The sequence below is a fragment of the Carassius gibelio genome, chromosome A11, assembly GCF_023724105.1.
Source record: "Carassius gibelio isolate Cgi1373 ecotype wild population from Czech Republic chromosome A11, carGib1.2-hapl.c, whole genome shotgun sequence".
Classification (NCBI taxonomy): Eukaryota; Metazoa; Chordata; class Actinopteri; order Cypriniformes; family Cyprinidae; genus Carassius; species Carassius gibelio.
The window spans coordinates 15927067-16068835 of record NC_068381.1 but is presented as its reverse complement, the minus strand read 5'-3'; the positions used below and the strand labels follow the sequence as shown (position 1 = coordinate 16068835).

General features: G+C 39.1%; 10 protein-coding genes and 2 long non-coding RNA genes across 19 annotated transcripts; 8 read left to right on the top strand and 4 right to left on the bottom strand.

Moving 5' to 3' along the window:
* The first annotated feature begins 12274 nt into the window (after positions 1-12274).
* krt94 (keratin 94) lies at positions 12275-14965 on the top strand. Its single transcript, XM_052610103.1, has 8 exons — positions 12275-12847; positions 13100-13182; positions 13264-13420; positions 13512-13673; positions 13794-13919; positions 14276-14496; positions 14606-14619; positions 14725-14965. The coding sequence occupies exons 1-8, from the start codon at positions 12368-12370 to the stop codon at positions 14787-14789; spliced, it is 1308 nt and encodes a 435-aa protein (XP_052466063.1). The 5' UTR covers positions 12275-12367; the 3' UTR covers positions 14790-14965.
* Positions 14966-29515: 14550 nt separating this feature from the next.
* On the top strand, positions 29516-32254 carry LOC128022478 (keratin, type I cytoskeletal 19-like). The gene is made up of 8 exons (XM_052610108.1): positions 29516-30153; positions 30342-30424; positions 30750-30906; positions 31004-31165; positions 31315-31440; positions 31563-31783; positions 31904-31917; positions 32100-32254. The coding sequence occupies exons 1-8, from the start codon at positions 29668-29670 to the stop codon at positions 32252-32254; spliced, it is 1404 nt and encodes a 467-aa protein (XP_052466068.1). The 5' UTR covers positions 29516-29667.
* A 4506-nt stretch (positions 32255-36760) lies between these two features.
* Positions 36761-46534, bottom strand: LOC128022483 (uncharacterized). 2 transcript variants are annotated; one of them, XR_008185931.1, is made up of 2 exons: positions 46433-46534; positions 36761-36953 (listed from the first exon to the last, which is right to left on the bottom strand). It is a non-coding gene; the product is annotated as an uncharacterized LOC128022483 (long non-coding RNA). The 2 variants fall into 2 exon arrangements; XR_008185930.1 differs by lacking the exon at positions 46433-46534 and adding an exon at positions 38742-38843.
* LOC128022473 (keratin, type I cytoskeletal 13-like) lies at positions 39681-47713 on the top strand. Its single transcript, XM_052610101.1, has 9 exons — positions 39681-40270; positions 40459-40541; positions 40875-41031; positions 41131-41292; positions 41442-41567; positions 41690-41910; positions 42032-42045; positions 42147-42203; positions 47517-47713. The coding sequence occupies exons 1-9, from the start codon at positions 39761-39763 to the stop codon at positions 47696-47698; spliced, it is 1512 nt and encodes a 503-aa protein (XP_052466061.1). The 5' UTR covers positions 39681-39760; the 3' UTR covers positions 47699-47713.
* Positions 47714-52424: 4711 nt separating this feature from the next.
* ca11h6orf120 (chromosome A11 C6orf120 homolog) lies at positions 52425-55583 on the top strand. Of its 2 annotated transcripts, XM_052610080.1 has the most exons (3): positions 52438-52581; positions 53392-53486; positions 54474-55583. In XM_052610080.1, exon 3 carries the CDS (start codon positions 54507-54509, stop codon positions 55071-55073), a length of 567 nt encoding a protein of 188 aa, XP_052466040.1. In that variant the 5' UTR covers positions 52438-52581; positions 53392-53486; positions 54474-54506; the 3' UTR covers positions 55074-55583. The 2 variants fall into 2 exon arrangements, with proteins under 2 accessions (XP_052466041.1, XP_052466040.1); XM_052610081.1 differs by lacking the exon at positions 53392-53486 and having other exon boundaries at positions 52425-52581.
* Positions 55584-56342: 759 nt separating this feature from the next.
* On the top strand, positions 56343-59700 carry mrpl4 (mitochondrial ribosomal protein L4). Its single transcript, XM_052610079.1, has 9 exons — positions 56343-56533; positions 56660-56741; positions 56985-57153; positions 57244-57295; positions 58351-58468; positions 58561-58667; positions 59079-59188; positions 59302-59375; positions 59507-59700. Exons 1-9 carry the CDS (start codon positions 56486-56488, stop codon positions 59650-59652), a joined length of 906 nt encoding a protein of 301 aa, XP_052466039.1. The 5' UTR covers positions 56343-56485; the 3' UTR covers positions 59653-59700.
* Positions 59701-60439: 739 nt separating this feature from the next.
* On the top strand, positions 60440-80274 carry LOC128022832 (collagen alpha-1(IX) chain-like). Its single transcript, XM_052610610.1, is given in 34 exon segments — positions 60440-60502; positions 63176-63238; positions 63620-63694; positions 63827-63865; positions 63953-64015; positions 65228-65281; positions 65476-65511; positions 67344-67367; positions 67443-67496; positions 67602-67655; positions 67746-67778; positions 67992-68048; positions 71054-71107; positions 71514-71567; positions 71662-71715; positions 71798-71851; positions 72074-72127; positions 72255-72308; positions 72419-72472; positions 72564-72617; positions 72726-72770; positions 73975-74028; positions 74109-74162; positions 74243-74296; positions 75352-75423; positions 76055-76090; positions 76182-76226; positions 76332-76352; positions 76354-76365; positions 76592-76738; positions 77674-77728; positions 77831-78019; positions 79195-79272; positions 79402-80274. Coding segments are annotated over 34 exon segments (2115 nt in total). The 3' UTR covers positions 79608-80274.
* LOC128022461 (uncharacterized) lies at positions 68356-70039 on the top strand. Its single transcript, XR_008185922.1, has 4 exons — positions 68356-68662; positions 68751-68816; positions 69440-69576; positions 69673-70039. It is a non-coding gene; the product is annotated as an uncharacterized LOC128022461 (long non-coding RNA).
* Positions 80275-80368: 94 nt separating the features above from the next.
* On the bottom strand, positions 80369-84672 carry LOC128022460 (protein tyrosine phosphatase type IVA 1). 2 transcript variants are annotated; one of them, XM_052610077.1, is made up of 7 exons: positions 84505-84672; positions 82579-82866; positions 82309-82484; positions 82102-82194; positions 81873-82003; positions 81709-81783; positions 80369-81602 (listed from the first exon to the last, which is right to left on the bottom strand). In XM_052610077.1, exons 3-7 carry the CDS (start codon positions 82411-82413, stop codon positions 81485-81487), a joined length of 522 nt encoding a protein of 173 aa, XP_052466037.1. In that variant the 5' UTR covers positions 82414-82484; positions 82579-82866; positions 84505-84672; the 3' UTR covers positions 80369-81484. The 2 variants fall into 2 exon arrangements, with proteins under 2 accessions (XP_052466037.1, XP_052466038.1); XM_052610078.1 differs by having other exon boundaries at positions 82309-82866.
* Positions 84673-85473: 801 nt separating this feature from the next.
* On the top strand, positions 85474-88852 carry LOC128022459 (lengsin-like). Of its 2 annotated transcripts, none has more exons than XM_052610075.1 (4): positions 85474-85646; positions 85840-86467; positions 86563-86729; positions 87533-88852. In XM_052610075.1, exons 1-4 carry the CDS (start codon positions 85617-85619, stop codon positions 88715-88717), a joined length of 2010 nt encoding a protein of 669 aa, XP_052466035.1. In that variant the 5' UTR covers positions 85474-85616; the 3' UTR covers positions 88718-88852. The 2 variants fall into 2 exon arrangements, with proteins under 2 accessions (XP_052466035.1, XP_052466036.1); XM_052610076.1 differs by having other exon boundaries at positions 85767-86467.
* An 895-nt stretch (positions 88853-89747) lies between these two features.
* Positions 89748-110017, bottom strand: LOC128022458 (myomesin-2-like). Of its 3 annotated transcripts, XM_052610071.1 has the most exons (39): positions 109906-110017; positions 108936-109038; positions 107208-107300; positions 106895-107030; positions 106581-106735; positions 106192-106284; positions 104572-104660; positions 104453-104494; positions 102846-103010; positions 102609-102770; positions 101795-101936; positions 101373-101566; positions 100814-100870; positions 99728-99855; positions 99260-99443; positions 99084-99101; positions 98636-98810; positions 98399-98520; positions 97748-97765; positions 97269-97456; positions 97019-97145; positions 96721-96899; positions 96494-96608; positions 96091-96250; positions 95626-95732; positions 95505-95549; positions 95256-95392; positions 94940-95084; positions 94798-94857; positions 94607-94674; positions 94408-94521; positions 94169-94256; positions 93631-93669; positions 93422-93527; positions 91460-91623; positions 91240-91276; positions 91106-91128; positions 90884-90939; positions 89748-90719 (listed from the first exon to the last, which is right to left on the bottom strand). In XM_052610071.1, the coding sequence occupies exons 2-39, from the start codon at positions 109013-109015 to the stop codon at positions 90204-90206; spliced, it is 4527 nt and encodes a 1508-aa protein (XP_052466031.1). In that variant the 5' UTR covers positions 109016-109038; positions 109906-110017; the 3' UTR covers positions 89748-90203. The 3 variants fall into 3 exon arrangements, with proteins under 3 accessions (XP_052466031.1, XP_052466032.1, XP_052466033.1); XM_052610072.1 differs by lacking the exons at positions 97748-97765; positions 99084-99101; positions 99260-99443; positions 99728-99855; positions 100814-100870 and having other exon boundaries at positions 109906-110016; XM_052610073.1 differs by lacking the exons at positions 97748-97765; positions 99084-99101; positions 99260-99443; ... (1 more) ...; positions 100814-100870; positions 108936-109038 and having other exon boundaries at positions 109906-110006.
* A 984-nt stretch (positions 110018-111001) lies between these two features.
* LOC128022456 (lymphocyte antigen 75) lies at positions 111002-138734 on the bottom strand. Of its 2 annotated transcripts, none has more exons than XM_052610070.1 (35): positions 138373-138734; positions 136259-136627; positions 132877-133050; positions 131136-131297; positions 130102-130218; positions 128723-128857; positions 128442-128639; positions 127467-127624; positions 127251-127358; positions 127001-127089; positions 126656-126825; positions 126226-126434; positions 125984-126126; positions 125820-125901; positions 125602-125673; positions 124481-124598; positions 124139-124174; positions 123878-124047; positions 122298-122359; positions 122090-122166; positions 121540-121676; positions 121345-121453; positions 121044-121207; positions 120483-120612; positions 120173-120393; positions 119603-119765; positions 119349-119507; positions 119008-119130; positions 117148-117336; positions 116439-116662; positions 116173-116356; positions 115920-116078; positions 114957-115079; positions 114603-114779; positions 111002-112056 (listed from the first exon to the last, which is right to left on the bottom strand). In XM_052610070.1, the coding sequence occupies exons 1-35, from the start codon at positions 138455-138457 to the stop codon at positions 111884-111886; spliced, it is 5169 nt and encodes a 1722-aa protein (XP_052466030.1). In that variant the 5' UTR covers positions 138458-138734; the 3' UTR covers positions 111002-111883. The 2 variants fall into 2 exon arrangements, with proteins under 2 accessions (XP_052466030.1, XP_052466029.1); XM_052610069.1 differs by having other exon boundaries at positions 128442-128642; positions 138373-138650.
* Positions 138735-141769: the final 3035 nt, after the last annotated feature.

Here is a 141769-nt window from a genome sequence, read left to right as displayed (position 1 = left end):
TTGCACATTTTCCCTGTTGTGATGGTTGTCATGATTATTCATGTGCCATTAATTATCCTCACATTACATGTTGCGTAGTGCATGCTAATTTCGCCCTTTTTCTTTTTTTTTGGCTTTTTCACCATGGACAATCCTTCTTTTTTGTTAATCGGCCTTAAACAAGGGAATCGCTCTCTCAAGGATCACTTTGAGGATTTTCTCTTTCAGGCCAACCGATTTAGCTTGCTGGAGGACTGCCTCTGCTCATTTCTAAATGCCAGCCTGAACATCACCACCAAGGAGCAGTTTTCCGGGGAAGGCCCTCAAGGGAGCTTTAGTGAATTTGTGGAGTGGGTGCTGGCATCCTGAGGATTGTCACTCACCGTTGGACCTGTCGATGACGACACCAGTCCCACTATTAACCCAGTGCCCAGTCCAGTACCACCCCACTGCGAGGAGTGACAGCATGAGCCCACCGCAAATGGAAAGAGCACCTAAGCCGTGATGTTAGAGCCCACTCTTGGAAGAGCGATTGAGCCTGGCATCACATCAGAGCCTAAGGGGAATCTGTTTTACCAGGTGTGTAAGCCGGCTGTACCATCCATCGTGGTGGGAGTCCTGGTGGACTATGAGGGGTTGGAGGCGAGCCTCACCCACCCTACAGCCACTGAGAGAGAGTACCAGCTGGATATAATGAACAGTTTAAGTGTGTGTGGATAGATGAATACCCTGTGTCCCTTCATTATGCCCAGATGTGATTCTTTATCTCCAGTCATGCTATCTGTGCACTAGATAACATCTGTCCTTCCTTGCTCAAGGTCAGCAATTGGATCACTCCACCTTCACCTTGTGTGGCCCTCTCCCATTTCTTCTTCCTCCATCCATCTGTCAGCGTGAGGTCGTGCTTTCCGGAAGGGAGCTGTTTCAGTTTGCACATTTTCCCTTTTGTGTTGGTTGTCATGGTTATTGATTTGATTTTGTTCTTTAGTTAAGGTGTGTGTCGTTAATAATCCTACCTAATACTTAAGTTACTTCATCTCTCTTCTAGGGGTTTTGAAGCTGTATGAGGATTACCTGCCTGTGGATTTGTTAAAGATTGCCTTTCACCTTCATCATATCATGTTCGTGTTGCAACACAGCTAATGTGATAGTACCAGAGAGGATTTTCTTTTTCCCCAAAAATTGTAGTTAATGATGTTATCGCTTTGGACTAAAACCTTGATAAATATTGTTATGCTATATTATTACCAAATATAGTATTACATTTTGATTGATTATATTATATGATTGATTAAAGGCCTTATTAATCTTAGTTAACGGACCTCAGCTTTTGGGTGAAAAAAGCATTATTTGTGTATTATTTGGCCAATGTTCAAACAAAAAACGGAGGTCCTTAAGCTCAGATCAATAAGACCTATAATCAGTCATTTCCAATGCAAAATCTATACTTATTAAAAAGAATGCAGCTGACAAAAAAATTTTATCAAAAGATTTGTGAGAATAGAGCATAATGTGAGATTTACAAGCAATTCTTATATCAAGTATTGCAAAGAATTTTCAGCACAGCACAAAGGCTAAAAAGATGAGGTAGCAGAAATGAGGGAGTAACGAATCATATTTCCTGACATTCATTGCTGCCTTGTGTTGTTGATTGTTCAGGCCAGTTGTAGATCTTTTGTATCTTTGTTCTTTAATAAATATCAATAGATGTACTTGACTGTGTTTGATTTTTATTCACCTTCCACCACTTACACTGATATAGAAAATACACAAAATTAGAATAGATACAGCTAAAAGCACTAATTTAGGGGAAATGCATTACGAACTCATAAACTGCATGATTCTAAGTTATATAGACAACAGATTTACACTTTTCACAAAATGCACATGTTGAATTTGTAATCTTATGGCTTTGAACAATCTGACCAAAAATGTAAAGCCGCAAGCATAACACAGAGATAAATCAAACTTTGATGTGAATGTTCTCATGGGCTACCAGAAATAAATACCTGATGTAAAACTGTTATTAAAAGGGATTTAAGGCTTGTCCGTCTAAAACCTACCTGCCTATTAAACAGGGGAAGGCAAACAATAAGGAGACGGAGTGCCTTCTGACATACTAATGGTGATGAGTAGAATCAGGCATGTACAGTTATGGAGACATTATTCCTTGTAAAGCTGCATGTCTAGACTGCAACATCATCAAGCATTGTCAAAGGCCGATTCAGTTTGAAGGATCCCCGGAAAGCAGCCTTCGTTTGTGCCCTTCATTTGCCTTATTTTGAAGAATGCATCAAGTGTATCCTTCATGTCCTCCAATCACTCAATAATCCTTTGCATACTACTGTACATGAAAAGAATTGGCAGACAATTAGCACTTTCAATATGAAATGCAAGATTAAAATAATAATAATAATAATATTGTAAATTATTCACATAATGCTAAATTGTCCATAATGTAAACCACTGGGAGACCACAGATAGTTCATGTTCACTGTATAAAATTTATAGAAAGGAAGTTAATATTTTTCCAGTATTCTTGTGCTGTGACCATGGGGCTAGAAGCATGATTGATGTGGTCTGGACCATCTCATTCTATTGTTTAATGCTGGATTGGATTGGACTAGGAAGGACACAGCCTCTCTAGAATGTGGCCTTCCAATCGAGAATCACCCAAGGTAACAGTCATGTACCGAATACCTTTAACTTGGAATGAATGTAAACAAAAATAACATGGATTTTTGTGTGTGTGTGTGTGTCATTGCATCTGCATAACATAATTAAAAAGATATAGTTGGAAATATTATAATGCATTTCTGGATTTAGCCAACACCATAATAATAATAATAATAATAAATACATAAATCCAAATCCAGATAAGCGACTTATCTGAAATCACTGTTGCCTTAAGTGCCTCTGAAAAGCTGTCATTAAAATAAAAAAATTAACACATAAGATTTTTAACAGTTTTATTGTTTTTTATATTTTGTATCTTACATTAATTTGTATATAAGTCTGAGAGTCTGCGAGAGTAAGGGTGGAAGAAGGCTCATTGGCTGACATTACAATGGAGATTCACCCTTCAACTTGGAAAGAGGTGGAAAGTGTAGTCTACAATGCAAGATCAGCATCAGCCCCAAGGCCAAATGGAGTCCCATAAGGTGTACAAGAATGACCAGATGTCCTGAGCTTTCTCTAGAGGCTCATGAGGATAGAGTGCCAGGAGAAGATTATACCCAAAGTGTGTTGTATGGAAGGGGGTAGTTCTCAAAGTATAAGGACTTATCAGACAGTTTCAACCAATATCCCTGCTAAATGTAGAGGGTAAAGTCTTTTTTTTAGAATCATGGCCAAGAGTTTGTCTGGAAACCTGAAAAGAAATAACTGCATTCATACAGTGGTACAGAAGACAGTGATATCAGGGTGTTCTGGGTGTTTACAACATTCCAGTAAGATATGGCACAAGATCCAGATGGCAAATGTGGGGAAAAAGGACCTCCATGTTGTCTTCCTAGACCTTGATAATAATTCCCATGGGTAGGTGCCCTGTAATATCCTGTTGGGCTGCTTTCAACTTCTTTTACATTCTGGACATCATTACAACTTGTGAAATCATATTTCCAAGATCTGCAGTTTTGCTTTACCACTTCTGAGGTTACCAACTAGTGGAAAGTCTTGGAAATTGACATTATAGCAGGATCACCCTTGGGTTTAATATGGCTATGGAGGTCATCATTCAAGACTCAAGGTGGGTGGTAGATGAACAGCAGCTGAATTGGGACTTGTGACTTTCTCCCTTCAGAGCCTATACTGATGACATTACTACTCCGATCACGACGGTGCCCTGCACCAGAAGACAACTCAGGAAACTAGAGGAGAGTGTTAGATGGGCAGAATTAAAATAAGATTTCCAAATATCATTTGTCAAGATAAAGAAAAAGTCTAGCATTTTAAAAGGGAGTACTCAGTGACGTCAAGTTCTTCATTGGAAATGATTGTTCTAAAAGTATCTGAGCAGCCTGTGAAAAGCCTGGGTATGATGCAATCCTGAAAGACAAAGAACAGGTACAACAACTGCGGAAGGAGATCAGTAGTGGACTACAGGCCATAAACAATACTCAATTACCTGGAAGACTGAGGGCCTGGTGTTTGCAGTTTTGCCTTTTACAGTGTGTACTGGTGTCCCTTACAGTTTGTAAAGTTCCAATCTCAACAGTAGAGAAACTGGAAAGAGCAATCACAGTTTACATTTTACATTGTACACAGTTTGGGGTGGCAGTGGCTCAGTGGTTCATGTAAGTTGTCTACAAACCGAAAGGTTGGTGGTTCGATCCCCAGCTCCACCTGACCAAGTGTCGAGGTGTCCTTGAGCAAGACACCTAACCCCAGCTGCTCCCGACGAGCTGGATGGTGCCTTGCATGGCTGACACCGCAGTCGGTGTATGAATGAGTGTGTGAATGGGTGAATGTGAGGCAACTTGTAAAGCGCTTTGGATGGCCATGTGGTCTGTTGAAAGCGCTATATAAATGCAGTCCATTTACCATTTACATCAAGAAAGGGCTCAGAGTTACATGTGTCTTGCCAACATAGGCCTTTGTGTAAGTTCTGTCCTAAAACTGCCCTTCACTAGTCTCGCAGAAGAGTTCAAGTGCACTAAAGTGAGACTTTAGATTACTCTGAGTGTGGTGCAATGCACCAACCTCAGTAGCAGGCCACAAATGGGGACCAGCTAGTGCAATGGAGGAGGTGATAACAGTAATTAAACATGCAGGGGCATGTTCATCACGAAAGAGGAAGCCTTGGGTTAACAACGAGACGTCCAGAGTGGAACAAAGCCACAGCACAAGGGAGGAGGAAGATGGTGGTATGCAAAAAGGAGGAAGCAGCAAGGTGGGCTAAGGCAGTCTCCCCCGGTAAACAAGTACAGTGGACACAAGTGGTGTAGAGTGGAGAAGAGGAGGATCAGCTGGAAGGACCTGTGGAGCATGGAAGTGAATCAGCTCGGCTTTATCATCAGAACTACTTATGACATCCTTTAAACAAAAATTAATCTCAATCAGAGGTTGGGTGAAGATCCTGGATGTGCTTTCTGCTCCAGCCCAACTTCCCTCAAGCACATACTGACAGGGCGTGAAGTCAGCCTCACCCAGGGTATGTTTGTGTTGCATCACATCCAAGTCTCTAAGAGCCTTGCCTCCACCCTTGAGGAAAAACGTATCACCACCAATTCTTTACCACCAGTGAGCAACCTCCTTGCAAGCCATCTTTGTCCATTATGGGGCAAAAGTAACCAGGAACAGGCATACATCACTGAAGCATAAACAGCTTCGGATAACCTGTGAATGGAAGAAGCAGTTGGATATTGGTTGGCAGCTTGCTTTTCATCCAGGGATCACAACCACTACCCTCAAGCCTGATATAGTTCTCTGGTTCCCCTTTGTGGTTGGGGGACGTACCTGGTATCACTGTTGAGCCCTCTTAGGATGTTGTGGGATCATCAATGAAACATCAGTAAAAGAGGGAGACCACCTGATGACCCCGATGACATACCCTCCAACATTTGATGACATACCTCCCATAACTTAAATCGCATCCAGCATCATCAAAGTACCTGCAAATGTCAATGCTCGCACACATATCATTTTTAATAATTTTATATTTTTAATAAAGCGATCAGGTTGTGGCTTTCAATTCGACAGAGTTGAAATTTGCACAACACCTGGTTTTCCAGGGTATTAGAGTGTTTAACACATTTACATAAGCAAGACAAGCCACACTTGTAGCAGTAATAACAGCATATTGGCAAAACAGATTTGGTGAATGTTCCAGTGCATCATTATGATTACACTCTGGAGAGTGTGAAAGGTTTCTGTTTAAGAAGTCTTTTTGCAGCTTTGAACAATTTAGCCAATCAGAAATATCTGTTGAATTCTTGAAATCAACAGCTAATCAGAGGCATTTAAGTAATGCATTATTGTATACAGACTTAAGTTTCTTGTTTCCAAGGACACTGGCAGTCAGATTTTTGTTTACACATTTTCCCTTGGTTGAATCATGGTTTCTACATGCACACACATCTGCATGACAAGAATGAGGTAATACTTTACCTGACATGTCTGTGCCTCATTGCCAGTGTTGAGGGTAACACCTTACAATGCAAGTTACATGATCAGATTACTTTTTCCAGTAACTAGTAAATTAACCCATTAATTTTTTTATTTACAAGACAATATCTAAGTTACTTTTTCAAAAAAGTAACATTGAAGTAAAATTCAAACGATCAAAGAGGAAGGAGACCGGGGTCGGCGTTCTGAGGCTCATGGGTATTTATTGATAATAACAATTAAACAGAGAAATAAATTTGCGCCACCTGCGCACGTTCAAACGTTTTCAATACACTGCACTGCTCTTCGGTTTACGATCTCTCCATGCCCGTCGGCGGCTCTTTCTCCCCATGAGTCCTCAGCTCTCTCGTCCTTCTCAGGATGTCGTGCAGCTTAAATACCGGTTCCCCACGCCAGTCACTGCAACGAGATCCAGCTGTTACTTGTCTCTCACCTGAACCACTTACCACCGCTCGTCTCTTCATTCACTCTCCAGTTGCAGACTTCGCTAAACCACGCCTCCCCGCCACATACCCCCACCGCCCGACTCAGGCAGGGGAGCCATCCAGCCTGCAGCCCCCCCCATTCCTGGAGAGGAAGTCGGCCACAGCCATCTGCGCCCCCGGCCTGTGAATCACCTTGAACTTAAATGGAATGAGCTTTCAACAAATGTACAGCACCGGGCGGTCATCCCCCTCCACCTACTGGGACAAGACCGCGCCCAGCCACGCCACACAGGGCAGCCTTAACTCGGGTAAAGGCCTGTTGGCACTGCTCCGTCCACTGGACCGTATCCGGTACCTCCTTTTTAGTGTGGTCAGTCAACGGGCTGGTGAGGTCCGAATAACGAGGAATAAACCTCCTGTAATATCCCGCCAGCCCCAAGAACTGCCTCACCTCCTTTTTGGTCTTGCGCCCTGAGGACCACCCTCGCTTGGTCCATATGCCGCGGCCAGTCCCCACTATAGATGATAATATCATCCAGGTAGGCCGCGGAGAATGCAGCATGGGGCCGCAGCACTCCATCCATGAGGTGCTGAAATGTTGCTGGGGCCCTGAACAAGCCGAAAGGAAGCGTAACAAATTGGTGTAAACCGAACGGCGTGGTGATAGCTGTCTTTTCTTTGGACATGGGAGATAAGGGGATATGCCAATATCCCTTTGTTAAGTCCAATGTCGAGTAAAAGCAAGCCGTGCCTAACCAATAAAGCAAATTGTCAATTCGCGGCATTGGATAAGCATCAAATTTAGGTACTGCATTCACCCTGCGAGCCGTCCCCAGCATGGCCTCTAATTCAGTCTGAACTACTTTTTTCTTGTGTTCAGGCAACCTATATGGCCGGCTGCGAACAATGACACCCGGCTCTGTCTCAATGTGGTGCTGAATCAGGCCAGACCGACCAGGTAGGGGCGAAAACAAGTCCACAAATTCCACCTGCAAACGCGCAATGTCAATGAGCTGCGAGGGCGAGAGGTGATCTCCCCCTAGGGCCAGTGCGTGAGATTTCTCTTTAGTAACCGCCTCTGGCCCGAGATCCTCCTCCTCACTCACTGCCGTCGCTAGCAGCACTGACTCCTCCCTGCTCCATTTTTTAAGGAGGTTGAGGTGGTAGATTTGCCGTGAGTCGCCTCTATCTGTTCGTACTACTTCATAATTGAGATCTCCTATCCGCCGTGTGACCTCAAAGGGTCCTTGCCACTTGGCTAGTAATTTGGAGCTAGAGGTTGGCAGTAACACAAGCACTTTATCTCATATTTCAAATTCTCGTAGCTTAGTCCCCCGGTTATATAGCTGGCTTTGTCTGTCCTGGGCCTGAAGCAAATTCTCCATAGAGAGCCCCAGTGTATGGAGTTTTGCTCGCAGGTCCAGGACATATTGAATTTCATTTTTGCTATCCAAGCGTCCGTACTCCCAAGTTTCTTTCAGGATGTCTAACACCCGCCATGCTGTCGTTCATAAAGAAGCTCGAAGGGGGAAAACCCCATGGAGGCTTGGGGGACCTCAAGCACAACAAATAAAAGGGGTTCTAGCTACCGGTCCCAATTTTTCGCGTCTTCCTGTATGAACTTCCGGATCATGGTTTTCAATGTGCGATTAAACCAGGTCGGTTCGACCAGGCCCCTAAATTTAATGGCTATGGCCTTTACGGGGTATTCCACTATATCCCCGTGCACACACCTCACCTTAACCATGCCGCCCGTATCCAATGCCCTGGATTGTATCAGGCTTTGATGGATGGAGGTCTGGTTACAACCTGAATCCACCATAGCGTGATAGGTATTCCCCTTAATACTCACAGGTATTTGGTACAACCCGGCTTGATCGGGGCAGATTGCGGGTCGTCTGGGATCCGGACCAGTGTCCCCACCTCCATGACCGGGCACCTATCCACAAAGTGGCCCGGATCCCCGCAACGCCAGCAGGGTGGCCCAGGCCCAAGTGGGTCAGGGGATTGGCGTGGGGAAGCAGCAGAGGGCTCCTCAGTCCCACCTCGTTGGGGTGCGGCCATTCCCCATGCCGGGCCTCATGCCCCAGCTGCGGGCTCCATCCCCATCCAACGGGACCTAGGGAGAGGGACAGATTTTGGGTGTGGGGGAGGGGTAGACAGGGGAAGAGAGAGAGAGAGAGACTGAAGGAAGCGGCTCGCCGACCCCGGAGCACGCCGCCAGTTGGATGGCCAGATCCAACGACGCCGGGCGGTGGCACTGGACCCACTGGGCGGTCTTCTTTGGGAGGCGGGAGATGAACCAACGCGTTGATGATGGTCTCGGCGTTGCTGCCTTCGGCCAACAGCCATTTGCGACATGAGTCCCGGAGCTGCTGTGCCAATACAAAGGGCCGGCCCGCTTCGCTCAGCTCCAGCGACCGGAAACGCTGCCTGTGTTGTTCGTGGCTGAGGCCGAGCCTCTGGAGGATAGCTCTTCTCGGCTCAGCATAGACCAGGAGGTTTGGGACGGGCAGTTGTTGTGCCGCCTTCTGGGCCTCCCCCAACAGCAGTGGGATCACCCGGACGGGCCAGCTGTTCCTCAGCCACCCACATGCCTAGCCGACCCTCCCGGTCCAGCAAGCTCCGTAACAGCTTGCGGTCCTCCTGTTGGACCTGCATCATAGCCTGGAACCGATGCTCATGGTCGGCTCGCAGATCCAGCAGGGCCTTGTGATGTTCCTGGTGCAAGCCCGCGAGCGATGTTATAATGTCTGCAAATGGCATAGGCGATGGTCCTGACAGAGACTGCATGGCAGAAGTGTTCTCCTTTCTCCCTGGTTTAGGCACCAGTGTAGTAAAGTTCAAATGATCAAAGAGGAAGGAGACCGGTTTGGCGTTCTGAGGCTCGTGGGTATTTATTGATAATAAAAATAAAACAGAGAAATAAATTCTAACCACTTACCACCGCTCGTCTCTTCATTCGCTCTCCCGTTGCAGACTTCGTTAAACCATGCCTCCCCCGCCACAAACGTGTTACTATATTTTCCCATTTATTGACCGACAGCTCTCTGGATCCCATGTTGAGAGAAATTGGGAATAAGTGCAGCGGTGTTGTGTGTGCTGTGTAAACTTGATTCGTACTGTAGTTCTAGGCTAAATGTGAACATGAATTTACTGATGTCACTTGCACAAAAACAGATTCAGAATTTCTCAAAAAGAAGAAAAACAGTAAACTGCAAACTCACAACATGTCGCAAACCTGCAATAATAAAATGTTAAATATCCTTTGTATTCCCATAAATATCCATGTTTTATTAACCAGCGTCTTTGTTGCTGACCTTCGATGATCCAATTCAACCATAAGCAAAAATGACTTTAGATAAGCATAAGATTTGTGTTTTTTTTATTGCTGAAGAGTGATGAACTCTTTTCTCCGGCATTCTATTCTTCATGCAATCCAGAATGGAAGCACAGCTGAAAGGTTTGTTTGAGCATGAATTTACATTTCCTTCAGTCTGAGAAAATGAAAGGGGTTTAACATTTTTGACAAATGGAACTTTTTTATATTAAAAACAAATAAGCAAGAACAAGCCAAGCAAAAGTTACACAAAAGTAACCTATTACTTTCCTTAAAGAAGGAAGGCTAATACAATTAGCTAGAATAAAGGATTCTTTATCTACATCTATCTCTAACTTTTATATATCTTTAGCTTTATTATTTTATCTATAGCAGGCCATTTCATTGCCTGAATTAACAGTGTTGATCCACTATGTGGAGCAGCTATTTTTATTATTTTTATAGCTAGTGTTCATTATAACAACTGTACAGTTAGTAAACGCGTTTGCAGTGGCTTTTGTGTGCAGTTTATTTATTTATTTATTTTAAGCAAACTATAACTCAACACAGACAGTATATAACACTAAAAATCCCATATAACTCTTTGGTCTGAAGTCAGTGGCATCACAGTACATTTGAAATTTTACTATAATAGCCCTCTAATTTACTCTAATTAGCACTTATCTAAACTTTCACTTATTACAGGTAAATAAAACAAAAGCTTAACCAAAATTTTAAATAAAATTAGAATAGATAAAATAGGTGATGATAATCATCTCTATATATCCGGGGGCAGCAGAGCATTACCATACCCGTGTTAAAGCTGGTGCTCGTCTGGACAGAACACCCAATTGTTATTCATTTTCATGAGTAATATCAGTTATCTACTCTCCCATGAGCTCTTTGAGGACACCTCATACAACAGAGAGAGAGAGAGGTGGGGTGGAGCTCTGTTTATACAGTGAGTCATGATGAATGAGAGTTATCCAGACTAATGCCTTCACAGCAGAGACAGACTTAAGAAAAAAAAAAAAGAGAGAAAAAAGAACAGATTTATCACTTCTGGAGTCATGAAGGTGCATTGTAGTTGTAAAATCCATCTAAATAAAATCTTAATATCAGTAATATTGTTTTTAAAAGGCTACAAAATTACAGAATTACAAAAATGTACAGGCTGCACAACAGCCTGGCAACCGCAACATAATAGTATCGTGACAGAAAGTTGTGAGCACATGGCAAATAAGCTTGACCTGATATTTACTCAAAGGACATGTATTTTACTATTAAAAGAAACAATATTGAATGTTAAGCTAAGAATTGTTAGAAATTCATGTAAATATTACAGTATGAGAATCAGTGACATGATGGTCACTGTTTATCTGGATGTATTAATATTCAAAAATACGTTACATATAAATTCATGTATGCAACAACTTGAATAATGATCTTTTATGATAAGCATAAAATAATTTATTAATCAAAATTAATTTAAATAATTTTTAGGGAAGCATCAAGTAAAAACTTACACGTGTCCTGATATTATCATGAAGAAAAAAATACTAATCAAAAAGAATAAAATTCTTTAAACAAAAAGCTTATGCATATTTTTTCTTTATAATTTCTTAGGGGAAAATATTAATATTTTTATATTTGCATATTATATTCATATTTAAATGGGTTTACAGTTTAAATGGCTTTTGTCCACAAAATGAAAGTCAGAGTAATGTGTGACAAATATTCCAGTTGAAAAAAAATAAAAGAAAAAAAGAAAAAAAATATATATGTTATATATATATAACGGTATGCAACAAACATGAATGGATTTAACTTGGCACGTGCATTTTAAAATTGATTTCTTAAAGATTTTTTTTCTTCATAGACACTGTTATTTGTCACTAAAACATGTGTCTTTATGTGTCATCATCATACAGCACAAGTGTTTTTATGGTTTTAGATGATGACTTTCCCTCTCACATCTGCAGACTGAGAACAAACATTTGAAGTCTGAAACTCTGACTTTTAGTTGCTGCCAGGTTTATATTCTCTTAATGCTTGATCAAAAATGGTGAATTTAAAATGATTTGGCATTCTCTCATTACTGGTGGAGTGGAACTTTGTTCTGTTTCAAACTGACAAAGAGAGGAAATAGGGCACATGTGTGTGTGTGTGTGTGTGTGTGTGTGTGTGTGTGCCCATAACTCTGTTGCACTCCCTTCATTGAAATCTCAAGGGTGAGGACATTGCAGTAGTTCAAACAGACACAGATACATTCCTTTGCAGTATCCTCACTAGGGTGGGAACTGAATACTGGTCCTTGAGTCTCAACTGGAGGTTGCAGAAGGGTCTGGCACACACCCTCCTTCCCCCCTCCCGGCCAGAAAATGCAGTTCCCGCCCTCAGGCTTCATCTTATAAGAAGAAAAAGCTGGGCTTGAAGACACCAATCCTCTTCAGGACAACTCCTGGCAGTTACCTGCAGTGTCCTCTCTGCGTTCTTCTCATCTCAGCATCCATCCACCATGTCGCTCTCTGTTCGTACGACAACCTCCACAGTTCCCAGGACTGTGACCTCCAAGTCCATTATCACCAAGACTCGGAGCAGTTCGGCGGCCTTTCCGCAAAAAGCCCACAGCGTGTATGGGGGTAGTCTAGGAGGCAGCACCCGCATCTCTACTTACAGAGTTGGAGGTGGTGGAGGATATGGTGGAGGATACGGTTTTGGTGGAGGATACGGAGGAGGATACGGCGGAGGACATGGTGGAGGATTCAGCTCTGGAATCATGGTTGGAGGAGACAGTGACTTGATCCAGCTGAATGAGAAGGCCACCATGCAGAACCTGAACGACCGCCTGGCGTCCTACCTGGAGAAGGTGCGGTCGCTGGAGGCTGCCAATGCCACTTTGGAGAGGCAGATCCGCGAGTACTATGAGAAGAAAGGACCAATTGCACAGAGGGACTACAGCAACTACTGGAACACCATCAAGGACCTGAAGGACAAGGTACAGTGATGCCTAAAAGAATTTGCAACGTTATAAAGACTAGCAAATTCTAGTGCACTAATCTAGTTGCTAAATAATAAATTGCAGATTATAGAGAATCCTTGCAACACACTACTGCATACTGTTCTCATACAAACGACTGCATAGTTGCAAAGTCTGACATATTTGGCATGCAACCAGGTGACATTTTGCCCCAAATTTATGTTCTAAACTGATGTATTAAAAACTGCATATCAATGTTTTTAATTTCAGATTAAAAATGCTACCATCAACAACGCCAACATCCTCCTGCAGATTGACAACTCTAAACTGGCTGCTGATGACTTCAGGATAAAGTAAATCCTCTTAAAAAAACATTCCTCTGTAACCGTGATAGCTTTAGAGTTTATTCCTCATCCTGCTTCTCCACCAATCAGATATGAGCATGAGGTGGTGATGCGGCAGTCTGTGGAGGCTGACATCGCTAACCTGCGCCGCTTGCTGGACCAGACGACCCTGACAAAGGCTGACCTGGAGATGCAGATCGAGGGTCTGCAGGATGAGCTGGCATTTATGAAGAAGAACCACCAGGAGGTATGTAGTAACTTCCCCTTTTTACATTTTTAAACTTTTGAAATTGTGCAGCTAATTAGAGACCTGATGCCTAATCCTTGTGGGTTTACAGGACTTGGCTGCACTGAGGGCACAGCTGACAGGCACAGTGAACGTAGAGGTCGATGCTGCTCCTCAGCAAGATCTGAACAAGGTTCTGGAGGAGATTCGTTCTCATTACGAGACCATCATTCAGAAACACCGCAGGGAACAGGAAGACTGGTTTAAAAACAAGGTAAGACATCTTCTGTACTCATGAATCAGTGAAGACCCCTGATTTCACTCAATCAACCACATATCAGTTTATGATGTACAGTACTTGAATTTATATTGTGTGTGTTCCTGTCTCTCTTAGACGGCAGGTTTGAACAAAGAAGTGGCCATCAGCACAGAAACCATACAAACCACTAAGACACAGGTCACAGATCTACGACGCACCTTGCAGGGTCTGGAGATCGAACTACAGTCTCAACTCAGCATGGTGAGAAACAAGGGGCATTCAGGAAATATAGGGGGAGAGCAAGAGATTACATTATCTGAGCTCAAGTTCAGCCAAATATTACTTAGCTTAGGGAAGCAAGCCAAGAAAAGATCCTGAAACAGATGGAAAAGAGGGCAGTGTGAGACATGTCAAAAATGTTTTTTTTTTTATGAAGTCCTCCAAATCCCAGGAAGTAGGTGAGGTACAATGAAAGGAATGAGAGAAGATATATATAACTCTTGAGATCTGAAGGGTTCATTTGTGGACTTTCTTCTTGGTGGTGTTTTTCTGTGACATTTTTCATATAGCAGCACTTTATTGTGACCTATTTTTGCATGTTCCCATTACTTGCACAGAAATCGGCACTGGAAAACTCACTGGCAGACACAGAAGCTAGGTACAGCGCTATGCTAGCAGGCTACCAGAACCAAATCAACATGCTGGAAGCCGAGCTAAGTCAAGTGCGGGCTAGCATTGAGCAACAGGGACGAGAATACGCCTTGTTGTTGGACATCAAGACTCGTCTGGAGCAGGAGATCGCCACCTACAGGAGCCTCCTGGAAAACCAAGACATTAAGTAAGTTCATTTATTTTATTTGTCAATTGTGTGTCAAAAGTGGTGCATGGATTATGTTAAGTCATTCAGTCCTGAAATTGCTTCACTAATGCATCTTTTTTTTTTTCAGGACTCAAGTACCAGGTAATTCCTTCTTTGCGTAATGAAGTGGGATGGTCGGTTTCAGACAGCTACTACAGTGAATGTATAAAATTTTGCAATATTGACTCTCTCTCTCTCTGCCTTTAGGTTCAACTGTCACCGTCACCACAAGTGGAACAACAACAATCCAGAAGACACAGCATAACTTCTAAATGCAGAATGCACACTGCTTTATGAGACAACATCTGGACACACACATATATTTGGTTTTGAAAGTTTACTGAAGTAATATTGAGAAAAAGTGCAAAAAAAAAAAAAATGATGATACTCATATTTGTGTGTGATAAAACCTAAAGTCTCTGAAAATAAAACTGCTGTCATGAAATTACATTTTGCATTGTTTTTCTTTATCTGAACACAATAGTCTTTCTTTTTCATAAAATAGTAAAAATGCAAAATAAAATGGAAATTCACATTCCTGACATAATATTTAGACTGTAGAGTTGTGACACAGTGTACCATTACATGAAAACACCCATTTACAGTAATCATTAGAAACAAGAATGAGGGAAATAAACAGACTCTCTGTCTTCCCAATGTTTTTCATGGGTTCCTTCCATAACAGCCTCACAACAATAGTGTATATGTTGCCTGGCAACAGATCCACCACAAAAGTGGTGATGGGAAGGTCATAAAAGCTGGTTGGCCATTGACGTCCCTTTATCAGTAAAAACCTTTGGCCCTCATAAACAATTGCAATTGTGTAACTGGATAAAGGAACATTTATATATAGAGGAAAATATGTTCAGAAGAGAAAGAGACTCAAAGAAAGAGATGAACGAATAAAAATGCTATGTGGCTAGTACTTTCATGTATCTTGGCTTTATTTGTTAAGATTAAGGTCAAATATGTTCTACACTTACAGTTATGCGATTTGCAGGAGGCAACAAGTCATGTAATGACCAGTAATCTTCAAATAGAGACAGAAGAGTTAGTGAAATGTGGAGGGAAAATAGTATAAAATAATTTTCAACTTTGTCTCTACATGAAAGCGGGCTCATAAATGTGGTATTATTTTTGCACAAATGCTGAATGAGATTTTACTGTTTGATTAGTTCCAGTTCTGACTTTGAGGAATGCAATGAATCAGAATTAAAATTGTTACTGTAAAAACAAGTTGCTGCAATCAGACTAAGAGGTTATTGACTGGGTGTGGTATGGCACTTTCACCAAAACAGTGTTTTACTACTCAATGTGCTCTGGGATATTATGCAATCATTAAGTGATTTCCTACAGAAAACTTAACTGTATACACCAAAATTCAAAAGATACATCTAACAATGGTTTTCACTAACTTTGTTTCTGTTCCCTTTTAGTTTTGACATACAGTTCTTTTGCTTGTTTGCAAGAAGGGTTATAATACCTGGAAAGAGCTATCTGTTTCATTTATCTCAATGGGACTGTATTTTTACACTGGCTCAGTGGCATAATGCATGTACACTGGAATCAAAATCACTAGAAACAATGTATCACACTAGATTGTTGAATTTCATGTTGAAATGGCAGGGAATCTCCAATCGACAATGGATTTTATAGACTGCAGGTTTTAAACTTTTAAAAGACAGTAATAAAGTGTCTCAGTAGAGTGCTAAAATGCAGTCTAAAGCTAAATATGTCATGAACCCGGTTCCCTCCTCTGTCTCTCTTTCTCCCTCTTCTGGTTACTCACCTTCACAAACTCTTCCAATCATCTCACTCACAGCTGTTTCTCATTCCCCCTGCTCTTCTCTGTCTTCTCTCTACAACTGTACCTGCTTTCTCTGATTAGACTGTCTATTTCTCTAGCGTTCTTTCCCCTTTGTTCTCCGCCAGATTATTATCTCATGTTCCCATACCTACCTGAGACTGGCTCCCTCCTCTATAATTTGTAAAATAATTTGTAACAGGTTACACAAAAACATTTAAGTGATGTTTTTAAATGTTTTAAGTTTACATAAAATAAAAATGACATTTCCAGTTGCCTTAAATTATCTCACTGTTATCTTATAAATATTGATATTACTCAACTTGATCCCATCCCATCCCACTCATCCCAATGATAATCCTACAACTTACTTCCTTTAACAGCATATTCATTAAGATCTTTATAGTTCAGTGTCAGTTAGCAACAGCACACTGGTATGTACTAGCATCACTGTAAAACCAAACAGTGAAAATTATAAAAAAAAATTCAAGTTAATTTCACTCAAATAATAATGAAGTTCGTTGGACTTAATTGAAAGTTCTGTAAAGTCAAAATGCTATTGTAGTAAGGTAAACTTAAAATAATTGCGTTTTCTAGTTTACAGCCTGCTTTGCATCAGCCAACAAGGAAAATAACTTATCAAAAAGACTCACAATACTTGCTTATAAATATTCAAACATCATGCAGTATAATATAACCTTTTAAGTTTTGCTTTCCATCCTCAACCTAACCACAGGCTCTACTCTTCACCACAACGGTAACACTACAAAACCAGCATAACAGAAACATATGTAAATCCTAATATTACACAACATTTAAGTACTAATTTATGTCTCTTGTTAATGTTAATGTTATGTTAATCTTGTCTAAAAACACAAAATGACACTAATTTTCTACATTTATTTTCCTTGTTGGCTGATGCAAAGCATTTTAGGAACTAGAAATCGCAATAATTTTAAGTTCACCTTAATTCAACAGCATTTTGAGTTTACAGAACTTATTTCAATTAAGTCTAATGAACTTCATTATTATTTGATTGAAATTTACTTAATTAATTTAATTAATTTTCACTATTCAGTTTTACAGTGTAGCCAAGCTTCTATAAATACCTCTTTTTGATTCTTCATCACATTATTCACATTTTAATACAACTGGGAGACCCTATGACCATAAACGCTTCCTTGGGAATCAAACCCATGACTAAGGATAGGTATCGTGAAGGTTTTATCAGTATTATACTCTTACCTATACTGCTTATCGATTTGGTACTTTAATGGTATTCTTATCTAGATTTTTAGTTTTATAAATAAATATATATATATATATATATATATATATATATATATATATATATGTGTGTGTGTGTGTGTGTGTGTGTGTGTGTGAGAGAGAGAGAGAGAGAGAGAGAGAGATTAAGATCTGAATTAACATGGCTTTATATTCTGAAATGTAAAATAAATATTTAATAAAATAAATAAAACATCAGATGGTAAATGCACCAGTGTGCAGACATTTTTTGTGTGTTTTATACATAAGAAAAGTTACAGTAAGAACACGAACAAAGAAACAAAGTAAAACAAACTGAAAAAAACAATAAATCAAATATACAAGTGAAATTAAATAAACTGTGCTTTTATATATTTTTTCCGTGAAGATCTACTAACTGTTCAGGTAATAGCCTGCAAACTAAATCTAAAGGTAATAAAATGTAAATGAACACTGCATTTTCACTGTATATATTGATAGAGTAATGCTTATTAAAGCTATACATTTATTCAGAGTGATTTTGTCTTTGTATTTTGTTGTTTGATTAACATTGAGCGCCAGTCTGTCACTTTAAGACAAAATATTCACTATACAGGGATGGGTATCATTAAGGTTTTAATGGTATTTTTTAAATGGTTATTACCGTGGTGTTTTTAGCCCCATGTACTTATGTTTGAGCTACTGAGTTTATTAAAAACAACACAGTTTTTTTATTTAACACGCAAAAGTCTGGGTCTCGCTCAGGCTGCACTGCAGTGTCTATTCACAGGAGCGATCCCACTACTGATCGACACGGGGGCTTTGACCTGCTCAATCTCTGACCTGGGCCGGTTCACCCCTCCTTAGACGACCTGGTGGTCTCGAGCTCCCCCAGGAGCACCATATCGATACCGACCTTAGTGCGGACACCTGATCAACATAGTCCACTGCAGCCCAGAACCCCTGAACTCAAGCGATCCGCCAGCCTCAGCCTCCCAGCAGCTTGGATTACAGGCGCGCGCCACTGCACCCGACGAGAGCTGCAGCATCAGCGCTGATACTCAATCTAGAGATCACTGACACCTCGAGTACAGCACAGCAGAACAAGCATCTCTGTCTCTCTCAAATATAAATGTAGACTCGAGAACCTTTATTATTAAGGAAGCTTAAAAATAATAGTTGATTTACTCCTCAAAGTACAATACAAATAAGCCCAAGCAAGTTTCGACATTTAATGCACGTTTTATAACAAAATTGCACACATATATAGTTTTAAAACAAAGAAGGTTTAATTTTTAGTTTTAATGAAAATAATGTTTAATTCATCCAATTAAAAAAAATAGGGTAATGATTCACATATATATATATTTTTTTTTTACTTTAACCCCTTAGGGCAAGTTGTTTATTTTTCACTGACTCAAGTAAAAAAAAATATACATACAGACGGTTGGTCTGGGAACGTCCCCTGGAACGCCCGTCACGTGATGTGGGGGAAAACATTATCTTGGCGCCAATTAAATTACACGGGACAACAATGCTGAAGAGTTGCTCTGTCGTTCCCTTCTCGAGGCGGTAACTCAACATTACGTCAGATAAGATGTATATGGGAACAGCTGGCCAATTGACTCGAAGCATGCAAATACTGACAGGTCAGTGGGCAGTATAAAATGCATGGGTGCGAAAATTATGTCAGAATCTCTTTCTTCACAGGAGAAGTCTTATCTAAGTCATAGTGGAAGTTGCAATAGAGGACTACTCACCCTGTTTTTCCTCTCCACATCCGGTGGCTGCTACTGCTAGACTCGAACCTTCACCAGTTCTGTGTGACCTGCCTGCACCTCACACGGACCACACGTGCGCCCACTGCGCCGAGCTGCAAGTGCACACCCTCAGAGCCTGAGTTGCTTTTACAACAGCGGGAATGAGGCCCACTGCCGCCAGCGAGCCGCTGGTGGGCCCTCCCCCACCTGAAGACGAGTTCAACGTCAGCTTGGTGGATGATAGCTTCCACCCCGCGTACTTTGTCCTCTTCGGAGCTGACGAGGAAGACGACTCCATGACGCTTTCAGCGTCAGTAAAGGGTTTGGCCGTCTCAGTCGGCATGCAAGAGCTCGTGGTGAAGTCTGTCACGGGGTGAAGAACCACTCGACAAGAGGTACGTGAAATCAAAAGCCCCGGAGGGTGGGTTTATTGAAAAGTGAAGGGTGCCTGGTGAAGTGTCCTGATCTGCTTTCCGCTGGTTGGTGCTCCCCGTGTGCTCTCCGTGCTCCTCTGTGCCAATCAAGGGGAAAGTGGGTGTCCAGACGTGCTCCAAAGGGTGTGGGCTGTCGGTCACTCGCTGCTTTCTGTGGGGATAGGAGAGAGGGGTTAGTCCAGTTTTGCGTTCTGTTTGAGAACCTCTTCTCAGTGCAACATGTGCTGCTTTTCAATGTGCTGGCTGATGGGGAGCAGCTGTGACCGATCAGCCGGTGACGAGGGCGTGCAGGTGTTTTGGTTTGGTTTCCAGGGCGACGCTGATTCCTCTGGGAGTGCTCGTCACAAGTCGCGCACCCACTCTGCAATGCAGGCCATGTTCACGCACTTGGACAGGGTGGAAACCTACCCCCCCCCACACACACCCCGTTGAGGAGACTGCTTGGCGCACCTGTGCCCGTCTCCCTCTGCATTGGGTTTGGATTATAACCCTTAATTATAATGGCCTCTCGAGGGCGCAAGAGTGCTACACCATACAATGGCCACTGTGAACCGCCCTCCTGCCAGTGCTTCTAACCTCAAAACAAGCCATCGGGGGCCGAAGAGCCCACCTCTCTCTAGAACAATTTCATCGATTCTGTGCTGTTTTAGACTGGGCAGGTTGTTTTCACTGAGGTAATTTCAGATGCTTCTGGAACTGATTCATTTGGAATTGGAAGCGGTGACCTTAGCCCTGCAAGCCTTTCAGTCGAAATTGGAGTGGCAACATGTACTGATTCAAACCAACAACACGTCTGTGGTCTCATACATACATCACCAGGGCGGAGTACACTCCAGAGCTCTATTCAAACAGGTAGCGAGTCTCCTGTTGTGGCCAGACTGACACTTTCTCTCCATAAGAGCGGCGCACATCCCCGGTATTCTGAACTGTGGAGTGAACATGCTTTAGAGGAACAGGATTCCTCAAGGAGATGGAGCCTTCACCCAGGATCAGATCAAATTATTTGGGATCGATTCGGGAGGGCGGAAGTGGATTTGTTTGCCACAAGCGAGAACACGCACTGTAAGAGGTTCTCCTCGCTATCTCACTCCCCGCTGCCGGGAGTGGCTCTGACAGCGCATTGGCCAGAAGCCAATGTTGTGCAAATGTTGTTTGGTGTTGTGCAAAATCAGGGAGGAGAGAGCATCAGTTATACTTGTGGCCCCAAACTGGCCGAATCAGACCTGGTTCGCTGACCTGAGAGAGTTAGCAATGGCTCCCCCATGGCAAATCCCCCTCACGAAAGACCTGCTTTCTCAGGCGAACAGCACGATATGACACCCCAGCCCTGAGCTGTGGAACCTTCATGTGTGGCTGCTGTGGGCACCCTGATGAGCGGGACGCTCGGCACTCATGAGTGCTGAACACACTTACGGAGACACAAGCACCTTCTACCAAGTGCTATTACGCTCTGAAGTGGGAAGTTTTCACAAAATGGTGCGAGGACATTTATACTGACCCGAGGACCTGTTCCGTGTCAGATGTTTTGCGCTTTCTACAGCACAGTATGGATAGCTGGAGTTTGCCATCCACGCTGAAGGTGTATGTGACAGCTATTTGCCTGGTTGTCCCCTCAACATCAGAGCCTATTCTGCGAGGACAATATAAATGCTTCCTCATGGGCCTGGTCTAGAGGTATGTCTATCCAGTTTTGCTGCTGGCTGGTCTTCCAAGAACACATTCGCCAGGTTTTACAAGCTTGATGTACCCTCTGTAGCGTCACATGTACTTTCGGTGAGTTAAGTTTTATTCATGTGTTGTAAACTGTTAACCAGCTATACAGTAGTTACCATGGCTGCTAACTCTGTGTTATGGTTTATATGGTTTATGGAGTTGTCACCGCAAACACCGTTGACTCTGTGTTTAACTCTCATGCTTGAGAGCATATTGCGTTGTGTCTGCCCTGTTTAATGCAGCCTTTGAGTTATTGCTTGAATATATCTCATTGGTCTAGTTCCGCCTATCAGATGTGAACACTCATTGACACAGCCATTGGCTAGAACTGTCTTGCTTACCTGTGGGGGTGATTGATTCCCTTCAGGGCTTATCTTCACTGCTCTCACAGTGAGATTTTATACAGTTCCCATATACGTCTTAGCTGACGTAATGTTGAGTTACCACCTCGAGAAGGGAACGTCTCCGGTAACTATCGTAACCTCGGTTCCCTTAGAGGCGGGAAAGAGACATTACGTTAGCCGCCGTGGTCACTGTTTGATCAGCTGTGCTAGTGTTCAGTCGTGATTCTGACATAATTTTTCACTCCCCTGCATTTTATACTGCCCACTGACCTGTCAGTATTTGCATGGTTCATGTCAATTGGCCAGCTGTCGCCAATAAACGAACAAATTATGAATTTAAGTTCTACATCCTTCCTAATAAACATACAGAACCTGAAAGGAGGACAAAATGGCTACAAGCAATAAGGCTTGATGATGATCAAGGGAAGTTGTGGAATCCCAAGACTAAGCATGTATATATGTGCAGTCGGCATTTCATCACTGGCAGGCTACGTTAACATTGTTTTCATTATTAACATTATCAAAACTGTGTAAGGTTGTTTCAGAAAGTGTCATGCAAGGACTTCGCTGTCCTTGAGTGCAGAGAAAAGCGCCTTTAAATAAAATGTATTATTATTATTATAATTATTATGCATATATAATTAGCCTTATCATTCTACCTTAAGTAAAACCATGTAGCCTAGTGTCGAACCTAAACACGTCTGCTAAGAGGTTTAGTCTACGTGGTACGCCGATATACGCCGTATACCCACTAGAAAAGGCCAAGGATTTCTGTTTACCTACTTAAAAAAACGTTTGGATACGTAACAACTTCGTTTTGTGTCAGCCCACACACACACACACGCACACTGAATATGTCTGGAGATGACACCTCTGGCCATTTGGTTGGGTCATTGACCCAGTTTTTAATTAAATAAGGGCAAAAGCATAAGCTATTGCAGATAATTTTGCCATGTACTGTTGCCGGTCGGCAAGCGTCAATGACTGGCAATACGACATTTTTGTCATTCAAATACACACTGTGTTTTCCCCCAATCCAACTTCCACCCTCGCCAAGCCAGACCATGCCCCCAACTATGACTAGATGCCGACTGTATGTATAGGTGTTAATCATTACCCTGTGGAAATTGCTGAAATTTGGAATAGAAAACTTCTCACTTTGAGCACACAAATGTGTGTCATTTATTTTTCAAGAAAAAAAACTAACACCCAGAACAATGGCGCTGACCAGCTGAACAGTTATGCAGAAACACAGTGTACAGAACTACAAAGGTGAATTATGTCTGTCAAATTCCCTACACACGTCCCCCCAGAATTCACCATATCAGAAAAACCCAACAGTCAACGGGGAGGTGGGCGTATCAACCGGCCACAGTGGCTGTGACGTACTGGAGGTCGAGGAGATCCCACTGCAGTCCGTGTACCGTCATTACACGGTGGAGGAGCATGGGTGTGGGAGGCTTGGGTGGGATGGGAGCACGGGGTGTGGGCAGAGCAGGAGGCCGTCCAGATTGTGGGGGATGGGCCACGTCCAAATTAGCCGGTTTAAGGCGGTCAATGGAGAGTCGCTCCAGTTTACCACCTCTGTCCACCACAAAGTATTTGTCCCCTTGTCTTCAGAACCCAGAATGGGCCCTCGTAGGTCGGGTGTAGTGGTCCCCTGTGGGCATCATGGTGAATGAAACATAGTTGGCTGTTTGGAACCCAGTGGGGATGTGCAATTGAGGCAGGCCTGTGACAGGAAGTAGGGACAGGTGCATAAAGCCTTGCATTATCAAGTAGAATAGACCGCTGAAGAGTAGCAGACCAGGGAACTGTGGTGCTAGGGACAAAATCCCCTTGCACTCGCAGCGGCTGTCCACAAACAAGTTCCGCGGATGAAGGTCCTTCTTTGGTGCAGTCCTGATTCCCAGCATAACCCACAGAAGCTTGTCGATCCAGTTGCTGTCTTTGAGGCTGGCATGCAGGGCAGCCTTCATCGATCTATGAAAACGTTCACAGAGTCCGTTTGCCTGTGGGTAAATGCAGTCGTGCGGTGGAGTCTCACTCCGAGGCTCTGTGCAACAGCATCCCAAAGCTCGGACGTGAACTGCGTGCCTTGTTCAGAGGAAATGTCTGAAGGGGTGACAAAACGAGCATTCCAGGTGACAATAAATGCCCATGTCATCTTATCAGATCAGAAAAGGCCAAGGATTTCTGTTTACCCACTTAAAAAAACATTAGGATACGTAACAACTTCGTTTTGTGTCAGCCCGTCTGTGTTTGAGAAGCGACACAGATCGAATTGCAGAATCCAGTCTAAGATGGAACTTGCTATATAAAGCACAACGTCATGGAATTTGGCTATTTTTGAATCAATAAATCTAAAGTAGGGCTGTACAATACAATGTTCTCCACTACACACACACACATACACACACACACTGAATATGTCTGGAAATGACACCTCTGGCCATTTGGTTGGGTAATTGATACAGTTTTTAATTAAATAAGGGCAATCATAAGCTATTGCAGTTAATTTTGCAATGTACTGTTGCCGGTCTGCAAGCGTCAATGACTGGCAATACGACATTTTTGTCATTCAAATACACACGATGTTTACTGTGTTTTCCCCCAAGCCACTTTCCACCCTCGCCAAGCCAGACCACGCCCCCAACTATGACTAGATGCCGACTGTATGTATAGGTGTTAATCATTACCCTGTGGAAATTGCTGAAATTTGGAATAGAAAACTTCTCACTGTGAGCACACAAATGTGTGTCATTTATTTTTCAAGAAAAAAATAACTAACACCCAGAACAATGGCCCTGACCAGCGTTCCAAGTCATCATCACACAATCCGAACATTTAAAGGGACCGCGATCACTGAACAGTTATGCAGAAACACAGTGTACAGAACTACACTTAATAACAAAGGTGAATTATGTCTGTCACATTCACTACACGCGTCCCCCCAGAATTCACCATATCAGAAAAACCCAACAGTCAACGGGAGGTGGGCGTGTCAACCGGCCACAGTGGCTGTGCTGTACTGGAGATCGAGGAGATCCCACTGCAGTCCGTGTACCGTCATTACACGGTTGAGGAGCATGGGTGTGGGAGGCTTGGGTGGGATGGGAGCATGGGGTCTGGGCAGAGCAGGAGGCCGTCCACATTGTGGGGGATGGGCCACGTCCAAATTAGCTGGTTTAAGGCGGTCAATGGAGAGTCACTCCAGTTTGCCACCTCTGTCCACCACAAATTACTTTTCCCCTGTCTCCAGAACCCAGAATGGGCCCTCGTAGGTCGGGCATAGTGGTCCCCTGTGTGCATCATGGTGAATGAAACATAGTTGGCTGTTTGAAGCCAAGTGGGGATGTGCAATTGAGGGAGGCCCGTGACAGGAAGTAGGGACAGGTGCATAAAGCCTCGCATTATCCAGTAGAATAGGCCGCAGAAGAGTAGCAGACCAGGGAACTGTGGTGCTAGGGACAAAATCCCCCTGCACTCGCAGCGCTGTCCATAAACAAGTTCCACGGATGAAGGTCCTCCTTTGGTGCAGTCCTGATTCCCAGCATTACCCACAGAAGCTTGTCAACCCAGTTGCTGTCTTTGAGGCTGGCATGCAGGGCAGCCTTCATCGATCTATGAAAACGTTCACAGAGTCTGTTTGCCTGTGGGTAAATGCAGTGGTGGAGCCTCACTCCGAGGCTCTGTGCGACAGCATCCCAAAGCAAAACGAGCAATCCAGGTGACAATAAATGCCCATGTCATCTTATCAGATGCCACCGATGTCAGTGGCACAGCCACAGGCATGGTTAACAGATATGTGAAACCTTTAGAGGAGGGCAGAGGACCAACCAGGTCTATGTTTACGTAGTCAAAACGCCTCTTAGGAACCGGGAATGATTCTAACGGGGCTTTAGTGTGACGGTGTACTTTGGCCCGTTGGCACTCAATAGAGGTGTTAGTCCAGTCCCTAATGTCCAGATTACATCCGAATGGCTCAATCTCAAACTGTTTTTAAATCTTCTCTTAAAACCTACTTTTTTCTTTAGCTTTTTATTCATTGTGATATCATGTCATGAAAGTGTTTTTTTTATTATTATTATCTTGTGTATTGTTCAGCACTTTGGTCAGCCCTGCTTGCTGTTTTTAAATGTGCTATATGAATAAATGCAAACTTGAAACTTCTTGAGGCTGTGCCACACAAACTTTGCTGAAACAAGCCTCTGTGAAGCTGTCGCACCTGGGTTGGAGAGACCATGGAAGTGAAGTGTCGGCCTTCCAACAGGGAACAAAGGGTCTAATGGCGAGGTAGAGACCCAGCAGCTCCCGGTCGAATGTGCTGTGCTTCCACTCACAAGGCAGCAGCTGACGGCTAAAGAAAGCCAGTGGCTGCCAGGCCCCGCCTACCCACTGCTCGTAAACAGCACCGACAGTGTAATCTGAGGCGTCCGAGGTGATGGCAATGGGGGCTGTAGAAGAATGATGCCCTAACATGGTGGCATTCACTAAAGCCCCTTTCACACTGCCATTCCGGCAAATACAGGGGTAAAGTGTTCCTGCAATTGTTCCCTGGTCGCTAGATTTGGCACTTTCACACTGCCAGTGATGACCCGGTATATGTGCGTGCTTTCACACACAACCCTTGAAGATCCCGTAACGGCACGTGACATCAGCGCATGACGTGTAATGTACGAGTCGACAACGCTAGGCACGTTATACTTTCACTGAAGCAAGCAAACGATCTCGGCGTCAGCGCGGAAAGTGAGGAACTAACTGATCTCTGCTTCATTACAGTTTGCACATATGTTTTAGTTGCGAATGTTGATCTTCCTTCAAAACAGCTGGTAAAAGAGTCGCGCGATAACGAACGTCATCACTTCGATACGGAATTAGATCTGGCTTTTGTTCACACAGCGCTTGTCCCGCGTCGAACCCTGCAATGTTACTAGGTCCCCGACCCGGTTTCAATTCGGTAATCAATTCCGGGACGTGGTTGCTTTCACACAGAAGGCGACCCGGCAATGTTCCGGAAATATTGCAGGTCCGACATGCAGTGTGAAAGGGGCTTAGTGGTGCTTTAATGGCATCAAAAGCCTTAACTCTGCTCTCAGTCCAGTCCACAGCGTGTTTGGGTCTCCCTTTCAAGGCCTCGTGCAATGGCCCCATGAGCTGAGTGGCTCGTGGGATGAAGCGGTGATAAAAAATTCACTATGTCAAGGAACTCCTGCTAGGATTTGACAGTGAGTGGGGGACGTGGGAACTGTATGACTGCCTCCACCTTTGATAGGAGAGGAACTGCCCCGTACTTAGTGATCTAGGAAGTCGATGGTGGAGAGACCAAGCTGGCACTTGGCAGGGTTGACAATTAGTCCATGGTGGCTAAGTCACTCAAAAAGGGTTCAGAGGTGCAACAGGTGCTGAGACTTGGACGTGCTCACTACCAGGATGTCATCCAAGTACACAAAAAGGAAAGGCAGGTCCCGCAATCCATGAGGCACTGGAAAAATTGGGCTGCGTTTTTAAGACCAAATGGTATGCTGGAATGTTTGGGGACATGGAGGGGTGATGCCCATGGGCTATTGGATTGTCGTACTGTGCCCAGTCATTCCATGTTTGCAGACTCAGCCTTTGCAACAGCAAGCTTTGTCAGGTCGAGGTGCTGAGCACGGGCATAGACAGGTGGACCAGTAGTGGCGAGATGGTGCTCCACACCATGCTTCACAGTAGATGCAGAGAAAGTTGCCTGAATGAGGGCTGGGAAACTGGCCAGTAGACGTTGGAAATCATCAGAAGCTGAGAGTCGTATGGAGGCTGCCTTTCTGAGCATGCACATATAAGAACAAAATGTGACAGCATCAATCAGATGGTGGTTCTTTACATCCACCAACAGTCCATGTGCACACAAAAAATCAGCACCGAGGTGGGGAACGGCAAACTTTGCAGTAACAAAGTACCAACCGAAATACTGTCCTCCAAAAACAAAATTCGAAATACCTCATTCCATATGTGTAGATGGGGCTACCATTGGCAGCTTCCATAGTGGGGCCGTGGCTGTAGGTTACCATGCCCAAATGGGATGCATGGAGGGCACTCCTTTGTGCTCCAGTGTCGCTCAGAAAATGGCATCCGGAGATGCTATCGCGGATGAAAAGCAGCCTGCCTAAGCGGCCGACACACATGGCCACTACTGAGTGCTGGCCCTGGCATTCCCTGGAACACTGAAACTGCATAGTGGACAGCATTTGTTAGCCTTGGTTCCAAACTTTGCATGATAGAAACACAAGACAGATGCCGATGAGAAGTGGTCACAGCAATGAATGTGGAGTCATCCTGCATCACAAACATATGTGCGCGGAAAAAAAGTATGGATGCACAATGTCCCTGGCTCACCAGGAAATATTTATCAGTCTCTTCAGCTAGGTGTTGGCTAATGCAGCTCTCACTTGGGAAGGCAGCTGATGCAGGAAAAGCTGGATGAAAAGAAAATCAAGTTTGTGTTCACCCAAAAGATCCAGCATGCGGTCCATGAGCTCGGATGGTTTGTTGTCACCCAGTCCTTGAAGTGAGAAAACCCTGCTGGCCCCTCTCAGCATCCAACAGTTCAAACGTTTTCAACAGGTGAGCTTTAAGTGGTGTATACTTCATATTTTCGGGAGGATTTGTAAGAAGGCTCCCCACTCTGGATGCTGTTGAATTTCCGAGAGCAGACACAACGTAATAATATTTTGTTACTTTGGAGGAACAAAAGGTGTTTGAGTGTGACCGCATTCATGGTCACGATCGTGTCATGTCTCTGGATACGTCCAGCTGACTAATGTTGGGGACACCAGTGTGGAAACTGCAGTAATTTGCAATAGACAACTTCTCACTTTGAGCACACGAATGCGGGTCATTTATTTTTCAAGGAGAAAAAAACGTGCACACAGAACAATGACGCTGACCAGCATTCCACGTCATCATGCATTCCAAACATTTAAAGGTACTGCGATCCCTGATTGGTGATGCAGAAACACAGTGTACAGAACTACACTTAATAACAGAGGTAAATTATGTCTGTAACATTCACTACAACCCGACATATTTTTTAATTGGATTAATTTATTTTTTGTCAGTGAAGAAAGCTTTACTTTTTCTTTATGTTTTGACTACATGCTAAATAAATATTAAAATATTGAACATATGAAACACACACAATAAAATTTGATAAAAATAAAAAGGAACTGGGCACACAAGTAATCAAGTTGGTCTGTGTGACCTGTAAAAGGGTGGTGAAACTGCCACGGATGATCTCACATCACCTCAGGGAGCTACCTGTCTGCCAAATCCTTCTTAATTGTGTTTAAAATGATGAGTTTATAAATTTATAAAGCCCGCATGACCAGCTCAGCCTCCTTTTTCTGTATCTAACTGTCAATGAGATTTCCTCAAGTGGTACAAAACACTTGCAAATGTTAATAAACACACACACACACACACACAAACACACAGCTTCTATACACACAGTGTGTTGAAATCTTAATTGTCTTAATGCACTCCCTCCATTGTAGTCTTGAGGATGAGTACATCTCATGTACATACAGTTAACACATACATTCCTTTGCAGCTTCCTCATTAGGGTGGACCCTAAAAACCAGTCTTTAAGTTTCAACTCTGCTGGTGGTGAAAGCTGGGACTGGCACACATACACTCTCCCACACACACCCTTCCTCCTTCACTCCCCCACAAAGTCCAGGAGCCGCCCTGGAGATGCATCTCTATAAGAGATCACAGCTGGCCTCAAAGGTGCCATCCTCGTCTGGACAACTCTAAGAGTTTCCTACAGTGTCCTCTCTGGGTTCATCTCATCTCTGTATCCATCCGTCATGTCGCTCTCTGTTCGCACGGCATCCTCCAAAGTTCCCAGGACTGTGACCTCAAAGTCCATTATCACCAAGAGTCAGGGTGGTGTCTTTCCACAGAAAGCCCATAGCGTGTATGGAGGTAGTCTAGGAGGTGGCACCCGCATCTCCTCCACCTCACTGCAGTCCAGAATTGGAGGATTTGGTGGAGGATACAGTGCAGGATATGGTGGAGGATACGGTGGAGGATATGGTGGAGGTTATGGTGGAGGATTTGTAGCAGGTATAATGCCTGGAGGCTGTGTTGTAAACGACTTTCAGCTGAATGAGAAGGCCACCATGCAGAACCTGAACGACCGTCTGGCGTCCTACCTGGAGAAGGTGCGCTCACTGGAGGCTGCCAATGCCATCCTGGAGAGGCAGATCCGCGAGTACTATGAGAAGAAAGGGCCGATCGCACAGAGGGACTACAGCAACTACTGGAACACCATCAAGGACCTGAAAGACAAGGTACAGTGATGCCTGAAATAATATGAAACATTACTAGCAAGCTCTATTACAATTATACCTTTGCATATAGCAGCAGAAAAAGAGATCACAAATCATCACTTGCTTTCTCAGAGTTTGATGATATGCCCATAGAAAGCAAGTATCCATATTAATATATTTTCCTATGTATTATATATTCTACATTTCAGATTAAAAATGCTACCATCAACAACGCCAACATCCTCCTGCAGATCGACAACTCTAAACTGGCTGCTGATGACTTCAGGCTGAAGTAAGTCACACAACTGTTCCAGCACAACAGCAAATCAGCAGATTAGAATGATTTCTGAAGGATCATGTGACACTGAAAACAAATCAGTTTGACATCATGTAAATAAAATTACATTTTAAAACATATTACAATAGAAAAGAGTTTTAAAAATGTCAGTATAACAGGTTTGCTGTATTTTTGTTCAAATACATTCAAGCTTGGTGAGCATAAGAGGCTTCTTTTAAAAATGCTTAAAAAAAACTAGCAAGTGTGTATTTTAAGACATTGGTTGTGTTTAAACAATGAATGGTGTTTATATTTCCTATGTCACCTTTCCACTAATCAGATATGAGCATGAGGTGGTGATGCGGCAGTCTGTGGAGGCTGACATCGCTAACCTGCGCCGCTTGCTGGACCACACAGCCCTGACAAAGACTGACCTGGAGATGCAGATCAAGGGTCTGGAAGAAGAGCTGCTATTTATGAAGAAGAACCACCAGGAGGTTTCGGCAGTTTTCTGATAGATCATCTATGTGTAACTGATCATAAATGTTTGGACTATTGTTTTATATTATAATATATGATTCTGTGGTATTACAGGAGCTGGCTGCACTGAGGGCACAGCTGACAGGCACAGTGAACGTAGAGGTCGATGCTGCTCCTCAGCAAGATCTGAACAAGGTTCTGGAGGAGATTCGTGCTCATTACGAGAACATCATTCAGAAACACCGCAGGGAACAGGAAGACTGGTTTAAAAACAAGGTAAGACATCCTCTGTTGGTTGTGAGTTCTACTTTGCCATCAAACATACTGCAAGACTCCTGACTTCACTGAATAATAAACCACATATTCCAGAACGTCACGTGAAGTAGTGTCTGAATTGTGATCTGTTGTTTTTATCTTTTGTTTAGACGGCAGGATTGAACAAAGAGGTGATCCACAGCACAGAGATCATACAGACGTCCAAGTCACAGGTCACTGAGCTGCGAAACACCTTACAGAGTCTGGAGATCGAGCTACAGTCTCAGCTCAGCATGGTGAGACACAAGGGGAATGAAGAGTGAGAGAGATTAGATACATTATCTGAAACAAAGGAAGGAAAACATTACATAAGAGAAACTATGCTTTATTCTCATGCTATTCTCATGTCCTCAAACAGAAAGCAGCACTGGAAAACTCACTGGCAGACACAGAAGCTAGGTACAGTGCTTTGCTAGCAGGCTACCAGAACCAAATTAACATGCTGGAAGCCGAGTTGGCTCAGTTGAAAGCTAGCATTGAGCAACAGGGACGAGAATACGCCTTGTTGCTGGACATCAAGACTCGTCTGGAGCAGGAGATCGCCACCTACAGGAGCCTCCTGGAAAATCAAGACATTAAGTAAGTTTATACCTTTATAAAGTTAATGTAAGTTAAAATCAGTGGAGCATGGATTATGCTTTATTATCTTGCCCAGGAACATCTTAACTAATTCATTTTTTCTTTCTCCTACTCTTCCAGAACTCAAATTCCAGGTAACTGAAATCTCTCTTTGTATATTTTGGTAGAATTGTCAATTTTAGGCAGTGTATGTTGTATATTACATATTAATGACTCTTTCTCTCTTGTCCTTTAGGTGGATTCATCTCAGGTGGATCTCAATCCTCTGGTGGGTCCCACATTATCACATCTGGTGTATCTCAGTCCTCTGGTGGGTCCCACATTATCACATCTGGTGGATCTCAGTCCTCTGGTGGGTCCCACATTATCACATCTGGTGGATCTCAGTCCTCTGGTGGTACCAAGATTATCAAAACTGGAGGACCAATCCAAATAAAGCAAACCACCTCCACTTCACACCGTACTTACTAAAGGCACAGCATGTCGTTTAGTGAGACAGTATTCAAACACATACAGACATTTCATATTAAATGAGTGTTAATACACAGATTGTTACAAATAACATCGAAAGACACTCACTGTTGTGTTTTTGTATGTGAGAAAAACCTGTCTTTGAAAATAAAAGTGCTGTCAAGAAAAAAAAAAAAAAAAAAAAATTCACCTACAGTTTTTTACAATCATTTTTCACTCATTTCTAGAACCTTGGAGTCATTTCTCAAAACTCTAAACAAAAAAAACATTATTTGTAACAGACTGTCCTGTGTTCATGTTTCATGTTGAGTTCATATCTTTAAAGAAGCCTTGCATTTGCAGAAGCATTGGTTCAAATAATTCATTTATCATGAAATACCATTACTTTAGATCACCCAAACACAACATACCCATATTAACTGTTTAGTTGTTACATTCATTAAATATATTTGTACAAAATGTGTGATGCAGCTTTCATTGTGGTTCTACACATTCATACATCATTGTAAAAGACGAGAAAGAAAAGTACAGACACTGGAATCATTGAACAAAATCTTAAAAATATTGATGAAATCAACTCACAACATGGATTTTAAAACGTTTAGTCCAGAAAAATTTAGATAAGAAAAAATATATAGTACATTAAAAAGTCTTCTAGAGTTTTTCTCGCTGCACTTCTATGTTTTCATCAACCTTGTCTTGTGGATTTGGCCACAGGTTCTCATCTTCATTACAATAAATGTTTTCATTAGCTAAACTCTTGGGAAAAATATTCTGGCCTGACAAATCCAGGCCTGGCACTGGTCTCCTGTGATGTCCCTGTGCATCATCCATGGCCTGGCGAACAGTGACTTGTTTGTGAGGGAGACTATTGAGAACCTTCCACCTCCATGTGGAGAACAATTCTTCAGTCGGGTTACAGTAAGGAAAGAAGACTATGGGAGTAAATACAAGGTGGTGAACTGTGGATGGGCCTGAAACCATAATTGCTCTCAGTGCAGTTGCTAAGAGATTTGGGTACTGCACTGATTTTGCTATGGGCCTCCTCAAAATCACATTCAGTGGGGGGTGGTCGGGCCCCCAGTGAACATCTTTCTGGGCCCTTCTCAACTGCTGGGCTCTCAACCTCTCCTCCATGTCTTGGTCAGGTTAAAGAAAGCCTGCTTCACTAAAAATATGATTAAAATAAATAAATATGATGACATCAGCTTCCAGCTCTATCACCCTCTAAAAAGACATTTACAGGTTGAGGATAGTGATCTAGCTCATTCTCTCTTGGACAAAAGTGCAAGACTTCTGGAATAAAATTCATGAACATATTTGCTTTGTTTTACAGTTTCATATTTCACTTTGTCCTAGACTGTATATATCAGTTGGTCAGACAACAACATAAGATACACAAACACAAAATCCTGGGTCCAAACCAGTTTGCTGATTGCCAGCAGGGGCGGACTGACCATCTGTGTGATCTGGAGAATCACAGAACGGCCGGTACTCCAGGACGGCCGGCGGGCCGGCCCACCACCCGCCACTCATGCAGTCATTACCTGTTTTTTTCCCCCCACTAAGGAATTTAAACACAGTGGAACCCGCTCGTGTCAACTAGCGTTTCGGCGGTGTAACTGCAGAGCAAAACAGACATACGCAAAAGTATAAATGCTCACGACGGTGTCGCCTACGTGCGTAGCCCACAACGTACACCACGGCGTATATTTGACGCAGAAGTATAAATCGTCCTTAATCTGTTTCACACTCCAGTACTGTAGGTGGCAGCAATGCACCTTTAAGTTGGATGCCAGCTGCACTGGCCATGGCCACCAAGTAAAGAGAAGAAGAATTGGAAGAGTAGGAAGAAACGAACAGCAAAGACGTTAATCCAAGTATGGAACATGAGAGGAGAAAGAGTTACTTGCTAGGGATGATGTTAGGAAGTGATATTCAGGTTGCTACATTTTTTATAATTACAGTAGTTAAAACAGCTAAACTTCAACATTTTAGCTGTGAAATGTAACATGCAGTAGCTAACATTAAGAAATATGTTGTACTTTTACTTTTAAAAATGTTGGTAACATTGCAGTTAATACTTACAAACTTTGATGATTTTGGATACAGAAGTTACATTTGTAATGGTGTATTTTCATTTAGATGTGCTATTATTATCTGTGCAGTAAGATGAATTATTGCATAAATTAAGATTATTAAGTAATAAATTCATTTTAAGGCAGCATGGAATAGATTGTATAATAAGCTGTTATAAAAGCATATTATATAATCTATTCCATGCTATCTTGGAATAAAACTGGATTTTTTTTTTATTCAATCATTTGTTTATTCAGGTTGAGCTTAGACCTCAAGACACCCACTCCAGCTCAACATCTAGTCAACATCAGTGCTATTGCTATAATTTGGATGGTATAGTATCTTGAGCCACAATTAAAGTCTTTTGACACTCATGTCTGGCGTTACTGTTGTTGTTGTCGATTTTACGTGCGCCGATTGCTTTGGGCCGGGCCTAGTCAAAGTCCAGGGCCGTTTTTTTTTTTTTTGTCCTAGTCCATCCCTGATTGCCAGACAAATAATTCTCAGGAGTTGGAAATCAGAGGATGCCCCTTCCTATCAGAAATGGACAGTAGAACTCACTAGAGTGTCTGCATTTAATGACAATGACAATAATGATATAGAATTGCTATTATATATCTTTGACAGACTTCTCGACATGTCACATCTTTTCCAGGTGGATACATTATTAGAAGTGTTACATGTGCCATGTTTTTGCCAAGTTAAAATGAGTTTGACTGTAAAATGTTTTAATCTCTGAGTTTGTCTATTATAAACAGCATCCTAAAAAAAGTCTGTGTCTCGCTTTATCGCTCAGGCTGCACTGCAGTGTCTATTCACAGGCGCGATCCCACTACTGATCGACACGGGGGCTTTGACCTGCTCCGTCTCCGACCTGGGCCGGTTCACCCCTCCTTAGACGACCTGGTGGTCCCGAGCTCCCCCAGGAGCACCATATCGATACCGAACTTAGTGTGGACACCTGATCAACATAGTCCACTGCAGCCCAGAACCCCTGAACTCAAGCGATCCACCAGCCTCAGTCTCCCAGCAGCTTGGATTACAGGCGCGCACCACTGCACCCGACGAGAGCTGCAGCATCAGCGCTGATACTCAATCTAGAGATCACTGACACCTCGAGTACAGCACAGCAGAACAATAGACTGACATTAGCTGTGGAGCAGAGTTTTGAATAAATATCTTTGGTATTTTTGTGTAGTAGTACATTTCCAAAGCTTTAATCTCCAAACAGATCATCACAAATAGTTTTCCAAACATCTGAACATAAGTTTAATTCTAAATATTATGTTGCTGATATTTTTATTAATTTTAATACTTCGGACTATTATTTAATCTAAATTAACATACAGGTTAATACATGAATCATTTACTAAAATTTTGGATTTAGTTTAGCTGGTTTATTACCTGTTTTATTTATAATTTGCATGTATATTTATCACATGTACACACAGCTCGTTCAAAAATCGATGAATTAAACACCACTTTTTTCTTGTTCAGTAAGCTGGAAATCACAACAGTTTGTACATTGTCCAGTTTGCTCCATGATGTATGTGATCAACAAACATGCAAGTAATATTACCAAATACATATTCTGCTGCCTAAAGCCAAAGCGGCAGATGCTACCAGGGTTTGGGAGCTTCGCAGGATGTTTCTCTGAGGCACGGAGCGACAGTGACAGGAACCTCTGGACCATGAGAGGATCTTCTGGGACCACGATGGCCATCACATGGAGCTCTTCCACAAAGCTGAGTGTGACAGGGCATTTTTGGGACTGTAGCTAAACAAGTAACACTGCCTGATGCTTGGCTTGTATAAAAACTAAATCCAATTGTAATAGTCCAATCTTTCTTTCATATTTCTGTAACGAGTATCCTATATAATTTTTAAAAAGTCAGTAAATCAAAATCCTACACATGACTGAATAATAATAAATGATAATTCAGCGTGCTGACAGTGGGCCTGTCCAGTCAAGAGATATTTAAAATGTTACGGTTTTTCTTTTAGTCAGTCATTTAGTCACTTGTGCACATAAAATCAATATTTTGAGCAAGTTACAGGCATGTGCTCCATTGTGTGGTGCTGTTTGTACGAATTGTTTTGATAAATGCACATACTGGTTTACAGATGTTGAGAATGATTCAAGAAATGCACAACTGTAAAGCAACTGAGAAAAAGTCAGTAAAACATCTATGATTTAACGTGTAAAACAGCGCCTCCGGCTGGTGATGGAATGCAGATGTTGAATATGAACAGAAATGTCACATATCTTCCAGAGAGAGGCGATATAGGACCAGTCCTTTGTCACGATATACAGAAGCAAATGCAGCTGCTGAAAATATCTAGTTTAAAAAAGGTTACACATTTGAAAGTGAGACTATGTCAAATCTTTAAATAATCTTAACTGATCCACCTGCAGGTACAAACACAAAAGTCTGGGTCTCGCTGTATCGCTCAGGCTGCACTGCAGTGTCTATTCACAGGTGCGATCCCACTACTGATCGACACGGGGGCTTTGACCTGCTCCGTCTCCGACCTGGGCCGGTTCACCCCTCCTTAGACGACCTGGTGGTCCCGAGCTCCCCCAGGAGCACCATATCGATACCGAACTTAGTGTGGACACCTGATCAACATAGTCCACTGCAGCCCAGAACCCCTGAACTCAAGCGATCCACCAGCCTCAGTCTCCCAGCAGCTTGGATTACAGGCGCGCGCCACTGCACCCGACGAGAGCTGCAGCATCAGCGCTGATACTCAATCTAGAGATCACTGACACCTCGAGTACAGCACAGCAGAGCAAGCATCTCTGTCTCTCTCAAATATAAATGTAGATTCGAGAACCATATTATTAAGGAAGCATAAAAAAATAGCTGTTTTACTCCTCAAAATACAATACAAATACATAATTTAGTTTCGACATTTAATGCATGCTCTATTACAAAATTGCACACATATATAGGTTTAAAGAAAAAAAAGGTTTCATTTTTAGTTTTAATGAAAAGATTGTTTAATTCATCCAATTAAAAAAAATATATGTTAATGACTTTAACCCCTCAGGGTAAGTTATGTAAGTTAAAAAATATAGATGTGAATTACTACCCTATACATTTTTTTTTAATTGGATGAATGATTTATAAAAAAAAATTCAGTGTAGAAAGCTTTACTTTTTCTTCATGTTTTTGACTATACTAAATAAATATTAAAATATTGCACACATGTAAATAAAATAAAATAAAGTGGTAGAATTGTCAGTGTATGTTGTATATTACACATTAATGACTCTTTTTCTCTTGTCCTTCAGGTGGATTTATCACTGTCTCAGGTGGCTCTCAGTCCTCTGGTGGGTCCCACATTATCACATCTGGTGGATCTCAGTCCTCTGGTGGGTCCCACATTATCACATCTGGTGTATCTCAATCCTCTGGTGATACCAAGATTATCAAAACTGGTGGACCAACAATCCAAATAAAGCAAACCACCTCCACTTCACACCGTACTTACTAAAGGCACAGCATGTCGTTTAGTGAGACAGTATTCAAACACATACAGACATTTCATATTAAAAGAGTGTTAATACACAGATTGGGACAAGGACCAACAAAAGAATCTCACCTTTGTGTTTTTATATGGGAGAAAAACCTGTCTCTGTAAATAAATGTGAATTTCCTGTTTGATTTTTATTTTTTATTTTTTTGGTTCACGCAGTTTTTTACAATCATTTTGTATTGTAAAAGGGACAGTAATAACTGTGTGAGAAATATACTGTTTGTGACAGTGCAAATCTAATGTGTTATTTATTGAATTTATTTATTCATTTTATTTAATGTATTTTATTTATTGAATTTTATTTTGATTATATAATGATGGATGCTTTAACTGTATTTAATGATAGCCAAGTGGTGACCTTAAAGCCGAAGCCTACTTGGTGATTAGTTTGGGTTGGGTTTGTTACCGGAATAAAATGTTGTATTCTTTATTCTATTCTGAAATTTGCCCGAGAATCAATAATTGTTAATCACTAAAATACATTTACTTCAGGAAAAACAAAAACGGATAACAATGATATATCTTGGACAGACTTCTCGACGTTACACATAATTTCCAGATGGATGCATTATTAGAAGTGCTACATTTGCCATGTTTTGCCATGTTAAAATGAGTTTGACTGTAAAATGTTTTCATCTCTGAGTTTGTCTATTATAAACGGTGTCCTAAAAAAAAGTCTGGGTCTCGCTGTATCACTCAGGCTGCACTGCAGTGTCTATTCACAGGCGCGATCCCACTACTGATCGACACGGGGGCTTTGACCTGCTCCGTCTCCGACCTGGGCCGGTTCACCCCTCCTTAGACGACCTGGTGGTCCCGAGCTCCCCCAGGAACACCATATCGATACCGAACTTAGTGTGGACACCTGATCAACATAGTCCACTGCAGCCCAGAACCCCTGAACTCAAGTGATCCGCCAGCCTCAGTCTCCCAGCAGCTTGGATTACAGGCGCGCGCCACTGCACCCGACGAGAGCTGCAGCATCAGCGCTGATACTCAATCTAGAGATCACTGACACCTCGAGTACAGCACAGCAGGACACGCATCTCTGTCTCTCTCAAATATAAATGTAGAATCGAAAACCTTTATTATTAAAGAAGCTTAAAAAAATAGCTGTTTTACTCCTCAAAAAACAAATACATAATTTAGTTTCGACATTTAATGCACGCTCTATAACAAAATTGCACACATATATAGCTTTTAAAGCAAAGGTTTAATTTTTTAGTTTTAATGAAAAGAACGTTTAATTTATCTAATTAAAAACAGTACTGGGCACCTAAATAATCAAGTTGGTCCGTGTGACCTGTAAAAGGGTGGTGAAACTGCCACGGATGATCTCACATCACCTCAGGGAGCTACCTGTCTGCCAAATCCTTCTTAATTGGGTTTAAAATGATGAGTTTATAAATTTATAAACCCTGCATGACCAGCTCAGCCTCCTTTTCCTGTAACTGTCAATGAGATTTCCTCAAGTGGTACCAAATGCTCATAAACACACACACACACACAACTTGTATACACACAGTGTGTTGAAATCTTAATTGTCTTAATGCACTCCCTCCATTGTAGTCTTGAGGATGAGTACATCTCATGTACATACAGTTAACACATACATTCCTCTGCAGTTTCCTCATTAGGGTGGACCCTAAAAACCAGTCTTTAAGTTTCAACTCTGCTGGTGGTGAAAGCTGGGACTGGCACATATACACTCTCCCACACACACCCTTCCTCCTTCACTCCCCCACAAAGTCCAGGAGCCGCCCTGGAGATGCATCTCTATAAGAGATCACAGCTGGCCTCAAAGGTGCCATCCTCGTCTGGACAACTCTAAGAGTTTCCTACAGTGTCCTCTCTGGGTTCATCTCATCTCTGTATCCATCCGTCATGTCGCTCTCTGTTCGCACGACATCCTCCAAAGTTCCCAGGACTGTGACCTCAAAGTCCATTATCACCAAGAGTCAGGGTGGTGTCTTTCCACAGAAAGCCCATAGCGTGTATGGAGGTAGTCTAGGAGGTGGCACCCGCATCTCCTCCACCTCACTGCAGTCCAGAATTGGAGGATATGGTGGAGGATACGGTGCAGGATATGGTGGAGGATACGGTGGAGGATATGGTGGAGGATACGGTGCAGGATATGGTGGAGGTTATGGAGGAGGATTTGTAGCAGGTATAATGCCTGGAGGCTGTGTTGTAAACGACTTTCAGCTGAATGAGAAGGCCACCATGCAGAACCTGAACGACCGTCTGGCGTCCTACCTGGAGAAGGTGCGCTCACTGGAGGCTGCCAATGCCATCCTGGAGAGGCAGATCCGCGAGTACTATGAGAAGAAAGGGCCGATCGCACAGAGGGACTACAGCAACTACTGGAACACCATCAAGGACCTGAAGGACAAGGTACAGTGATGCCTGAAATAATATGAAACATTACTAGCAAGCTCTATTTCAATTATACCTTTGCATATAGCAGCAGAAAAAGAGATCACAAATCATCACTTGCTTTCTCAGAGTTTGATGATATGCCCATAGAAAGCAAGTATCCATATTAATATATTTTCCTATGTTTTATATATTCTACATTTCAGATTAAAAATGCTACCATCAACAACGCCAACATCCTCCTGCAGATCGACAACTCTAAACTGGCTGCTGATGACTTCAGGCTGAAGTAAGTCACACAACTGTTCCAGCACAACAGCAAATCAGCAGATTAGAATGATTTCTGAAGGATCATGTGACACTGAAAACAAATCAGCTTTGATACTGCAGAATAAAATGACATTTTAAAACATATTACACTAGAAAACTGTTTTTAAAATGTCAGTATAACAGGTTTGCTTTATTTTGTTCAAATACATTCAAGCTTGGTGAGCATAAGAAACTTCTTTTAAAAATGCAAAAAAAAAAAAAAAAAAACTAGCAAGTGTGTATTTTAAGACATTGGTTGTGTTTAAACAATGAATGGTGTTTATATTTCCTATGTCACCTTTCCACTAATCAGATATGAGCATGAGGTGGTGATGCGGCAGTCTGTGGAGGCTGACATCGCTAACCTGCGCCGCTTGCTGGACCACACAGCCCTGACAAAGACTGACCTGAAGATGCAGATCGAGGGTCTGCAGGATGAGCTGGCATTTATGAAGAAGAACCACCAGGAGGTTTACAGCAGTTTTCTGATAGATCATCTATGTGTAACTGATCCTAAATGTTTGGACTATTATTTTAATATTATAATACATGATTCTGTGGTATTACAGGAGCTGGCTGCACTGAGGGCACAGCTGACAGGCACAGTGAACGTAGAGGTTGATGCTGCTCCTCAGCAAGATCTGAACAAGGTTCTGGAGGAGATTCGTGCTCATTACGAGAACATCATTCAGAAACACCGCAGGGAACAGGAAGACTGGTTTAAAAACAAGGTAAGACATCCTCTGTTGGTTGTGAATTCTACTTTGCTATCAAACATACTGCAAGACTCCTGACTTCACTGAATAATAAACCACATATTCCAGAATGTCACCTGAAGTAGTGTCTGGATTGTGATCTATTGTTTTTATCTTTTGTTTAGACGGCAGGATTGAACAAAGAGGTGATCCACAGCACAGAGATCATACAGACGTCCAAGTCACAGGTCACAGAGCTGCGAAACACCTTACAGAGTCTGGAGATCGAGCTACAGTCTCAGCTCAGCATGGTGAGACACAAGGGGAATGAAGAGTGAGAGAGATTAGATACATTATCTGAAACAAAGGAAGGAAAACATTACATAAGAGAAACTATGCTTTATTCTCATGTTATTCTCATGTTCTCAAACAGAAAGCAGCACTGGAAAACTCACTGGCAGACACAGAGGCTAGGTACAGTGCTATGCTAGCAGGCTACCAGAACCAAATCAACATGCTGGAAGCCGAGTTGGCTCAGTTGAAAGCTAGCATTGAGCAACAGGGACGAGAATACGCCTTGTTGCTGGACATCAAGACTCGTCTGGAGCAGGAGATCGCCACCTACAGGAGCCTCCTGGAAAATCAAGATATTAAGTAAGTTGATACCTTTATAAAAGTTAATGTAAGTTAAAATCAGTGGAGCATGGATTATGCTTTATTATCTTGCCCAGGAACATCTTAACTAATTCATTTTTTCTTTCTCCTACTCTTCCAGAACTCAAATTCCAGGTAACTGAAATCTCCCTTTGTATATTGTGGTAGAATTGTCAATTTTAGGCAGTGTATGTTGTATATTACATATTAATGACTCTTTCTCTCTTGTCCTTTAGGTGGATTCATCTCAGGTGGATCTCAATCCTCTGGTGGGTCCCACATTATCACATCTGGTGTATCTCAGTCCTCTGGTGGGTCCCACATTATCACATCTGGTGGATCTCAGTCCTCTGGTGGGTCCCACATTATCACATCTGGTGGATCTCAGTCCTCTGGTGGTACCAAGATTATCAAAACTGGAGGACCAACAATCCAAATAAAGCAAACCACCTCCACTTCACATCGTACTTACTAAAGGCACAGCATGTCGTTTAGTGAGACAGTATTCAAACACATACAGACATTTCATATTAAATGAGTGTTAATACACAGATTGTTAAACAGAACATCGAAAGATACTCAATGCTGTGTTTTTGTATGTGAGAAAAACCTGTCTTTGAAAATAAAAGTGCTGTCAAGAAAAAAAATTCCTACGTTTTTTTTTTCACCTACAGTTTTTTAGAATCATTTTGTCACCAATTCTTAGAACCTTGGAGTCATTTCTCAAAACTCTAAACACAAAACATTATTTGTAACAGACTGTCCTATGTTCATGTTGCATGTTGAGTTCATATCTTTAAAGAAGCCTTGCATTTGCAGAAGCATTGGTTCAAATAATTCATTTATCATGAAATACCATAGGAACATTACTTTAGATCACCCACACACAACATACCGATATTTAACTGTTTACGTTTTACATTCATTAAATATAGTTGTACAAAATGTGTGATGCAGCTTTCATTGTGGTTCTACACATTCATACATCATTGTAAAAGACGAGAAAGAAAAGTACAGACACTGGAATCATTGAACAAAATCTGAAAATTAGTGATGAAATAATCAACTGACAACATGGATTTTTACAATATTTAGATAAGAAAAAAAAAATAGTACATTAAAAAGTCTTCTAGAGTTTTTCTCGCTGCACTTCTATGTTTTCATCAACCTTGTCTTGTGGATTTGGCCACAGGTTCTCATCTTCATTACAATAAATATTTTCATTAGCTAAACTCTTGGAAAAAATCTTCTGGCCTGACAAATCCAGGGCTGGCACTGGTCTCCTGTGATGTCCCTGTGCATCATCCATGGCCTGGAGAACAGTGACTTGTTTGTGAGGGAGACTATTGAGAACCTTCCACCTCCATGTGGAGAACAATTCTTCAGTCGGGTTACAGTAAGGAAAGAAGACTATGGAGTAAATACAAGGTGGTGAACTGTGGATGGGCCTGAAACCATAATTGCTCTCAGTGCCGTTGCTAAGAGATTTGGGTCCACTGCGCTGATTTTGCTATGGGCCTCCTCAAAATCACATTCAGTGGGGGGTGGTCGGGCCCCTAGTGAACATCTTTCTGGGCCCTTCTCAACTGCTGGGCTCTCAACCTCTCCTCCATGTCTTGGTCAGGTTAAAGAAAGCCTGCTTCGCCAAAAATATGAATGGTTTTCATCAGCTTCCAGCTCTATCACCCTCTAAAAAGACATTTACAGGTTGAGGATAGTGATCTAGCTCATTCTCTCTTGGACAAAAGTGCAAGAGTTCTGGAATAAAATTCATGAACATATTTGCTTTGTTTTACAGTTTCATATTTCACTTTGTCCTAGACTGTATATATCAGTTGGTCAGACAACAACATAAGATACACAAACACAAAATCCTGGGTCCAAATCAGTTTGCTGATTGCCAGCAGAGGCGGACTGACCATCTGTGTGATCTGGAGAATCACAGAACGGCCGGTACTCCAGGACGGCCGGCGGGCCGGCCCACCACCCGCCACTCATGCAGTCATTGGCTGTGTCCAAATTCAGGGTCTACATCCTTCGGAGTACTCATTTGAAGGATGTTACGTCACAGCGCCGCGGCGAAGGATGTCCAAATTGAGGATCCTTCAAATGCAGCCCACAAATACGTCCTCCTTTTCCCCGAATTCGAAGGATGGGTGTGATGGATCCTTTCACGTCCTACCTATACCATAATTATTTTCGGCAGAGCGTATGGCGGACGAAGCGAGCGGTAGCGGAGTGGGAGAGGAGTATGCTTTTCGATGTAAGTTTTTTAAAAACTGGCTTTTCAAAAATATATATATTTTTCAGTGGTTGTCTAGTTAGGCATTTAAAAAAAAAAAAAACCTTATATAAAAATAGGTTATAATGGCTTACCTGGATATGACTGTCTTGTAGTCTGATATAAAAAAAACTCTCCAACAACGAGCAAAGTAAGTATTTAATTTATTTAATTGCTTTATTTCTTCCAAAATAATTAAAATGAGGAGAATAACTCTTTGTTTGTCCATTTTCCCGCTTCTTGCTTAGCGCTGTCATGGTTGCTAGGCGACAGGATATGAGCAACGGGTAAGGGAGGGAACTGAAAGAAGGGTACGCTGTCTAAATTCACAAACACCGACTTCCGGGTTTTGCGGTCGTCGGAGGACCCCTCCTCCTTCAACCGGGTAGGAAGGATCCTAAGGAGGATGCAGTCCCTGAATTTGGACACAGTCATTACCTGTTATTTTCCCCCCACTAAGGAATTTAAACACAGTGGAACCCGCTCTTGTCAATTAGCGTTTCGGCGGTGTAACTGCAGAACAAAACAGACATACGCAAAAGTATAAATGCTCACGACGGTGTCGCCTACGTGCGTAGCCCACAACGTACACTACGGCATACACTCGATGCAGAAGTATAAATCGGCCTTAATCTGTTTCACAGTCCAGTACTGTAGGTGGCAGCAATGCACCTTTAAGTTGGATGCCAGCTGCACTGGCCGTGGCCGCCAAGTAAAGAGAAGAAGAATTGGAAGAGTAGGAAGAAACGAACAGCAAAGACGTTAACGTTAGATAGAAGAAACATAGAAAAAAAAAAACAATATGCATAACGCGGCTGCAGGTAAAAAAAAAAACGAAAGGAAAGGGTGGGGCTGAGAAGGCGAGAGAAAAAAAAATGTGGAATTTTGATTGACACTTTGAAGCCGCTTAATGTCCCAGACTAACTGAAAAATTTCCAGGAGCAGCACCTCGCAGTTAAATATTAGCAGCAGTGAAGAAGTGAGCCAGAGAGCTATGCAGCAACATGCCACCAGTGATGATGAGGGACAGAAAGATGAGCTGGTTCCACAGGCAGATAAAGATCCAAGTATGGAACATGAGAGGAGAAAGAGAGTTACTTGCTAGGGATGATGTTAGGAAGTGATATTCAGGTTGCTACATTTTTTATAATTACAGTAGTTAAAACAGCTAAACTTCAACATTTTAGCTGTGAAATGTAACATGCAGTAGCTAACATTAAGAAATATGTTTTGCTTTTACTATTAAAAATGTTGGTAACATTGCAGCTAATACTTACAAACTTTGATGATTTTGAATACAGAAGTTACATTTGTAATGATGTATTTTCATGTAGATGTGCTATTATTATCTGTGCAGTAAGATGAATTATTGCATAAATTAAGATTATTAAGTAATAAATTCATTTTAAGACAGCATGGAATAGATTGTATAATATGCTGTTATAAAAGCATATTATATAATCTATTCCATGCTATCTTGGAATAAAACTGGATTTTTTATTTTTTATTCCATCATTTGTTTATTCAGGTTGAGCTTAGACCAAGAGCAGAGAAAGACACCCACTCCAGCTCAACATCTAGTCAACATCAGTGCTATTGCTATAATTTGGATGGTATAGTATCATGAGCCACAATTAAAGTCTTTTGACACTCATGTCTGGCATTACTGTTGTTGTTGTCGATTTTACGTGCGCCGATTGCTTTGGGCCGGGCCTAGTCAAAGTCCAGGGCCGTTTTTTTTTTTTTTTGTCCTAGTCCATCCCTGATTGCCAGACAAATAATTCTCAGGAGTTGGAAATCAGAGGATGCCCCTTCCTATCAGAAATGGACAGTAGAACTCACTAGAGTGTCTGCATTTAATGACAATGACAATAATGATATAGAATTGCTATTATATATCTTTGACAGACTTCTCGACATGTCACATCTTTTCCAGGTGGATACATTATTAGAAGTGTTACATGTGCCATGTTTTTGCCAAGTTAAAATGAGTTTGACTGTAAAATGTTTTAATCTCTGAGTTTGTCTATTATAAACAGTGTCCTAAAAAAGTCTGAGTCTCGCTGTATCGCTCAGGCTGCACTGCAGTGTCTATTCACAGGCGCGATCCCACTACTGATCGACACGGGGGCTTTGACCTGCTCCGTCTCCGACCTGGGCCGGTTCACCCCTCCTTAGACGACCTGGTGGTCCCGAGCTCCCCCAGGAGCACCATATCAATACCGAATTTAGTGTGGACACCTGATCGACATAGTCCACTACAGCCCAGAACCCCTGAACTCAAGCGATCCGCCAGCCTCAGTCTCCCAGCAGCTTGGATTACAGGCGCGCGCCACTGCACCCGACGAGAGCTGCAGCATCAGCGCTGATACTCAATCTAGAGATCACTGACATCTCGAGTACAGCACAGCAGAACAAGCATCTCTGTCTCTCTCAAATATAAATGTAGAATCGAGAACCATATTATGAAGGAAGCTTAAAAAAATAGTTGCTTTGCTCCTCAAAATACAATACAAATACATAATTTAGTTTTAACATTTAATGCATGATCTATTACAAAATTGCACACATATATAGGTTTAAAGCAAAGAAGGTTTCATTTTTAGTTTTAATGAAAAGATTGTTTAATTCATCCATTTAAAAAAATATATATGGTAATGATATATATATTTAACTTTAACCCCTCAGGACAAGTTATGTAAATTACCAAAAATATACATGTAAATTATTACCCTACCATTTTTTTTTAACTGGATGAATGATTTATTTATTTTTTTCAGTGTAGAAAGCTTTACTTTTTCTTCATGTTTTTTACTACATACTAAATAAATATTAAAATATTGCACACATGTAAATAAAATAAAATAAAATAAAGTGGTAGAATTGTCAGTGTATGTGTCCACTAGTGGTCTCACTTCTCCATAGGCACCTCACCGCAGGCACTACTATTCCCACAAGCCTTGTCCCTTCATCACAGTAATTGCACTCCTGTTAATTGCACTCAGGCGTCTTCACTTGATAGTCATTACCCTGACCTATATTATCCGGTCTGTTTCCCATTGTCTGGATGGAGTCCTTACTTTCCGTCACCTGGTTTCCTCGCGTTTCCTAGTCCTTGAGTTCCAGTTCTTGTTCCTGTTTGTTTGTTTGTTTGTTTCTGTTTGGATCTTGTTGGTTACGACCTTGGTTGGTTTGACCTTGATTTGGATTACCCTTAATAAAACCACACTGCACTTGGATCTTCTGTCTCCTGTGTTCCCGTACGTGACAAGACATTGATGACTCTTTCTCTCTTGTCCTTCAGGTGGTTTTATCACTGTCTCAGGAGGATCTCAGTCCTCCGGTGGGTCCCAAATTATCACATCTGGTGGATCTCAGTCCTCTGGTGGGTCCCACATTATCACATCTGGTGTATCTCAGTCCTCTGGTGGTACCAAGATTATCAAAACTGGAGGACCAACAATCCAAATAAAGCAAACCACCTCCACTTCACACCGTACTTACTAAAGGCACAGCATGTCGTTTAGTGAGACAGTATTCAAACACATACAGACATTTCATATTAAAAGAGTGTTAATACACAGATTGGGACAAGGACCAACAAAAGAATCTCACCTTTGTGTTTTTGTATGGGAGAAAAACCTGTCTCTGAAAATAAAAGTGAATTTCCTTTTTTTTTTTTTTTGGTTAACGCAGTATTTGACAATAATTTTGTCACCAATTTCAGATCCCTGATGTAATTTCTCAAAACTCTAAACACAAAAAAAATATTTGTAACAGACTGTCTTGTGTTCAAAATGTTGCATGTTGAGTTCATAGCTTTAAAGAAGCCTTGCATTTGCAGAAGCATTGGTTCAAATAATTCATTTCTCATGAAATAACAGTAACATAACTTCAGATCACCCACACACAACATAACGTTGATGAGCTTGTTCAGGTGTGTTTGATTAGGGTTGAAGCTGAACTCTGCATGACTGCGGCTCTCTAGGACCGAACTTGCCTACCCCTGTTCTAGATTGTTTATATTAGGTGGACAGACAACAACATAAGAGACACAAACACAAAATCCTGGGTCCAAACCAGTTTGCTGTTTGCCAGAAAAATAATTCTCAGGAGTTGGAAATCAGAGGATGCCCCTTCCTATCAGAAATGGACAGTAGAACTCACTAGAGTGTCAGCATTTAAAAACGACAATGACAATAATGATATATAATTGCTATTATATATCTCGGACAGACTTCTCGACATTTCACATCTTTTCCAGATGGATACAATATTAGAATATTATGTTTTTGCCAAGTTAAAATGAATTTGACTGTAAAATGTTTTCATCTCTTTATAAACAGTGTCCTAAAAAAAGACTGAGTTTCGCTGTATCGCTCAGGCTGCACTGCAGTGTCTATTCACAGGCGCGATCCCACTACTGATCGACACGGGGGCTTTGACCTGCTCCGTCTCCGACCTGGGCCGGTTCACCCCTCCTTAGACGACCTGGTGGTCCCGAGCTCCCCCAGGAGCACCATATCGATACCGAACTTAGTGTGGACACCTGGTCAACATAGTCCACTGCAGCCCAGAACCCCTGAACTCAAGCGATCCGCCAGCCTCAGTCTCCCAGCAGCTTGGATTACAGGCGCGCGCCACTGCACCCGACGAGAGCTGCAGCATCAGCGCTGATCCTCAATCTAGAGATCACTGACACCTGGAGTACAGCACAGCAGAACACTACACTGACATTAGCTGTGGAGCAGAGTTTTGAATAAATATCTTTGGTATTTTTGTGTAGTACATTTCCAAAGCTTTAATCTCCAAACAGATCATCACAAAAAGTTTTCCAAACATCTGAACATAAGTTTAATTCAAAATATTATGTTGCAGATTTTTTTTATTCATTTTAATACATCAGACTTTTATTTAATCTAAATTAACATACCGGTTAATACATGAATCATTTACTATAATTTTGGATTTTTAGCTTGTCTATTACGTGTTTTATTTATAATTTGCATGTATGTTTATCACATGTACACACAGCTCATTAATTTTATTGTGGCAAACTTTGCTGTTTATATTCCTGGAAGAATTAAAAGAATTAAGGGACTGAAGTGTCAGGTGTGGCACTGGCTGCAGTCCTGACAGGAACCTCTGGAGCACCTGTGACTGAAACTAATGCATGTTCTGGTGATACAACATCAGGAAATTATGAAGCAGCTGTGACAGAAAACTCTCTTTAAACTGGAAGCTCAGGGACTTGACCCTGTGTATTTTCTTAATCCATGTTACTGGTCTTATTGAGAATATTTTTTAAATTTTTTTTTGAATTTGAAATCTTTAATCATTACTTATTCTTCCTGGGATATGCTCACTTTTCTCTGCTGTTATGTGAGGCAGCGCTGCAGTCAAGCCCATCATTCAGATCTGCCTCTATTCCACTACACAATGCTCACTTTTCACAAGAAAATCAAAAACTGATGAATTAAACACCACTTTTTTCTTGTTCAGTAAGCTGGAAATCACAACAGTTTGTACATTGTCCAGTTTGCTCCATGATGTATGTGATCAACAAACATGCAAGTAATATTGCCAAATACATATTCTGCTGCCTAAAGCCAAAGCGGCAGATGCTACCAGGGTTTGGGAGCTTCGCAGGATGTTTCTCTGAGGCACGGAGCGACAGTGACAGGAACCTCTGGACCATGAGAGGATCTTCTGGGACCACGATGGCCATCACATGGAGCTCTTCCACAAAGCTGGCTGTGACAGGGCATTTTTGGGACTGTACCTAAACAAGTAACACTGCCTGATTCTTGGCTTGTATAAAAACTAAATCCAATTGTATTAGTCCAATCTTTCTTTCCTATTTCTGTAATGTGTAAGCAGTTTTTAAAAAGTCAGTGAATCAAAATCCTACACATGACTGAATAATAATAAATGATAATTCAGCGTGCTGACAGTGGGCCTGTCCAGTCAAGAGATATTTAAAATGTTATAGTTTTTCTTTTAGTCAGTCATTTAGTCACTTGTGCACATCATAAAATCAATATTTTGAGCAAGTTACAGGCTTTTGCATGTGCTCCATTGTGTGGTGCTGTTTGTACGAATTGTTTTGATAAATGCACATACTGGTTTACAGATACTGAGAATGATTCAAGAAATGCACTACTGTAAAGCAACTGAGAAAAAGTCAGTAAAACATCTATGATTTAACGTGTAAAACAGCGTCACCGGCTGGTGATGGAATGCAGATGTTGAATATGAACAGAAATGTCACATATCTTTCAGAGAGAGGCGATATAGGACCAGTCATTTGACAAGACATACAGAAGCAAATGCAGCTGCTGAAAAATATCAGTTTAAAAAAAGGTTACACATTTGAAAGTGAGACAATGTCAATTTCTCAGAATTCTTAATTCTTTAAATAATCTTAACTGATCCACCTGTAAGTACAAAAACAAAAGTCTGGGTCTCGCTGTATCGCTCAGGCTGCGCTGCAGTGTCTATTCACAGGCGCGATCCCACTACTGATCGACACGGGGGCTTTGACCTGCTCCGTCTCCGACCTGGGCCGGTTCACCCCTCCTTAGACGACCTGGTGGTCCCGAGCTCCCCCAGGAGCACCATATCGATACCGAACTTAGTGTGGACACCTGATCAACATAGTCCACTGCAGCCCAGAACCCCTGAACTCAAGCGATCCACCAGCCTCAGTCTCCCAGCAGCTTGGATTACAGGCGCGCGCCACTGCACCCGACGAGAGCTGCAGCATCAGCGCTGATCCTCAATCTAGAGATCACTGACACCTGGAGTACAGCACAGCAGAACAATAGACTGACATTAGCTATGGAGCAGAGTGAACTAGTTTTTAAATATGCTTGCCGTATTTTCACAAGTATTACTTTACAAAGCTCCCATCTGTATCCTTTTCAAATTTGAAAATATTATTAACTCAAAATCACAAAGTAGCCTCACCACACCTAATAGCTGCTTCACCCAGAACTTTCATTTGGAGCTGTTCTCTTTTATTTTAATACTTTTTTATTTTCATTATTAACCCTCACAAGGTCCTCGTTTCCTGTTTACTCTAAGGGTCTTTAAAAATTGAAAGAGTAATTGTAAAAAAATATAAAAAATTTAAATCATACAAATAATATATCCGTTTATTCATTATAAATGCTGTGTTTTGGGAGATATATGAAGTACTTTTGTACCTGTTTACCACAAAATTCCTCAACTACACCAATAGCTTAAATGTGTATTTATTTTTTAAATGGAAAATCACTTAAATTATTATCTTGATAATTTACTTTAACTTAATTTATTAACTTTAATTATCTTTAATTTAAGCCGTTTCTGGATATTGGTTTAGGTGTAGAATTCTGCCATCTGCTGGTTAGAGAAATACTTCAGTTTTTGAAAGAATAGTGAAGTGATCATAAATATTATATTACTGTTAATATTTTTCAAGTGAACGCTCGAAATATAATCTTTAGGTACTTTTCTTCCAGATTATGAAACATCTTCAGCATGTGACTATAAGGAGGATGACAAGCAGCAGATATTAAGATCCAAGTTCTGAGGTTGTTTATGCACTGAAAACAGCCATATGCTTGTAAGATAAATAAAAATCATCATGACAAGTGACAACCCTTTGACAGTATTGTGCACTAGGGTGGGAGGGACAGCAGGGATACTGAGATCAATACTAGATTAATAATGATTTGTTTTTTAATTAAACTAACATTTTGTATTATATTTTTCGTCAGAACAGTTATTGTTATGAAGGGTATATTAAGTGTTAGTTGTTCTGAAAGTTATTTAAGAGTAAACTCTTTCGAAAGAATAAAACTCTTATTTAACTAACATGCAAATAACACTGAAGTATTCCTTTGTGTGTGTGTGTGTGTGTGTGTGTGTGTGTGTGTGTGTGAAGATGATGAGATGAGAGAGAGAGAGAGAGAGAGAGAAAAGGAAATGAAAGGAAAGGAAAATCCAACAAAACAACAAGAAAGAGACAAAAAAAAAACATAGCAAAGGAGCAAATTATGAATAAAACTAAACAACAAAGCCCAAGATCCAGGGTCATAAAAATAGATCAAAATGTTAAGTAATAAACAAAATAATACAATATAGAAAATAAAAAATTAGATTATTACAGTAATTTAGTTTTTTTTTTTTTTTTTTAATTTCTCTGAGACATCATAATTTCAGGACCGTATGCTGTGACGTGCTCTGTCCGCTGCTATCCTCCTGACCGACAGAGGGCGCACGTGCGCGTCATAGTGCCATCAGGCCCTGAGCGTCGAGTAGTCAACTCAACACCTGTAACAGCTAATTCAAAACATAACGACGCCAACTCTCCTTTCCCATGGAGTATTTTTGACAATGCACCGGTAACTCAAAACAATTCATATCTGTCAACATATCAGAGGACTTGCGTTAATTACGAATAGTTATTTTGTTTCAGTGTCATAAAAACGACTGGTCTGTTAGCCAGCTAGCTAGCCAAACAGCGCACCTTGTTTTGTGCCAGCTTCAGAAATTAAATATGATTTTAATTTAGGAACTGAGTGTGTTATAGTACATCGCGCTGAGTGAATAATTTTGTAAGGTGTCCTATATTTCAGAAATGATTCAGCTAGCTGCTAACGTTAAGTCTGTTTTTAACAGCGCTGTTCTATTCAAAGTCACGTCATATTTAAACTTATGCTTTCACTTCCGACTGTTTGCTTATGCAACAAAAGCTTTATTTTCTTGGGACGATCCACTTAAGGACTGTCCATGCGCCCTGCGAAGAAGTCTTTATGCTCTGTTCGCTTAAAGTATCTAAAGAACCGTTTTTTTTGCCTTTGGCTCTCTCTCTCCGTGTGCGTGTATGTGTGTGTGTGTGGCTGCTTGAAAATAGCGTCAGAGATATTTTTAACAGTCTGCTGTCCGTCCAGATATGTGACTTGTGTCAAATGCCCTCGTTCCATTGCTATGCGGGGTCTAGATTCAGAATGCCTGACCATAAAGTCACAGAAAACACAGCTCTACAAGTACTGGAGAAAAAAAGCTGTAGAAACAAATATGACTCAGGAATTGCTATAGATACAAACATTTTAATACAAAGAAACATTAAGTAACACATTAAATAAAAAAAAATGACATTTTGAAGTATAATTTTTTTTTTTTATTATTATTATTATTTTCATTTTTTTCAGTGTAGTCTCGTATCAGGTCCAGGTCCCAGTTGTTGAAAGATCTGAATACGAGTAATCTGGTTTTGGAAATTAAATGTTTTGCTGTTCAGGAACAGGTAATTAAATTTATTTTATTTTCCTGCTTTTTTATTATTATTATTATTATTTTTTTTTTTAAGAAAATACCTTATCCAGAAAATACCTTATCCACGTTACCAGTGCTCTAAATTTAGATGTAGATGTGTATATAAACAACAAGCGGTAGAATAATAAACCCAGGGTCACTGTGTTTTTCAGTTTCTTTTAAAGAAAGCTAGGCTTCTTAGAACTGTAAACTGTGAACCCTTATGCTGGGCTGAAAATCATTTACCATGTAAACATCTCATTATGCTGTATGTCACCAAACGGGTTCAATCTTTTTGTCAACTTCTTTTCATTCAATTAGCGCAGGTTTTGTATTTGTTGTTAGAACTGGCCTCATTGATTTCAGCTTTTGCATCTCAGTTTTTGAGTGAAGAAAAAAAAAAACATTATTTGTGGATGATTTTGTTGTTCTCTCAAAAATTAAGGTTCATAAACTCATTACTGCATAAACAATAAGACCTACGATCAATCTGTTCCAAAAAATTAATATTTATTTATTTTTTCTTTCTGGGAAGTTGTTATACACTGTGTGAGTAAAGTTAGTAGGTTTTAATCCAGTGTGATAACATTACCATTTTTGGGGTGGGATCCTCTCCGGGTCAAAAAAACTGGAACACAACATAAAAAAATACATAAATCAAGTGTAAAATATAAATATGAGTATACAACCCCTGTAGCTAATACTAATGTCCATGAACCAATTTAAAGTTTTGTTACATTTTATTCCATCCATGATCCCACCCTTCTGATGCAATCTGGATATTTCAGTTTTTTTGGGATCTAACGTATCTCAACACTTCTGAAATGTTTTGACCAACATTATACAATAGTGAAGGTTTAATTAGTTTTTCAGCATCTTTTTTTCAACCCAGTTCCAAGAGTTGGTCCAATCCAAATCCATTTTCTTTGGAATCTTATGGTCGTGACGACATTGAAAGAATCTCTTTTTGTGATTGCAGGGAGGTTACAGGTGTAGCTGGGGTTTGGCAGCTATGACCATGGTGCTGTGTTGGGGTGGTCTGTTGGTGTTGGTGGCCCTGTCCCGGGCCCTGGGCTCTCTGCAGCTTTCAGAGGATGCTGCTGTGCCAGATGAATGGGTCCTGCTCCATGTCGTGCAAGGCCACATTGGGGCAGGAAACTACAGCTACCTGCGTCTCAACCACGAAGGACGTATTATCCTGTACATGCAGAGCCTTAAGGGAGACGCAGATCTCTACGTCTCTGACAAGACGCTGAGGCCAAACTTTGATACCTACAAGCTTCAGTCTACTACCTGTGGCCAGGACGTGGTGGTCGTCCCAGGGGATTTTGTTAGGCCTGTTGGGATTGGGATCTACGGACATCCATCCTACATGGAGAGTGAGTTTGAGATGAGGGTGTTTTACGACCAGACGGCACTCACAGAAGAGGAAGTGGAGAAAAACTCATATTCCTCAGATGAGACTCCTGGACAGTCTCAACACTCTCAGGGCCCCACGGACGGGACGGAAGAAGAGGAATCAATCCTGTGGACTATACTGATTGGGATTCTTAAGATCATACTTGAAATTTTGTTTTGATTTTGATGTCCCAGCTGCCAACATAACACATTTGCCACAATTATAATTTTTTTTCTTATTTAGATCAAATCAGAAGTTTTTTTTTTCTTCCAGTTTTGGCAAAGAGCCAGAAATGTTTTGCCTGGGGTTTTGTTAAAATCTTGAGTTGCACCATCAACACTCTATAGAGAATATGTAAATTTCTTCTGACGTTTTAATACGCAAATTCTGAATTTGTTTGTCAAATTAGATGGCATATCAACACGATTGAAATGTCAAACACGAATTCTCTTATATTTTATTGATGGAGTTAAAAACAATCTGTTGTGTGGTGCATTTGTCTGTCTTTTACTGACCTGGGGATGTGAATTTGAAGTTTTAAACTGCACTATGCAATCACACAAATCACCTTGTTACGAAGGTCATACTGTTGTGCCTATTGTGAAGACAAGAGTCTGTTGACTAATAAGCCGTAAAGACTTTTATGCACCTGTAGTTGTAAGATACAAATAAAACGACTTATTTTTGAAACTTGTTGTGTCCAGCTTCACTTTGTGTTCAGGGTTTTTTTTGTGTGTGTGCAAATAACAAATTGTTAAGTGCTTTGATGTTGCTGTGTTTAGTTACTGTGTTAATATACTATGATATTTTATAAATACTTAACTAGATACAGCTGTATTAATATGTATAATATTAGCTTCTATTTTTTTTTTCTTTTGTCTAACAATTTAATGAGTGTCAATTTTAGAACTTGTGGGATGGATATTACATTTACAATAATGCACCTTGCTCTATATATGTAAATACAAAAAAAAATGTAATGATAATAAAAACAAGAGTAATATAAATTAAAAAGAATGCAAACGTTGTGAATAATTTTATTTATTTTTAATCGTGGTGCCTGTTTGCACTTTAAAGAGGATCTCTATTTATTCTTTAATTTCATCGAATGTACATTAGGTTTTTTTTTTAATTATCAATCTTTATGTATTTTCACACATATAAGAACAGCGTGTGATTTCACGTTGATTCTGTGTCGTGCTCTAGTCCTCATTAGGATCCACACCCAGTGCTATTAAAACACCACACATCATAGTAAAGGGCCAGTTATCAGTCATAATAAGAATGCACAAATAAAGTATAAAAGAAAAAGCGTGCACACCCCGATTTCTATTTATTATAAATAATTCAGAAGACAAAACCTACAGTCTATGGGCAAAACACAGCTCAATGCACCTAAAAGTTGTAAGCCATCCGCCATTAAACGCCAAGAAGAAGAAGAAGAAAACACAGCCCACGTCATATGTGAGCGACGGAAGCGCGCGCACAGAGAGAGCACACCATCACGACCTTCTGACAGGGAAACCCAATATTAATGTAAGACGCTGAAATTATAACAGCGGGGCTCCTGCTTATTTTAATTAGCCCGCATCATGTTTCGTGCTACGTTAGCGTTGTGTGGAAGAACGGCTGTTAAAAGGGTAAGTATGCGCATTGATGTCTGTATTGCGGGCAATAACCATGCAATATAGATGCGTGTGAATATGATAGTGATGGTCATTCTTGAGCAACATCGAGGAGTCAACACATGTTTTTTCTCAAACCAGTTCATCTCATCTGTCTCCGGAGAAAACGTACTTCCATCTAATTTGCGACTTCCATCTAATCTCATTGGAGTCGGGCGACAAAGTAAGCAAAGCTTTCTTATTTAATAAGTAAATATAATGCATTACTCCCCATTATTACTCTGTCTCCAACCTACTGTAGTTATAAAACTGCTGCCAGAATAAAACTGTGAACTTTCTGTTGTGATCTATACATCTCTTCAAACAAATGACAGACGGAGAGCCTCTATCAATTGATAATATTGTTAATATAGTCAAATGATCTCCAGCACAGCAGTGAACTGAAGATGTGTGACTCTTTCTGTAGAGAGGGCCTCTCCGGTGGGCTCTGATCTTCCAGTGGTGCACAGATGTGAGGCTGCTCTCCCAGCTCACCTGGCACCTGTCCACACCTGGCTGGAGTCTCTGGGAAGCTGTGACTGTGACCCTCTCGGTGTGGTTGACCTGCACCCTGATGTCTTCTCCGTTCCTGTCAGGTACCTGTCATTTTATTCTGTGAAGTATTTTTAGGCTGGAGTTAAGTTTCAAACTAATGAATATATGGTTGTTCTCGTTTCTGTTCATAGGCTGGACATTCTTCACGATGTGGAGGTCTGGCAACGTAATTTCAAACGAATAGTAAGTTACTACGTGGTGTACATTTATGCTTTCTGGTGTTAACTTTGCTCTTGTAATGCGCATTAGAGGCATAGTTTCACCCCAAAATGAAAATCCTCCGGTTAGCCAAGATGTAGATGAGTTTGTTTCTTCATTGGAACAGAATTGGAGGAGGTTAGCATGACATCACTTGCTCATCAGTGGATCCTCATTGAATGGGTGCCGTCAGAATGAGTCCAAACAGCTGATAAAAACATCAGAATAATCCACAAGTGATCCACACGACTTCAGTTCATCAGTTAACATCTTGTGAAGAGAAAAGCTTTGTGTTTATATGAAACCAATCCATTGAACAGTGTTGCCAATGGCGCATTTTTCATGCTACTTTAACGCTGTTGCAGCGGGTTGTTTTTCATGTACATTGATTGTAGTGACCCTAATAACATGGTATAAATGCTAATTTTACCAGGGGAACCTCACTAAATAAAGTGGGTTTTTTTTAAAAATCCCTTGGAACACCCTCGAAACACGATTTGGCTAGTTTTGAGTAGCAATTTGGTGGGTTTTGTTGTGAAGACCTGGCAACCCTGCCGCTGAGACAGTTTAAAATTTAAACCACTGCTTCTGGCTAAAATACAAGTCCTCTATCCATAAAATTGCTGTTTCCAGATAAAGCATTGAAAAAAAAAAACATTCTAAACAAATATGTTGATGCATTTTAATGTGAGAGGACAACCAGGGATTACCTTTTTCACTGGAAAATGTTATTTTGAATTCTGGGTTTTGGCAAGAGTGCTGGTCTAAAGTTAAAACACTTTAATGATGGATTTGTTTTATACAAACATGCAGCCCATTCACTGCAGATGATTCATTTGTAAGCAAGTGATGTAAAGCTATATTTCCCCAAATCTGTTCCGATGAACAATCTCTTCTACATCTTGGATAACCTGAGGATGAGTACATTTTCTGCTCATTTTTATTGTTGAGTGAAATGATACTGTCCCAGTCATATTCTATAAATCTATTTTTAAGTTTATCATAACATATGACAGTCATTCATTATTTGACTATGGTAGAGCCATGCAAAAGTCAAATCAAGAGCTGAAGTCAGCGGTGGAGGCAGGAAACCATGGAAGCAGAAAGGAAGCGGCCGAGCACGGCATGGAAGCATTCGTTCTCCGCTGTGGAGAGGAGGTTGATTTGAGCTTCATCTTAAAAACACAGATGTATGAAACTATCACTGCACTCACTGAAGTACTAAACAAATGCTCCTCTTTCTCGTTCAGGAGGAGTAGCTCATGGCCCACGGGGACCGACCAGTTATTATTACATGTTGCCCATGAAGGTGAGGGTGCAAGGACTGAAAATCGCCTTAACTGCCAAACTGGCTCAGGTGAGAGGAAGCACACTCTTAAAGTTTTACTTGGTTTGGAATGTGCTGCAGTATGAATAGTATAATGTACTAATAAAATATTTCTTAATATTTTAATACTTGTTTTATGCTTTTGGTTTTTAATTTTAGTGATGTGCTTGTTATGCATATTTTTGTTGTAGTTTTTCTGTTATTGTTTAGCCTTATTTTTATTTAAGTTTTAGCTCTAGTAATTTTAGGACTTATAATTAGAAATTTTTCATCTTAAGATTTATATATTTTTTTCAGCTTTATTCCAATTAATGGAAATTGTTTTAATAGTTTTAGTTAACAATAACAACACTGATACACTTATATCAGTACTAGCGGCAAAATGGTTTTCTTCATAAAAGTTAGTTGAAATGTGAAAAGTGAACGTCTTTATTTCTCCAGGATTACCTTCATATTGTGGACTCACTGGAGATTCCCACTCCAGACCCCCACTACCTCCTGGAGCTGGTCAAACACAGACAGTGGGGGGATTCAGTCCTCATCGTTGATGTGTAAGCATGCAGATGAGGACGCATATGTCTTTGCCAACCTGATATACATATTTGTGTCCTATAGTGAAATCTTTTTTTTTTTTTTTTTGCATGCATGCATGCATGAATTTCAGAGGTGATGAATTCCCTCAGAACATTCTTAAGGCGACTGAAGATCTGAAAACAGTGAATATCATTCCAGCCATAGGTAAACATCACCGAAAGATTTGAAAGTGCACTTAATCAAATATAGAGGAATGAAACCATTGCATCAGAGCTCTTTCATGATCTTAATACTGACGAGTTGCGAAGGTAAACTTTGTTGTTTGGTGTTTACAGGTCTAAATGTCCACAGCATGCTGAAACACGAGAGTCTGGTTCTCACTCTGGAGGCTGTCAAATTTCTTGAAAAGAAGCTTCTTTGGCACGATGTGCGTTACACTCCCCTGTATCCCTTCAAACTCCCATACAGCGACCTGCCATGAACACAGCACAGACTTCAAAGTATTAAAAGGTTTATTTCATAAAAACAATGATCTTGAGGTCTCATTTCACATGTACAATGAAGTAAAAAAAAAAAAAGCATTTTAATGAATAAATAATGTTATTAGACATATATGAAAGATAAGGCATAGATCTCCCATCTTAGAGCAGAACGCTTCTTCTCTGTTGGAACCACATAAGTGTTGGGGTAGTCTTCTGAGGTCTCAGAAGTAAAAAAAGTATATGTAACTTACTGGTGGAGGCTGATACGTAAGTTGTTCCTGAGGACAAAAAACAAAAGAATATATATTTTTAATAAAAGAAATCAAACTATATTGTGTATATATATGCAGCTACTAAAAAAGAAATACATGATTAATGATACCCTAATGACCCGGGTTTTAACATCTCCCAGTCCTGCTTATACTGGAAAAACCTGATAGAGGATCCAAACACATCATGATCAGTCTTGAATCGTTTATTTAGTTTATAAAGATTGTATATTAATATAAAAGTATGCCTTACTTTGCCACTGGATCAGTTTTCTTCAAGTTCCTCATGTGAGGATGATTAAAAACTGGCCGTATAACTGTGAAGAGAATCCGAGTGTAATGCAAACTGACAACCACGAGTCAAAGAAACTGAAACTAGACATGAAAAGTGGACTTACATGACTTGGGACGAGGTCGGATATCACTCTCACTGTGGGATCGAGTTTGTTGAATGGACAAATTTAAGATTCAAATTCGAAACCGTTTAGGATTGGTAAGTGTGAAAGTGTTTCTGACCATGCCTCTGATGTATTCTTGGAAAGCATCCGTGGGTTCCTCTGACACAGAGCTGGATCTGGCAGTATAGCTTCTGGTTTCATCAGTCTCGGAGTCATACTGCACACGAGATGCACCAATCCGCATACGTTCCTGACACTCCTCCAGCTCACTAACTGTACCTACAAAACATAAGTATATGATTACACACATGCATAATCTATAATGACTTCTATTTCCAATGACTGCTGTTCCTTTTCATTTTTATTCATCCAAGAACCTCGAAAAAAGTATCTTGGTTTCCAATAAATAAGTAAAAATTAAGCAGCAAAACTGATCATTTAAACATTGTTGATAATGCTAATAAAAATTTAACAAAATCAGCATATTAAAAGGATTTCTGATGGATTATGTGACACAGAAAACTGAAGTAATGGCTGCTGAAAATTCAGCTTTGCCATCACAGGAAATAAAAAAACCCAGTCATTTTAATTGTAATAATATATCACAACATTACTGGTTTATAGAATTTTATGTTGAAAAAATTATCAAATGCAGCCTAATGAAACCTTTTATTTGTGGTGTATACTATGCACATGCAGCTTTTCTGTTTAAATTGAATGTACTTCAAGATTTGCTCGATGTGTTCTGTAGTAGAAGCGTTGCAATGAGGTCTTGTAACAATAATGACACGTAATACTTTTCTTTTAATGATGTTCTCTGTCATTACTTGTCTCACTACCATCCGAAACTGAGTGAAATATTGTAGAAGGTCCTTCCTCTGTCTCCAGCCTGTTGGGTGCTGTGGAGGGCCGAGTCGGTCTGTGGGCAACTGAGTGCTGTGAATACAAATCTTAGTAGTGATTCATACCAGAGTCTCCATGATCATCCTCATTAAACGTGGAGGAGAAAATCTAGATATGGAAAATATGGATAAGTTATTGGTTAAGTGTGCTAAAAAATGCTTTAACGTCACATGAAAGCATGAAGCAGGAGTGTTCTCTTCCCCCTCTTCTTTAATAAGTGTAGGTGGACTCTTGCCGGAGCTGCTGTGAGATGTTGGAGAAGTCCACTCGCTGGAGCTGTGACTCTGACTTCTCATGACGAATCAGATTTACAACATGACTGCACTACTTCAAGGCAAAACATGTTCTATAATGTGAAAATGAAATGCCCCCCAAAAAAAAGCACTGACGAGGATGAAATTTCTTCTCTTCTTTCTCAGGCAACTGAAGAAATTTGGTTTGAGCCCACAATCATTATACAGCACATCAGCTGCTATCTAACAGCAATACTTACATCACTGTCAGTTATATACAAGTCAGTCTATATCTCCTGTGCATACTGTGGTTATTGTGTTAAATGTGTGTAAAACGTGAATACTTGTGTTAAATGTGTATATTGTTCATGTTTATATTTATACATATAGCCTACTGTAAATTGTATTTACATCATGTTGTTTGTACTGCCATCATGGCAGTCTTGTACATAATAGTTTCGCACGATGTATGACAATACAGAGAGATTTGAAACCGTTAACAACATTATCTGACCTCTCTTTGTTTGGGAATATTTCTGTATCCGAGTGAGGCCAACTGCTGATGGCTCCTCAGAAAAGTCTAAACTCTCCATCTTTTTATTAACAACATAAACATATTCGATATTAGTTATATAAGTTACGTCGTATTTTCTGAAGAGAAAACATCTATCTGCTGAGTGAAAACAAATCTGAACTTCCTCAATGTAAGCAACATAGTGTAACGTTAGAAATAAGAAGGCTGTTGTGGAAAATTATAAAAAGAGAACATACGGGAAATTTAAAGCACTACGGTTTTTTTTTTTCTTCTTCTGTTTTTCTCAGCTTTAAATGCTCATGTTTGATGGCTGTTGTCTTCAGTACCAAAACAACGGCGGCGGTAATTCCGTTCCAAACACACAGATGGCTTGAAAAAGGAAAAAAAAAACTGTAAGTTACTTTAAAGCCTTAAATCTATTTTTTGAATAATTTGTTATTATTTGTATTAGTTTACAGATGTGTATTTTTATTTATTTATTTATTTATTTTTTATTTATTATTTTTTCTTCTTTTTTAAGCATTTGTTTTAATTCTGTTTTAAGACCTCTGATGACTTTAACTACACTATATTTTTATTACATATTTAATTACAGATTGATTGATCGATCGATCATTTGCCTGATTATTAAGCGCCTTTTTTACTGTCCCTTACAAAGTAAATATCAAAATATCTTCCATAACATATTGGATCAAGTACAATTAAAAAAGCTTTCATTTTCACTTGATTTAATTTCTCTTCAGACAACAGCTCGGTAATTCCATGTTTCTATGCATAAAACAGTATTGTAGTTACAATGGAATCTTGGCGGAGACGAGTGTTATCATATTTAAATTTGGTACGAAGTTATACTACCTTTAAAATACTGACAGCCTGGCCAAAAAAAGAAAAGAAAAGCAAGGATGATCCGAGAGTGGTAGGGTATTGTTTACGTGCGGTACCCGGAGACTGGGTCACGCCTATTTTACGCAAACCTTTGAACTCCTGTCCAATCGCCTTCAAGTTCCCAGCACGGCTCATGAATGAAAAAACATGCATTTTTAATACTACATCGCCTGACTGGTAGATGGTGTGGAGGTTTAGTAGAGGAATATTGACAGAGAAGCCGTGAAGCTCAACAAATCTCCTAAAAAAGACTATTTTTCTCCCCCTTCGAGTCATCAGAGTGACTATGGCGCGCGGAGGGTCCCGGCGGAGGGACTCTGCTGCTGATTTCACTGCAGTTAGTCCTGATCATCTCTGCGCAGGTAGGAAACAAGGGCTTTCTTTTGCATTAGAGATGGACTGTTCACATATGCACATTTCGGAACTTTATGTCGTATATTTCTCGTGTTAAGCGATGCCTAGTTTCTTCATTAAATGTCTGAATTTCCAAGTATCTCAGAGTCAAGAACATGGCTTGACATATGGAAGTTGTGTTCAGTAAATTGGTCCAGGTGTGCACAGCTGTTATCACTTTCCCAGGATAAAAGAGAGCCAGTGTGATGACCACAGCATCAGTCGCACCTTCAATGGCTCCATTGTTCTGAAGACTAAACTATTGGGATTTCAGGATAAATTTTGAACAAGAGATGTTTTTTTATGCTTTATTATAATTATTATTTCTATTTTGTATATTTTTTATTTAGAGGGGCCCAGTTGGTCAAAGAGGGCCACCTGGACCTCCAGGGCCTGCTGGCTTTCCTGGCGTTGATGGCATTGACGTGAGTCGCATATCAATCATTTGATCTCTCAGACACTCTGATTTCTCAGCTTATACACAATTGGTATTTGTTTGTAGCCTCGAATAATGACTTTTCTTTGAGTTATTCAGTTAGTTTTTTGTATGACTTAAGGGTGACAGGGGACCTGGCCCTGGCCCAGATGGCCCCCCAGTAAGTATTTGTATTTTTCTCAACAAAAGTGAGTTTTGCATATCTGAAATGATGTGCTGCAATCCATTAATCTGATGAATTCGGCAGGGCCTTGACGAAGACAATGGCAAGGATGGATTAAATGGCCTTCCAGGAAAACCAGGAGCGGATGTGAGTCTTGTTCTTTATGTTTTGTAACGAGATAAAATCAGCCTTTAGTTACACTTGCAGCATCAGAGCCTGCGAGTGTAGTTTGCATTGGAGGGGTCTGACTGAGTGAAAATTTAAAAGCTCCTGGATGGAAAAAAGAACCAGAAGGTGAGAGGAAAGAGAAAGCAAAGAGAGCCTCATACCTGCTTCCTGATGGAGACAGAGGCCTTTTTGTATGAGTACAGAGCCACTGGAGCTGATCTGTGTGCTGAGCATTAAACCAAAGTACACCACGTCCTTTGTGGCTACCCTGAGCTTTATCATTTAACTAGCAATATCATTTATATAAGAATTATCGCAGCAAAAATAATTTTCTGAGTGTTTTTGTCTTGTGTTCATATATGTTTAAGATATCAAGAGACTACTTGCAGTGACTATATCATGAATTATGTCTATTTTTATTTTATTTTACACCCCTGGTAATTCTATATTTTCTTTAAAGCAGGAATGAAAACAAGGTTTAACATCTTTTTACCTCAGTTGTGCTTCTAATGTAAATGTATCTTGTTTACATTAATAAATATGTATTTATTTTCTAAAATAGAATAACTGAATTTTTTAAAATTAATTTGCAGAGCAACCTATTATTTAAGCATTACTTTAAAAAGTCAGCAATATATAAAGATGTTATATCTTTGGTTGCATTTCTTTGCATTACTTTGTAAACAAAAAACAAAAGCAAAAAAAAAAAACCTTTATAATATATATATTGCAGGTATATATATATATATATATATATATATCTTTTTTTTTTTGCCTTAATGGTTGTATTGTATTATTACTGATGCAAATAATTTATGTTGGTAGCTATCATTTATATAAATAGATATGTTTCCTGTTTTCCTGAAAGTGTTGAATACAGGTACCTGCATCAGTCCACTGTACATATATTAAAGAAAATGTGGGCGGGGTTTGCTACTTAAAGTCAGGGGATTGGTAAATGTGATTTCAGATTGGTTGAAATTAACTATTTTTTTTTTATGTCTGTGTGTGTATTGCAAATAATTAATTTCATGCAATGTGTTTCATACAATATTAAAGTTAAATAATGAGCTCTGAAATTCTTTACCATAAGCTTTACCATAAGTTCAGCGGTTGTCAAATCAGTGAATAAACTAACAGACATTTGATCTGCAGTGAGTCCATGCTCATAGATGGTTTTGTCTTTTTAAGGGTTTGACTGGGCCCCGTGGTGAACCTGGCCCTGTTGGCCCTCCTGGACAAAAAGTAAGTTTAAACTTCCACATAACAATAAGTGAAAAAAAAAACACATTAACATTGTGTTTTTAAATTATTAAGTCTTTATTGTGAATGGCTGTAGTTATAGTCACTGATGCATCATTTGAATAAGTGAAAGAATTAACTCGAAGTCAATAAAGTTCACTTGAAAAAACTGTGATTTGACGTTTCCTCTTTACTAGGGCGAACCTGGTGAGCCAGGATCAAGGGGAGCCCCTGTAAGTAAACAATTCAAATTCTTTTATTGAAACTAATTTGACTCTTGTAATATTAGTGTGCTGCTAGAATAATCAGATCTCAATAGGGATGTTTTCGGTTAAGTTTGTTAACATGCATAAATATTCACTTTTCAAAAAGATATATCTATTATAAGATGGCTATACACACTTTTAGCTTTTGCGAGCATTAAGGAATTTGATAAAGTTCAGGCTATTGACCCTCTAGTCCATTCCTTGATGTAATGCTGCAAGGATACAGTGGGTACAGAAAATATTCAGACCCCCTTAAATTTTTCACAATTTGCTAAAATCATTCAAGTTAATTTTTTCCCTCATTAATGCACACAGCACCCCATATTGACAGAAAAACAGAATTTTTAAATTTTTTGCACATTTATTAAAAAAGAAAAACTGAAATAATCACATGGTCCTAAGTATTCAGACCCTTTGCTCAGTATTTAGTAGAAGCACCTTTTGATCTAATACAGCCACGAGTGTTTTTGGGAAAGATGCCACAAGTTTTTCACACCTGGATTTGGGGACCCTCTGCCATTCCTCCTTGCAGATCCTCTCCAGTTCTGTCAGGTTGGATGTAAACATTGGTGGACAGTCATTTCCAGGTCTCCCCAGAGATGCTCAATTGGGTTTAAGTCAGGGCTCTGGCTGGGCCATTCAAGAACAGTCACGGAGTTGTGAAGCCACTCCTTCGTTATTTTAGCTGTGTGCTTAGGGTCAATGTCTTGTTGGAAGGTGAACCTTCGGTCCTGAGCACTCTGGAGAAGGTTTTCGTCCAGGATATCCCTGTACTTGGCTGCATTCATCTTTCCCTCGGTTGCAACCAATCGTCCTGTCCCTGCAGCTGAAAACATCCCCACAGCATGATGCTGCCACCACCATGCTTCGCTGTTGGGACTGTACTGGACAGGTGATGAGCAGTGCCTGGTTTTCTCCACACATACCACTGAGAATTAAGGCCAAAAAGTTCTATCTTGGTCTCATCAGACCAGAGAATCCTTCAGGTGTTTTTTAGCTTCCTTCAGGCCACTCTGCCATAAAGCCCCGACTGGTGGAGGGCTGCAGTGATGGTTGACTTTCTACAACTTTCTCCCAGCTCTCGACTGCATCTCTGCAGCTCAGCCACAGTGATATTTAGGTTCTTCTTTACCTCTCTCACCAAGGCTCTTCTCCCCCGATAGCTCAGTTTGGTTGGACGGCCATCTCTAGGAAGGGTTCTGGTCATGCCAAACGTCTTCCATTTAAGGATTATGGAGGCCACTGTGCTCTTAGGAAGTGCAGCAGAATTTTTTTTTGTAACCTTGGTCAGATCTGTGTCTTTTCACAATTCTGTCTCTGAGCTCTTCAGGCAGTTCATTGGACCTCATGATTCTCATGACATGCACTGTAAGCTGTAAGGTCTTATATAGACACGTGTGTGGCTTTCCTAATCAAGTCCAGTCAGTATAATCAAACACAGCTGGACTAAAATGAAGGTGTAGAACCATCTCAAGGATGATCAGAAGGAATGGACACCACCTGAGTTAAATATATGAGTCTCATCAATGGTTCTGAATACTTTGGACCATGTTGTATTTCAGTTTTTCTTTTTTAATAAATGTGCAAAAAAAAAAAAAGTCAACAATTCTGTGTTTTTCTTTCAATATGGGGTGCTGTGTGTACATTAATGAGGAAAAAATGAACTTAAATTATTTAAGCAAATTGCTGCAATATAACAAAGAGTGAAACATTTAAGGGGGTCTGAATACTTTCCGTACCCACTGTATCATTTTGAAAAATTTATAATTTTGTATCATTGCATGTTACTTTGTTAACAGGGTGTTGGAGAGGATGGTGAAGCTGTAAGTGCATAATATTTTATTTGACTGTTATTTAGTTTTTATTAGCTCTCTAATTGTTTTCCTTTTTCACTGAAGGGTGCTGATGGGGAAGATGGATTACCTGGAGAGCTGGGCAAAGTTGGACCTCCTGTATGTAAAGTTATTCCATTATCCAGCCTAAACAATCCAAAAACACATTACAATAAAATAGATGAATCATAAATGTGAGTCTCTGTCTCTGGTTCTGCTGTAAAGGGAAGCCGTGGACCTAGAGGTCCTGCTGGTGCGCCAGGATTGGGAGGGCCCAGAGTGAGTATTAATGTTTAGAACTTTATGATCATTCACTAAAATATCCAGCATTCATAAATGGCTCCAAAACGATATTCCCTCTATCCACAGGGCCCTCCTGGAGTCTGGGATGGTAAGGAGCTGGTACGTATCTTCAAGTCTTAAATGTGGTTACCTTTGCAATGAGGGTCTTCAAAAGGTCTTCATATCTAAAACAATGCGTTTCATTTTATTTTTATGAATTCAAATACATTTGACTTTTAGTTAACCTGCTGTTACACACAACTTATGTGTTCTCAAAAGTAAAAGTGAAAAATATGGCCATCAGCCAACTGACCTGTCTGTGTTGTTTTTCAGTGTCCAAATGCCTGTACTTCTGGCCTGACTGGTTACTCAGGTCTTCCAGGCATGAAGGTAACTTTTAAATTAGATTGAATTTAATTAATTCACATTTTCTGGATCCTCCGAGTAACCCCAGAGTGCAGTCTGGACGATGGGGCGGGGCGACACTTCGAGGCGGAGCGACACGTGTCGCCCCGCCCATATTTGTTTCCCCCGCCTTTGACATGTTCCTCCGAGCCAGCAGGGGGCAGTTTGCGTTGAAACAAACAGAACGGTGGCAACTACAGCAGCAGAGTAATAACGCTATTCCACGTTGATTGCTTGAGGTGAGTAAAAGCATAGACATCATGTCTATGAGTAAAAGTGGTTGTTTAAAAACATCTTATAATATGAAACGTGATGTTCGATCATTTATTTATCCATGGTACGTTCAATTTGAATAATTATTGTTAATAATTGTTATAAATTGCTCATTTTATTGTTCTTTGTGGATTGTAACAGTACACTCTGTACATGGCTTTAGTTCATAGGTTCGATTTTACAGAGGTATGGCATCACATTTGTCAAGTTATTTGAACAGACATGCATGATTTTTGTGTGTATACTATTATTCTTATTATTTTTCAGGATGACAGGATCAGGAGGTGGTGGTGTTCTGTTCTCCTGGACAGCTTTACTCTGCAAATGTATGTAGCTGTTTGAATGTTGCTACATGAAACATTACTCTGTACTATATCTAGCAATATACCTACCTCTTGACATTTGTTCTTTTAGAGCTCAACCTCTGAGGGGAGGAACTTCACCATTCACCATGTCTTCAGGCAGAGTCCAGCAAAGCAGGTTATTTGTGCACATACATTCATGCAGAGGTATTTTAGTTATTACAGCTACATAGTTGTTCAGATGTGAAATTGGTATTATGTACAAGTACTATATTGGTCAGCACTGTGGATTATTTCATATATAGCTATCAGTTAACATCAGCATCAAATTCATTTAAAAACATTTCAGCTTAATTCATTTTCAGCAAGTTTTTTAAATAACTTCTGTTTGCGATCTAATGTGGTTTTGTTCACCATATAAGACAGAAATATTTATATTCAATGTAAAAGATCTTCATGTGGATCATGCATACAAATATATCTCACTGGATTATTACAATTAATGGCAAAATGAATGTGTGGAAATGTAAACTAATATATCCTACTGACACACAACAGCAAAATATATAAATAATTGTCAATGTGAAAATACTAACATGCCTAATACTTCTGCACAGTACTGTATATATTAACATTTTATTAGTGTTATTATAAAAGAATGAGTATGCAGTTGTGACAACAATCTATAGAGTTTTTAATGAGAGTTTTAAAGCAAGGTTGTCTGTATTCAGTGTTTATATAATGTTTAATAACTTTTATATACATGTATAAATAAACCTATGTATGTTTTTGATTCAACAGCTTCCACTGGAAATCCTCAGGGAAGTTATTTTGTCGGCGGGTGACTCTGCATATTTGACACTTACTCTGGTTTGCAGATGGTTTAGGGATGTGCTCCGAAGTTTTTCGGAAAGCGGCACAGTTTGCCTGGCTAGACAGTAAGATTTCCCCGTTTAATTTTGTAGTAGAAGGCTGTTAAACTTTTTTTGTATTATTATTATTATCTTTCATGTATTTTGTCTTTACACTATAAGTTGTGGCCAACTGGAAGAATTGTCCTCCTGTCTCCTGACCGGAACGAGTTCAGACGGATGTACAGCATCAGGGAACGCTTGCAGTGCAGAGCGTTTTTCAAGTTTAACCCACCAGGGTACAGAGAAGAGGCCGGCTTGGTGATCTTCTGGGCTTTTGTTTACACAGGATTTTGTTCCAAGGACTGTTTTTTTTTTTTTTTTTTTTGCGGCATGAAACACATTTGTGTGTTAAGTTAATTGAAGGGAAATAGAGAATGGACTGAGATCAACTGGTTTTGATGTATTAATTGATGTCATTTAAAGTTAAACTTTGCAATGTATAATGTTTTAATAAAAAAGCTATGGAAAACACGTGCATGACAACAGATTTCAGTCATTTACATCAGTCTATCATTCTTTAAGGTTTCTCATATTTGATGATAACATCATTTGCTATGCATTGCTCATAATGGATTCTTAATTTAGTTGTGACAGGATTGTGAGGATTAATGAGGTTTTCAGTAGTGCAGTTCAGAAAACAAATAACAGAAAGTAACAAGTGTTTTTGGGCAAGTTCTTTAGAACCTGTATAGTTCCTATAGTTCCTAACCATGGATGTATTGTAGTAAAAATATTTGTTGGCATATTAATTACTGTGAGCTGTAATTATAAAAACACCATAGTTTTACTATAGTTACTGTAGCAGAACCATGGTAAATTTTCGTAGGGGCCAAGGGAATGTTCAGAATATTGGTGACGTTCAGAGACTGGTGACAATTTGTTACACACACACACACACACATGTATATATATATATATATATATATATATATATATATATATATATATATATATATATATATAGATATATATGTATGTATGTATATATAATTTGAATATATAAATCAAGGTACTCCATGACTATCTACATAATCATACTTCGCATAATATTGCCGTGTCATTTTCAAACCAGCGAGTAATGCCGAGGTAGCGTCTACACTACAGCCATTGAGGGAGTAGACCATTTATTTTTATTCTGTTCGTCGTAATCCAAAACACTTTGTATTTATAAGGGATGTTGTGGAAATGCAACAATAAATGCAAAAACACAACATTTATATTCACTTTTTAACTTATATTAAAAGTTTATTCATCTGAGTGTCTACTTCCGCATTCCAATCCTGCTAATAGCGTCATAATTCTCTATACCAATAAGCTGTAAAATCGTCACTCATCTGTACACCAATAAGCTCATCTTAATCATAAACCAATAACCGCTGAGGTGGGCGGGGTGACACGTGTCGCTCCGCCCCAACGTGTCGCCCCGCCCCATCGTCCAGACTGCACTCTGGGATACTTGGATCCTCCAACAAGTATTGTTCATTCTGGTGTTCATCCTTAGGGCCACAAAGGAGTCAAAGGTGAATCAGGTGAACCAGGAAGACAAGGACATAAGGTTATAGAGTCATAAGTTTGGTGTGATTCCGGTTCTTCCCTTTGACAAATATTTTTCGGACTATAAGTCGCACCTGAGTATAAGTCACATCAGTCCAAAAATAAGTCATGATGAGGAAAGAAACATATGACATGAGCCATCTCGTGGCTGTAGACGGTAATGTTTTCTCTTGGTTCATTTCTCTCGGTTCATGTCAAATTAATTTTTATAAATAAGTCGCACATGACTATAAGTCGCAGGACCAGCTAAACTATGAAAAACGTGCGACGTATAGTCTGGAAAATATGGTAATTAGCACAATGTTTAATAATTGCTGTATGTTTACTAATCATTTCAAAAATAATTGCTAAGGTACAAAGATCCTGTCTGGTGTGGAATTTTGTTTCCTTTCTTTTACATCTTACAGGGTGAAGAAGGAGACCAGGGAGCACCTGGAGAGTCAGGAGCACAAGGAACTCCTGTAAAAAAAGACATTACTTATCTATTGTTCTTTATGTCAGATGTTAGTGTACTGTTACTCAACATCGCTTTGTTTGCTTGTTTTGTTTTTATAGGGTCCACATGGTCTCCGAGGAATCACAGGGATGATGGGCCCTAAAGGGGACAGGGTGAGGGTCAAAAGGTCTTCATATCTAAAACAATAACAACGATATCTTTTGAAATGACCAAATGTAATTTCTTCTCCGTTAGGGAGCTCGTGGGAATGTTGGCGACCTGGGCTCTCAGGGGATTCAGGGCGCTCCTGTAAGTGGCGAAATCAAAATGACTGAATGTTACAATAGAAGCCACCACAAAGTTTTGTTCTTTAACCTCATTTTGAAATATGCATATTTGATATACATTTATATTCATGTTAATTTTAACTTAATAGGCCCTTTTCATATTTCAAAAGTTGTTTGTTGATTTGCTTTTGTTAAGGAACACATTAAATAAAAACTGTTTTAATATTGAATTTAATTTTTAAAGGGTGATCGGGGTCAGAGAGGAAAAGTAGGCGAGACTGGACCAAAAGGAGCTCAGGTGAGTTGTCATACAACAACTAAACAACACACGCATTGTGTTTATCATGACATATCAACAGTTCAAGGAGACTCAGCAAGCTTGACTCCTTTTGTTATATTTTTTTACTTTGGCTTCTTCTTTCTAGGGACCTCGTGGGTTGCAGGGACTTACGGGTTTACCTGGACCAAAAGGAGAGACTGTAAGTTAACTGAGTTGCAGTGTTATTGATGTTTTTTCCATATTGTGTTATCCTAAAGTGATTATAGCATAAAATTGTATAATTTTGGTAACTTGTAACTTGTGGTGTAGGGTTTGCCTGGGGTGGATGCTCGAGACGGTATTCCAGGACTGCCTGGAGTGAAGGTAATAACTTTAATTTGTGTATATAGAGAAAAATAATTTACGTCACTGATCGTCTCTTTCTGTAGTGAAGTTTATCTGCGTATTGTTTTAGGGTCTTCCTGGGAAAGTTGGCTCTCCCGGTGAGGCTGGACTTCAGGGATTTCCAGTGCGTTTGACCTTTGACCCCTGTTCCATATGCAATTAGTATTCGTTGATATCTACTTGTGAGACGACTGAGAATGGTTTGTATTTTTGATCATTTCTTCTTCTTCAGGGTTTGCCAGGAATTCCAGGAGCTAAAGGCCACATGGGTGCAAAAGTAGGTAATTCAGGTGTGAATTGAAGAGTGCATCTTCGTCAAAGTTAGCTTTTTTATTGATTTGGTTTAAAGAGTTTTCTGTTTTAAATGTGTGCTGAGATACACTATCATTTAAAAGATTGGGGTCAATAAGATCTTCAGTAAGAAGATATATATATCGTATTTTTCGGACTATAAGTCGCACCTGAGTAAAAGTCGCATCAGTCCAAAAATACGTCAAAATGAAAAAAAAAAAACATATATAAGTCGCACTGGACTATAAGTCGCATTTATTTAGACCCAAGAACCAAGAGAAAACATTACCGTCTCCAGCCATGAGAGGGCGCTCTATGTTTTCAGTGTAGACTACAGGAGCACTGAGCATCATAGAGCGCCCTCTCGTGGCTGGAGACGGTGATGTTTTCTCTTAGTTCATTTCTCTCGGTTCATGTCAAATTAATTTTGATAAATAAGTCGCACCTGACTATAAGTCGCAGGACCAGCCAAACTATGAAAAAAAGTGTGACTTATAGTCTGGAAAATACGGTATATATATTATGAAGAAAATGTATCATGTGCTTCACAAAAATATAAAGGAGCACAATACTAAGCATTTTTTTATATGAATAATAATAACCAAGAAATCAGCATATTAGAATGATTCTCATACTGATTATTTGCTCTATTATCATTTGAATTTAGATGTAACCACTGCATTGTGATCACGATCCAAAGATGCTACATACATACAGCACAAGCAGTTATTTTTTATTGCAGTTGGATTATATAATTTCAAAATTTTAAGCAAAACACATATAAACACTACTTTAATTGACATTATATGGAGGTAAGATGAAAAGAAAATGTAATTGAAACTTTTGTGAACCCTCAAGTCCAATTCAATTTTATATTTATATTTTTCTTCCAATATTTCAAGAATCACAAACAGTGAGCTTGATCTGTCTGTACAGTATTTTCACATTTCTCCTCTTTGTGTCCATCTTCAGCATGTCCTGTTTCTGGCCGCTGTTAACATCCCTTTTACAGACTTTGTAATATTTCGACACTTTGCAAAATGATTGCAATGTGTTCTGTGTACAAGACTGGAACATAGAAAGGATGAAAATAAAAGGTTGCAAATTGCACGGAACAAAAACCGACTGCTCTGTGCATCTCTGGTGTTCATTAGCAGGATGGATAACCTTTATTTCTGTCTTCGCTCCAGGGAAATACTGGTGGTCCAGGTGTGGCAGGTCTGATTGGAAATAATGGAAAAACAGTGAGTCACGGTTATCCATTTGTTCACCACAGCTTACAGGCCCATGGATGAGTGAACATCTTCTGATGTTTTGATTTCAGGGTGAACGTGGCGAGCAGGGAGAGGTGGGACCAGTCGGACCAAGAGGTGGGCCAGTGAGTATATTTCCTCTTGTATCTTATAGTGCCATGTAAAGAAATGCATCAAGTCTATAGTGTTTTCTCTTCCTCCGCAGGGGGAGAGAGGAGTGAGGGGTCCTGATGGGTCTGCAGGCATTCCAGGTGCAAGGGTGAGTTATCAGAAACCACAATTCAGTGTTATTATTAGAAACCCTCCATTATATTACCTTAAAAGATGCTATAGGACACATTTAGACACTAATAACACTCCTGGGTAAAGCTTCATAGGCATTGGAGCTACAAAGGACAGAGAAAAATGCTGAAAGAGATGAAGGACAGTTGAAAGAAGGTAAAATCCTTTAAACTCTCAAAAGGCCTGTCCCAAAAAATTGTTTGCGATATGCCAGTGCTACTGAAGTTCAGACTTGAAATAAGAAATCAAAAGATAATTTGAGATAATGGCTTTTGAAGATATGTATTAGAATTGAAATCTGCAGATGCCAATAGATAAAGTGCAGCAAAATAAAGACTTAAAATCATATTTTGGATGTCTTCTTTCCACTAGTCTTGAACCACACGGTATGAAAAGTAGCCCAAAATTTCATAACTGACCAGTACATGAAAAAAGAATGGTTTTGCTTGTAGCGTCTTACATTAAAAAATACCAAAAAGGGAACAATATTGGGACCCAGTGACTCACTCATACTTCTAGAATTGCACGGTTGTATTACAACACTGTCTAGATGTTCCACACCAAATTGAACACAACCAGAAACATGTTTCACTTGGTCTTTGTTCTCGGAGTCCTGCCTGTGTGCTCACTCTTATGCTGAGGAGCTTAATAGTGCTCCAAACTGAAATGCAATCTCTTTAGAAAGTTGTGCTGAGCTTTAGTACAGTAATCTGCTGGTAGGGGCATGAATAGTATGTTGTTACTGAGGCCTAGAAGCTGGGGGTGTTTTCTTTAGTAAAGGGAAATTGAGAGCAGGACAGGGGGTTGAATGAGCCTTCTGTATTGCAGGAATTCCTTCAAGCAGCCAGCGAAAGGTATCAGGCTTATTCATAGTCCATATTCATCCATACACCTCAGACGTGCCCCGCCAGCACCCTGCTCACAGAACTACAAAAACAGGGCAGATGTGGTTGTGAAGCAGCTACGGGCACAGGCCAGTGTTCATGAATTTGTGTTTATTTATGTGTGTCTGTGTGCGTATGTATTTTACAGGGGGCTAAAGGAGATCCGGGCCTTCCTGGTCTTCCAGGGCCTGCTGGCTTCATTGGGCAAAAAGGCGACAGGGTAGGATTGTAAAAGCAGAAAGTGCTCTCAAAAAAAAAAAAAAAACTCAATTCAAAATGCAAAAGAACCTATTAAATAATTTAGTAAATGTTGTCTATGATCAGAAAAAGGTACCATTAACACTGTTTACAAACTATTTTACTATATTGTGCAGAGTATGAAAATGTATGCATGCATAGAAATACATTTAAACGACCTCCCAAAATTGCCAGAATGTGCAGTATGCAGTAAATATACTTGGTGTTACATCCTACAATGAAATTTGTCCTTCAATATCATGTGTGGTAAATGATAAGTAATTTTTACACAAAATTAAATAAAAAAATGCTAATTTCCTGTATCCAACCCTGAATTCAATTTAATGTGGGTTAAATATGTTTAATACACCCACTGAATTAAACACGTAAAGTGGTGAGATCATGTGACTTCTGAATTTCAGAATTTCGCAAACATTATATTCTTTACTGTGGATCTTTAAAACTAGATCTTCTGTGTAACAATACTTTCAGAAACAAGCTGCCAAAATTAAAAATAACTTGAAAAAAGAAAAAATCATTATATTTTACATAGCCATGTTTAAGATTCAAGATTAAAAGCACCTTAACAGCATCTTATTTTTATCATTCTTCAGGGCGCTGTTGGTCTCACTGGTCCAAAAGGAGAGCAAGTAGGCAAACAATTTCTTAATATGTAGAATTTTCGTTTTAAAATATTTAACATAAATAATTTGATCTATATTCTAATGCATGTTTGTTTAGGGGCCACCTGGTGAAGAGGGAACACCTGGAGAAAAAGGAGATGTTGTAAGTAAAAACAGCACAGATATTTTAATGTCTTTTAAGGTATTCAGGAACAGGTCTTGACCCCCTTGCTGAATCCTAAACTCAATGTTGATTTAATTTCGCCAGGGTGATGAGGGAGAACCAAGTTGAGAAAGGATCGGTGAGTTTGCATTGAGAAGTGATGCTGTTGTGGTAAGCTCTAGAACTATCCCATGAATGTCAACACAAAATATATACATTTTAATAAAAAACTAGCATAGTATATCAAAGATATTACAATAAATCATATATTTCCAAAGTTTGTACTACATAACATGAAAAAGTGCAGAAAATTCAATGCTGGCCACCTTAGAAATGTATGAGTGTTTATCTTTTGTTGCGTTCAGACAGGAAAACCCGGAGAGCCAGGAAATAAAGGGCCAGAGGGTGGGCGTGGCCAACATGGACCAGATGGCCTAGCAGGGGAGCCTGGCCCAAGAGGCATGCAAGGAGACAGAGGGGTACCTGGACTGCCTGGGGCACAGGGACGAGCAGTACGGCGGTTTTAATCATCTTATTACTTAGGCCTTAATTATGTGACACTTCTATGATAGAGAGTTATCCCTTATGCGTTGTTGGGGACGTTTTCGTCCACTAGGGGGTAAAGTTGAGTCTTATTTTGGCCACAACTTTCTCTGCGTTTCAGCTAATGGAATGATTTTTGGTGACAAATCTTATTTTGACCCATATTTTGGGAATATGCTTTGAACTTTTTCAAAAACTCAATGGTACACTCTGGGCAAATTCCCTACCCTTTTGTTATGCTCGTGGATGAAAACATCCACTAAATTAAACTGCTGTAAAAATGTATCAGATAAATATTTTTTTCCCTTTTTTTTTTTGCATAAATCTATTAATCAACTTCAGTCCTGATCAAAACTACCAAATGTTTAAAAAAATGCCAAGATTTTAACTCTTTAATTACCAAGTCCATAAATTATGTCACTGATTTGGGAAACCCCCCCCCCCCCCCCCCCCACACACACACAAAATTACATATTTTCAATATAAAAAGTGATTGTGGACTGGATTTTTTTTTACCTTTTATCACAGTCTTGGGCATGTCAAAGATTAGTAACAAGATTGGCTTTGATGCATTGTTAGGTTTTGTGCAGCATTAGATTTAAATTTTTTCTCCCTCATTTGTTGTTGGTGGCTGTTTTTGCCCCATTGACTTCCATTATAACAACATTTTTTGATTGTAAAGCCATGACACCATATAATCATGCATTCTTGATTGTTTGAGGTTTTCCCTTTTGGGAAGAGGTAACATTTGTTATTTTATATTTAATTCCAACTGGATTTCTCTGTACTAAACGTGGTTGGCAGACCGTCAGGAATTTTACATCAGTGTGATCTAAAGTGATTTTCTAGTGTTTTCTAAATTTAATAAGGAAATATTAATAGTGTCCACATGATTTCCCTCCAGGGCCGAAAACCAACAGATGAACACATCAAGCAGGTCTGCATGAGAGTTTTGCATGGTCAGTATTTTGATATCTAAACAGATATCTACAATTGAAAGCTCGGCTCATTGAATGTTTTTTGTTTTTCGAATGGTTTTGCCATTTCCATTTTCCTCACAGGACAGCTTGCCCAGTTGGCAGCCAGTCTGACAAGGCCGGAGTCAGGCATCACTGGGTTGCCAGGCCCTCCTGGTCCCCCTGGCCCTCCAGGACCCGCTGGAGACAATGGCTTCAATGGGCATCCTGGAAGCAGAGGACTGCCAGGTCTCAAAGGGCCCCCAGGGCTCATGGGGAGGAAAGGGCCCAAAGGTACGAAATTATAATGTTCGAGACATTGCATTGCATCGTGATGGTGAGAGATTTCCCCGCACAGATTTTGCAAAGGTTTTATTTAGTCAGACAGATTTGCCATGTTTACCAAAAGAAAAGTGGTTGGTTTGAAAGTGACTTCAATGTGAGCCGTGCTTTTCTTGACAATACACTTGAAAATGGAAGGTGGACCAAAATTTTGATTTTCTTTAATGTCATCCCACTGTAAGCTTAATAATGATTTCATAAATACCATGCTTTTAGTGTAGATGAGTGTTTTGACATTGATGTCAGCCAATCTGTGGCTACTTGGATTACACAAATATATATATATATTTATTTATTTATTTTTTGGGTTAAAGCTCTCATATATAATGCTCCCACAGCAGAACAGCCTACCTATAAAACACATAATTTAAAATCATTACAATGCTAATATGTTAACCGATTCCAGAGGTGTCCATTCCAAATGCATTCCAAGTTTTCTTTCATGAACCATATTTTACATAATTTGTTGTACAAAACAGTACCAAAATGCTGAACAAAAATATCCTTGGTCACAATGAATCCGAAGTGCCAAACAAATATTTTTTTCTTTATTGTGACACTTACATGTGTTACAACTGATTATCGTGAAATATAGGATGGGGACTTCTCTCCACTGGTTGTTGATTGGATGGTAGTAGATCTGAATGGGAGCTTGCAGTCAATTGTAAGAAATTAAATCATTCACCAATGTGCCACAATACTGTGGAACATGCATTGGCCATGTGTCATTTGATGTGTCAACTCTGTGTCATGTCTATTTACTCCTACATAGCAAAGAATCACCTACTTCTTACTTTTTTTGTCTTTTTAAGTAAATATATATATATATATATATATATATGCATTCTTAAATCAAGATACATTAAAAGCAATCAAGTTGTAATTTCTTATCATTCTGCTTTTCAAGTATGTTTAGATGCGTGTACTCAACGAAAAACTTTTTTTTTTTTTTTGCAGTGCATCATAACTAATTTTATGGTTACCTGCAATTTATTATTGGCATTTAGCTTTGTTCTATTTCCTATTCCTAGAACAAATCTGGGATTAGTTTTAGAGATATGAAGCACCAGCTGAGAGCCCTAACTCCTATATAACACTGCAAAACCTTTGCATTCTTCTTATTTTAGGTGACCAAGGTGACAGGGGAGATAGAGGGCCCACAGTGGTGGGATCTAAAGGTATACCGGGACCACCAGGGCTCCCAGGTAAGAGCAAGGCCTACGGCTCGTCTAATATCCATAACTGCACTAAATGTTAAATGGTCTTTAAATCTCTGAATATCATGCCTCTGACTGCTGGCCTGTTTCTCCATCTGTTCGTCTAACTGCTCTCAGGTGAACCTGGGAAACCATCATATGGCAGTAATGGGCGTGATGGTCTGAGAGGACCAGCAGGTGTCCCTGGAATGCCAGGTGTGCCTGGGCCACCTGGTCCCACTGGACCTAACGGATACTGCGAGTCATCTCAGTGCATACTTCAAGAAGTTGCAGGTCCGATGTCCATCAAAGAGTCCAACATGAAGGGACCAGAAGGTCTATGAGCTGACGACCATCAGCGAGCCACACTTCAGAGCCCAGCATCTCTGGACAGGGAAACTTGAGAGACTAATGGAGTGACTCCCTCTACGAGGAGATATCCGTGTTGATGGTATAATCAGGTGTGATTGTACTTTCAAATACTAGTGTGAAGCTGGATCAATTCATGTTGGGATTCCCAGTTTCATTCAGTCCCTTTTAACAAAGATTATTTTTAGGACATACTTTTGTATAGTTCTAATATTTCTTTTAAGAATCAAAATAAACCTAAATTGCCCGATAAAATGCAATTATAGCTTGCAAATAATAACATTCTCCAATTCAATTTCATTTGAATACACTTTATATTCTTTAGGTCCAGGATGCATACAGTATGCAAAATCATGCCGTCATGAACTGGTCACTTAACAGATTAAAGGCCGTTAACAGGACTTTAAATCAGTTTAAATCAGAAGGGGTCCTAAACTTTGTACATTTGTCAATATTGCATTGATTAAAAAAATAATTTGCAAGCATTTTATTAAATCATTTTCAGGTTGTTTTTAACCTTAGACATTCTCAGATTTTGTGAAAATGTATGTGGTTCTTTGCAGTGAGGAAGAGGTCTTGATGTTTAATCTATTTAGGAATTTTCTAAATTATTTATTGTAGGAAGGATTGATGTGACACTAACAGTTGTGAAAAGGGAGAAAAATAAAATAAAATAATTTTGATAAAGTGCTGCATGTTTTAATTTAAAAGTTAAAATCAAGCTCGGATGAGGCAATATGTTCCTTATCTTTATTGTACTCTTAAATTGGCAAACTTGTAGCAACTTGTCTTTCACTATACTAAAACACATATCCATTGATATAAATAGGTGCTTTAACAGTACACATAATCAAATACCACACATAAATCAAGTATCGAAATATTAAGTTATTATATCAAATAAAAAGGCATAAAAATACTGTAGACATTGAGGTCCAGTTTTAAGCCAATACACAAACATCACACTATTGACATGGCAGTAATAGGTAAACAAAGTTTGGATAAACAACAAAAACTAGAACCCCACCCTTCAATATATTTATGTAAAGCGATTTTATTTTCCTCAATTTTTTTTTCCCTCTCTTCTTGATTTTTTTCTGCAAAAGACACCGAGAAACCTCTTTAAAATGCCACTGAGAACTCCCTCCACCAGACGGTGTCTTTCTGCTGTAACAAGGCATTTATTTTAGATCTTTTTTGGAGGCAGGCATCAAATACAGATAGGCTGAAATCATCAATAAAAAAATGAAAAAGAAAATGTATGAAACTATTTTTTTAATTGAACCCTTTAGACTATAAAGCATATTATGTGTTTGGCAGAGGTGGGATTTGACCATGTTTCACCAACCAACATAAACACTTTACCTTGCTGATTCTCCACAGGAAATACATAAAACAAAGAGAAGGAAGAGGGACACTTGTAACCAAATAAGCTTAAAAGGATAGTTCATCCAAAAATGGATATTCTGTCATTTTCGCACCCTTAAGTTTTTCAAAACCTTTACGAGTTTCTTTTTTCAACTGAATACAAAAGAAGATATTTTGAAGAATACAGGCAACCAAACAGTTCATGGTCCCCACTGATTTCCATAGATTGAGGAAAAACACTATGGAAGTCAATGGGGACCATCAAATTCTCTCTCTCTCTCTCTCTCTAAAATCTCTTCATTTGTGTTCAACAGAAGAAATAAACCTATACAGGGTTGAAACAACTTAATGATTTACATTTTTGGGCAAACTATCCATTTCATTATTGCAACGGTATTTTCACAGTTACCAACTAAGAGAACAAACTACTTATGCTAGATACAAACTCCCATTACACATTTGAGAAAGGCTGTTTTGCAAGCTGTTACTGAATGCAGCAGTTGTTGCGGTGGCCGTTGGAATCCTTGAATCGAAGACGCATTTTGGGACGATATTTTTCCAGATAGAAGAGCTGCTTGCTGTTAAATGCTCCTCTGCGCTTTCTAGAAAAATAAATAAAAAGAAATTAACATTTCACTTTAAGAATGGAGATCGCATGCTGACTATTATTCTTATATTATTTTCATATTTAATACAAAGTTATCTCACTGTCGAATGAACTGAACAGCATCCTCGTATTTCATCCCGCACTCAATCAGGGCCAGAGCGACCAGTACTGGGGCTCTGTTGGAAAGAAAACAAGTAAGATTTCTATGCAAAGCTCAAAACATTTAAGTATATTTTATTAATGATCTTGAATCCTGTAAAATGACCTTCCAAGGCCTGCAACACAATGTACGGCAATACAGCAGCCTGGCTCCTCCCTAAATTTAATCCGAAGAAGATTTAGCCAATCATCAACGATCTGGTTAGGAGGAGGAGCTCCATCGTCAAAGGGCCAATCCTGCACAATGGCAAACATTAGCATAAAAACATCACCTGAGATAAAAACTGACATTTCTATAAATTTTCATAAAGGTGAAGTGGTTAAAGTGGGCTTACCAGAACTTGAATACCCTCTTTAACGACCAGGTTTGCATCATACGTGGCCTCACACACTCGAACGACTGTTGTCACCCCATATTTCTTCAGTTCCTAATGGATGAATGTCATGTAAGTAATGTTATGCAGTTACTGTAATTATGAGGTTTCTGTAATCATCCAAAACAACACTTTTAGTGTGTACAGACCATTTAAACCAACACTCACATCAATGAATTTGTGAAGCGTGGCATTAGTGGGATTGTGGGTAATGAGGAATCTCATGTTTTTGTAAGTGATCTCCACTGGGGCAGGTCTATTCATACGAGCCATTTTTGAGTTTTCAAAATAGCTCAAAAATCTCAAAGAAAAATGGGAGAAACTCTCCAATGACAAAAGAAAATCTGTCAGATACAATTAGGAGAAGAAAAGGTATGACCTAGAGGTGGGCGGGATTAATAGCAGAAAAAAGAAAGAAGAGAAAAAACAAACAAAAACCTTCGAAAACAAGGCTGGTCCTCTGGTGAAAGTGAAGACGCAGGGCCAACGAGGGCAGTGAACTTCAGGAGATTTTTTTTACCCCATCCAGAACCGCTGACTGCTGTGGACGCCTGCTCTCCAAGCCCGATCGCGCCAACGTTAAAACTCTAACACAAGTCTCTCTTCTGATGAGGTAGCAAGGCTAGCCGTTCACTTCTCTGCATAAACGCCGTGCTGAGCCTGGCAGTAGTCGCCGCTGTCCTTCAGAAACTCCATAAATGTGTGACCCAAAACACCACAGAACTGCTGCAAGGACACAAGAACAGAAGCAAAAGAGGTCAGACTTAATTTATCTTTTTCGTTCTAATTTAAAGCAGCCATTCTTCCGCTTGTCCAGTTGGGCCAGTAGCTGATTCCTATTGGTCCCAGCCTATATTAAAATATTATAAAAAAAGTGTTTGTGTGATTTTATATATAACCCAAGTGGATGCTGCAGACTGGTGGTGGATGAAGAGATACCCCCCTGACAATGTAAAGCACTTTCGAGTACTTAGAAAAGCACTAAATAAATGTAAAGAATTAAGTATCCGCTAACAATCTATTTTACACACAGAAGCTTATTTTATGCACAAAATTCCTTGCTAAATAAAGAAAATGAATGCTTAAAAATGCACTACAGAATCTATATTCATATGAGTGGATACAACATCGGTATCGAAAATATCTATACTTCAGAATCCATCCGCCCATCTCTACAGGCCAGGGGTCCTCAAATCTAGCCCAAGATATCCACTTTCCTGCAGAGTTTAGCTCTAACCCTAATCAAACACGCCTGAGCATGCTTAATGTCTTCAGGATCATTAGAAAATCTCAGGTAGGTGAGTTTGCTCAGGGTTGGAGCTAAACTCTGCAGCGCACTGGCCCTCCAGGACAAGATCTGAGGAACCCTGCATAGAGTAAAGACCTAATTCACAAAGCTCATAAAAGCATGAAAATCAACCATATTTCCCCCCTCACAATGACTCAAAGGTGAGTCAATACGCGGTGTGTGGGTCATTGTTTCAGAGGAAACACTGCTTCGAATGGGAAATCTTCATCCCAGTCCCGTTAGGACACACGCGTGCCCCAGCAGCTCTATGAGATTACCACATACTAACCCTCTTTAGCAAATCGCTTTAAAAAAGACACAACAAACCTCATGTAGTAGTATTAACTTAAATCTACATGTAATTCAAATGAAAGGCACAGATGGTTGGAGGAGATATTTTTAAGTGTGACTTTATTGAAATCAAGTGTAAGGGCCTCAAATGAGGCCATTAAAATGTCCAAATCCACATTTTATCCGAGAAGCAGGTCACGATTTGAAATGCGGCGAAAATCTACAACCGATTAAATGTTTATACTGCGCAAAAACAGATTTTAATACCCAACACATCAGTATATGCAAATTGATAAAGACTAGTATAAAAGCTAGTATTAGCAACGGGTTAAAAAGCTCGCGGATTACGTTAATTTTGGACAAAAACACAACATACACTCTCTTTGCAGGCTACATACTTTAATTCCCTTCTAAATTTAATCGATTAAACTGAAATAAAAGAGCGAAATGTCGTGCCTAGCTCTCTCTGATGGATGTAAGTTAACGTTAGCTGTCAGGCTAACACCGTCGCCAAGCGATAATTTCAAGGACATTATAGCTGTAAAATGTACTTTTATTATAACATAAACGTTCTTTTTTTTAGTTTTGTAGATGGTTACGACAAAATAAATTATTGTAACGTATACATAAACTGTAGTCGACAACGAAAGCTGTTTTGCTCTTATGCTAATCAGCTCACAGTTCGAAATTGAGACTAATAAATTAACGTAACGTTACTCAAAAATTATACTCTCAATCCGCGTCATTAAAAAATATATAGTTATATGTTGAATTGTTTGACTTACTGGAATATGCTTACTCATTGAAGATTGTAGCTTAATCATTAAGCCGCTCCGGAGAATATTTGTTGTGGTGTTTGACCATACAGCGCTGCCGTGTGACGAGCGTCTCCGGAAACCGGTTACAGCTGGACTCCAGAAACCGCGCCCTACCGCGCGCACTGCCTTCCGCGCTCTCCATCGACACACATCATATCACATAGACTTGTTATTAATAACAGCAGTTTTATTATTATTATTACTAATATTTTATTAAATAAAACGTGACAAAATCAAGTAACATTAATTTAATTATTAATTAGAATATTCATATTATAAACACATCCTATAATTTAAAATAAAATTAGTATTATAGCCATGATACAAAAAAATTAAATTAAACAATATAAAATAAACATTATTTTGATTACATTCATATTGTAAACATCCTACATGTTCATAAAATAATGATGATGATAGTAATACTTTCATTAAAAAGATAATTAAATTTGAACATGTAAATAAATGTATATATTCATATATATAATATATATTAAAAAAAAAATATATATATATGATGTTTTTATATTCGAAACATCCTAGGATTTTCATAAACTCAATTATTTTCATATATTTGTATTTATGTGGCTGACGCTTTTATCCAGAGTCGCTACAAGGAGGAATAAATACAACCGATTAATCCTGAAGGAGCTAGTAATACTAGCAGTGCCTCAATGCCTAATTTTAAGAATAGTCTTACATAAAAACAAACATAAAAAACATTTTGTTGTCATCTTTGAAATATGCCTTTTTATTATTTTCTTGGCAACAACAGGGCTTATTCAAAGGCATGTCACTGTGTTCATTTATGTTTCAACTATAAGCAATGGCTTTGGTGACCTTTTAGTCAAACAACTGCATCTTTACTAGAGATTTAATGAATAATGAAAAACAGCTGATGTGCAGAAGCTCACAATAGGAGAGAGGGACAGAACAGACTGGACGGTTCATACATTTGGTTGGGGTGAAAGGGAGCAGACTGCTTTGATTTAGACTCTGTTAGTCAGTTGTGTGAGCAACTTTGATTGGGGCATATGATTATGGGTTTCCAAACAGTCTCATAAAAAACCCTGAGCATTATGCAGGACTCAGAGGAATCCAGAAATATGGTAAATCAATTTTTTTTAATTATTATTATGATTATTATATACCTTTATATATTTATTTATTTTTGAAACATGGTCAAATTGAATTTGTACAGTTAAAGTTATTTTGTATATTGTCTTTAGGATATTTTCAGTACTCCATGATTTTATGTTATTGTGAGTTCATTCTGAAAGGAATCAATTCAAAATTATTAAGGAAAAAATTCCAGACCAGATGGATGGAGTAAATATGAGTGCAGGAAAGAAGGGTGCAAATCCAAGAGAGAAGCGTCTTTCCTCCTCTGGCTGGGACAGAAAAGGGACGTCCGTACCCTTAGTGCCATCAAATGTACCAATTCCAGGCACCACAAACGAGCCCATCCTAATTTCCATCGGCCCTTCCCACCATTGTCCCTCTGTTTCTGGTGAGTCCCAGGAGCAGGGTCTCTCGAGAGAAGACAACTACAACAGGCATGGATGGAGAAGGGAAAATATGCAATACTACCAGTCAACTGGTGAGGGTGGCATCCCCAAACAAACAATGGATGAACTGAAAAGTGTGTTGCATGAGAGCTCCCTACGCAGTGCAAAAGAGCAAGATGAAAGAGGGAGCTACCCTCCAGGTCACAGAGTGGACTGTAATCCAGACCAGATGCCATCTAAGAGTTTCAGTACCTTCAAGCCCCTTTCAGAAGCGAGGAGAGCATCCAGACTAAGAGAAGGAAGTTCTGGCTGGGATTCAGCTGGGTCTTCGATGACCGATGGACCTCCCGGCAGGTCCTCTGGTATGAGTTCACCCACAGATGAGACATCCCATGGGGATGAAGCTGGCACATCACACTCAGGTAAGAAAGATGATTTACGGTTGACTCAATTTAACACATTTACGTTAACCTGCTCATCATTCATCTGTGTGTTTGTTACTGTATATTCCTAACAGAAAAGGAAAGTTCACAGGCACTCTCTTTTGCATCTCAAAGCTTCATTTCTGATGTTGAACACATAAAACAGCAAATTGCCCAAGAAAACATAAGCTTTGTTCGCTTTGAGGCCACTGATCTTCATGGCGTGTCCCGATCCAAGACAGTTCCTGCTCGATTTTTTCACGTAAATCTTTTTAAATGCCTCTTATAGATTCTGTACTGTAGCAAAGACTATAGAATACCCAAGACATGTCACTCGTATAGTTTTGAATGGGGAAAAATGCAACGCTCAATATGGCTGCTTAATCACAGAGCCAATCGCTAATCGGTAAAGTCAGCGGGTCACTGCAGTTGCTATTAGAAATCCCTGTTGCTATAGAAACAGTCAACGCTCTGAGACGTGTTCTTAAGACTGGGCATGCGCACTGGCTGATCTGGCCTGAGAAATAAGCTTTTTATAATGCTATTTTACCAAAAGTAACAACATATGACACAGTTGTTGTCAGATTTCTTTGGTAATTTCACATATGAAATTTAATCCTTAATTTAGTGAACAGTTTTGGAGAATTTGATGTTTCCCCATTCAAAGAGATAGGAGCTGCACTTGGATGCCCAAGAGGTGTTTCAAAGATGGCCACCGAGTGACATGACTTGTCTTAAAAAGACTTTGGCTGTAGTCAATATAATGATACAATTTTAAGGTGCTGTATTCAATGTTTTTGCATATATATTTACATACTTTGCATTGCAAATATCTTTTATACTGAGATGTATTTGTTGGGTGTGGAGAGAGGGGGTTTGTGGTTGACTCCATGGTTGAAGGTTGGTTTAATCTAGCAAGACATCTAACATTACTTAAAGCAGCTTTAATGTTAGTAATAAGTTGCTGATTGTTTAGTGTCCCTTGAAGTAATTGTAGTATTTTTGAAAATACAGGTAAAATGCAGAAAAACTACTTAACAACATTATCCATTATTGACACTACAGGAAAAAGCGGTATATGGCATCCCTATGCCAAGAAGCTACCTAGAGTTAACCCTAAGCCCCAAAGTCAATGAAGTTGATCATTCAAGTGCAGCCAACTTCAGCAGTGATGTCCTCCTGGTTGCAGATCTCTCTACGTTTCAGATCGTTCCCTGGGCGGACCAGACCGCGCGCCTTATCTGTGATCCCTGCACAATCACAGGAGTGCCATTGCGAACATCACCCCGCCTCATAGCCAAGCAGATGCTGGGCCAACTCCAGAGCATGGGATTCTCTCTCCACTCGTCCTTCACGTACGAGTGCTGCATCTTCGGAGCCCCTGAACGAGTGGGACCTAAAGCTGTGTTCTTCCCAGCCACCACGCTGTTGAGCAACTATGATCAACCCTTCCTGCAGCAACTAGTTAGAGGGATGTACTCCATGGGAGTTGACGTCGAAAGCTTCTCATCTGCAAATGGACCAGGACAGATGGAGATTTGCTTCAAACCGCGGTTTGGAATCGATGCTGCAGACAGTGCCTTCACCTTCCGCACAGGAATCAAAGAGATGGCCAGGAAGTTTGATTACATTGCCACCTTTTTTACAGATGACAGCATCCACAATTCTGGGTTACTCTCCCATAGCCTTTGGGATGCCAGTGGCAGAAGAAGCCTTTTCCACTCGGGCAATGGGGAACTTTCCGAAATTGGTAGAAAGTGGCTCTCGGGTCTTCTCCAGCACTCAGCTGCTCGGAGCTGCCTCTTGGCTCCAGGGATCGGCTGTCGAAACCAGCTTTCCAAAGGCAAGAATTCCAAGAATCATTTTTACGCAACATGCGGCTGCAATGACAACAGCTCCGCCTTCAACGTGAAGGTTCATGGTGGACGGGAGACTCACATCGATAACAAGCTGGGTTCAGCAATGGCCAACCCTTACATCGTGTTGGCAGCCACAATAGCAGCAGGACTGGACGGTATTAGATGGAATCTGAATGGAGAACACGTTCTAAGCAGAGCTCCAGCTAAGCAAAAACAGTTCCCGATCCCTGTTAAACTGGATGATGCTTTAGTAGCTCTGGCAGAGGACAATGTGATTCGTGGAGCACTGGGGGAGCCTTTTGTGCAGTATTTTATTGCCATGAAGCAAGTAGAGATGGAGACCCAAGAGCAGGATGCCGTCAGGAACAAGGGACTTGAGTATTTCATTTAACTTCTAAATTTGCTGAATGATTTAGTGTATTTGAACCCAAGAAAACTTATTCCATGACCTTTTGATTTGGTATTAAAGACAAATAATACCTTCCTTGCAAACAAGATTTAACAATAAAATCATACAACTGACTGATATCTGCTGCATTTCATTTACAGCATTAATTCGCCTAAATAGTGTAAACTTTAAAGTTAACAAACTTTTAAAGTAATAGTAATTTGTTTTTATGAATAATCTACTTTTTTTCATTCTTAAGCTTGGACCTAAAATATCAAGAGGAGACAACTGTTGACTCATGAAGTTGCATACGTCATGCTAGATGTTCCCTAAGTTTTGATTGAATAGCATTACAGCTGAATCAAAATTATTCATAAGAATCTGATCTAGCAGGCCTGTCCTGCAGAGTTCCAACTGCCTCAAACGCAATGCCTAGATATTTGTGGGAAGTTGTGGCCTAATGGTTAGAGAGTTGGACTAGTAATCCAAAGGTTGTAAGTTTGCGTCTTGGGTCGGCAGGAATTGTAGGTGAGGCGAGCAAATGTACAGTGCTCTCTCCCCCCTCGATACCACGACTGAGGTACCCTTGAGAAAGGCATTGAATGAGCATGTCTCCTTTATCAGACACACCCAAGGGGAAGTTGTGGCCTAGTGGTTAGAGAGATTGACTCCTAACCCTAGGGTTGTGGGTTTGAGTCTTGGTCCGGCAATACCATGACTTAGGTGCCTTTGAGCAAGGCACTGCTCCACAGGTGCCACAGCATAAATGGCTGCCAATTGCTCTGGGTGTGTGTTCACAGTTTGTGTGTGTGCACTTTGGATGGGTTAAATGCACAAAAGAGCACAAATTCGGAGTATGGGTCATGATACCTGGCTGTATGTCATGTCACAGGTAACCCATAAGTTAGCACAAACTGCTAAATTTGACCTTTATAGTAGCCCTGAACTAAACAGACTACAGTAATTTATAGATTGCCTGTATTATGTAAAACTGAATCAAATGACCTTTTGGGACATAAAAAAAGAGACAAAATTCAATTCAGACAACCAAAGATCCACTCCAGAGAGGAGACGGTTGATTTTTATTGGCACCAACAAGCATTTGGGAGGGGTACTGAACAAAAACAGATAAGACAGTGGTGGCCTTTCTGATGATTTTTGACAGGCCCAACAGCACTTCAGCAACTTTCTTATCACTTGGCTGCAAAAGCAATACATACAACACAATTTTCCTATTTTTGTTATATATCTTTTTTTTTTCTATTTCAGAGATGAAAACTGGTACCCTGGAGTCTGATCTTAAGGGACTCTTCCCCAAGATATTTTAGTGTACGTATATTTAACCTTGCAGTTGTACCAGTGACAGATCCTAATTTGTAGACTATTGCAGCAAAAACTAAAACAGATCATCTTCAGTTGATTTGAATTGAAAGACTATACATCAACTCTGTCAATACTAAACGAATCTTCAGATTTTATGGTTAACTAGTTACTTCTTAGTAGGGGTAGGGGATCTCATGGATCTTGGCGGGGTGGGGGATCTCATGGATCTGGGTGGGGTGGGGGATTTAGGCGCTGGAGTTGGAGTGGGTGATTTCACAGAGGGAGGTGGAGTAGGGGTTGGGGACTTAACGGAGGGTGTAGGAGTTTGAGGAGGTTGAGGAGTTTGAGGAGTCGGGGTCTTCGCAGACTGTGGAGCGGGTGTAGCTGGCTTGGGGGTCACGACGGGCTTGGCCATCTGTCCCAGTTTGGGCTCAGGGATGTCTCCACCTTGTTTGTAGACACTGACTGTGATCTCCACAAATTCACCTCCGTACTTGTTCCGTACATTGATGCTGTACTTTCCAGAATCTTCCACTTGCACATTATTGATAGTGAGGCTGGCGAATTTGCCGCCCTCAAAGGTGATCTTGTAGCGGTCGTCAGACACAACTTCCTGCTCATTCTTAAACCAGGTGACCTCTGGGGTGGGGTCACCCCACACTGTGCAAGTTAGACTCAGGCTCTGTAGATGTGAAAGGTCACAAAGTATGTGCAGATGAACTATGAATCAGTCATCAGTATAATATATGAACACTTTCTGACAACACAGTTCACTTGTTAGAAACTTGTTAATAGGAAATACGTAGTGTAGGTCTAGTGAACTTGGGAAAAGAAAAGATATACTACCTTCTTCTCCATAATGGTGACAACGTCTGGCAGGCCACCTACCACTCTACCACGGTCTACAGAGAGCAAATAGTTCATATATCACATCTGGACACTATTTACAACTTAAGTAAAAATCTAAAGAATTAATAGGTTTCTGTATAAAAAATTAAGCTGATTTTATAATAAATAGGTTGCTTCCGTTTGTAATATTGCATTTGAGCAGTTCTCAGAAATACTCACTCTTCTCAGCAAAGGCAGCAGCTCTGATGAAAGAAAGAGAGAAAATATCAGTGTGTGTGGGGTGTTTTACGAAGATCCTTAAGAAGAAAATAAGAGAAAATATGAATAAACTGAAGCAATGGAGATTCTCTTACTTCAGTCTTTGGAATTCTGCATAGGCATCGGTGTATGCTGTTGGAATGGAGGAACACATTGCAAGAAGTAAGTAACATTTTAACATAGCACCTGACAAATAAGTGTTTCCATGATTAAGAAAATTAGAAATAAGTGAGATGCCATTTTTAACCTATTTAATGTAGATTTTGTGTGCAAAATGCCGAGCTTATAGTGTTCAGCAGTCTAGCTTCCACTTGCCTTGTCCAGAAAGGTCAAAGGTGCGAGTGTGTGATTTCGTCCCATCATGAATCTCAATGGTATATTGACCCTTTTCCTTATCTGTGGGCTCACAGATCTGCATCCAGGCCATTTCAGACGTGCCTCCGATTCTCATCTTCTCCGAGGAGGAGATTTTACTCTCTCTAAAGCCAAAACATCCAAAAGAAAATCACTAACACTGGCTATAACCCACCAAATGCAACATGCATTTCTGTCAAATTCTGTTTTGATCTCAAGCTTATATTATCATATAACACATCATATAATTTCATTAGCACAGTCTGAACATATGGTTGTCTCTCTTCATGTGGATGTACAGTATTGTTCAAAATAATAGCAGTACAATGTGACTAACCAGAATAATCAAGGTTTTTCGTATATTTTTTTATTGCTACGTGGCAAACAAGTTACCAGTAGCTTCAGTAGATTCTCAGAAAACAAATGAGACCCAGCATTCATGATATGCACGCTCTTAAGGCTGTGCAATTGGGCAATTAGTTGAAAGGGGTGTGTTCAAAAAAATAGCAGTGTGGCATTCAATCACTGAGGTCATCAATTTTGTGAAGAAACAGGTGTGAATCAGGTGGCCCCTATTTAAGGATGAAGCCAACACTTGTTGAACATGCATTTGAAAGCTGAGGAAAATGGGTCGTTCAAGACATTGTTCAGAAGAACAGCGTACTTTGATTAAAAAGTTGATTAGAGAGGGGAAAACCTATAAAGAGGTGCAAAAAATGATAGGCTGTTCAGCTAAAATGATCTCCAATGCCTTAAAATGGAGAGCAAAACCAGAGAGACGTGGAAGAAAACGGAAGACAACCATCAAAATGGATAGAAGAATAACCAGAATGGCAAAGGCTCAGCCAATGATCACCTCCAGGATGATCAAAGACAGTCTGGAGTTACCTGTAAGTACTGTGACAGTTAGAAGACGTCTGTGTGAAGCTAATCTATTTTCAAGAATCCCCCGCAAAGTCCCTCTGTTAAAAAAAAGGGATGTGCAGAAGAGGTTACAATTTGCCAAAGAACACATCAACTGGCCTAAAGAGAAATGGAGGAACATTTTGTGGACTGATGAGAGTAAAATTGTTCTTTTTGGGTCCAAGGGCCACAGGCAGTTTGTGAGACGACCCCCAAACTCTGAATTCAAGCCACAGTACACAGTGAAGACAGTGAAGCATGGAGGTGCAAGCATCATGATATGGGCATGTTTCTCCTACTATGGTGTTGGGCCTATTTATCGCATACCAGGGATCATGGATCAGTTTGCATATGTTAAAATACTTGAAGAGGTCATGTTGCCCTATGCTGAAGAGGACATGCCCTTGAAATGGTTGTTTCAACAAGACAATGACCCAAAACACACTAGTAAACGGGCAAAGTCTTGGTTCCAAACCAACAAAATTAATGTTATGGAGTGGCCAGCCCAATCTCCAGACCTTAATCCAATTGAGAACTTGTGGGGTGATATCAAAAATGCTGTTTCTGAAGCAAAACCAAGAAATGTGAATGAATTGTGGAATGTTGTTAAAGAATCATGGAGTGGAATAACAGCTGAGAGGTGCCACAAGTTGGTTGACTCCATGCCACACAGATGTCAAGCAGTTTTAAAAAACTGTGGTCATACAACTTAATATTAGTTTAGTGATTCACAGGATTGCAAAATCCCAGAAAAAAAAAAATGTTTGTACAAAATAGTTTTGAGTTTGTACAGTCAAAGGTAGACACTGCTATTTTTTTGAACACACCCCTTTCAACTAATTGCCCAATTGCACAGCCTTAAGAGCGTGCATATCATGAATGCTGGGTCTTGTTTGTTTTCTGACAATCTACTGAACCTACTGGTAACTTGTTTGCCACGTAGCAATAAAAAATATACTAAAAACCTTGATTATTCTGGTTAGTCACATTGTACTGCTATTATTTTGAACAATACTGTACCTATGAAACCAGCTAGTTTTCATCTCTTCTGTGTAGTATTTCATGTAGCATTGCAGTCTAATGCCCTCCGGTGTGCACTGAAGAACCAGGTCAGAGGCAGAGGAACCTGCAACAAAACATTTAAACCGTAATAGTCATACTATTCTTAATTGGATTTAATCTAATCATTTCAGCCAGTTCATAAAATCAGAAGAGAGTAACCAACATACCAGCAATACTGGCGATTGCATTGATGATATCCTCAAACACTGACAAAAGAGAATAAAAAAAATCATAATCATGACAAATAGTGTTTACATCTATAAATACACTACTGTTTAAAAGTTTAGGGACACTTATGCTCACCAAGGTGGCATTTATTTGACCAAAAGTGAGGTAAAAACATTAATATTTTGAAATATTATCAACATTTTAAAGAACGGTTTCCTATTGGAATACATTTTTAAATTTAATTTATTCCTGCGATGAAAAAGCTGAATTTTACAGCATCATTACTCCAGTCTTCAGTGTCACATGAAATCAATCTAATATGCTGGTTTGCTGCTCAAGAAACATTATCATCAATGTTGAAAACAGTGGTGCTGCTTAATATTCCTTAATTATAAGTCTTTTGATCAATTTAATGTGTCAATGCTGAATAAAAGTATTAACTGCTTAAAAAAAATCTTCCTGACCCCAATCCTTTAAACAGTAATATGTATGTAACACAGTATACATACAGTAAATATATAATTCAGAGATGAGTACCTTTGCCAGAAATTTCATAGACAGAGGTGTCCTTTCCACGGTCATCACCCAGTACAGCTTTGTAAATTCCCTGGTCTTTCCTGGAAAACTGTTAGAACAAAAAAACAGCTACAATAAAAACGAAGTAATTACATATTCAGAACAACGAAGGTCTAAACTGTTTTTAGACTCTTTAAAAGATTAGCTGCATTTATGCGCTTGCTTTCTAAACTTGATCTCTGGAGTGCTGGTTGTCATACCATGGGGATTGGAAGAGAGCAAGATCCAGACATTGGGTTTGGTGGAACATCAGCAGTGATTCCTTCATCATCTTTAAACCAGGTAAATGTTGTCTCTTTCTTCACATTGGCCAGCTACAGAGTAAACATTGGTAAGGATAATGATATGAGACTCTGGTATCAATATTAAACAGTCCTTATATTGCTGGGTTGCGTTTACCTTGCAGACTAGCATCACTGTGCAGTCATCCGTCACATGGAAAGACAGGTACTCTGAGAAGTGAGGGCCTGGGATCACCAGAATAATGTAACTGATTAATAAATGAACACTGACCCCATACTACAAACACAATATGGAGAATATGGGGTACAAGTTTGGCATTTTTGTGGTATTTATGTTGCTTCACAAACCTTGTTTTCTGATGTGCTCTTTTCTCTGGAACTCAGCTTCCTTCAGAGCAACTTTGAATGCTAAGATTAGAAAAATACAAAGAACATGTGCTCACAGAGACTTCTGAACTTCTCCCAAAACTGCACACGGTTAAGCCCTTACCGTCTCCCACAAGAACCAGTGAGCTTTGGCTCTTGGCCTTGCCATCGTGGATCTGAATGGTGTAAGTGCCTTCATTGGCCTTGGTGAAGTGCTCAACAGTCATCTGGATGATTCCAGTAGAAACATCATGGCTGATTTTGTTACCCTAAACACACATTAAAATCATTTTTAAACAGTTTTATCAAGGCTTTTAACTGTGATTAACACATATTACAATAAATATAATTGTTTATTTTTTCCTAAATGTAAAAAAAATGGTTTAAAGGTTTTTGGGAAACATTGAGTGATATCATATGAGTGAAGTGCTGGTCTGTACCTCAGCACTCGTGATGGCTTTATCATTGACGATGAACCTGTAGTTGACAGAGGAGGACAACTTCATAGCCTGCACCCAGAAACGCACGTGACCCTTCTCCAGAATCTCATAGTTCAGCTCCGTCTTCAGTGGAACAACTGATCAAAAAGTAAAACGTAATGCATTTAAACACTGAATCATTCTTCGATGATCTAGATCCTCGTGAAATGGCAACCAAAATCATTCCTGAACAATCTACGGGACACTCACTGGGATGTTTGATGTTGTAGCTCAGCTCAAGCATTTTCTTGAGCTCTGTGAAAGAAAACAGGCATCATATTTATTGAACTTAAGTAAATAAAGAAAGAGATATTTAAACCCAATATCTGACCTTCGTCATTGACTGAGTAACTGGATGAAACTCCATCTGTATCGGTCACCGCGACAGAGTAGATGCCCAGATCCTCCTTCTCAGCATTTACAAATGTCAGCTTGGAGCTTGACAGAACACATTGCAGCTTGTAAATATATACCACTCTGCTACAGAACTTCAATATGCAATGATACTGTAGTAATATACACAACTTGGTCTCATGATTATTTGTAAGTATTTTTCAATTTGATAAACTGATTGCAATTTCGCATGAATATCGTTTGTGCATTTTTGTTCAATCTGTTGACGCTCCCCTTAGAGTTATATTTAGGGCTGGACCTTGGTGGTGGCTTTTAACCCACAAATGTTTGCATACGAGTCAGATTGTACGAATTCATAAAGAATCGCCAACGTCTATGGTACTTTTACATTTTCATGAGACTGGGTTGAATAAATGACAAAAGCCGCACAGATGAGACATACTGTCTTCCAGAGGAGGTGATAGAGACCCTGCTTGATTCATTGATTTCTTTGTAGGACTTTGACCATGTGAACTTCGAGGTCTCAGAAACATCACAAGCTTCAAAGTTCAAGAAAATGTCTCCAGTCTCATCATCCACACCACATACAATTTCCTTTGTACCTTAAAAAAAAAAAAAAGAACATCAAAAGTTGTATCTATCATACTCCACTTTTTGTCATACGATGAAAGGTGATCCCATTTGCTTCCACTGTAGGGAAAATAGCAGCATGGAGATCCCGCTAAACATCTTTTGTATTCCAATCAAGAAATAAATAAGATTTGGAACAAAACCTATATGCTGCATGTTAAAGAACGGTTGTTGATGAGTGCTTACAGTTAGTAATAATGCAGTATTGCAGTTACCTGGCAGTGCTTTAGCACATACAGGATCGGACACAACTGAAGCTTTTCCAACACCTTTAGCATTCACAGCCCGCACTCTGAACACATATGAAGTTCCAGTCTCTAGTCCAGACACCTACAGATCAGTGCATGAACTTATGAATATTTATTGCACTTATCATATCCATGTTTTTATCTTAATGTTGCCATTTTTCAGTTTTGAAACATAATGAGGGGTTTTGTGATACCTTTAGGTAACAATGCCCAACTGGCTCCGCATTCACGGCGACAAAATCTGATGAGCCCTTCTTAGCCATGTCCAAAAAGTAGCCAGTGATGGGACCAGCTCCGGCGTACACAGGAGGCTTCCACTGCACCAGGATGGAGCTATCACGCACCTCCCAGAAACTAATGTCATATGCTGGGCCTGATAACAAAGAGAGAAATTATGTATTTAGACAAGATGGTATTTTCCGCCGTGTAACCTCGTGACAGCAGCTATTGATGTTTAACTCAATGCAGTTTTTATATTTTCAGGGTACTGACCAGGTTCAGCCATTGTCCAGGCCTCGCAGGCAAAAGCTTTGCTGGGCTCAGATGGAAGGCCAACTCCAGCCAAGTTAGCAGCCTGAATCTTGAACTCGTAGAAAACTCCAGTGGTCAGATTCTCCACCTGGATCCAATCAAGAAAAAAAACACACAACAACTGTTTAAATTTGGAGTAGTTTTTTATTGCATCTGTAAAAATAATAGATTACACAGCAAATGTTCATATCTAAAGCTCTTGAATATGTACCGTGAAGGTCCTGTGGGCAGCCGGACTGGGGCTAACCTCCTTCCAGTCCACTGATTCTGCCTCGCGCTTGTCCAGGTAGTAAGACGTGATCTTAGAGCCGCCTGTGTTTTTGGGGCGTTTCCAGGCCAGGGTCATGGAGGATCCATCACAGTTCAGCAGACTGATGTCGTATGGGGCAGAGGGAGTAGCTGATCATGTGGGACAGAGCGAAAAAACATTCAGCAAGACGGATTAAGGTCCTGACGATCACAAACATTATGAGCAACTGGAGCCACTGTGGATCAAATAATAATTGACTGTGAAATTAGATTCTGTGATACTGATATAGTGATTGGTAACATACATCACAATGTACATACACAAGCAGCCAAGACTTTAAATGTGAAGAAAAGAAGTGATTTTATTAGGCTTGTGTGCAAATAACAGGCGTGGATCATGTGCTAAATCACTTTAGAAATGGGAATATATCACATACGTACCATACTCCACTGCCCCAACTGTATAAGATAACACAATGTTTATATGGCAACGACTTCACAACATGGAGCTTTATTGAAATGTTGAATGAGATTATATGTTATTTCGGAGTCGTCTAAATCTTTTTTCCATTTAAAATCAGTTTGACACCTACACACACACACACACACACACAAACACAAAGGTGAACTATGTCCTCTCTATTGATGGATATTTTTTGCATAGTGTTACATCTGCAACTGACAAGGTCTGTTTTTGCATGATAATACATCCACACTAATAGGTGTCAGTATAAACTATAAGACCACTGTTGTATTCAGGCCAGTAAATCACAAAAAAATATTATTGTACCTTTAAAATAATAATATTTTACTATATAATTGACCTTTTATTGGATACATCTGCATATTTTTGTATCTACAACTGACAATGTTTGATAATACATCCACACCAGTAGGTGTCAGTATAAACTACAAGACCACTGCTATATACAGGCCTATCAAACACACACACACACACACACACATTATTTAGTGTGACTTTAAATAAAAAATTAATCACCATTTATTTTAACTAATTGTCTGATCCTAGCTCCTCTTTCCTTTATAACCTTTGTAATACTGCTACAGGAGTCAGCGAAGTCGTATACGTACAAAGAGCAGCATCAATGAAGAGAGGAGCAGATTCCTGTGATTCTTCACTCAAACCGTAAGCATTCACAGCTTGCACACGGAACACGTAAGTGTCTCCAGGGACCAAACCATGGACCACAAACCTGACAAATGTAAATCCAGATAGTCAAGCACAACGTAAGCCTACTTCCAGAAACCAGTCAAAACCTTTCAAGCAATTCATAAAACTAAATCTGGACAGTTTTGTGTGCATTTTACCTGGTGTGCTTGTAAGGCCTGTGGTTACAAGGGAACCATTTCTTGGAGCCGACCAGAGATGCATCCACGTAATAACCCATGAGGTTGTTGGCGTGTTTCGGGGGCTCCCACTGCACAAAAGCAGAGGTTTTGGTGTTCCTGGAAGCAATCACCTGTCCTGGGGCAGAGGGGACACCTGCACAAACCAAACACACAATTAAAAAAAATTATTTTCACAGGTTTAGCTGGAAGTGGAAGTCTTCCTTGCTGAAAGTGAACATGTTATGGTGGATGAAGGTGGTCTGAGGTGGGACTAAAATGATAAAAGTGAGCCAAACAACAACGAAGTGTCTGAGTTCTTGTGGAGGGAGACAGCTTTTAAGATCGTACTGCTTGAAACTTTTGTTAGCGATCTAAGTGATTTCCCTTTTCGCAAAGCAGAAGGCTGTGGTAACATAAACATACATACCAATGTTCGAAACAACACCTGCAAAATACAGCATAGAAGAAGCATTTGTAGGATAAAAAAAAAAACTGAACAACAGCATTTGGGCTTTTTATTTAACACCGCTGTGCATCTGAGAGTTAAACAACCACAACAGCTGGACTGTTATGTTGCAGTTTGACAGTTTACAGCCTTCTTACCATAAGGGTCCACCTTCTGGATGGCTGCTGTGGGCTCTGACGGCTCACTTGAGCCATACTTGTTGACAGTGATTACACGGAAACGGTAAGATTTCTGGTCCTCCATATCATAAAGAGGGTAACGGGGAGATCGCAGCTGGACTGCAGTGTTGACTCTCTGCCAGATGTGACTGTCACCTACACACTAAGTCATGGAGAGTCACAGATGGCCATTATGAGGAGAGTTTCCCCTTAACAACCCAGGAGTTATGGGGAAAAACAACCTTTTTACTAGTACTGTAAAATTACATTACATTAATTGTGTATTACATTTAAATATTACATAAAAATACATTTATTTCTTGACTGTTGACGGTTAAATCTAACAGTTTATTTTTAAAACTATTGTGATTAAGAAATGTCTATTATTTATTCGATTTTTAGTATTATATCAGAAAAAAAATTACAGATAAAGAAGTGCACACACACCTTCTCAATGAGGTACCACACAGGCACCCGTCCACGAGGGCTAGGTGGTGTCCAGTTCAGAACAACGTATGTTTTGTTTATTTCTGTAGCATGCACATTGGTGGGTGGGTCTGGTATTGTTACATACACTAAACAGGAATAAATCAGATGTTTATTTATACAAAATAATACTTAAAAAAAAAAAAACATTAAAACATAATATGTACATATACACTCTCATTTGCAGTGTGTTAGTATCTTAGCTCTAATGTATTGAGACAACAAAGGGAAATATTTATATAAGACCATAAGTATTGTTTAAGAAAATAAATATTAGCCAAAAATTCATTTTGTCATATTTTGATAAAGAGAATTTTACATTTTAGACCGCACTGCAGGAGTTATAATAATAATAATAATTATTATTTAACTTTAACTTTATTTCATTGGATTCATTTAATCAAGGTGGATTTAATTAATTTGACAGATTATTTCACCCATTTATTTGCTGGCTAAATTCAATCTGAGGAACAGTTTTGGGTTAAATGTGGTGACGACAGTAAAAAGGTCTTGGAAAAATATTGGTTAGTTGATTAGTCAGTATACATTTAATATGAGACTTTAATTATTATCATTGCTACCATTTATTCATTGTTGCTCTTGTTGTCAGACCAGTCTGTGCAGCTGACATTACATACATTTGGGAAGTCATATAAACAACATGTTGATATTTCTTTTCTAATTTATCTGATATGCTGTTTACATGACCTCATATTAATTTGGTGATTACATATTAATATTACATGTTACACTTTTAAAAATGAATTTGTCACAACAAGTGATTAAAATAACAGGACAGATAGAAGACACTTTCCATTCATTTGAATCCTAACTTAAAATGTTGAAGTTGATGAAAAAACTGTGTGGATATGTCATGGTTTTAAAAACTCAAGGTTTATGTTAAACCTTTGCTAGATGGAGTGAATGAATGAAAAATGGACTGTTAAGTTGTAAGGTATTTTGACAGAAACAACATGCAGGTGGTTGGATTGAAAGGACGGAGAGAGATGATATTAATAGCTCGGTGAAAACTGAAATCGAGTGTACCTCCTTGTAGTTCCTCCTGTCGAATCGCAATGTCATATTTCCCTTCGATTTTAATCACTGTTTCAATACATAAACATAATACTTCATTTTCCCATCAGCTTGGGTGTTTCCGCTTGAACATTAAACACCGGTCTGTGTTTAAAACTATCATCACAGATGCCTTTAAGATACTGTGTACAATATATGAGTTTATTTATGTAGATGTGTGTTATTTGGCTTATAGCAACTTACTGTATGTTTTTCAAATGTGACACTAAATGCATATAATGAATTGCAAATTGCTAAAAAAATTAATTAACAAATATAGAAAGTCACATGATTATGAGATTGTCATTGTAAGTTCAGAGCAAATATAACAAGTATAAAGCGTAACGCTGCATGTTGCACACTTATCGTGACTGAAGGTTAATGTGTCTGGAGTTTAAAAAAAGCTACTTTTTGCTATTGATGTAAGCTCACTTTTTGCTTACTGTAACTGCTCTTTTAAATTACTGTATGTGGGTTATACTGGTCCTGATTTGGCACAAGATGTCTTTTTCTGCTGAGTTTGTAGTCCTACCTTCCACATCACTCTCCACTTCTGCAGCGGTCACTCCAGAAGACATCCTGGAGGGCAGACTGATGCCATCTTTGTTCACAGCCCTCACTCTGAAGTGATAGGACGCCCCCTCGGTCAGGCCGTGGACGGGCAGCTTACACACTTTGACAGGGGAGTCATTGCACTGGACCCAGTCTTTAGTTCCTGACTTACGTCTGCGAGATGCAAGATGTATGTAAGATCATTTAAAATATATCTGAAATTTCTTTCTTTTTTTTTCTTTTTTTTTGTGTGTGCATTAAACTCCTAATTATACTGTACATCTAAATAATAAAAATGCTAATAATTTATATTGAAATATTTATTTAAATTAATAAATTTACATTTAAATTATTTAAGAATTCCACTTATGGTGTATAATTTTATTTGTAGTGCAGGTTCACCTGTCCACGAAGTATCCAGTGATGGGAGCCTCATGGGTGGTGTTTGGAGGTTTCCAGGAGACCAGGATGTAATCTGCATTGACATCAAAGACTGCAACATCCATGGGGGCTCCAGGGGCCCCAGCCACTGTGGGAGTGGCATCTGTGCAACAAATGCATACAGTATTTTTAATGGATGTAATAAATAATTGAGAGTTTGCTCACACATTTTTTGAATACACTCTCAGGGCAACATGAACGTTTGTGAGTATGCGAAAGCATTGAAATATATTCCATATATTATTTCCACCACCTTCTGTATTCTCTCACAAAAAGTTCCTTGTGTTACCCTCAAAACTTTTTCGCGCAAGTGTAAAGTTTCTTGGGGAATGCAAAAGGGAGACATGATTATTTGCCAGAAAATTCAAAAGCATTTAAATATAAATTTTCTTCTGTCTCATATTTTTTCCATCTTCAGAACTTTTTGCATTCTCACACGAAAGTTTGGGGTTGCTCACAAAATGTTTGCATTCTCTCACAAGTTCTATGAGGGAACACAAAAGCGAGTGCAAAGTTTCTCAGGGGAATGCATAATCTAAACGCAGAAGAGTTTGTGAACAAAGGCAAAGGATCGAAATATAATTTTTTCCTCGCATCTCATATTATTTCATCCCCAGAACTTTTGCATTTGCTCCCTAAACTTTTGCATTCTCTTAAAAAAGTTGTCCACAAAGTTTCTGGGTGGACAAATTTTGATATAAATGGTCCTCGTATTTTGCGTCCCCTTGTTGTAGTGATGGTTAGATAACTCATGCATTTATCACTTCTTGTGTACCTTTAACAAACAGGTAAGCACTGTGTTCTGCAGTTCCATCCTTGGTCCAAATGCGAAGCGTGTAAAGACCCTCATCGTCCTTGTTCAGGTGAGGAAGAGTGAGCTTGGCGACCCCACCACCAACAGACATCTCAGCCCACCTGGATGGCATTAGCAAAGTATCTAAACACACAAATACAAAGTATTAGTATCAGTTTTTCAATGGTTCTAATCTGAATGAGAAACGCAGCATCTCACCATCTCTGTACCACATGGTCTCGGGTGGCAGGTTTGGCAGATCAGGCACCACCACCATGTTAGCCACCAGACTAACAGACTCTCCTTCGGTACCAAACGTCACCCCGAATGATTCCAGCAGGGTCACCTCGAGCTTACTGAGATGAATGCCGCTGAGCAGAGGAACTACAGGAAACACGACAGAAACTCAAGACCACCTGACGATCAGATATGCACCATAGCAACAAACCAGAACACTTGATATGCTTGTGCAAAACATGTTTACCTAATGTGTTCGTGAGATATAAATACATATTTATTTATGTGTTCATTATTTTAGCAAAATAAATTTCCATGACTGTTTTTCGTGATTATTAGATGTTTTAATTTTAGATACTACACTAAGATAAATTCTAACCTACATGAAATATGTAAAAGCTGCAGAAAATATCCACCATAGATATGTCCATGACTTTTAAATATTTTAAAATATTAGGACGATAAGTAAAATATATTTCAATCTTTTGTATTTGCTAATAATACTTTTGCGTTGCCCTGAAAAACTTTGCTTTCACTCGTAAAACTTTTGTAGTCCTTCCAAAAAGTGATTATTGGATAGTTTTGCGTTCCCTCAAAAATTGATTATTGGATAAAATGATTATTGGATAGTTTTGCGTTCCCTCAAAAAGTGATTATTGGATAGTTTTGCATTCCCTCAAAAAGTAATTATTGGATAAAGTGATTATTGGATAGTTTTGCGTTCCCTCAAAAAGTAATTATTGGATAAAGTGATTATTGGATAGTTTTGCGTTCCCTCAAAAAGTGATTATTGGATAGTTTTGCGTTCCCTCAAAAAGTGATTATTGGATAGTTTTGCGTTCCCTCAAAAAGTGATTATTGGATAGTTTTGCGTTCCCTCAAAAAGTGATTATTGGATAAAGTGATTATTGGATATTTTAATTATAAAGATTGCACTCACAATGATCAGTTCCTGACATATATTAAATATTTGAAAGCTGCAAAAATAAAAACATAAATATTTCCTAAAATTACTATCATCTTATAAATATTTGAAATACTTTGAAATATTTTAAGGTTTTAGTCATTTTTAGTACTATGATTAATCATAATTACAACTCATATTACAAAAAGTAATATGTATTTAATATATATTTAATTGTATTTATATTTTGTTTGTTTGTTTATTTTAACATTTATTTATGTTTTTATCAAATAAACATCATTTACTTAAATTGCCAAGAAATAAACTTAATCTCTGTTATTATCAGCCCATTGTCTTCACGTGTCATATTGATTACATTTCATATTAAATTTCACATAACAAAAGCAAGTTGTTCTGTTTATATAATTGTCCACAACTCAGTTCTTCCAGATATTATGAGAATAACAATAACTATGAATGCGTGTTGTTTGTATATTCTGCTCTAGGAGGTGTTTACCACACTGCCTTCTGTTTACAGGGACAAATGAACCCTGGGAAAAAATGTGACATTGTTTCCATGTCTTATCAAGCCTCTCTGCCTGGAACAGAACAGATATTTATGGCTCATGATCTCAAGTAAGGATCTTCAGACCTGGACGTCAGCCAAACACAAGCTCCATCTCACCTTGTCCTGGCAGATGGGAGAGCTCTCCTGCCCCTGGTGGCCCTACATGGAAAGACAAGCAAGGTACATTACTAAAAGGCCACTGAAAGATATGAGAAATGAGAAAAAGACACACTCACTCCTGACACAGACAGTAGCCTTGGAGGTGGCCTTTCCATGTGGATTGGTTGCCACAGCACTGTATATTCCAGAATCAGTAACTGCACATCTGCAATCAAACAACACTATTTCACAATGTGAATAAACGGCCTGAAAGCAAGTGTTATAGCCAGAAATATAAAGACTTATCTTCAGTGCATTTCAAAACATCCTGCATATTATAGATTTTATTGGCCATATGGGACATATGCATTAAATATCAGATTAGTTCACCAAATTTAAAATAATCATCATTTACTCATGTTGTTTCAAATGTATGTCATTACTTTCTTCCATTGAAAACAAAAGACAATTTTTATATTTTGAAGAACGCTGGCAACCAGACCATTTCGGTGACCGTTGATTTCCATTGTGATGTGAAGACGTCTAAATGGTTTTTAACAGGACTTTCTTTTTGGGGGTGAATTAGCTAGCCACTGAATGAGCAATGTCATAAACAAAAGACACTCACAATTATCATTACAGATTATATTCTATATCAAATAACGTTACAAAATAAAGGTGAAGGGAATTTTCTAAATTGGAATGTTCAAAGAAACAGCAACGTTTTGAAAACAATACAGAGTCAGTTTTTTTTTTACACTTTTTGGATTAATTATCTTACAGTTGTCTGTGCATATTATAATGGGAAAGAAGACAAAACGTGTTTCATTGTCCGCTGGTGCTCATATGGGTAGTTAACAGGGTGGAAACATGCTCTCTATGTTCCTCACATTTCTTTCAAAATCCATTTGGTATGAGTGGACAGACTTTGCATCCAGAACTTGATCTCACATGACAGCAGTGTGTTGGTCTCTGTCCTTGAAGGAGTGAGAATAGAGCACCGAAATTTGACCTTCAGTCCCTGAGGACTATTTTAGAGCCACTCCTTTTCCTTTGCAATGCATAAGACATGTTTGCCCTAACCAATACTCCATTTTTTCCCCTGTATTTGCGTTATTCAATGTCTCTCTGAGAGTAGTAAAATATGCAACAAGCTTTCCTGAGAATGAATGAGTGTGACTGCGATGGCCAGTGATCTCTGAGAGGCGCTACTGTAACGGCGGCGTCGAGGCTTCACGCGCGTCAGACATTCCAGGATCAAATGACGCACGGCTAAGTTGAGCTGGACCAACAGCTGAGACTTCTTCAAGATGAACCTCACTATGACTAAATTGGAAAGAGTCGCTCTCACAAGTGCTTCATTCACTTTCCCAGGCCATTACAAACAAAAAAACGGTGAGTTGCCCTCACAAAAAGGACCATAAAAGTAGTCATTGTTTGTAAGCTACATCAATCCATGTAAATGAAATTGAAACAATGTGGCCTTGAAAAATTGCCTTCACAGCTGGGGTCACCATTCATACTCTAATTTAAATTTATGGTAAATCTATTTCAGATATTTGCGGAGAGTCAACCTGTCAGCTGTCATTGACAAAACACCTGAAATAAATGCAATGAAATACCACTGAAGGAATACAATACAAACTAGATAACATAAAAAGCAACCCAAAACGCCCTTATGAAAATGGAGTTTCTTTCGTTTAAAAAAGAAAACTATTAGAGGCCTAACTGTAAACTGAGGGTGTGTGAGGTTATACCTGCTAATAATCAGACTGTGAACCCCATACTTGTTCTCAATTTTGTACTTTCCAGGAGCGCTCAAGGGTTCAATGGCAACATTATTCCTATACCTGCCAATACAGAGAAATACAGTTCAGTTCAGCTTAGTTTGAACCACATTAGTGAAAAAGAAAAGAAAAAACACACACAAACGCTGAGAAAAAATATATGCACGTGACAGTTCATTCAAGCATGGCTTTCCAAACAATTTACAATGTATTATGAATAAAGTCTGAAGATCCCAATGCTTTTGTTTCAAATATTCAAATGATATTACAGGTTACGCTGTTGAAGTTTAAGTCAAGGCAAGAAAACATTACCAAAAGCAGATTCTGTGAAGGTTTTGAATATAAAATTGAATCCAAACCATTTGACAATAGGGTTGGGTTTGCCGGACACAGTGCAGAACAGCTTGACCGGAGTCTTCTCCCACACGGTGTGAGATCTCAGACTGACCAGGAAGTCCGGTGCTGTGGGAACCTCAGCAGGAAAATCCGTCCTCAAAGGCATCATTCCCCTCACCTGTTATAATAGAGGAAAGACGGAGTGAAGTGTCCAAGCTAAGCGCTCTGCTTTTCACTTTCATCGTTCAAAATATCTTCTAAATAAGTCTAGACGAGGGTGAGTAAATGATGACAAAACTTTCGTGTATTTTGGAGAGATGTTTAAGATGACGTTTACCTCCCTAGTGATCTCAATGTTGTCTACTTGCTCCTTTGTGGCCACTTTCATCCTGTGCAGCTCGTGCTGCAGCTGAACCAGATCTCTTCCGAAGTGAGCCGCCATTCTCTGATACTCCTGCATGCCTTCAGGAGCCCTGAGCGTGCACAAATTCAAATGCACATGTCAAACTGCACAGAATTAGTCTCAGGAGTACAGTGACACTATCATTTTTGTCATCTGTAAATATGGAAGCGGGCTTCAGGTTTTCTCTTGCACACTCTTTAAATAGCCTTCTGAACTGTAATAGATGCAGGAGCCAATGAAATCTCACCTCTCCCTGAAGGTTGGCACTGTGTAGGCTTGCTCCGCCATAGCCTCTGTGGCCTGGACCTGCTCCTTCTTCACTACCTGAGAGCTTGATTTCCTGCCACACACATCAGAACAGCATTTGAGTCATGTTTCGATCATGTGACAGACAGCAGGTGCGAGCAGTTGTACTGTTGTGTGAAGGTCCGAATTTTACACTGCATTTATTATAGCAGTAAACAGTATATTGTGTATTTACTAAACAGTAGCATTATTCCTAACATGCTTTTATTTTTAAGTGTTAACTGTGTCTTAGTTCTACAAATTAAATTCAGTTTTGTACTAGATTAACCCTTGCATAATATACATATAATATAATATAAATGAAATTAAAAGCCACTTATAAGTGTACTTAAAGCAAGTACACATTTATAAAATTGTAATACTTTGTAATAATGTCAAATTACAAGTTTACCATTAAAGTACATTTTCATTTATTACGTTTTGATCATCTTTTTTTTGCTTTAAAATATATTTATAGCACTCAATTATAATTTTAGCTGTAGTGTGTCATTTGATGTTACATTTGTAAATGTAAATATAAATGTACTAGATTGCAAATAAAATGTTAAATTAGAAACATTTTTAAATACATGACATACAAGTTTCAATAGAAATTATATTAAGGTATAATTTAGTTTACCATGAATGCTTGTCGGTACATTCAGCTGTACACTTTAACCATATTTAAAAGACACAATTAATTATGAAATTACATATCAAGGTGCCTTAACTAAGCGGGTCCAAAAAAAATAAAAATAAAAAAAATCACTACTTTCCAACTGTATTTGATATCATTTTAAAACTATAACACATTTTAATTTAATAATATTCATTTAAGTGTCAGGAAACATTAAATGAAGTTTGCTTTTACAATAATAATATTCATTTAAAGTATACTATTCCCATAACAGGTCCTCTTTTAAAATGTGTTCATGTGGACAAGTAAGTTCTTTGTTCGTCCTCGTTTGTTAGTCGCTTGGGATAAAAGCATCTGCTGAATCCATAAATGCAGAAGTAAATGAACAGATAACAGGAAATGCTAAATTAATGCAGCATGTTTCATTCCACAGCGCTAGCAATGCTTTACAAAACCTGAAAATAAAATGAGCAGTGACTTTGACTGTGTCTGTCGAAGAAGTTTGATTACAAATATGATTAAAATGGTGAATAATTGGCCATGAATCAGTTTTTTTAAAGTATGCTTACAGGTTGATTTTTGAGGGCCAAATTAATAAGAGCAACAGAATCTGTTCTGTAATCTATAGTAAGATTCGGTAAAAGCTGATTTATTCATGCGTGTTAACTTAAACACAACAGACCCAACATTGAAGCAAATCTGACACTTCGCCCCAAAATGTCAAAACAAACCACTTTTTTTCTTGACAGCCGAAAAGCTTCCATGCGCCATGCTTCATATTTTCCTACTGTATGCACAGAGATCTTTCCCCCTTCCTCACTACTGATGTATGACATAATGTAGAGTCTGTTTACAGCACACACTAGCTTTGCTTTCAAGTCACTTGACCTCTGGGTCTCTTATGAAGCAACAAAGAGAGGCGTATTAGTGTAAGCGATCGCTGCTGTGCGTTTAGGGACAGATCTTCTGGCCCGCTGAAGCCTCAGAGCCAAACTCACACCAAGGCTCTCCATATGCTCGGCCAATCAAATTCAATTCAGCCACATCCCATACCTTGAATGCTGGACAACATGTTTTGAGCTTTGATGTTGTGTTTGCTCCTGCCGATAAAGTGTAACGGCCCTCGCAGGCATGTCGGGAACACTCTGGAAAAGACCTTTGACCACACCAAAACTCATTGTGCAATCTCAATCACCTCTAAAATGGTTTATACTGGACAAAATCTACAATTAAAAATGGTAATTATGAATATGGCACATATAGTGCTACTATTGTTGGTATTACGTATTAAGTAATATTGGTTGATCGCGGTTAGCATGATGTAATACACAAATGGTTTGATAAATCAAATGATTTAGACCTATAATACAATAAATTGGCTTATAAACGTACACACACTCCTTGATAAAGACCAAAACTGAATATTGCATGCCGCAAATTAATCAATTTAACTGAGTACATTTGTACTTTAGCTACTGGTTGTTGTAAACTAGCAGCAAAACTGTCTCTCCTCACATTCCAGCCCATCAGCAGCTCCACGAGCTCAAGTGCATCACATTACACGCAGAAAGTGAAAAGCTGACCTTAGAATAACTGGCACAACTGACGGACACAAACACACAAACATCTCAAAAATCTGAGCAAAATCCCTTAAGATTTGACCTTTGACCCATACATAATGTGACTTACTGCGCTGGCGATAAGGTCTTGTGTAGAAACAAACCAACAAATGAAATAATTTGTGCAGTTCAGCATTAAACGAACTCTAAAAAAAAAAGTACTTAAGAGTAGAACACAACCTATTAGAAAACTGAGTTTTGGCACCAAAACACCCAAAGCCAAAAGTCTAGAATCACTTCAGCTCTAGACACTAGAATCTTTCAATGTTCAATAATATCTTATGATTAAAATAATCAATTGAAATCATATATGTGGAATGCGCCCACTACGATCAACTGGGAAGTGCATGTCCGTGTCCAAATACATATGTGTTAACAGATTAATAAAATAAAGCTGCACTTACCCCAAGAGAAAAGACGAGCTTTGAGTGTTGGAAGAGCAGCCTGAGAGCAGTTGGAAAGCTCCTGCTGATGGAACAAAAATAATGCACTCACTTAGGGAATGCCTTCACTCAGCCGCCCCATGTAAGGACACTCTTAAGACTATATATAGCATTTACCTCAATTTTCAGACCATTTTACCGGCTGAAAGAGGACAAGACAACACATTTAGTTCAACAGGGGAAAATGTTCCTTTTTTCATTTATTTCATGACTCTTGAGAGACACAAATAGAGTCAAATTGGATTTTACCCGAATCCACAACCTCAGAGGGATCAGCGTTGGGAATCTGTAGCCTTGTTTAAGTTCTCACTGACTTCCAAAAGAGAGAAACACATTTTGTACAACGATGGCAACTTTGGGATTCGGCACAATTTTGAAAGATGCTTCAGTTTGTAAATATTTGAAAAAGCAATGGGTTGATGTCAAGACAAGTATTTTTTAATCATTCTTTTAAATAAAAACGACTTCAAAAAGGATGCTGAAGTCGGCATCTTAGGAGCCCTTTTTAGGGTTTTCATCTACTCTCCCTCCCCTGACCTACAGTTGCCAACATCTATTTTTAACAGGAGATAAAACAGAGAGAGAGAGAGAGAGAGAGAGTGTGTAATTGACACCCTGTAGTTACAGTACTGCTGCATAAGTCATTAACTAATCAATACTGTCTGTCAAACCAGGCCCTACAGATGTAGAGCAAGAACAGGACAAATATAAAAGTGAAAATACATTTAATGGATAAATGAATCTCATAAATAAAACTAATAAAATAAATGAAACATGCATAAATGGGATATTTAATGTGTAAAATGTATTTAATAAATTATTTAAATTAAATTAAATAAAAACAACTCATGGATGTAAAATAAAATAAGTAAAAATACAAAGATAAAATAAAAACATAACATAACTAGCATTTTTTTTTTTGGAGGGGGGGTATTAAATAATGCTTTTTGCCAGCCTGGATATGTACTAAACCAGCATCAACACACTAATTAATACTGCAACTAATCAACTAAAACTATAAAATAATAAATATTCATCAACACACAGCAAGGACATATAGTATTAGAAAACATAAATTGTTTTATTGAGCATCTGATGTCAAAACACAGGTAAAGCTGATATGTAATCAAATCAAAGACAACGAAAACAAAAGATTATGAAAAAAAAGAAAAAGAAAACCATTTTTTTATTTTGTCTTTTGAGAAATCTTTTGGGGTTTGCAATATATTACCTTCACATCTTTGGTGCAGACTGAAAAAACGAACAAACAAACAATCAACAGCAACAAGAAAAAGAAAATATATATTTACAAAGCATGTACTAAATCCTTAACTAAAATTGTATAATTTGTGCTTCGATTCAAACAGCTCAATAAAGTGCATCAGATCTCAGTAGTTTGAACGAATTAAGCATTTGACTGCATAGATATCATCTCTTATAATAATTCTGGCATTTAGAAATAAAAAAAGACAAAAAAAAAAAAACAATATTTAAAATGAAATAATACAGTTTCGGGATCATTCAAGATCTGTTAAAATAACATCTTCAAAAAGAAAAGAAAGAAAACGCCAAAAATGTTCATTCTTAAAAGCATCCCAGCCCTCTGCGTAGGTCAATATTCAGTGCTGCTCAAGAAGAGAAAACCCCTGATCCCAAGAGAAGCCAAAGTAACACAGTCAAATCTTCGTAGTACAGTTAAGTACCTGTATTCCCCCGATCAAAATATACACAAACATTTAAGACTTTTATAATTTAAACATCAAAAGCCTTAAAATAATTTCACTCCTATTTTATTTTCCGTGACGTCCGTGGCAAAAAACAATAAATAACTTTAGTTTGACCCACTGAAGCAGGAGTTTCTGCTGATGGCACAGAGGAGTGTTTCCAGTAAAAGGCACATTATGGCTACAGTTTCATTCGAGTTGATCCAGCAGAGCCGTTATTCTTCATCATTGATCATACTCGCACTGTCTGTGTCATCAAAGTTGCGCTGGTAACGTACTGTCGAATGGAAGCGATGCTTGTTTTTCTTGTACAAGATGAAGGAGACCATCACGACAATGCAGATCAAGAGAATGATGAAGAAGACCAAAGCCACGGGGCTGCCTGGATCTGCACACGCAATACGCAACATATTATACCATAATGTTACATTTGCATAATTGTACTTTTTCTTCATTTCCAAGAATGTATATTAATAATAAAATATCACATATATAAAAATCTAAAATATTATATATTATAATATGCATGATATTTGATATAAATATAAAAATATAAGTATTATATATACAGTGCTTCATTAGACCACCTGTCATAATAAAGAGAAACAAATATTTTAGAAATCTGTCAAAAACTCTGGTCTAATAATAAGGTTTAAATACAGAAAATTCTAAAACTTTACAAACATATTTCAATATTTACAAAATAATTTGATAATAAAATGATATATATAATACCCATTATATATTTTGTGCATTAGAAAAATTCTGTAACTTTTCATTTAATTGCAAAACGTATTTACTAAATTAAAATATAATTACTTTAATAACTGTATATTATTATATTTTATACTTTACTTGTTTGCATACTACTGTGTGTATATATACATACACATATATACATATTTATATATTACTTGGTAACACTTTACAATAAGGTTAATTGGTTAACTAGTTAACATAAACTTAGAATAGGGCTGCATGATATTGGGAAAAAATGACATTGCAATATTTTAATTTTCTGCGATATATATTGCGATATGAAATCTGACCTAATTTTTTCTTACAAACAAAAATGGGGTGAGCACACTTACATTCTCATTTTAAATGATTTAAACATTGACACCATCGTGTACATTAATATGTGCGAGGGAGAGAGAGCAAGACAGTGCTCGTGTTGTTTGAAGACTGTGAGCATGCGGTCGGGGCTCGCTCGCTCTCTCTCTCTCTGTCTCTCGCGCACGCTCTCTCTCTCTCTTGCGCGCACGCTCTCTCTCTCTCTCGCGCTCGCTCTCTCTCTCTCTCTCTCACTCTCGCTCTCTCACTCTCACTCTCTCTCACTCTCGCTCTCTCTCACTCTCGCTCTCTCACTCTCGCTCACTCTCGCTCTCTCACTCTCGCTCACTCTCGCTCTCTCTCTCTCACTCTCTCACTCTCGCACGTTCTCGCGCTCTCTGTCCTGTTAAACTGACAGGGCTTAAAAACACGTGCAAATGATAAACTTTCACTCTATGATGGTTAAGCTGTGCAATTAATCTGCGAATCACATTCGTCAAGGGCCGGGGAGCAGCTGGTTAACAGTTACAGTTAACTACGACAGCCTACATCGCACATCCTGTGATGTGACTATCATGGATTCGTACATCGCGATATCGAAGCTTAATCGACACATCGTGCAGCCCTAACTTAGAATGAACAATACTTTATACGAATTTAAAAATCTTAATTAATGTTAATTTCAACATTTAGTAATGCATTATTAAAATAAAAAATTGTGCTTATTAACATTATTTGATCCTCTGTGAATTAACATGAGCTAACAATGAACGAGTGTGTTTTCATTACCTAACATTAACAAAGATTAAGAAATACTGTAATAAATGTATTTGTTAAGTGTTTGTTCATGTAGCTAAGGCCTGCTTCACATGGGACGATTTTAAAATTGTCGGCAGATTTTCCAAACCTGAGAGACCCCACACACGGCGATAAAAAATCATGGGTCTAACAGTTTTGGTCGTTCAGTGTGTGGTGTGCAGCCACATGGCAATATCAACACATCACACACGAACCGATTTGACTCCCGAGCATTCCCAGGTCAGAAGGGATATCTCGCAAAATCCCTAGAGATCAAACATGACTTCAGAGTAAACAATCATGGCGGACGAAGAGGATGCAGTGGCCATAGTTTGTGCTTTGTTTTTAACGGAAAAAAAAAACATAAGAAAAACAAGAAAAGGTGATGGTCAAAGAGGTGGAGACAACGCGAGCATGGACTATACTTGCTATATCATGATATGGAGGAAAGTTGTTGTTTTATCTCATAGAAATGTTGTTACATACTACACAGATTAATAACCGTTGAAATAAACGTTCATATATTTGTTTCCATGTACTCTGGTGGACTGCAGTTGTGGATATAGTTATGCCCATCGACTTTATTTGTATTTGTTATATTTGTTATATTATATACGCCGGCTGTTTTGATTTTGTTTCCCGGTACTTCCTCACCGCCTCGTCACCTCGCTTTCTGATTGGCTACACGCCACAGTCCACAGGCTGCGTGATTGTTTGTCCTCGGGAGACACCACACACACGAGAAGAAATCGGGCCAAATAAATCCAACATGTTGGATATCCCCGATTTGAGATCGGAGCGGTCCCGACGTTCTTCCGAGCAGAGGAGAGCAGTCTTAACACACCACACGGCAGGAATATTTGATCAGATTATTTTACGATAATCGGAGCATCCTAAGATTGTCGGAAGGGGTGAATTGGGGCTAAAATCGGCCTAATTATCCTGCCGTGTGAACCAGCCTTAATACATTAACTATCATTAATGGAACCTTGTTGTAAAGTGTTACCTATTACTGTATATCTTGTATTTATTTCACATTATTATCAATTAACATTTTTAAGGTGAGGAACGCTGGGGACTCACTGGCAGGTGCTTTGCAGACGATTCGGCTGCGGCTATTCGAGCAGCTTGTGTAAGTCCAGGTGCCGCTGCTGGACACCATGACTGCGCAGACGTGCGACATGTCTTCTGATTGCTTTGATTTAGCATCCCAGCTAGAGAAGTCCAGTTTGCTGCCGTCATTCCAACCTGTGGGCTTACCTTGAGCAGAGATTTACAGAACTGAAATAAGTCTCCTCTCATTTGTAAACATTAGCATTTTTACTCTGTGTAATTTAATGATCCGTGCTGCCATACATCACACATGCATCACACTTTTCAACTTCAACTTAAAAAAGGAAATAGTCTGACGGAAGGCAGATCGAATCATTATTTCACCTTTGCCATTAACGTCGAGTGCCAGCCACACTCGGCTTGTGATGGAAGGGTTTTTATTCACGTAGTCAGAGACAAAATCATTCTCCTCTTTACTCTTGATGGTTAACAGCTTGGAGGATGGATCTGCCAGTTACACGGGAGAAATACAAGATGTTGTTAAACACTTTCTGTTTTTTTTTGGGATGGTTTACACCGTTTGGGTTTGGAGAAACTGGTCCAAAAACAGCTTAGAAATGAAATACAGTAACTATATAAAATGCCACTAAGGTTGCATCACTCACCATCTAATGCTTATTGCCCAAAAAATGACAACATTTTGTGCTAGTATTCTATTATCATGTTAACGTGAATTTCAAATATGCCCTTAAAGGAGCTATGTGGAGTTTTTTACTTTAAAAAATCTTTGAGATAGAGTTTTCATTTGTACATGTATGAGCCAACCATGATGTAAAAAAAAGAATGACACCTCGACTGTCCACTACGGTTGCCTCTATCAGCCTGTAGGCTCAATTGTGTGTGGAGGAGTTGGGCCCGAATTGGCGCGAAAATTCGTCATTCGCGTTCTCGTCTACTTGGGCTTACAACCATACGGCACGCCAGCCATTATAGTAAGCAGCGACAATAGTGTTTTCAAATGGACTCTGCGGATGGAAAGAAGCGACCAGCCTCCAGCAAAATTCAGACACCCATGGACACTCCTCGAAGTAAAAAAAAAAAAAAAAAAGAGCGTGTTCCTCTGCGCACTGTGAACAAGCATTAGACTGGCTGCAGTTCCTCTAACGGCCAATGGTGTCAGTAACAGTTAGAAATTTCAGAACCTACGGAATGCTCCTTTAAGTGACATGTAAAGCAAAACTATTTGTGGTTGGCTGCATGTGTATTATTTCTTCCTATCTAACCTCTAAATTGGATGCGATCCAAGGTGGAGCTTGCAAGACATCACTACAGGCCGTGTACACTCACCCAGATTCTGACACATGTTCTTGCCGTTCTCCATGTTAGTGACAGAGTAGCTTTCCATGCTGAAAGCATAACAGTGATCTTTAAACAGGACCCAAGAAAAGTGATCATCATTCTTGGGACAACTGCTGCTGGACCGAGAAGAGAGATGTGCACTAGTTTCTGGAAAAAAATAACAATAGAATTGAAGAGAACCAGTTTGAGTCTGATCTTTTCAGAACAGCTGTTGTGTTGCTTCAATGCGAGCTGGTCTTACGCTCATTGATGTGGTTGTAACAGATGGCCCCTTCTAGAGCTGCGTGACAGTTGATGGCCGTCCAGGTGCCTTTGGAGTCCACAAACACACACTTCTCCTCGGTATCTTGGCCGTCATTGACAAATCCATCTGGTGTGAATTTTACCACACTCCCATCTGACCACTCAAATGGCCATCCGCTTACCTAGAGAAACACCCGACACATTAAATAACAATGCAACAGTTTGAGCTTACTGCTATTCATTTCTGTTAATTATGATTAATACATCTTGTTTGGAGAGGCCGATCCACAGTGAAAAGCCGTCTCTTTTGGCGATCAGTGCCATGTTGTCGTTAGTGGTTTTGTCAGGAATGCTGGCGAGATTTCCTCCGCTGCTGCCACACTCTCGCTGAGCCTGATACCAGTCCATTCTCTTGGCCACCCGACGGTAACTTATGCCGTCCGGTGTATCAACGTCAACCACACCCTTCATGAATTCCTCTTTGGGACCTGTAAAATATTTTGCAGTTAAAAGGTCACAGGGCATTTGTCTGGTTTGTCAGTTTTCATTCCAAATGCATTTTCCCGGACCAGTACATATTAAACAACTGTAAATTTTAAATCTGTACATCAAAAGTTTAAGCATAAATAAAAAAATAGTTTAGACATACCCTCAAAGATACAAATATTTTGACAAATACATTTTATAATAAATAAACTATATAAAATATTTGCCTTTTCATTAGTAGTTGCATTTCAATTCATTTGAGGTCATAAGAACAACATGCATAATATTGATAAAAAAGAAAATAAGTTATAGAATTAGATTACAGCTTACTAATGTAATTATTACTAATGTAATTACACACATTAATGACTAACGTAATTACAAACGTCTATCATGTCGTATCAATTACTCATTTTACAGTTTAAGACTAAATAACAATATTTTGGTAAAAAAAATTGTGGTGGTGTTCTCAGTGGTGTTACTTTACCTTTTTCACTCTTGCACACCACAATACTCCGCTGTCTGAAGGATTTGAAATACCATTGATTTGTTATCATTTGCCACTCTCCGAATAAGTTGAGGCCAACCATGAAGGGCTCGGTGATGTTTGGTCTTTGACCGTTTTTCCAGTTCGAGAACTGCACATTGGTGCCATCTAGCCACTTCAGCTGCTCATCTAAACCAAACACATCACACAGGGCAAGAATGAACTGCTGGTTGATACTGTCTTACTCAATCTTTCCACATAAAGGCTGAAATACACAGCATGATTTTTGCCCCAGTTCTCAGCCTTAAGAAGCTGACGCTGGTTGTCGAAAGTCAGAGCCAATCTGTAGATTTCGGTCAGTTGGAGTTTACATATTTCACAGAAAATCACACTGTGTATTAGATTCAGATCATAACTTTTTTTTTCAGATTTTAAAAGTCATGTAGTGTATTAGCTTGAACTTGGAAACATCCAAATTAATTGTCATTTGGTGTAAAATTCTGAATGTTTAGTCTGATAATTGGCATTTTAAAGGGAACATATGATGCTTTTTTAAAGATCATTATTTGGTGTAACAGAATAAGTTGAAATGCTTTAATGTTTAAAAAACACATTTTTCAAATATTGTACATTATTGTAGGTCCTCAATGACACGCCTCTCTCAAACAATTAGTTTTCTACAAAGTCCCTCCTTCTGACAATCGCGGTCTGCTCTGATTGGCCAACTGACCCAGTGCATTGTGATTGGCTGAACATGGCAAACACTCGCTGGGAATGTAATGCCCCTTTCCATAATCACGAGCTTCATCTTTCAAAATAAATGTAAAGACAGTTAATACTGCCCTTAGTTTTACCATCAGTTCAAGTCTGAAAAGCCCCTTCACACTGCACTTTGTTCTCGGAAAATTGCCGGATCGCCTTCTGGTGTGAACACAAACACGTCCCGGGATTGATTCTGGGATTGGTCCCGGGTTGGGGACCTAGTAACATTGCCGGGTTCAGTCCCGGAACGAGCTCTGTGTGAATAAATGCCTGAAGGTAAAGTGTGTGTCGAAGTGATGGCGCACGTTATCATGCGACTCTTTTACCAGGTGTTTTGAAGGCAGATCAACGTTCGCGACGAAAAAAATGTGCAAACTGTAAACCATTTTCGACTTGTACATTACACGTCGGATCCCAATGTCACGTGTCATTATGGGACCTTAACAGGTTGTGTGTGAAGACACTATCACATATCTCTCTCTCTCTCTAACACACACACACACACACAAACCCAAAAAACTCATATGAACAGTCAATAGCATATTCTTAAACTAATAACGCAAGATACTTCCAGTAGCTGATTCAGAAGCGCCAGATTGTCGTAACAAGGTCAGAATGACCTCCTCTCCCAGGTTTATGAAACGGTCATCCATAAAATGTGTTGCGGTTCTGTTGTAAATAATCTTAAAGATTACTTAATGTATCTACTCTCGGAAGGCCAAATAAAGTGCTTCTGCTTTTGTCTAAATACACACAGCATCTACCCGACATAACTGCTTCAACACTAACTGTGGTTACTGAAACCACGGCTTCTTTCTTCGTGCGAACATTTGCCCGTCATTATGCAAATATTCCCGTAGACGTGGACGTTTGGGGCTGTTTGAATGAGCCGTTTTAGTGGGCGTGGCAGAGTCTTAACTTTGATAAAGAGTATCTCTTTGGATTTGAGACTTTAGTCTTTGCAACTTTACAGATCTTCTTCATGCACCAAGAGCTTGTAACACTCCAAAGAGAAAGGAAAAACAGAAATCGCATCATATGACCCCTTTAAGACTACACAACTCACAAAGAGTGCACTTTGGGAAATGATCATCTTACCTGTCTTGCTTTTGTTCATTCCCAGCCACACAAACGTCACCAAGTTTTTGAATGGCAGCAACTGCTGTCGGATGAAATCATTCTCTTCCTCATCACGGATAGTCAGGATTTCTCCAGACCCAGCTAAAACACACAGACAAGATTACCTGAAAAGGCTATGTGCAGCTAAATCCAGTTGTCAATTCACCTTTTAATGCTTAATCTTGTTCTGTCTTAGAAGTCGTTAAACATAGGCTTTTATACAACATCTTCGACCGTAGAATTGAAACATTGAAAACAGAGCAGAAAAAGTATCATGGCTGTCCAGTATTTTAAAGGTCCCAGATACGATCCATCCATACCAAGAGTCTTGCAGTTCGGCTGTTCATTGATCTTGTCGTTGCCCCACCTGGAGGCCGCCAGCAGTAACGTGTAGCAGTTGTCCTTAAAGAGGATCCAGTTCTGTCCATTGCTTTTGTGATGACATTTGACCGAATCTCCCTCTGGTATGATGGTCTTATCTAGTATGTGTATATAAATAAAATGCACTTTTAAGCAAAACATATGAACGTATATAATGGAAAGCACCTATGCACTGAATGAACTGAATCCTCACAGTGTGGGGTGTGGCAGATCGCTCCTGAAAGCTCTTCAGTAAACTCGGTTGCTTTCCAGAAACCATCAGTGTCCAGATACACACAGGACCCTCTGGTGGGTTCGGAGGTCCAGCGGCTGAACTTAGCGTGGCTGTGGTCTGTCCAGTAGAAGTGCTCCCCTTCCTTGATTACAATAACAATAATCATCAGGAATGGTAATGACATTGAACTGTTCTAGTAAGTAATACACTAACATTTGTAAGTTTTTATAACTTTCTATTCATCAAATAATCCTGAAAAATTACATTTATTTTTATTTATTATTATTTTTTTGTACAGTATATTAAAATAGAAAAGTTATTTTCGATTGTAATAATATTTCAGAATATTCCTGATTTAATTATTTGATTGATCAAATTAAAGCAGTCTTACCAGAAATTTAATATTTTTCTAAAACTTTTGAATAGTAGTATAAGGGTAACATTCTATGCCCTTATTATAATTAATTTTTTACTAATCCATTTTCATTTTGCAGTTCATTTAAACACATGATATTTGTCTGGGTTGCTTGCCATGTGATCTTCACTCACGTCTTCACTGAAGAGTCCAATCCAAAGGGGTTGTTGTCTTCGAGAAACTTCAACTGTGAGCAATGCTTGCACATATGCATCAGGTATGCTGACTAAGCTCATACTGTAGTTCTGGCATAACCAATGAGCATCTGCCCATGTTAAATTCTCTTGCTGTATCACCTTAAATGTATGATTATTAGCCGTGAAATTATCCTTAAGATCAGGTACCTCTGGTTTATCTGGGGAATATGTCAGATGGGTGTTAATCCAAAGAATACTACTACATATATGTATATATATGATTGAGATGATGGCTGGCGGCTCGAACCTGCGTAATACTGACAGATGCTGAGATTCTGACGGTCGGAGCAAGAGCTGTAGTCCCAGGTGCCAATCATGTCAGAATGAGCATCATTATACATGTAGGCACAGAGCTCCATCACTTCCTGTTCATACGACTGCAATGCAAAAATAGAAACCCTCAGATTAAGTGTATTATGATAACCCTATGGCCAGAACATTTTTTAATCGCTTATGAAATTAACAGTAAGGCCATTGAACTCAAGTTATGCCGCATGGGAATTGATAATGCTATATACAGTATTTTTAAAAATGTAATTTATTACAGTAATGCAAATCATGTATACTTATCGAATAAGAGTATTAATTCCTAAGGGCTGAATAATGGCAGAGTTTTTATTTTTGGGCAAACTAGTATAGTGTTTTTGTATTGCTGTTTCTAAGTTATTGTAAACATGTGAGGAACATAATGCCACAAATGCTGCTAAAAATAACCCAGATTCTGATTTACAGTGCACTGGACCAGATCTCTAGATCCTTGTGGTCATTTATAGTACTTTCAAGACTTTTAAAGCAGCTGGACACTTGCATTGAAATATATTTGTCGTGTCTGTCCTTGCACGAGAGGATTGAAGTTCAGATAGTCAAGTGGCATGTTGTCCACCCACTCCATGCTATAAGAATAAATCTTAAGGCCAATCCAGACTTTCTGAGGCTGTCCGGGTATCCCCGGTAAAAGTGTAGTGATGAAATCTAAATGGAAGAACGATGCACAGGACAGAGAGATAAGAGAAAAGGAGAGTCAATAAGAGTACTAAAAGCATGAATAAATATGTTTTACATTAAAATGTGTTCTCGGTGGATTTGAATAGATTATTAATCAAACACACCCTGTTCAACTTGGTCAGATATGGTGAGCATCGTTCCTTTCATTGTCGTGCAAAACTCACTGGCTTTTTTAAAGCTTTGGAAATAAGTGTCAGATAAAACTTTGTAGCACTGCAAGACAAATAAACAATGATGTCATTAACATTTAACAAAAAACACGTGTTTAAAGTTCAAGGACTGCGATGTGCATGACAGACCTTGTCTCTGAACTGATGTGAATTTGACCCACACTGGGTGCCGGGTGGGTGCGGTTTTGGGGTTCCTTTCTCCGCAGAAGTGATGTTCAGGGTCTCGCACACAAACGGCTGTCTTTCATCACAGTTGTTATTGAAATCTACAGAGAAGAAAAGATTCAAGAGGATCATCCGATTAGCTTCATCAATCATAGTTGTTGCGGTCAATTCAGAAGGCCATTTTTCCAACAAGCTATTTCTTTTTTTTTTTAAATACATGTCTTTGCTATCCTCTATTATAAATGCTTTAAAAATGCTATATTCTCGTTTCTTGTATAAAACAGATCTTATAACCTAAAAAGATAAATACATGAATAAACTTTGTATTAAAAGTGATGTGCAAATTTGAAGTGATTCATGGGTCTTTCAACATTCACAGGAATTTCTTTTGTGTTACAACTAGGAACGTCATCCGAATGAGTCATGAAACATCTTCAAGCTAAAAAACATGTCAAGCTGCTCCAATACAAACTCTGTAAGAGTTACTGTAGGAATCACGATGAGACTCTCGTACCGGATTCAAACCCGGAAGGAGTGATAGAGGGGCACCTGCCCAGAAACGCTGAATAATAGGGATACATTGAGCGGTGCCTGCAAACACACACACACACAAAAACACACACACAAAAACACACACACACACACCAAACAAAAGAGACGTTCGTGTCACTAATAATACTTCTTGATGAGGTTTGGGTGAGGTATGAAAAAGCAGAACTAACCTAAAGTGAAAACGAGGATCAGGTATGTCTGCCCACCACTTTTCAATCTGTTGTTGCGAATGCTACGGATCATTAAAAATAGATTAATTACTGGCTGATTTGACACTCATATTAATAATATCCATTACCCAGCAGACCTCCACTTCATTTTGAATCAAACAATCTCCATTTATGTGCATGGGTGTTGTTTCATACAATACTGCCAGCAGAACATTTTAAAAAATGAAACAAGTAATTGGTTTAAAAATTGTTGGAAAACAAAGAAGAAGCAATTTTCAATTTGGCAATAATAATAATAATGCATCCACAGCCTTCCACGTGCATCAGATAAAACGGCATGCTCAGTTTCAGCTTTGTATTTATGATTAACAAATCTTTATTATATTATTGCAATACTATTTTTTTAAATAAATAAAAGAGACAGTACATCTGCTTTATCAGTACTCAGTTAATTAAGGATAGGTTTTATCATTCAAACTGAATACATATTTACTACAGTTCAAAAAAGGGGGTTGAGGCCAGTAAGGTTTTTAAAAGTAAAATCTAACACTTTATTCAGCAAGGATTCTTTAAATTGATAAACAGTGCCAGTCATTCTGTTCTTTCCATTTTTTTTTACACCAACTTGAATCAATATGCACAGCTGTCAAATTTTCTCTACACTGTAATCATTATGATCACACTTGTAATAATCGCTTTAATGAGCTTCTGTCTGAAATGAATTCATATTGGCTACCTGTAGGATTCTATTACCTTGAAATGTACATTACTTGGACACATTCACTTCTGACAACAGATCAATGTAATATAGACACATGCATTTCCTGTAAAGCTGCTTTGAAACAATGTGCATTGTGAAAAGTATGGAATTACATTTGGTTCAAAAATAATGAATGAATCTTTATAAAACTGAACGTAACTTTTTCTGAAACTATCAAAAATATCAAATTACAAAAGAAGAAAAACACAATGAAAATGAAAAAAAAAAAAATGAACTCAGGTGCACAAATTTAACAGGCTCACAGCGAAATATGTCGCAATGAATTCAGAATCCACGATTAGCGAAAACGAATCCTTGAAAAACATTAACAAAGAATGAAGCATATTTGAAGAGCTTGTTAAATTTGTGCGACTGAGCTGATTTTTTTTTCATTTTCATTGTGTTTTTCTTATTTTGTAATGGCATATTTTTTATACTTTCTGAAAAAGTTACGTTCAGTTTTATAAAGTTTCGTTCATTATTGAACCAAATGTATTTCCATTGAAAAGCGCTAAACAAATAAATTTAAACGGAATTGAAATAATTTAAAAAGTTGAACGAATTACCTTTAAATATATTCAAAATTACATTTTAATTAGCAATGACAAATTCAAAGGAAATTCTTAATATTTTTTGAGGGTTACGTTCTGCACTGTCTATGCATGAATAAATCAGCTTTTTATGATTTACCTACTGTATGTTTTATTCATTTACTAAGCTACAGACATCACCAGCATTCTGTTTTGACGTTAAGTGGAGGTGCAGACTTTAACTTAAAGGGTCTGATCTCCTCAAACATCTACCCCTGAACATCTGGTACCTTACGAAGTTCTTTCTGTAGGCTTTGTGTGGCATCAGGGGTGTTGGGTGAGGCGAGTTTGCTGCTGTTGTAGCTGCAGTACAAGCCCGCTTCCTCAAAGGACAACTTTGGCTTTGTTACAAACCAGAACTCCTGGCCATCTATAAACACTGATGTGCTATGTTGCCCCTCTGTTAACAGTGAAACACAAAACACCTCACTGATTTCCACACAAGTAATCCATTTTGTATTTGGGCACTTGATTTGAAATAAATGCTCTACCTGGGTTGTACCACTCTGGTGTCTTTGGTGTTTGACCTAGAGAAATATACAAAGACCATGAAATCAGCATATTAGCATGTTAGCTAGGCTCATATGGCTCCAAACCTGTATTCTGTTATTTTGCAATGGGACATAAAAGGTGAAATTCTTAACATACTGTACTTATCACTCTTTTGCAGTGCATACAAATACAGTAAAGGGGAATAAACTCTTCAAACTCAACCTACGCTAATTTGTTGTTTGCAAAGTAAATATAGAATCTATATAAATAATTATTAACAACTATGAAAACCTTGCCAGGAAGTGGTCGTAAAAAAAAAAAAAGTGTTGGGTGTTGTTTACCTCGTGGTATCTGACACACCCATTCAAGTTTGGCATCGCAGTGAAAGGTGCTGGGATAAAAAGTCTCTGGATGGGAGTTTTGAAACAGGTAGTGGAAAAACGACTTTCTTTTCAAAGTCTGATGAAATAACACACACACACACACACACACACACACAAAACTCTGATATTTATATAATACTGTTTGATGACAATCTATCAATCTAGTCTTTATTTCACAATATTAGGACGTTTAAATGACATTTATTCTTATTTGAGTGTTTTATAGCAATGCTCAATGACAAATAAATACAGTGTGTGTCTGACTCATTGTAATATGAAATTAAAGTGCCCCTATTATGGATTTTTGAACATGGCCTTTCCTGCAGTGTGCAATGTAACTATATGTGAATGTAAACAGTCTGCAAAGCTGTAAAGCTGAAAGTGCATCATAAACACAGTTATTGTCTCTCAAAAGAAAGAGTCAACTCTGAATTGCCGAACTCTTTGTCTGTGTTCGGCTAACTCATATGCCATTATTGTTACCAAGCTGTGTGTCTGGCTCACTAACAACCTTTTCCCCACTGATTCATTATTTTGAGTGGAGAACTATTATTATTAAAATAGGATGTATTATTGATAAGCTGTGTTTCAGTACTGGTGATAGGTGTTCATTTCCAGACATGCTCTGTATGCAGTAAACCCATCACAACAGACTGGGTCATCAGAACCAAGCAGAGCAGAGTAGCTTCATGCACAGGAGAAGTTTGGAAAGATGAATCTTTAAACTAACCCCTTGAGAGTCACTGAGAAATTTAAATACATATTATAAGAAAATGCAAGTGTTTTATGACCTTGCATGCATGTGAACCTGTTGTTGTGGACTCCCAAAACCTATTAAACCTATGAAGCTTTCAAATAGCATAATGGGGCACTTTAAATCATAGAAATATTAAAATATCGAGCAGAAATATGTACAGCTATCCAACAATTAAGTGTGTAAGTTGGTAACTTTTTCAAAATAGCATGTGTCATTTCACGTGATGTTTTTATTGAGATAATATTGCACAATAATGCAGATGTCATTCGAGTTCAGGTGTCATGTAATGCAACTAATGTTCTGGGGGTCATGTTCACCTCACCTTAAACGCAATGCAATCCCTGTCATAGGCATCATCTTCATTGAATTCATCAGGAAAGATCATCATGGAGACCTGTTACCAAGCAACAGAAACAAATGGCTACACATTTCACACATGAGCTTTACTCAATCAAGCAATAGAGGAGCAAACGATGGCCCTGATCCTAATCCAAATATGTCTTTATTTGGATCAGAAAACCTCAGATGACAGTGACTCACCGGACGCCCGTCACTCCATTCCCAGTTGTTGTTGTTATTTGGATTTCGGCGATTAAGTCCCACCCAGAAAAAACGATCATCGCTGTACAGGGAAACGAACAGCACAAATATCACTCAATACTTTTCACAGCACTTGGTTTGGGGTATATGATAATGATATGTACCTGATAGAGTCTCTCAGGATGGAATCTAACACTAGCATATCTCTAGCCTCAGTGAAGCTTGGCAAATGACCCCCTAGTGCCTGACAGAAACGCTCCGCCTCGTCCCATGAGCGCTTCCTGGTCAAACGCTCCCCGTGAAACACCTGCAAACACGTTTATACAGATGTCCATTACATACAACTAGAAAGGTCTTCGTTATCTAGACTCAACTTCTGTTTTAGACGAACACCACCTCAACACACCTTATAACAGTATAGCAGTCCTTCCATCGAAACCCATCCGGGTGCACAGGAAGCATTGGGATTGGGCACAATTGGATCCGGGGTGGGTTGGATCATTGATTTAATATGTTTCTTACAGATATTGCCAGCTTTGAACAGAGTGCAGTTCTTCACAACCCACTGGCCCAAAGGATTCCCGGTAGACATCACCACACAGCCCCCAGGGAACGCTGAAACACATATTCACATTCAAACTCAATGCAAAATCTTTTAAATGATGGTATTTAAAAAGTTAGGATACTGTTTTCCCTCCCAGTAATCAGTATTGGTTTTCCATTGAAAAATATACAGAGTAAGCCAGAAAACAAAACACTTTTAAGTCTGCAGTTGTCTAATTGAGAAATGTATTAGGATAGTGAACAGCCACTGTCGATCCCATGATGTGCTTTACCGGGTTCTAGCCTTTTCCAGTTAGTATAGGTGACCGGGACTGATGTCCCATCCTGACCGATCCAGTGGTACTCCCTGGAGCCTTTACTGCCCTGTAGCCCCGTCCAGAAATACAACTCCTCAGTGCTGATAAGCTCTTTCAGAAGACTGTTAATGAAGGCCTGCTCAAATCTACAGAGAGGATTACATATCTTCATGTTACTACTCTAGATTAGTTCTATTAATGGCTCACTATTATTATCAATAACACTTGGGATATTTGAACAAAATATTTTTTCTTTTAAAATCAAGATTTTGTGTACTTTTTTAAAAGTCAGTTACAAAAGTGAATGGTGCAAACAGTTACCTGTTATTAATGCTGATGTGGCAGCTGTTTTCATATGACACCAGCTCTCTGTCCACTTTATAGCAAGCGCCGCCATGCCTCTTCCAGTTCTAGAGAGAAGAAAATACATATCTCTGCTTATTCATGAATCAGATTCACATGTGGAATCTAATTGGATGGTAAGAACAACAATATGAAGCACAAACATGATCTAATGTACTTCCATGGAGCTCCAGTGAAATGTTCAATGGTGTCAGTGATGGTCACTCACCCCGTCTGTAGGACAGCCTTCCTCTGAGGCGCTCTCATTCACAGTCCCATTCTTCATACACATGTAAGCCCTCTGCTTTTCACAGTCGGACACAGACCATGTATGATGCTGCAAACGTGCATAGAGAAATTAGCGGTGATAAAATTCAGAAAAGCACTCTTGTTGTGTTATTGCTCAAGTAAAATCTGACATGATGTAAAACACACACACACACACCTCTCCTGAATAGTACACGCAGTGGATGGTATTTGGTAGAAGAGGTGGAGGTTGAGCTCTGGCCCAGTATGTGAAAGACACTGGTACATTATCGCCCCAGTTATAAACTGAGGTGGTTCCATTACCCGAAAGACCAATCCATACATCTGCCTTTAGATCTGTCACATATAAAAAGACATATAAACTCAGTACAAATGTATGACACATACAAATATACACACACACAAATACACACACACACACCAACACACACACACATACACACACACACACACATATATATATATATATATATATATATATATATATATATATACATATATATATATATATATATATATATAGATACATACATACATACATATATATATATTTACACATACATATACATACATATAGATGTATAATATTATATACTGTATAATTAATATATACTATACATACTGTATAATACATAAACCCCACTGACAGATATTTATTTTTGTTTTGAGCATTAATTTGTCAATAAATAATTTAATTTCTCAATATCTCAAAGTAAATCTATCTTGATTTAAGAACGTTTACATTTTTGTATTGGAAAACAAAAATACAGAAAATGCATGCAACATTTTAATGCCATATTTTTTATTCATTTAATACTGTCTGCTCTAAATTTAAGACCATAAAAGGCCTTAAATTATAGAAAGCCAAATTAAGATTAAAATATAACCTTAGTGTATATATTATAGAGGAGCAATACAGCTATAATATTACAAATATAATTTTTTTCTTATGTATTTATTTATATTTACTTATCTTTTTGTATACTTATTTATTTACTTGTTTTCATTATTTTGTTTTCTTCTTTGCTTTGTCATGCTAACAACATAAAAAAACAACATAATTTAGACATTAACGTTAATCACGATCATTTTAATGGATGATCTAGTGGAATATTTTATGTGTTGTTTATATCTGTGTGCATTGTGCGTTTACCTGAGTGAAAATGTGTGTATAGCATTTCAATATCCTCTAAACTGTGGATGCTGGCAAGGTGAGAGTGAGCCATATTACACACATTCTGAGCTTCATGATGCGTTAGATTTGAGTTTGTTCCACTTTCGAGTTGATAACAAAATCCTTTCCATCCAATCCAACCATTGTCACACGCCGTGGGCTTATATACCTCCCTGACTGCTGAAAGGAGAGATAGAGAGAGAGTGAGCTGTCAAACGGAGGAAAAAGAAGAAAAATAAAACAAGTGGGCAGTATCTCACCTGGACTCTCACTGCCGTTATCACTCTTCATGCAGATGAATGGAAGCCGATGTTCACACGTCTCTGCGCCGAAACGCAGCGGCTCCTTCAGAACCCCACAGTCCTCGTCCGACAAAAGGGATCTGATTGGCATGCCTAACAAACATGCCAAATGACACACAAATGTCACACTTTACGCAAACAGTTTCGGTAATAATTAATCTAATCAGACATTTTCACTCATACTTTTTCTGGAATCTGATAACATTTTTAATTTGGTGGACATATGCGTTACATTCAGGGTTTCAAAAGTATTATTAGTTTAAAACATAAATTTCGTATCCAAAAACATATTTATTTATTTATTCGTTTAGGAGGGAGACTGTACAATAAATAAATGTGAATGCGCTGGAATTAGCACATGATTGGGTATTTAAAAGACTGATATTATGATTTCAGAAATGCATAAATGGCATCATAAATGCTTTTATCCTATTTTATTTTTTATTCAAAATACAATAAAATGCTGTTCATTCATACAAAGATTTAAGTGCACCACTTCTATGCATGTCCAAATTTAAATGCATTTCGATATATTCTGGGGGCCACAATAATCTCAGTGAAATGTACATCATTCCTTGAGATCTAAAACAAATCTTAACCTCTCTGAGAACTGAAAGGACAATTTAGCGACTATTATTTTATTGTTGATCTTGTATGAATTGGACAATGGGTTTATTTAAGTTTTAAAAACCAGTAAAATGACAATTAAAATGGTTTCTGTTCAGGTAAAGTAACTACTGATGCCGTTACAATCTGAAAAAAAAAAGCTCAAGATTACAGTATTGGATTAAGTTCTCCAACATTGAATGCAAATCATTTGCATAAGCGTTTATAGACACAGTTCAATTCATTGACACCACACACAAACCGCCCACATCGACACAGCTAACCGTCAGTCAGAGACAAAGCTGCCATCACACACAGAGATTCTGCCGGTTTCTCCTGCATAAAGATGCCATTCACGTCATCAGTTTGTTATTCTAGCAAAACAACTAAGCTTGTAGGCCCATTCACAAACTGCCACATTAACAGCGACAGAAATGTTGTAGCCAGTGGCTGAACAGCAGAGAACATAAAAGATCCGAGGATAAGAGAACTGGTCTTCCTTGATTTGCTAAACCTAAATTACTGTCACGTTGTACAGGATGTAAAGTGAATATGTTTCAAAAGACAAAATGTTTGATTGATTGTCAGATCTCTTCCAGACGTTTCCAGAACATGTGGTTGCATAAATGACTGAATTTTCTCTTTGGGATGAACCATTGCTTTAAGACATAGACATAGAAACAATAATCTACTCTAAGATTCTTTATAATACACGGTCCGGTTGAAATCACCTGTTTCCCAAGGGGCGAAAGATAAAGCAGATCCATCTGACCACTGCCAGCCCTGCATCCAGTCCAGATGGTTCAAGCCGATCCACAGCTTACTTGGCAAGTCTGTCTTATTTCTAACTGCAGGGGAAGGAGATAAATAATGATATTAAATGAAGGAAAAATAAAAACTTACATTGTAGTGTCTGATGGTCACACACTCTGATTTTTTAGCTTCAGACTTTGATCCAGTCAGAAGATTTCAAAGATGTTTAATATTTTGAACTGTTTTTAGAACACATGTTGTTTTCATTTGACTTGTGTCTCCTAGCAACAATTTTCTGTGTGAGTGAGTACTTTAAAATCTGCTAAAATGTGATCCTCGGTAGTATAGTATAGTATAGTACTGTATGATGACCAGTTTTTCTTTTGTGAATATTACAAAGTTGACAAGTGTATGTTGCCCAGTTTCTTTAAAATCTGTTCAGATGTTACAAGTTGTTTTGTGAATGTCAGGCTTTAGCTGTGAAATCAGTGTGAATTAAAGCCGAAATGTGTAATTCTGCAGCAAAAATAATGAGTGTTTTCAAACAGGTTTCTCTCACACTCCCCCCAGCTGCCATTGGTCAGACAAACAGAGGCCCTGAACATATCCTGTTGGTATTTCAAAAACATTTCAGTGCATCCATATTGATAATTATGAGATAATATAGATGGAGATGCATAGCTTGTTTTACTATTCACGTTTTACAATCCCAAATCCAACTGCAGTGACACTGAAGATTAGAGAAATGGCAGTTTTACCATCACAGGAATAAGTTACACTTTAAATTATATTGTAAAAATTTGTTTCAATTTAAATATTTCACTGTTTTTACTGTATTTTTGATATATAAGAAAGCAGCCTTGGTGAGCATAAGAGATATCTTTAAAAAAAAATCTTAGTGACCCTTTTGAGCAGAATACTTAAGCTGCAGATTGGGGGGGGGGGGGGGGGGTCAGCTATACAGATGGATAAAAATCATAACACTGTAGTGAAAATGAGAAATTATTCTTACAGAACTCAAGCTCTTGAGGACTAGACAGGCTGAGCAAATCTCCTCCTTGATTCTGACAGGCATCCCGTGCCTCGTGCCAGGTCACCACCGCTGTGGAAACGACCTGATAGCAGCGTCCTTTCACTGGGCTTTCATCCCATAAAGAAGAAGAACATCCCTCCACTAAATAAAAGAAAACAGACAGGGGGTTAGTTACAATTCTTTAATTATACAGACCTCCATCTGTTTGTCTCCTGCCCTAGGGCTGTCACTTTTAGTTCGAAAATCGATTGCACAATCGATCGGACCAACCAAAAAAAGTTTCGAAAATGAAAATAGGGAATCGATTTTAACCAAATATGTACACTATTAATTTTAAAATAATTAAACAATTAAAAAATATACATGTAACAAAATTAACAAACAAGCAGAAAAAGAAAATAAAGAATTGCGCAAGTGCAGTATGCCTTGCGAAAGCTAGACAGAAAATACGTCCAAAGTGACCTCTTATGCTGCGTTCACACCAAAAGTGTATAGAGCGTCTGGCGCGAATGATTTCAATGTTAAAAGAAGCGTTTACGCGCGTCTGGAGGTCTCGTGGCGCGGTAGACACGAAATTCGCCTCATTCATGCATCTAGTTACAGGAGATTCTGAGTTATGAAAAGGACCATTGCAAGCTGATAGCGACTGGTAATACCCCCACTTTGCGCAGCGTTACCTGAGTGTCCCTGGGACATCAGTGCGGTCGTAGCACGTCTTCTCAACAGCTGGACATATAGTGAATAAAAAACGCCCTGCTCGTCTGGACCCCGAAAATGTTGATCGACTTTTTCCTGTCCAATAAATTTGTAATGGCCCTAGCCTTTTTGCGCATGCCTGCCTAGTGCCGCCTAGACTAAGTGTCGGTTACATTCAATAAAAAAACACACATGGCCTGTTCTCAAGTCCATTTAAAGTTTAAATTTTTTGAACAGTTGTTTGAAATGGATTGATCATTATTTAAAATAATCCTGGAGATTTTTGAATTGCCTAAATCATAAATACAGCCGGGTTGAAGCCTGCAGTGATGTTTTTCTTTTGTTATGGCAGCTGTCCCCTCTGTATATATATTTTTTCGAGAATGTTGCATTCCTGTTGCTGGTTGCTATTCTGCACGAAACTTAATGCCAATAAATAAGAAATATTGCTGACTTGTGCATTTCCAGCGCTCTCTTTACGTTCTTCCGTTATTTGACGTTGAAAAAGGAAACGTATTTTTTTAGACATGGAAAATCGATTTTACAATCGATACAATTAACACTTATGTCTTAAAAATCGAAAATGATTAGTTAGTTACTGTAAAAACCAGCAGGTTAAGCAGGTCAGGCTGGTATTTGTTTGTAGGTAAATATTTGACTAAAGACAGTATCTGTGAAAAGCTCACCACCGACAAACATTTTTGTAATACCACGGAAATACATTTTTACAATACCCCAACTCTTATTTCTTGAAAAATAAATGGAGTATTTTAGATTTATTTGTAGTATTTTTTTAATTGAAAGTTACTGAATTTCTTTCTTTCTTGATAAAAAGACACTAAATTAATAAATACATTTTTTTCTGCACACATTGGCTTTAATTGGGAAATTAACATTACTGTAGTTACTATTGGATAAAATGGCAACCAATTGTCAAAAGTTTAATTTTGTAAAATAAGTCACATGTACTTTCCAGCTGCTCTCTGGAAAAACCCCAGCAGCTGCAGAGGGATGTGAACCTTACCATACTTCAGACAGTTCCCCCACTTGTTCTCTTGATCATAGTTTGCTGTGGTGGAGCACCAGTCCAGAGTCTTGTCTTCAGTGCCAGGCAGACAGTTGTGGTGCCAGGTCCCATTGTGGTAAAAGGGGAACTCACAGGGCGCCCCATTGGAATTCCCCCCGCTTGTGTGCATCCCTGAGATAAAGGGGAAGAGATTGTGGCTTTATGTAGCTAATCTGCCAAAAAAAGAAATAAAAATATCTGACAAAATCCCCCGTCTGACACATCCTCATGGGAACAAATGAATCATAAATAAAACTTTTGATGATCAGCTGACTTTCTCAGACCACATTCCTAAAACTGTCCAATCCTGCAGATTTGCTTTATTCAACATCAAGAAGATCAAGCCCTTTCTTTCGGAACATGCTGCACAACTCCTTGTTCAAGCTCTTGTTCTGTCCAGGCTGGAATATTGCAATGCCCTCTTGGCAGGTCTTCCAGCCAATTCTATCAAACCTTTACAATTAATTCAGAACGCAGCAGTAAGATTAATTTTTAATGAGCCAAAAAGAATACACGTCACACCTCTGTTTAGCAATTTGCACTGGCTTCCAATAGCTGCTCGCATAAAATTCAAGGCATTGATGTTTGCCTACAAAACTACCACTGGCTCTGCACCCATTTACCAAAATTTGTTACTTCAGACTTATGTGCCCTCTAGAAGCTTGCGTTCTGCAAGTGAACGTCGCTTGATTGTGCCATCCCAGAGAACCACAAAGTCACTTTTACAGACTTTTAGATTAAATGCTCCCTTCTGGTGGAATGAACTCCCCAACTCAATCAGAGCAGCTGAGTCCTTAGCAATCTTCAAGAATCGGCTTAAAACACATCTCTTCCATCTTTATTTGACCCTCTAACTTTAACACTCACTATTCTAATTCTATTCTTTAAAAAATCTAACTACCTTTCTAATCTTTTTGTATTCTGTTTTCTTTTCATTTATTATGCAATTGTATATGTATGTGTGTGTGTGTGTATGTGTAAAGATCTCTAACTAGCTTGCTCTATTCTTTTATTTTTTATTCTGTTTTCTTTTTATTTATTATATTAGTTAAAATCCCATGCTACGTATACTGTGTTAACCTAACTGAGACTTGTTATAGCACTTATATATCATTGCTCTTTTTGTTGTTTTTGATTGCTTCCACTTTCTTCATCTGTAAGTCGCTTTTGGATAAAAGCGTCTGCTAAATGAATAAATGTAAATGTAAATGTAAAATCAAATGTTCCTCATAGTTCTGGCAGGGATTGTAGGTGGAATGAGTGAATGTGCAGTGCTCTCTTCCACCTTCAACACGAGGGATGAGGTGAGACCCTTGAGCAACGCATCGAACCCCCAACTGCTCACCTGCTCATGGTCTGATTGGTTTTTGATAGGTTTTGATATGCATTTAGCAGACGCTTTTATCCAAAGCAACTTACATTGCATTCAGGCTAACAATTTTTTCCTTTCATGTGTTCCCCGGGATTCGAATCCCCAACCTTGCACTTGTTAACGCACTTGAGCTACAGGAACACTGTATGGCTGCGCACTAGTTCCTGTGGCTCAGTTTTAGAGCACTGCATTAGCAGCGCAAAAGGTTGTTGGTTTGATTCCCAGGGAACATGTTAGGTAAGAAAACGCATAGCCTGAAGGCACCGTAAGTTGCTTTGGATAAAAAAAGTCTGCTAATTGCATTAATGTGTGTGTGTGCACTTATTAGATGGGATAAAAGTAGAGCACAAAGAGTAGGACTGCACGATATTGGGAAAAAATGACATTGCAATATTTTATTTTTCTGTGATATATATTGCGATATAAAATCTAATCAAACTGTTTCTTACAAACAAAAATAGGGTGAGCACACTTACATTCTCATTTAAAATGATTTAAACATCGACACCATCGTGTCAATTGATTAATATGCGCGAGGGAGAGAGAGCAAGACAGCTATCATGTTGTTTGAAGACGGTTAGCGTGTGGCCGGGGCTGGCTCGCTCTCTTTCTCTCTCTCTCTCCCTCTGTCTCTCTCTCGTGCTCTCTCTCTCTCCCTCTGTCTCTCTCACGCACGCGCTCTCTCTCTCTCTCTCTGCCCTGTCAAAACTTTCGCTCTATGATGGTTAAGCTGTGCAATTAATCCGTGAATCACATTCGTCAAGGGCCGGGGAGCAGTTGGGCCGTACAGTTAATGAAGAACGGATCAACTACGACAACCTACATCGCACATCCTGCGATGTGACTATCGTGGATTCGTACATCGCGATATCGATGCTTAAACGACACATCGTGCAGCCCTAACAAAGAGTATGGGACACTATACTTGGCTACACATCACTTCATTTACACTTTAAAAGAAAGCGACTGTAAAGACAGAATGTTACAGAAAATTAAAAACAGAATAAAATTACTGTCAATTGTAAAAAATATTTTACATTTTTATTTAATTTTTCCCCAGTATTTAGCATTGGCGAGCAAAATGCTTTAAAAAAAAAGTTATGAATGATAACTTCTGAGCTTAGGAATATTTTAGCTAAAAACGGGAACGTATTAAAAGGTCAAAACAAACAGACTGATCAGAAATGACAACCACATTCTGCAGCTGTGAGAATTTAGCCCATGTGACCAAAATAAATAAATAAATTAATATTCCCAACCATGTTTACAATGTTTACCACCTTTGAATGTGCAAATTCATAGAGAAACTAATGTTTTTAAAGAAATGAAACTAAAGAAAGACAGAAAACAGGTCGTTTCCTGCCAGATATGAAGCAATCGTTCTGTTATTAACCATGAGCAGGTGGAGTTTCCCATAAACTCCATTAATGTATTTATACAGTCACATGAAACAACAGTGGTTGTTTGAGCGAAACTCAAGGCTCCTCCTGCAGAGCAGATCAGCGGAAAGCGGATGAACTGGGTGATCCGAACAACCACAGCAAATCAACCCCCATGCATTTGGTGCAAGCCTATGCAACACAAACTAAACCACACGACAACAAATACAGAAATGTGTGAAAAATGCACCTACGTTCTTCAAGTACCAGTGTAGTGACTTCTTATTTTTGCAGAAAATAATATATATATATATATTCTATTAAAAACATTTACTCCCAGAATTGTGTAGTGTCAGCCAATAAGATTAGAGCTTGCCTCATACTTTTATGAGCAACAGGCATCAACTTTAATCTAAAGAGACTTATTATGAAGACAATAACCCTAGACAACCTTTCTCCAGTGAACCATGGTTAATGCATCACCTCTTCTGGCATTTGAACCTATAACCATTCAGCCACCTGCCCAGAGTGCGATCCATTTGCCTACAGCGTCTCTAAACAATTATGTACAAAAGTGACAGTGTCCTACTTCGATACGGCTGATGACAGATGTTATCCGAGCTCCCTCCTCTTTTCCAAGTGTCCTTTCCGTCGATCTTGGCAGTGACAGAGTCGTTAGTCCCGACGCTGAGTTTCATTTGGTATTCGGTGTAGATGATGTCCTCGTGGCACTTCCAGCGCAGGAGCGCATCGGAGTCGCAGCTGAACATGGTCAACATTTTGGTGCGCAACTCTAGACCCAGACACGTGGACGACTGCATGTTAAACAGCCTGTGGGCTGAACCCCACTTCCACAAAACGGCTGGCACTGACGAACAGGCTCCCAACTTCAAGACTCCATCCTGGACCAGGAGGCACTTCCCATTGCTATTGTGCTGGATAGAAAACGTGCCATTTCCTGCATAAATATAAAACAGATTGTTATTTGATGCAGGCACTTCCTGCATGAGATGGTTATCTGCGAGAAGATGAGAGTGGAGAGTAACCGACTTAAAATGTGCTAAACCAAACATTGTTATATGTCTAATTCAAAGTGCTTCTGATAACTGTATTAACTACATCAACAAAGATCATTTAGATCCAAATAAAGACCTTAGATGCCCTTTTACCAAGACATTTTCGGGGACCACATGAGGTATGCAAATTTTTAACCACACGCATGCTTCAAAAAGATACATCAGCTTGTGTAGATGTGCAGAATGTCTCGAGCAATCTTTGTTTATACAGCAGTGTGTTTTTGTTGAAGGTGCAGCCTATGAGTGCATTTAAATCAACACTGGATTAATAACTGGTATTTCTCTCTGGCCAAAGTGAAGTTATTTTCCACAGTGTCTGATACGGTGTCAAAGTTGTCTCATAATAGTTTCTTCTCTGCACTTTGTTGATTAGAGCAACAGGCAGAAAACAAAGGCTTCAGATGGAGCTGGGCCTCGCTGCAGCCACAACAAAACAAACACATCAACATTTCTCCGAAGTTTTCTGTTTGTTTGTTTAATATGAAACATAGGAAAACAAGTGTGTATTTAACCACACACTAATGATTTCTGCAAGCATAAAGCTACAAAAGCAGTGTGAACGTACGAAAAATAAATATTATGCAGTAAATAAGTACATCTAACATATCTCTCTTTCTCTTTCTATATCTCTCTCTCGCTCTCGCTATCTCTCTCTCTCTCTATATATATATATATGTGTGTGTGTGTGTGTGTGTGTGTGTGTAAAATGTGAATTTTACCAGACGGCTTACAAAACAACATTTAACATGAATGAAATAATAATACAGTAAATATTGCAGATGCATATAATGCAGATACTGATGTTTTATCATTTGAATCTTAATTGTCAAATATGGCTCTTTCACAAACACACACACACCCAGATCTGACTGAAATATGAGGAGGTGTTTGTTTAGCAGGAGGTGGATATGAGCCATGATCTACACTGAGGCAATGGCGCAGGTTATTATTTCAGTGCTGTTTTTTTTTTTTTTTTTAAACTGTGTCTATTGTTTTCCAAACACTGGCCATGAGGACCCTGTCAAACAGACAGCGTGTGAACCCGTCCAGACCACAGACTGTATAAAAACAGGTCCAGACCCACAAACTCACACTTGTAAACTGCTAAGGCTCCATATTTGAGATGTATTAAATGTTTCAGAGCAGCACGCAGACATTATATAACCAACGCAAACAACCTGCTTCCACTTACTAAAGATAATATCACGTTCCCCATCAAACTGGCAGGGCTTGAGTCGTTTTAGTCTTTTAACGTTTTACATTTCTGAATGGTTCGATATTAACTCTATTAAAAGCAGTTAGTGTGACGTGAAACAGAGGTTAGATATCAGTAACGTTATACACAGGACAGAAAGGACATTCCAACGCTTAACGTGGTCTAACGTACTAATACAATGATATTAAGAGACCAAACTCACTAAACATCATACTAATAAAGAATACTATCTACAAAAAATCAGATGATCCCTGAATATGAATTCAACGCGTTTAATAACACGTTATGCCTTTTCCTCCCATAGAAAACCATCATAAGGCTTAACGTGCCATTATTGCATTCATATTCAGGGCTCATCTAATTTTTTTGTAGATAGTACACTATGAATTTTAGTGAGTTTGGCACACTTACCGTTGCTTACAGCTGAAACGCAACCTCCTAATCCGGACAGTAGGAATATTATAGTGTAAAACATCTGCTGTGTGCTCCAATCCATGATCAGAGATGTAAACAACTCCTCCTGACTGCTGTCATGTATCTTCAGATTAGGTTAAATCTGCTTGTACAGACCGGGTTTGTGCTCTCACGCTGTAAACGGTAGAAAGTCCCCCTCGATTATGACGTTTTCCTGATCAGAGAAACCTTTCTGTTTCTGTTTAGTGCTACACGGACGAGCTATGGTTGGCCAGCTGTAAAGACGTCATAACGCAAAGCCACTGTTCTAACGGAACACCATACCCATCAGAATGGGCTACCATCGGTTAATGCGCAATGAAACTGGTGGAACTGCGCATGCGTTAAATTTAAACATCATTTCAGCACACCTAATATTACAAGCGGTAAACAGCATAGCTCTTTATAAACTGTATTTTTATTAAACCAGGGCCTATACAAAAAAACATATCCCAGAACACCACGCCCTAGAATGTAATGCAGTTGATCGTGACATTTTTTTTTTTAGTGTGGAGAGTCAGTAAAGAGAGGTTTAATTAATATTAAACTATTTTATTATTTAATTGAATTTATTATTATTGTTTATTATTTATTTGTTATTATTGAATGCTTGTATCCCCCAATTCTGTACATCTCGTTATTATTATTATTATTATTATTATTATTATTATTATTATTTAAAAAAAATAGTAGCACTATTATGTAAATTTCGCAGTATTGTATTTTGTGTGTGTGTGTGTGTGTGTGTGTATGAGACTTTATTGTGTTGTTTACTGTTGTTAGCAAATTCCTCAAAATAACAATGTTACATATATGCCTCAAAACTCTTAATTTCAACTTCTTATCATGGTACAGTAGGTTGGGTTTACATGAAATTGTCATTTTGCCTTTTAAAATAGAAGGTACACAATTATTTGATGTTAATTAGGCCGATAATTCAAAGTAAGTGTGTTTGATTACTACATATTTTCTTAGTTCTGTTTTAATGTCATGGTCAATTTGACTCAAGAAGAGTTTTACAGAGGTTTAATCATTTATTTTAAATCATGGATCAGGTGAAACATATTGAAAATACATTTGGTCACATTAAATTGAGCATTAAATCTTAAAGTGTTCTTTAAAACAAGAGAAAAAAAAAGAAACTCTCAAAAGAGACCTTACCTTATACCGAAAAACAATACTAAAAAGAACAAAATGTAAACTGTGACACACAGTGAAACTATGCAGACCCTTTAAACACAATCACACATATGTCAAAACACACAAATCCACAGTTTTACAGTAGTATAAAAGTTCAGAATGGAAAGTCGGTCCTGTCAAAGCAATGAAGTCTTATTTGTCTTGCCATATACCACAATCACACTCATTACCACAAAAATAAAAAATAAAATACAAAAACACTAAAAATAAAACAAATTTTCCAAGGCGGTTTAGTATGCATGGCTTATTAGGAAGTAGAGAGGGGATTTCTTAAACTTAAATATGCAGTCTTTGTGTGTGTTCTTATTTGCAAACATTTTTGAGAAACACTAGATGATTAAAAACAATGTTCTTTATTTAAAATTTTTGCAAAAGGATAAATTCTTAAATGAAGCAGTAATAATTTCCATTGGACAATGCAAAAAGTCAGAGAAGAAAAACAGAGAAGCAAACACAGCTGAAATGCACAGGAAGTTTTTACATTTAGACATTTATATTTTTACATTTACATTTTTAAAACCACAGAATAAGACTTTATTGCATCTGTGGCCTTAATTACAACAACAACACATCTCTGGTGATCTGGGAGCTGTGCAAAAGTAAGGTACGCGTATAATGCATGAAATCCTAGCCTACACACTTCAGATCAAACCAGTTTCATATTTCAAATGAGCGACAACGATTCTAAAATAAGGTTGTAACACCGATAACACCCCCAACAGTGAAAAGGAAACATTTATTAATGGCCAAGTTGTTCTGCTTTAAAAACAATTCCCCCTGGAAAGATGGATCGTATAGATCCGAATATTGCATTGTTGAATAGCTGCAAAAGTTGAAGAGTAACACTTAAAAGTCAACATGAAATGATACCCACAAGCCCTTCTAATTTTATAATGTGATATGTCTGCTTTATACAAAGCTGTGAATGGCTCTTCCTCTCTTGACACACTGCCAGACAACCACTGGTTAAAATGTAAGCGGCCTTGGTGATGTCATCAGAAAGAAAAATTGTTTAAGAGGTGGAGCAAGTTATTACATTTTTTTATATATATATATATATTTTTTTACGTGATCAATTGTGCCCAATAACATTAGGAACGCATATGTTTTTGTTTCTTCTCAAAATACTATTATTTCTTTATGTAAACAACTTTTCATGAGGATAAAAATACTGAGTGCACCTTTAAGAAAGTAATTCGGGTCCATTTTGATTTCACGTTGACTTTAAAAGGCCTGTTCACAAAAAAAGACGAAATGTTTGCTGCAAACATGTATGCGATAAACAACTGAAGCAACTTTTTACAGGGAGGAGATCTGATCTCTTTGCCACAGCACTGAAGGGAAACTAGGCAACCAATAAGAGTCACACTTTTACACTTTTGGTTATGTGCCCAAACACGCTGCTGTTGCATAAAATTATGACTTGGTGGCATATTTTGATAACGGCAATAAACAACAGGAGGAACAATCTGGAACTAGCCTCTTTTCTTCTTCATGACAAGTGGGTGTGAGAAGCAAAAAGTTGTGTAGCACCTTCCAGTCTTTATGCTTTCCTATAAGAGCAACATACTGCCAAAGAATGAAATTGCAGTGATATTCAAATGCATTTCCATGGTAAGAATTTGTGTTAATGTGAAAAGGCCTTAAGACCTTGACAATATTAAACCATGCTTTTATCAAACAAGCCATTTGGCGCATTTGAACTTTTACACCCAAGAGGAATTCTGTTGTTGTCCTGAATATGAGCCGGAAGTGAAAAAAAAAACCATTTTTCACTTCATAAAGGATATCCCTTTCATTATGTGTTTAATTAGTCTGTCTGTATTTGTACGGACAGACAACTCGAAATCTTGGTCGTTTCCTTGGGAACTTGTCCGTCTGTAACAGGCGCTGCCAAACGCTGGAAGCCTAAGGATGCACAGAGAGTTTCTCTTGTAAAGGAGCTAGAATGATCCATTCATGACCAGATCAAGATCAAGATCACACCTAGGTGTGGACCTGGAGAGAAAATTACACAGTTGAGTTTCAGTACATGATGAAAGCTTTTAAGTACAGTCCTTCTCAAATATTTCGTAACATGATTTCTTTTCGGTTTTCAAACAACACCTGGCTACCCTCCGTAGTCACTGTAGACAAATTAAAAAGTCAAACGAGT

Coding starts and splice junctions, on each gene's coding strand:
- krt94 (XM_052610103.1), top strand. CDS start 12,368: ATGTCGCTCTCTGTTCGTACGACAACCTCCACAGTTCCCAGGACTGTG. Junction 12,848..13,099: donor TCAAGGACCTGAAGGACAAG/GTACAGTGATGC, acceptor TTTTAATTTCAG/ATTAAAAATGCTACCATCAA. Junction 13,421..13,511: donor TGAAGAAGAACCACCAGGAG/GTATGTAGTAAC, acceptor GTGGGTTTACAG/GACTTGGCTGCACTGAGGGC.
- LOC128022478 (XM_052610108.1), top strand. CDS start 29,668: ATGTCGCTCTCTGTTCGCACGGCATCCTCCAAAGTTCCCAGGACTGTG. Junction 30,425..30,749: donor GCTGATGACTTCAGGCTGAA/GTAAGTCACACA, acceptor TCCACTAATCAG/ATATGAGCATGAGGTGGTGA. Junction 30,907..31,003: donor TGAAGAAGAACCACCAGGAG/GTTTCGGCAGTT, acceptor GTGGTATTACAG/GAGCTGGCTGCACTGAGGGC.
- LOC128022473 (XM_052610101.1), top strand. CDS start 39,761: ATGTCGCTCTCTGTTCGCACGACATCCTCCAAAGTTCCCAGGACTGTG. Junction 41,293..41,441: donor AAGACTGGTTTAAAAACAAG/GTAAGACATCCT, acceptor TCTTTTGTTTAG/ACGGCAGGATTGAACAAAGA. Junction 42,204..47,516: donor GTCCCACATTATCACATCTG/GTGTATCTCAGT, acceptor TCACTGTCTCAG/GAGGATCTCAGTCCTCCGGT.
- ca11h6orf120 (XM_052610081.1), top strand. CDS start 54,507: ATGACCATGGTGCTGTGTTGGGGTGGTCTGTTGGTGTTGGTGGCCCTG.
- mrpl4 (XM_052610079.1), top strand. CDS start 56,486: ATGTTTCGTGCTACGTTAGCGTTGTGTGGAAGAACGGCTGTTAAAAGG. Junction 56,742..56,984: donor CATTGGAGTCGGGCGACAAA/GTAAGCAAAGCT, acceptor CTCTTTCTGTAG/AGAGGGCCTCTCCGGTGGGC. Junction 57,296..58,350: donor AACGTAATTTCAAACGAATA/GTAAGTTACTAC, acceptor TGACTATGGTAG/AGCCATGCAAAAGTCAAATC.
- LOC128022460 (XM_052610078.1), bottom strand. CDS start 82,413: ATGGCTCGTATGAATAGACCTGCCCCAGTGGAGATCACTTACAAAAAC. Junction 82,195..82,308: donor CGCTTCACAAATTCATTGAT/GTGAGTGTTGGT, acceptor TTCATCCATTAG/GAACTGAAGAAATATGGGGT. Junction 81,603..81,708: donor GCTGTTCAGTTCATTCGACA/GTGAGATAACTT, acceptor TTATTTTTCTAG/AAAGCGCAGAGGAGCATTTA.
- LOC128022459 (XM_052610075.1), top strand. CDS start 85,617: ATGCAGGACTCAGAGGAATCCAGAAATATG. Junction 86,468..86,562: donor AGCTGGCACATCACACTCAG/GTAAGAAAGATG, acceptor TATTCCTAACAG/AAAAGGAAAGTTCACAGGCA. Junction 86,730..87,532: donor TTCCTGCTCGATTTTTTCAC/GTAAATCTTTTT, acceptor TTGACACTACAG/GAAAAAGCGGTATATGGCAT.
- LOC128022458 (XM_052610071.1), bottom strand. CDS start 109,015: ATGCCTGCGAGGGCCGTTACACTTTATCGGCAGGAGCAAACACAACAT. Junction 95,733..96,090: donor ATCACCTCCTCTGGAAGACA/GTATGTCTCATC, acceptor TGTTCTGTCAAG/CTCCAAGCTGACATTTGTAA. Junction 94,858..94,939: donor ACTGGTTCTTGTGGGAGACG/GTAAGGGCTTAA, acceptor TTCTAATCTTAG/CATTCAAAGTTGCTCTGAAG.
- LOC128022456 (XM_052610069.1), bottom strand. CDS start 138,457: ATGGATTGGAGCACACAGCAGATGTTTTACACTATAATATTCCTACTG. Junction 133,051..136,258: donor CTGTCATCAGCCGTATCGAA/GTAGGACACTGT, acceptor CCTTTATCTCAG/GGATGCACACAAGCGGGGGG. Junction 128,858..130,101: donor TTTCGCCCCTTGGGAAACAG/GTGATTTCAACC, acceptor CATGTTTGTTAG/GCATGCCAATCAGATCCCTT.